Source organism: Amblyomma maculatum, chromosome 9 (assembly GCF_055883805.1).
Source record: "Amblyomma maculatum isolate TAMU_Amacu chromosome 9, ASM5588380v1, whole genome shotgun sequence".
NCBI lineage: Eukaryota > Metazoa > Arthropoda > Arachnida > Ixodida > Ixodidae > Amblyomma > Amblyomma maculatum.
Window position 1 is genome coordinate 35,442,487 of NC_139352.1, and position 144,179 is coordinate 35,586,665.

Genomic DNA, 144,179 nt, shown 5'->3' on the forward strand with positions numbered 1-144,179 from the left:
TCAATCTCACTGCAAGCCTCACATCAGTTTGTGGGACGGAACGTGCATCAAGATTTAGCTGGGGGATCCTGAATCGCATAAGAGTCAGCGTTACCTGACATTGCCGTGATTAATATGAAGAAACTTTCCATGAGTGCATGAGAGATTGGTAGTCTGCTGTAGATAACTTTGATTAATTTTATGAGGCGGCTATCTATTAATAGCGTTGAAACGGGCCATTCCAAAAAAAAAAGATCATTTTAGGAATGGTAAATGAAACAGGGGCATCAAGAGGTGATTTAGCCAAGAACATAGCCACTTCATTTTTGAAAATACCGGTAACCTGTGACCCAGATGAAGCGTATTTCTTTCACCCACCCCGGTATGAAATACTTTAGTGAGCGGCTCAAAATAGCATCCCGTGCTGACTCCAATGACTACAAAAAGAAAGACAGCCTGATGGAACAATTATTTTTTACTCTTTGATATAACAAGGGAGAAGAAGATGGGAACATTTAAAAGTGCAATTACAATTGCCATAAACTCTGCTAAAAAGATAGGTGGTCACATGGGACGCGCACCAAAAAACTCCAGGAATTAGAGTGAAAAAATTTGAATCGCTGCCTTTTGTGCGGTCACATACGCATCAGTGGCGTTTACAGTGTGATCCGGGAAGTGATCAAGGTGATCAGATAGAAGGCTGGATATTAGAGGTGAAGGTAAGTGTTTCACATTACATGGAAGCATAGAATAAAAATTCATATCCACAATGGGCGTTGTGTATACAATAGTATGTGTAGGTCTAAGGTCCACACCAAAGTTTGCTTAAATGCTCTGCATGAAAAAAACCTGGGGCATGCAGCACCTTGTCCACTGGTGAGTGAAGAGCGCCGGATTGGACACAATAATAGGTATAGCCACACCAGGAGTAGTTTGACAGCATGCATCTACAAGGAGCCAGCGTGACAGCCTAAGCAAACTTCTTCAATCTTGATAAAGGGCACATATACCCAAGGGGTATTGACCAGGGTTCAGTGTGGACAGCCATATGTACAGTAAATAGTGGATTAGTGTAAAAAATCAACATCGACCAAACAAAAAAGCTGGATATAGGATCATATTATTTATTGAAAGTAAAAAAAAAATGTGCAACGTTTTGAAATTTGCAAATTTGGAATGTAATTAACAAGCGAAAAAGGCTAGGCGTGTATTGGGAACGTGCTGGAGAAGAGAGCAATATTACATTAATGTAAAAGGAATGTCAATAATATCAAATTATATGGACTGAAAGCGACAGTTGCTGCCCCATTCTAAGCAACTATTATAACTGCAATCTGTACTGCAGTGGAATTATCGCTGTCTCATTTTTTTCCACTGTAGGTAGGACCGCAGTAGTCCGCAAACGAAATTCGTTTATTCAAGGAAGGGTGCGATATAAGTATACTCGGAAACGTGACGCAGATGTCACATGTCTCAGCGGAGGGCAATCATGATGACAGCGCAGTGTGGCCACAACTCCCATTTACTGTTGAAAATGGCTTGAAGTTTAATCTGGCAACAGGTATCAACAGGGTTCGTGACGTGGTCTCGTACTTCTGCGTAACTGTTGTCCAGTCTGGAGGTCGTCGCCTTTGGAAGTCCGCGATAAGGTTGATACCGCCTCTGATTGGGGTGCTGCCCCACGCATGTGCTCCCGTGCTCGACGCATCTCACGGCCGTCTTCTGTCTTCACGACCATAGAACTGGGCCCCTCCGCTGGCCTTTGAACCGTAGCTGGTGTCCAGGTTCTCTGTAGAGTGTCGCATGTTGTTACATGTTGTCCGGGTGTCAGTGGGGACAGGTTCCTGGCTCCACGGTCGTTTAGCTTTTGTTGCCAGCGGATTGCCTAAAAGCATTCGTATCATCCTTTTTGGGTAGCGCTTCCAGTTCCGGGTGCTTTGTTGCTACTGGCAACAGGGTCCGTGTCTGGTGTCTCAGAAGCCTCTGCGCAGGAGACCTGAGAACAGGATCCCGGGTACTATTACGCCACTCAAGCAAGCGATTTTAAACTCTGGTGTACGGAGGAAGCACTTTAGCTGCTTCTTTGCCTCCTGCACTGCTCTTTCTCTCATGCCGTTGGAACAGGGCTGGTACGGGCTTGACGTGATATGCACAATATCTAGCGTTCTCAAAAATGCTTTAAACTCAGTGCTACTGACAGGTGGTCCATTGTCACTGTGCAGGTTCTGTGGCCGCCCTATGCACACCAAGTCTTGAGCGCATTAGCCATAGTGTGGCGAAGTTCTCGGACTTCGAAGAAAAAGGAATATAAGCCGACCATAACGGCACATTCCCGGCCACCGTAGTGAAACGAATCCACACCTACCGTTTCCCCTGGTAGTTTCGGAACGTCATGGCACAAAAGGGGCATTTTCTGACTTAAAAGACCTGTGGCGCTACATAGGTCATCAACTTGCCCGCACGCAAGTATTACTGGGCATTTTATGGTGTCGCGCCTGGTGCGTTTGGCATACCTTGCAGGTTTTACAACTCTGATTGATATCTGCGGATGCGCTGGGCCAAAACATTACGCTGCTGGCCCTTGCCTTCTCTTGTCAGCTCGCTCACGTGCCACGTGAAGGAGTTGCATTATCTCTGCTCGTTTTAACGTGGGTATAATCACCTTGTTGCTGCGTTATACAATCCCGTCTCGTGTGTGAAATTCTTCCCTTTGGGTCCAGCACGGTCTTGACGGCTCAAGGATTCTGTTCGTTATCCGTCCATGTCGTTCCTGCGTATTCACGGATAATCACAAGTGCGGTATCATCGTTTGTAGCAGCACGCAGAGTTTTCAAGCGTTATTCTGACGCTGCAACATAATCAAGACCATTCACTCCAAACTGTTCAATTTCTTCTTCCACTGCAATCTTATTAGGAAACCGCAATAAGGCGTCCGCTCGAAATAGCTCTTTATCCGGTTTGTATCTCAGTTATTGAGTAGCGTCGCAAGCTGAGGCGCATGCCTTGCAAATGGAGCGGACACTGATGTAGGGGTTTGCTGAATATGGGTGTCAAAGTCCGGTGATCTGTTTCGACGACCACATCTACCTCACTAAAAATGTAATCATGGAACTTTGTCCATCCATGTACTATTGCAGGCTTTTCCTTCTCTATCCGCGCATAGCGTTGCTGCGCGTCTGTGAGTGATCTCGACGAGAAGGCTACAGGATGGTCATCTTGCATCAAAACGGCCTCTACGAGCGACTGGCTGGCGTCAACAGAAAGCGTGACTGCCTTCTTTGGGTCGAAGTAGGAGAGAACGGCCGCTGTTTTCAGTATTTGTGCTTCAAACTTCAGTGCTTCAAAACTGGCCTGTTGTTTTTCTGTTCAAACCCATGTGCTATCTTTCTTCTCTGAACGGTTCAGTCAAGACAGATATGTTGGGAATAAAACGCTGTCACTCGTGACTATGGAATAGAAGGGTGCTCTGGCTGAGAATGGATTTTAGGAGCGTCTGTCTGTTAGGAATGTCTATTAGTAATGTTAAGCCCCACTAGATAACTGTAAACAAAAATTACTAATGGGGTCTAGCAGTTCCAAATAGGATAACCTTGAGGAGCCATATATTATGGATCCGTAGTCTAACTTGGAGCGCGCAAATTTCAATAGATATGAAAAAACGGCATGCTCGATCGAATCATCACGTTTTCAGGAGAGCACTTTTAGGATGCTAAGGTCTTAGGCAGCTTTCGTTTTCAAATTGTTTATGTTGCGAAGATGTTAAAGCTTTTTGTCAAGTGTGATAAAAAATTATATCCTTGCATTATTAGTACTATGGCTTTGTACAGATATCCAGATCTGTGTCTAACTCGCCTCAATGAGGACACAATGGCCACTGTTTTTGAGGGGAGAACTAATGCATTGTTATCTGCCCCGGTAGCCAGTTTATTCAATGCCACATGTATGTGTGCCTCACAGGTTTATATGCTGGTGGAAGTGGAATGTTTTCAGGTCATCTATATGCACCGAATACATTATGATCTTCAGGGTTACATAAGCTAAGGATTTCGTTTTGCTATGAAAAGTGTTGCTCTTAGACACATCCGTGGGGTGCGCTGTTTTCTGGTGGGAAATCAGAGAGTAAGTGTACCGAAGCGGACTTTGCATGTGCGATTAGCCAGGAAGTCACGTAGCTACTTCAGCATCATTCCGCAGATACTTAGATCTGCTAGGTTGCGGAGGATACCAAATCACCACGTGGTATTGTAGGCCTTCTCCGGGTCACAGAAGCACTCGACAAAGTGTTACGTGTAGCTGATCGCCTCGCCTCGCCATCACTTGTTGAAGATATTTTTAAACGCAACATTGATGTTTATCTCGAGGTTGCCTGCTTTCGAGAACAAAATGACTATCATGCTTCCAAAGATTTCGAAGGATTTTGAGATACAGCTTCAAAGGACTATTGCTCTCTTACTACTATCAGTTGTGTGCGATTTATCTGCTATTAGAAAGAGCACTATAAGAAAGCCTATTTGGCGTTCCCAGCATTTTCTCTCTTGTACGTATTTTAATAAAGCATTTCAACAGAGTGTCTATGGCAGCACAATAAAATCGGCAATCATTAGATAATGCATATTTTCAGGCTCTGGTGCTGTTTTTGCCAGATGTATGTTTAGTTCACGTAATGTAGTCAACTCATTCTAATTGCTATCTGTACCTGCCGCAAAATGCTTTTTTTTTTCCCGGCTGCTTTGGACTCTTGAATGTGTAGTGCAGTTAGACAAGCTTGAAGCATTGGAAAAACACTCACACCAAATGTTCGCCTGCTTTTCTTCTGTTTATTACTTTCCAGGCGCCCTCAATACACGAAATATGTCGGGGAAGATATGTTAGGGCAAGAGGTTTTACCTGTCTTTCTCCTAACTTACGCGCTCTATCTCTAGATTTTTCAAAGGTAACGAAGTTCTTTGTAGTCAAATATGTACGGAGGATACCACTTTGTTTGCTGCTTGCTGCCCACAAGCTGTAGGTGCTATTCATATATCTCTGTGAGCATATAAACCATACTTGCGTGCTGAGATGGGGTTATTTAAGGTTTCTCTTGTTTTCAACCTTGCCCTTGCGCCACAGTCGTTGGTGGGGCCGAATTTATCGCGTCGTTGGAGGCGCTCGCAGTCAGTGTTGAGGCCACGGACAAACTATACTTAGGCCAAGAAACCATACTTAGGCCGCTGCTGGGAGACACCTAGTGGTATCCCGATTCCGTGAGCGACAAGCCCTCATTTAGAGGTGGCAAGGCCGCATTTTGTGCCTCTGCAGATGGTGGGAAGGTTTGTCCTCCCATAAGCTCAGAAGATGTGGCTTTGGTACTTGCCTGATTGCAGTGAAGCGCTGAGTCCCTGCGCTTATATCCGTGTAGTCTGTCTCTCCTCTGAATAACCCTATCCTTGGATCTGTAATAATAACGTGCGCACCCTCAGAGCTGGCGCATAGGGCACCGCATCATCGCAATTGACATCCAGGTGGTTTCAGGGGGCATATTTTGTCCATGGCTTGCCACCATGGTAACTTTGTGAATTGTGATCATATCATCATGCTCCTCACCATCATCAGCCCGGCACTACCCACTGCAGCGCGAAGGCCTCTCCCATACACCTCCAATTAACATGCTCCTGTGCTAGCTGCATCCACTTGACAACAGCGAACTTGACCTCACCCACTCATCTAAATTTCTGCCACCGGCTGCTACGGTACAGTGGCATTCTAGCCACTGTAGCTACGGGTTCCTTCCCTTGGAATTGAATTTGTTACTTTAAGCGACCATTGGTTGTCCTCTATACGCACTACGTGACCTTACCATGCCAATTTCTTCATGTTTTCTACTACAATGTCAACAATTGGCGTTCGTGTGCTGTGCGATGTCAGTGCACGTTAAAGAACTCCAGGTGGTCGAAATAACTCTGCGATGTCAGTGCACGTTAAAAACCCCCAGGTGGTCGAAATCACTCCGGAGTCCTCCACTACAGCAGCATTTTACTAAGGTACAATATACAGTAGTTTGCTTGAGGCCCACCCGCAAATGTCTTAGGTCACTGAGCACTCGGCACATCGGGCGGGCCTCCGCAATAGCTCTGCGTCCAGGCAACCTTTTTCGCTCCCACTTTCCTCTCTTCCCTTACAGCACGGTTTAGGTGTCCACAGAACAAGTGTGGCACATACAGCGTCTTTCCTATTCCGTGAACCAATAAATAATATTATTATGTCATTATGTCGAGTTGTTTCTCTGACCACTCTGCGCGCATGATATCTCGTAATGTTACACCTACCATTTTTTATTCCATAGACCATATCGCTGGCAGTTAAAGCATCCTCGGGGTTGCAGATGCAAGGTGGTGGTGGTGGTAGTAGTGGCATTGGTTATTTATAGTATATACAAAAGGAAAGAAAGATGTTTGCCAGCCTCGGTATCTGCTATCTGATATCTGAAGCACCTTAACTGGGGCGGCGGAAATAAAGGGATAGCGAGGAAAAGGTAAAGGAAATCTGAGGTGAACGATAGGGAGAAAGAAAAGGGTAGGTAAAAATAAAAACAAATATATACACTATGGTACAATATACAGTAGTTTGCTTGAGGCCCGCCCGAAAATGTCTTAGGTCACTGAGCACTCGGCACATCGGACGGGCCTCCGCAATAGCTCTGCATCCAGGTAACCTGTCGACAACGCACTCACTTGCACACTGAACAAAACACTGGCGGCCGTCGTGGGCGATAGGCCGTTATTGTCCGAAATAAAACACGCGGAGCGTTCAGTCGCAGCGCGCACTATCTGGCGAGGCGAAATAGGCGGGTCATCAAGCCCGCCTGTTCGATATATTCACACAGGCTCACGTGTGTTCGCTCGCGGACGCGCACTGCCCGGCGGCTACAGGAGCGCAGCCACGCTGTCCGGGATTACCCCCTGCGCTCTGTAAGCCGCCAGCAACTCACGTCGTGGTTCGGCTAGCGCGGCGCAGTGCAGTAGAAAATGTTCGAGAGTTTCTACCGCGTCACAGCCGTCAGACGTCACTGATGGCAAGTCCGTGGCGCATCCGTCGTTCACCAGGCTACACACATCCAATGCGTGCACGCAGGATCATTGCGTGGTGAAACCGAGTCAACGAGCGGCCGCTGACACTGTGGATGCGCTCACCTCTTGCGATGCAGATACAAGCACGGATTTCAATTCTCTGCATCTTAGTTCCTAGTGCATATTAAGGAGTGGGAGAGAAACTTGCGAGGTAGCCCTGCCCACGCCAGCTGTGCACACTGGCTATAAAGGCATAAGGCGCAATGCATGGTGATTCACCACACAAGGAGAACTATAGCCGCCAGAAAAAAATAGAAAGCGCAAAAAAGGAGGAGGGATGGGATAGTTGTAATATAGAAAATAGGAAAACGAAAGAATAAGGGGAGGATAGGAAAATGCGACTCCTGATTTCCGCCGGCCGGGTCAGCCCGACGTTGCGGTCTACGGGAAGCGTGCGCCAAAGTGGTGTGTTGCCTCCAATGAGGGGCCTTAAACTCCCAAACACTGGTTAACGGCTCAAAAACCAGGGTCTCGTTTCCGCATACAAAGCGATGTCCAGCACGGCTGATCGTGGGTGCCCGGCTCCTAGTTTCGCAGAGTGCCGCAGAGCAGATGCCTTTAGCAGGGGAAATCTCAAAGTGGTCGGAAGACAATAAAAACCTGATTTGAAGCATATATGACACGGCGCGTAGCCATAAAACTATCAACGAAAAGTGTATCCATTAGACGTTAGGACAGTACAAACTGAAACAGCGCCCGTTACCGCAATGTCGTTGCAGTGATGAGGACAAACACTCTCTATGGTTTACGCAGTAGCTAAACCTTCATAACCAAAAGAGGTGCTGTAGTCAGCCACACAAAGTGCGAAAGCTTAATCATCGTATTGCCATGATGGAGAAAAGCCGTGGGCTTCCTTCTCTTCATCCGCACCCATCATGTCTCTCCCATTGTGTTGTTATGCATTGAATCGTCTTCGACATTCAGTCTTGTCGGTGATCAGGACGATAGCCCTGTTTACCAAGATAACGGCATGTACAGGAAGCCCTCACCTCGGTCCCCTTCTATTAAATGAAAACCAGGTCTTAATAACTGGCCACGTTCTTTCTTCACTGACTCGCCGCCCGTAACAAAATGTAGAGCTATTGAGAGCGATGCACAGTGCTATGAAACGCAAAATAGTAGTTGTAACCCTGAGAGACAAAACGCGCCGAATTAGTGAATAACGAGCCCGAGGTAGACATCTTAGCTGCAATAGGCAGAATGGGCATGGGTAAGGGATGTAATCCGAATAAAAGTCAACAAATGGTCTGCAAAGGTGACACTCCGGATATGAAGGAAAGGCAAGTATAGCAGTGTATTCCAGAAAGATAGGTGGCGGGTTGAAATTAGGAAGTTTGCGAAGTATGCAGGTCGCCCCGCCGGGGTGGCGCCGTGGTTACGGCGCTCGGCTACTATGCCCACGGAAACGGGATTGAATCCCGGCCGCGGCGGCTGCGTTTCGTTGGCGGCGAAACGGAGTGGCGTCCGAGTGCTGTGCTATGTCAGTGTACGTCGAAATTACGGGAGGCCTCCACTACGGTGTCTCTCATAGCCTGAGTCGCTTTGGGACGTTAAATCCCACAAACCTCAAATCACAAACCGCTGCAGACGACCGGGTTAAGTGGAGGGGGATTTGGGAGAGGTATTTGCCCTACAGTGGGTGTAGTCATGTTGGGGATGGGGAAAATCAGGCGTTTCAGACGGCGTGCTGAAAACACAAGTCAAGCAGGGGTGCAACAGCCTTCGGCGCTGAAAAATATTGACTGGCTTCTAATTTAAGCTTTCTGTCCACGGCCGCGAAGATAATTTCAATAATGCAAAACCACAACCTCGATCTGTATACTTTTCCCACTTGAACATTCAAAGGAGGTGGAGGAGAGTGAGAGTGAAGGCCTACTTCAGCGTGCATACAGTACCTTCCGCATAGTAGTTGCCAGCGGAATACAACTGCTGCGCAGAAGTGCCAACGCTCAGAAAAGGCATATCATAAATCGCGTCATTTTATCTTCTGGTCTATGCAAATAAACCATTACTATCACTCAAAACAGGCTGCGCGGCCCCACAGCGTAAAGTATGGTTATGATTTTCCGGTATATTTTTTTAGCATTGAGGCTAATCGATGTAGCATAGGCTATTAAAGGGTCCCAGAAAGGGGGTTTGGGGTTGGTTAGATAATGCTTGCGTTATGTAAGGTGCAGGCCACTGGGCATTCTCCCGCAAACATTTTATTCAAGCTTGCCGTGAGATGTATAGGATTCCTTACATACTCAAAAAAACACCAGTGGGAGAAGAAGACCCAAGACGAGACGGCAAATTCATCAGAGAATACATCAAACCGGCGGAGCCGACCTAGAACCAAGGAGGACGAGGGCTATCGCGGCCGCTCGGTCTGCTTCCCTCGTCTCGGGTCACGGGGCCATTCCAGCGCTAGGGACCGTTCCGGCTCCAGGGGCCGTTCAGGATCCAAGACCCACTCTGGTTCCAGGACCGGGTCCCAGTCCAGGGGCCGCTTGAGCTCCCGTGGGCGATCACCGTCGGTGTCTTCAGCCAAGAACAAGACGGCAGCCGACCATAAAGAGGTGAGCTGGGTAGGTAGATCCTGCCAAAATAATTCGGATAAGGGGGCAGATGAGCTCCTTCAATTGAGAAAGATGGTTGAGACCCTTACTGACACCATAAGGAAACTTACTAAAAAACAGAACAGTTAGAGAAGAAAAATTCCGAACTCCGGAAGATGGGCCAATCTCGGCTTACTCAACAACCAAAGATAACGCATGCACTGGTGGAGGCGGCGGCCGATGTCAGTGATGCCTCGGTGGCGTCATCATCGCTTCCCCCGCCTACAAAAAAGAGGACGTGTCTCACGCTCGCAGAGTTATGCAGGAGGCTAGAGGACAAAATTGACGCCCAGGTTCAGGCCACAGATAACAAACTTCAGGCACAAATTCAGTCCATTTTTAACGTTGTTCAGGAAATCACTACAGAAACCAAAAGGCTAAGAAACGAGCTGTTAGCTATGAATGCGTGGCGGTAGGCCGTAGAGAATAAGACAGACTCTATTACGATAACCCTTCAACAACTTAAAATGGCCAGGCAACATAAGGACAATAGATATACGCTCTGGCAGTGGAACTGTCGGGGATACCGCCGGAAGCGAGCAGTTCTTCAACAACTCCTCATTGGTAAAGACTGCCCGGACGTGATCGCTCTTCAGGAAACTGGGGGGATTGCAAAATTATCAGGCTATCAATCTTTTAATACCTCTGGCTAGAAGGCGGGAGTTACCAACCTCGTCAAAAGGAACATAACGGCTATTGCGCATGACACGGGGATCAGTCACGTAGAGCACGTTCTTCTAGAACTCATTCCGGATAATAACATTAAGACCAGCCTATTTGTGCTGAATATATACAGCAGTCCAAAACAAAGAAAGACTCGCTTCGGGTCGCTTCTTCAAAAACCTCTGCGCATTCCTAACAAACAAGCGGTGGTGGTAATGGGGGACTTCAACGCCCATCACACTGTTTGGGGGTACCAGAGAGAATGTGTCAAGGGTAGAGAACTCTGGCTCGATATGCAACCCTACTTACGGGCCCTCAGTCTCCCACTAGAACGGGAAATAGCGTCAGTACGGACACATCTCCGGATCTCACCCTTGTTAAGAACGTCGGCAGCGCAAACTGGGTTAACACTCAAGAAAATTTAGGCAGTGATCACTTTATTTTGGAAACGGTAATTACTGCTGGGCCCTATAAACGTCCAGGCCGACGTCACTCACTCGTCGAGTGGGACGCCTTCCGAAAAATCCGGGAACAGAGTGCTAACACCACCGAAATTGATGACATTGAGGAGTGGACAAGGGAGCTCCAATTGGACGCTCGTAAAGCGACCAAGACTGTGGCGGAAGACTCAGGCCTAGAAACAATGGACACCCGCCTCCTCCATATGTGGCAAGCCAAAACCAGTATGGAAAAGCGACTTAAAAGTGAAAAGTGGAATCGTAACCTTCGCAGAAGGATAGCAAGGCACAACAAAGAGATAGAGGAATATGCGCTCGAACTTTCTAGGCAAAACTGGGAATCGCTATGCGACACAATGGATGGGAATATAAGTCTAGCCCGCACATGGAGTTTACTCAGATACCTCCTAGACCCTGACGGATGTAAAACGGCCCAGAGGCAAAACCTCCAAAAGATCCAGCATAAACATGATAGCACAGAGCAAGAGCTGCTCGATGAGATTCGATCTAAGTACATTGGGGACACCGAGAAGGTACCTCTGCATGGTTACTGTGGGATACCCAACGATCGCTTGGACGAACCCATTACTGAATCCGAAGTGCGAGGAGAGCTTGCTAGATTAAATATTAATTCAGCGCCCGGGCCGGATGGGGTAAGCAACAAATTGCTCAGAAATCTCGACGACAACTCTATAACAGCACTCACTGCCTACATGCAGAAATGTTGGGAGGCGGGTGAGATTCCTAAGCAGTGGAAGTCGGCTAAGGTGGTACTTATTCCTAAACCGGGGAAACCTCTGTCAATCGAGAATCTAAGGCGTATATCCCTAACCTCCTGTGGAGGGAAATTGATGGAGCATGTAGTGCAGACACGTCTCAACAACTACATGGAAGACCACCATCTTTATCCTATCTCCATGGTGGGATTCAGGTCTCATCTCTAAACGCAGGAAGGGATGCTGCAACTAAAACATGAAATTCTGGACTCACAAACGCGGGACACGAAGGTCATCCTGGGTCTTGACCTGGCGAAGGCTTTCGATAACGTCACGCACAAGGCGATCCTGGATAATCTCAGCCTCCTGGGAGTAGGCCCGAAAACCTACAACTATGTTAAAAATTTCCTTTCCGACAGAGTGGCCCAAATTAACTTCGGGGAAATTAAATCAGACTACATAGAGCTAGGTAACAAGGGGACCCTGCAGGGATCTGTACTGTCCCCGCTTCTATTCAACGTGGCCAAGATCGGGCTTCCTAGCAAACTAGCAGCGATTGAAGGCCTCAGTCATTGCATGTATGCGGATGACATTACTATGTGGATTGGCAAAGGAACCGACGGTCAAATAGAGGAGACTCTCCAAATGGCCATAGGAGAAGTTGAAAAGTACGTAAATGATAGGGGACTTAGGTGCTCCCCGCAAAAATCGGAAATGCTTTTTTACCAACCAAAGAGGAAATCACGGTCGGATCCCCCGCGGATATCTCTTAAGGCTCAGAGACTCGATATCCCGACGGTGGACAGGATTAGAGCCTTAGGGCTGTACATTCAAAACAACGGTTTCAATGGAGAAACAATAAAAAAAGTTGGAGATATGCGCGCAACAGACTATGCGGCTCATCCGCAGAATCGCAAATAGGCGCTATGGCATGAAAGAAACGAATCTAATCAGATTAGTTCAAGCCTTTGTAATAGGTAAGATTGCTTACGTAGCTCCTTTCCTTAATCTGAAGGAAGCGGAGAAGTCCAAGCTGGAAGGGAAAATTCGCAGAAGTGTCAAGCAGGCGCTGGGTTTACCAATTCGGAGCCCACCGCAAAACTTTTAGAACTAGGTCTTCACAACACACTGGATGAAATTGTGGAAGGCGCGACAATCTCCCAGTACGAAAGGCTGTTGGGAAGCATTACAGGCAGGAAAATCCTAGCGAAACTAGGAATAAATTGCGAGAGTCAGCGAGGTCCGAAAGTGGACATGCTTAAGAGTGTGCGCGATAGGCTGATGATCCCATCACTACCGAAAAACATGCATCCCGTCCACCACAAGGATCGCAGAGACAAACGGGCTGAAGCCCTCGGCAAATGTTTCAAACGCTATCCGATAGAAGACGTGGCCTACGTGGACGCAGCTAATTGCGGGAAGGGGAGAATGGTGATAGCGGTAGCTAGCGCCGAGACATATCTCCGAGCCGGCGCCTCGATCACGACGGGCAGTCCCGAAATTGCAGAAGAAGCCGCCATCGCACTTGCAATAGTGGGCACGGATGCGTCAACGATAGTCAGTGACTCAAAGGCAGCAGTGATGAACTTTGCCAAAGGGAGGGTCTCCCCTCTGAAGAACGGAATCCTGCGGGCTGCAAGGGACGACCGCAAAATTCGCATAGTCTGGACACCTGCACACGCATCCCTGGGTGGAAATGAAGCAGCTCACGAACTGGCTCGAGGTCTTGCTTTCCGAGCCAGTGGCCATACCGAGGGCTTTGCAGACAGGGATCATCTTGTGTGTTACAGAGAGATCGCACAACATTAGAGGCTTAATCGAACGAAGTACTCCGCCGCTGATAAATCATCGACAAAGAGTCAGGCCACCTCTTGGCGCCGTCTCCAAACTTATACGTTTCCGAACCCGGTTATGTGTAGTCGTTATTATCCCTGACAATATTAAAACGAGTGTAAGCAATGTAAGGCCAAAGCGGATCTCAACCATATTCTCTGGAAATGCCCTTTTGCCCCCCTGGAGGGACAAAAAATAGTCACTTGAACAATGGGAGGCTCTCCTACTCAGCTCCGATCCGGCGACTCAAACAAAAGTCGTCCAACTGGCCGAAGACGGCGCCAGCAGACAAGACCTTCTGGCCGTCGTTTAGGTGAAGGGCCTATATGCCCTTGAGACTGCTGGCAATAAACGTTTTACAATCCAAAAAAATATTCAAACTTGCGTAGAACAAGAAATAGCGACTATAAAAATGACCCTCTGCCCTTTCCCTCTCAACTCGTGCATGGCAGCGAGCCACAAAAACATAAACATTACAGGCGGGAACCCGGCTCCGCACACAAATATACGTCACCGATCTGATCGGTGTGTTCACTTCCAGTTTGCGGGCTCTGTCGCTCGCTCGCTGTCCCGTCAGCCGGTGGTCTTTTTGGTCTCGGCCCCGCTGCTTTTGGATATGGACTGTGAGCTCAAGAAACGACTTCTACGAATGAGCGCCGAGCTGGGCTTTGAGCCTCATAAATATACACCATTTAAAGATCCTGCGCAGAACGACGAAGACAACAGTGACCTGTCGGCGGGCTCGCCTGACTCTCCCGGTGACAGCGGAACGCAGATGCTCAGTGGTAAGTAGCAGCGTAGTCTTTTACCTTTTGGTTTATTATTGCATAGGAATGAAAACAGAACAAAAATTTAGTGGTCATGGTAGCAAATTGTCGTTTACCACTGAGCTTAAATCGGGAAGCTACGGATTCAACGGCGGCGCCAGCAGAGTAGCACATGAGGTGCAAGCAGACAACAGGACAGAAAACCGAAAGTGCAGCACTAATTTTTGATACCGCATGCCGCAGGCACAGTAAACCTACACGCAAATGACTTAATTTCTTTTTGAAATGAAAAATTAGTCCTAAAAAGTAAAAATGTATTGTATCTACCGCTTTTAGTTTTGTAAATGCAGGGTGTGAGTCTAGCATGGCAAACCAATGATAGTCCTCGAACAGGCGACGCAATACACCAGATGTGTCGCAAAATGCAAGAATTCGTGCCAAAGGCCGGCACTGCTGATCGCCGCGAAGCACAGAGGTGGCAATGTTTTAAAATGTGTAGTAAATTATCGGCTCGCATTTGAGGTTTTGTACGCGGCAATAATGCCCAGTGGCGTGTACTCTACATAACGCATAAAGTAACCAACCTCAGAACCCCCTTTCTGAGCCCCTTTAAGGGAGGCTGTAAACTTCACCATATAGGGCACTGCACGGCACAGCAAGTGCTTCGTTTTGGTTTTCCACGCAGATTTCGTACACTGTTCCAGAGGTGTCCCGCCCCCTTCGGCCAGTGGTTATGCAAAGTTGTAGTAATCCCGTATATACACGGGTTCTCACACAACCTTAAGGAGAATGGTGCGAACACTGCCGTAAACATTGTTTTACTGCACCAGAAAAACTCTCCAGGATATGCAGAAGAGTGCAGGCGCAGGACAACATGTCACTTATAAAACACGACCCCAGCAGCGCTTCGTGAAGTGTTCCACGAGCATCGTGCATTCCACGCCGCTCATCTGTGGTAAACTATATATCGGCCACACTGGAAGGTACCTTAATGAGAGGCTGAAGGAACATGCGAAAGACGTTAGAGACACCCCAGGCTGCAAAATGATGAAACACATTCTGAAATTCCGCAACTCCCGCCCTCACTGAGAAACACTAAGTGTTGCGCAGGTGCAGGACACGGCTAAGCAGAGAGATCATAGAAGCTGATGAGATTGAAAAATCTGGTAGCGCGCGTGTCAGCCATCCTGCGATTTTGCTCTAAGAAATCAAATTCATATTTCTTGAACACCAATAGGTCTTGTTTGGTACAGGTCTCCTCGTGGGGTGATGGCATACATGCGGCATTGATACATGTTCGTGTCTGCTTTTTTTTTTAATTTGTTGACACGACCAGGTGCTGTAGGTGCTGCAACTATCAATAACAACCTGAGCTTTTAGTAGCGCCTTTTGCTGTCTACTCTGTTCATTGTGTCCCGTGGTTCCGCGCCTAATCCAACGTATAGAGGCAATTTGTTCATCTCTGTGCTTGATTTAATAAGTTCTTGATACGGCTTTCGGTAGGCTGGGAGACTTGATAGTATGACCGCAATTTGCACTTATAAACACCTTCAGCTCTTTCTTTTTTCGTGCGATGAGCGTTAAAGCATCCCTGCCTACCGATGCCCCCGCAGTGCTATGAGCAAATGGCGATCTGCACGTGCTGTTACTGCCGCAGGTTGTTGTTGTTGTGGCTGTAGGAAGAAGGAAAAGAAAATGCACCTGCCTGCCACTGGCTCTGTAGCTGAGCCACCTCCACTGCCTCGTGCAGACACAAGAGGAAATAGAGAAGAAAGAAATGAAGAGGGAAAGAAAGACGCGCGCCGCAACAACAGCCGTCGTCCACCACCAAAGCAGTTGCGGGTGCAATGACGGCCTACAAAAGATAACCATTCGGTGGCAGGCTAGCCCCCACCGCAAGCGGCGGTGACCGGCCTTCCCCAGCGCAGGTAAGCAGTGCTACACCTATATGCTTTCTTCCTAGCGAATGGCGGTAAAACGTACCGAGCAAGCACCAAAAGTGATGAGCATCTCCAAATAGGCCGGTCGTGATTTCAGACCGAAATAGGCTGCTCCTGCCAAGAGGAGTAACGACTTATATGCGTGTTCTTGTTCTCTCTGCTGATTACAACATATCAATTTTATCTACAAAGGAATTGTGCAACTACCAAAGACTTCTTCTGTTTCCTTTGTTAATAACATAGTGTTCTGGAAAATGTTGACGCCTTTATTGTGGAGATTTGATTTCTAATTTACAAGCATCAAAATACAGAATGAACCTGTCGTCCTTTTGTCTCCACGTAAACATTAATGTAAAAAACTACCTCGAACCTTTAACGGATATATTGCTCTTGAAATCTTATGTGCAGCAACCAGCTGGCCGCTAAGCATTATGAAAGCTTCGAACCGGGTGGCAGGTAGTGGCAGATGCCGCAGCGCGTCCCGTGGTGGCCCAGGTTGGCCGACGTGAGGCAGTTACCGAGCAATAACGGGCATCAATGCACATCAATTCGCATCAATTGGCATTACCGAAGATGCTCTAGGTCAGGGTGAGGTTTTCCATGAAGACGTACTTCGGGATGAAAACCGCCACGGCGCTGTAGTGTATTCAACATATGCTCTACGAAATTTTCATATTTTGTTCCGAATGCAGAATGCATAAGTTTGAACACAATCTTGCTAATTTCTATCGCATGAAATCTGAATATGCGGTGCAGTGTCTAATTTAATTAAAGGCAAAACTTTTAGCTCAACAGAGTGGCTTTTTTTTCTTCTGTCAGCCCCAGTGGTTGTTCAAGAAGCGAAGTATATTTCGATCAATTTAAGGTATAGGCTCCCTATATGCTTGTGCTTCTCAAGAATGTGCTTCTCCAGAAGAAAAAGGTGCCTGCCACATATCTCATATCTACTGCAATGCTAAAACGTAAAGCAGCCGTATAAAACACATGTCAAAACCATATTTGCACTCTAAACCAACAGAATTTGCCAACAAACGTTTCAAAGCATGTTATCATTCAAACACATCAGTGGTTTTCGATTGGTATTTTGGAAAGCAGGAACATTCTGTTGTCGTCTTATGCAATTGTGCTTTCGACACTGAGCTTTTCGTGCACTATGTTCGCACCTCAAGAACAGGGTTGGATTTCATCATGTTTTTTTCTGCGGAGCGTAGATACTTTGAGAGAAAGAAAATGAAGAAATAGGAAGCGGATTCTTTTCTATATATGTTTTGGTAATGGTCTTGCTTAAGCAATTAGTAGCGAAAAATGCGGATGACAGTGTGAATACATTCACCAGGTCGTTTCTCCATTCAATACTCCGCCACTTTCTGGTTTGAAAGCCGTTTGGTAACGTAACTGCCACTTTTTGAAGTACATTGCGCTTCTCAGGAGCGAAACCTTTAGAGAGGTTCAAACTGAACATGCCGCCAGCATTTCATAAATTAACCGCGGATCTTCGCTTGCTGAACGACCTTTGCCTCTTAAATCAAGGAAGCACTCAGTAACCCATTTTGTGACGTGCTTTGGCTTTCCCCATCCAAATCTGTCAGAATTAAAGCAAACAAACCTTCGGACTTCGGTCTTACTGCAATGCTAAACTTACGACATGAATTCCAGAGTATTTTCAACATGAGATCTCCATTAAAGCCATATGGCTTTGTACAGACGAGGAAACGGCATTTTAAAATGTAGCCTTTCACCGGCGTCCCACTCATTTTTCTCACTGTGCCTTATGGCAAATATGTATAATAAACTAAAGCATAATCAGCAAGTAGAATCGGTGTATGCGACTCGAGGCGCTCAAGACATACTGTGCCGCATCAGGTAGCGGTGTGCCTTACGATTCTTGCCGTCGATATTCGCTGAAGCAGCTTCACCAGCTCACGTTTGATGTAATAACTAATAAAACTATGGTATACGCAGATTGCCGGTGATGTGCTCGACTGCTAGGCGGGTTACATGGCTCCGTGGCTCTCTCAAGCGCAAAGTGCAAATTCGAGAACCCTTTGTTCCTTTGGTGGGGATAATAATGGGACCACATGACCATCCCGATTTGCCTCTGCCAACTACGGCTTCTCCTTTGAGATGGGGCGTTAAAGCGCAAATCGAAACATCAGGGGCTCTTAATTGTATCCCGCGTAAGGCACGCTACTCCTAGAAAGCATAGCTACGTTCATACCATTCTGTTAAAAGGCAGTTAAAATTTTCCACCTCAATCATTTATTTGGATACAAGCTCATGTCTTATTTATTTACACTGAGGAATAAATATTCCTGCAGCATGCTGCAGAAAAGAAACGTTCAGGTGTATAGGCCTCATTAATCGCACTGCCTTCGAATCTGTCGAGACCTGCAGAATATTTTCACGAGTGATTAACGATTGTAATTATACACTTTGCAGCTTAATTTGGTCAAGATATTGAAAATGCTGCAGTTGTAGGGAAAGACTAGGTGTAACACAGTACGTATATGCCTCGCCTCTGAATATGATTCGTTGGTCGGTGTCTGGGGTTTAAGGTAACAAAACGACCAAGGTTATGAGAGACTCTATAGTGGAGGGTTGGGGAAATTTTGACAACCTGGGGTTCTTTAACATGCACTGACATTCGCAGAGTACGCAGGCGCCTTTTTTTTCGCCTTGGTCCAAATGCAGTCGCCGCGCATGCGATTCCATCCCGCATCATTGCGCACAGTAGTCCAGCGCCATAAGCACTGCACAACAACAGCGGGACACCTGTGGAGCAGTTGACGCAATCTTTGTGGAAAACCAAAGCGAAGCGCTTGCTATGTCATGCAGTGCCCTATATAGCTATTTTTACAGTCTCCCTTAATAGCCAGTTCTGCATCGATTAGACTTACGGTTGTGAAAAATACTGGAAACTCGCACCTCACGCTGCGACTTTTAGTGTTTCAAACCGCACGCGCTTTTTCCTACTTGTATTTTATTTGCCCGGGCAGCGCGACTGCGCGCGAGCAAGCTGTCAATCGGAGGGGAGGCAGGGGGGCGGTATATTGTCCGCACAGAAACGAGGATTGATGAAACCGTCGGAAACAAGGTTCGCGGTTTTGCCCGGCGCGGCCGGCGAGCGTCGCGAGCCAGCGGGATGTGCACGGAAAATGGAACGGCAAACCAGCCTGGACGAAGTCGAAATCGGTGCCTGCATAAATAGCTTAGGCGTATTTTGCGTGCGTTGCTGCTGCGCAAGGAGCAAAGTTCCCTGTGCCGCTCTTAGTCCTTTGGCCGTAGCACTTGCCCTATTCTCGCCGCAATGTTTTGTGTTGCCTCGTCAAAGCTCTGATCCTCCTTCTGGATTTATTCTTGATGGTACACTGTCGCTGGTCTCAATCGCAGGTTTGCAGGGCTGTGGTGCCCAATGTTGTTTCTGGGCGAGTTTCGGTTCATCCGGTATAAACCTATGTTTTGAGGAGGGAGACTGAATTTGGGGGGTTACTCGTCAGGGGAGACCATTTTAGTGCAAAGTGAAATGGCGCCCATTACTGCAATGTCGTTGCTGTGATGAGGACAAACACTCTCTATGGCTTACGCAGTAGCTAACCCTTCATAACCAAAAGAGGTGCTGTAGTCAGCCAAACACAGTGCGAAAGCTTAATCATCGTATTGCCATGACGGAGAAAAGCCGTGGGCTTCCTTCTCTTTATCCGCACACATCGTGTCTCTCCCGTTGTGTTGTTGTGCATTGAATCGTCTTCGACATTATTCCTTGTCGGTGATCAGGACTTTACCAAGATAACGGCATGTACAAGAAGCGCTCCCCTCGGTCCCCTTCTATTAAATGAAAACCAGGTCTTAATAACTGGCCACGTTCTTTCTTCACTGACTCGCCGCCCGTAACAACATGTACAGTTATTGAGAGCGATGCACAGTGCTATGGAACGCAAAATAGTAGTTGTAACATTGATGGACAAAACGCGCCGAATTAGTGAATAACGAGACCGAGGTAGACATCCTAGCGGCAATAGGCAGAATGGGCATGGGTAAGGGATGTAATCCGTATAAAAGGTAACAAATGGTGTGGAAAGGTGGCACTCCGGATTTGAAGGAAGGGCAAGCACAGCAGTTTACGCCAGAAAGATAGGTGGCCGGTTGAAATTAGGAAGTTTACGAAGTATGCAGCTGCAGACGACCGGGTTAGGTTAAGTGTAGGGGGATGTGGGAGAGGTATTTGCGCTACAGTGAGGGGGGTGGGTGTAATCAGGTTAGGGACGGGGATAATCAGGCGTGTCAGACGGCGTGCTGCAAACTACCTTTGCCTCCACGCGCTACCGAGCTACCGCGCCAGAGGGCTAAAGACAGTACATGTCAAGCAGGGGCGCCACAGCCTACGGCGCTGAACAATATTTACTGGCTTCTAATTTAAGCTTTCTGACGTATGTCTACGCCCGCGAAGATAATTTCACTAATGCAAAACCTCAACCTCGATCTGTATACTTTTCCCACCTGATTATTCAAAGTAGGTGGAGGAGAGTGAGAGTGAAGGCCTACTTCAGCGTTCATACAGTACCTTCCGCATAGTAGTTGCCAGCGGAATACAACTGCTGCCCAGAAGTGCCACCTCTCAGAAAAGGCACATCATAAATCTCGTCATTTTATCTTCTGGTCTATGCAAATAAACCATTATTATCACTCAAAAGAGGCTGCGGGGCCCCACAGCGTAAAGTATGGCTATGTTTTTCCAGTATATTTTTCTAGCAGTGAGGCTAATCTACGTAGCACAGGCTGTTAAAGGGTCCCAGAAAGGGAGTTTGAGGTTGGCTAGATAATGTTTGCGTTATGTACAGTACAGGCCACTGGGCATTCTCTCGCAAAGGTTTTTATTCAAGCTTGCGTAGAACAAGAAATAGCGACTATAAAAATGACCCTATGTCTTTCCCCTCCCAACTCGTGCATGAGAGCGAGCCATAAAAACAAAACATTACAAGCAGGGACCAGGCTCCGCCCACAAATATACGTCACCGATCGGATCGGTGTGTTGACTTCCGGTTTGCGGGCTATGTCGTTTGCTCGCTGTCCCGTCAGCCGGTGGTCTTTTTGGTCTCGTCCCTGCTGCTTTTTGGAGATGGACCCCGAGCTCAAGGAACGAATTCTGAGAATGAGCGCCTAGCTGGGCTTTGAGCCTCATAAATATACACCGTTTAAATATACTGCGCAGAACGTTGAAGACGACAGTGACCTGTCAACGGGCTCGCCTGACTCTCCCGGTGACAGCGGAACGAAGATGCTCAGTGGTAAGTAGCAGAGCACTCTTTTACCTTTTGGTTTTTAATTGCATGGGAATGAAAAGGGAACAAAAATTTAGTGGTGATGGTAGAAAATTGCCGTTTGCCACTGAGCTTAAATCGGGAAGCTACGGATTCAACGGCGGCGCCGGCAGAGTAGCACGTGAAGTGAAAGCAGACAACAGGACAGAAAACCGGAAGTGCTGCACTCATTTTTGATACCGTATGCCCCAGGCACAGTAAACCTATACGCAAATGACTTAATTTCTTTCTGAAATGAAAAATTAGTCCTAAAAAGTAAAAATGTATTGTATCTACCGCTTTTAGTTTTGTAAATGCAGGGTGTGAGTTGGGCATGGTGAACCATTGATAGTCCTCGAGCAGGCGACGCAATGCACCAGATGTGTCGCAATATGCAAGAATTAGTGCCAAAGGCCGGCACTGCTGGTCGCCGCGAAGCACTTAGGTGGCAATTTTTTTTAATGTATAGTAAATTATTGGCTTGCATTTGAGGTTTTGTACGCGGCATGAATGACCAGTGGCCTGTACTCTACATAACGCATAAAGCAACCAACCTCAGAACCCCCTTTCTGAGCCCCTTTAAGGCCATTAAACTTCACCATATAGGGCACTGCACGGTAAAGCAAGTGCTTCGTTTTGGTTTTCGACGCATATTCCGTACACTGTTCCAGAGGTGTCCCGCCCCCTTCGGCCAGTGGTTATGCAAAGTTGAAGTAATCCCAAATATACACGGGTTCTCACACAACCTTAAGGAGAATGGTGCGAACACTGCCGTAAACATTGTTTTACAGCACCAGAAAAACTCTCCTGGATATGCAGAAGAGTGCAGGCGCAGGGCAACCTGTCTCTTATAAAAAAAAACCCACGCAGCGCTTCGTGAAGTGTTCCACGAGCATCGTGCATTCCACGCCGCTCATCTGTGGTAAACTATATATCGGCCACACTGGAAGGTACCTTAATGAGAGGCTGACGGATCATGCGAAAGACGTTAGAGACACCCCAGGCTGCAAAATGATGAAACACATTCTGAAATTCCGCAACTCCTGCCCTCGCTGAGAAACACTAAGTGTTGCGCAGGTGCAGGACACGGCTAAGCAGAGAGATCATAGAAGCTGATGAGATTGAAAAATCTGGTAACGCGCGTGTCAGCCATCCTTCGATTTCGCTCTAAAAAATCGAATTCATATTTCTTGAACACCAATAGGTCTTGTTTGGTACAGGTCTCCTCGTGGGGTGATGGCATACATGCGGAATTGATAGATGTTCGTGTCTGCTTTTTTTTTAATTTGTTGACACGACCAGGTGCTGTAGGTGCTGCATCTATCAATAACAACCTGAGCTTTTAGTAGCGCCTTTTGCTGTCTACTCTGTTCATTGTGTCACGTGGTTCCGCGCCTAATCCAACGTACCGAGGCAATTTGTTCATCTCTGTGCTTGATTTAATTAGTTCTTGATACGGCTTTCGGTAGGCTGGAAGACTTGATAGTATGACCGCAATTTGCACTTTTAAATACTTTCAGCTCTTTCTTTTTTCGTGCGATGAGCGTTAAAGCATCCCTGCCTACCGATGCCGCCGCAGGGCTATGAGCAAATGGCGATCTGCACGTGCTGTTACTGCCGCAGGTTGTTGTTGTTGTTGTGGCTGTAGGAAGAAGGAAAAGAAAATGCACCTGCCTGCTACTGGCTCTGTAGCTGAGCCACCTCCACTGCCTCGTGCCGACAGAAGAGAAAGTAGAGAAGAAAGAAAAGGAAGAGGGAAAGACGGACGCGCGCCGCAACAACAGCCGCCGTCCACCACCGAAGCAGTTGCGGGTGCAATGACGGTAAAAATACAAATAAACATTCGGTGACAGGCTAGCCCCCACCGCAAGCGGCGGTGACCTGCCTAACCCAACGCAGGTAAGCAGCGCTACACCTATGTGCTTTTTTCCTAGCGAATGGCGGTAAAACGTACCGAGCAAGCACCAAAGGTGATGAGCATCTCCAAATAGGCCGGTCGTGATTTCAGACCGAAATAGGCTGCTCCTGCCACGAGGAGTAACGACTTAAATGCGTGTTCTTGTTCTCTCTGCTGATTACAACATATCAGTTTTATCTACAAAGGAACTGTGCAATTACCAAAGACCTCTTCTGTTTGCTTTGTTAATAACATAGTGTTCTGGAAAATGTTGACGCCTTTATTGTGGAGATTTGATTTCTAATTTACAAGCATCAAAGTACAGAATGAACCTGTCGTCCTTTTGTCTCCACGTAAACATTAATGTAAAAAACTACCTCGAACCTTTAACGGTTGTATTGCTCTTAATATCTTATGTGCAGCAACCAGCTGGCCGCAAAGCATTATGAAAGCTTCGAACCGGGTGGCAGGTAGTGGCAGATGCCGCAGCGCGTCCCGTGGTAGCCCAGGTTGGCCGACGTGAGGCAGTTACCGAGCAATAACGGGCATCAATGCACATCAATTCGCATCAATTGGCATTACCTACGATGCTCTAGGTCAGGGTGAGGTTTTCCATGAAGACGTACTTCGGGATGAAAACCGCCACGGCGCTGTAGTGTATTCAACATATGCTGAAGGAAAATTTCATATTTTGTTCTGAAAGCAGAATGCATAAGTGTGAACACAATCTTGCTAATTTCTATCGCATGAAATCTGAATATGCGGTGCAGTGTATAATTTAATTAAAGGCAAAACATTTAGCTCAACAGAGTGGCTTTTTTTTTTGTTCTTCTGTCAGCCCCAGTGGTTGTTCAAGAAGTGAAGTATATTTCGATCAATTTAAGGTATAGGCTCTCTATATGCTTGTGCTTCTCAAGAATGCGCTTCTCCAGAAGAAAAAGGTGCCTGCCACATATCGCATATCTACTGCAATGCTAAAACGTAAAGGAGCCGTATATAACACATGTCAAAACCATATTTGCACTCTAAACCAACAGAATTTGCCAACAAACGTTTCAAAACATGTTATCATTCAAACACTTCAGTGGCTTTCGATTGGTATTTCGGAAAGCAGGAACACTCTGTTGTCGTCTTGTGCAATTGTGCTTTCGCCGCTGAGCTTTTCGTGCACTATGTTCGCACCTCAAGAACAGGGTTGGATTTCATCATCTTTTTTTCTGCGGAGCGTAGATACTTTGAGAAAAAGAAAATGAAGAAATAGGAAGCGGAGACTTTTCTATTAATGTTTTGGTAATGGTCTTGCTTGAGCAATTAGTAGCGAAAAATGTGGATGACAGTGTGAATACATTCACCAGCTCGTTTCTCCATTCAATACTCCGCCAATTTCTGGTTTGAAAGCCGTTTGGTAACGTAACTGCCACTTTTTGAAGTACATTGCGCTTCTCAGGAGCGAAACCTTTAGCGAGGCTCAAACTGAACATGCCGCCAGCATTTCATGAATTAACCGCGGATCTTCGCTTGCTGAACGACCTTTGCCTCTTAAATCAAGGAAGCACTCAGTAAACCATTTTGTGACGTGTTTTGGCTTTCCCCATCCAAATCTGTCAGAATTAAAGCAATCAAACCTTCGGTCTTCGGTCTTAATGCAATGCTAAACTTACGACATGAATTGCAGAGTATTTTCAACATGAGATCTCCATTAAAACGATATGGCTTTGTACAGACGAGGAAACGGCATTTTAAAATGTAGCCCTTCACCGGCGTCCCCCTCATTTTTCTCACTGTACCTTATGTCAAATATGTATAATAAACTAAAGCATAATCAGCAAGTAGAATCTATGTATGCGACTCGAGGCGCTCAAGACATACTGTGCCGCATCAGGTAGCGGTGTGCCTTACGATTCTTGGTGTCGATATTCGCTGAAGCAGCTTCACCAGCTCACGTTTGATGTAATAACTAATAAAACTATGCTATACGCAGGTTGCCGGTGATGTGCTCGACTGCTAGGCGGGTTACATGGCTCCATGGCTCTCTCAAGCGCAAAGTGCAAATTCAAGAACCCTTTGTTCCTTTGGTGGGGATGATTATGGGACCACATGATCATCCCGCTTTGCCTCTGCCAAGTCCGGCTTCTCCTTTGAGATGGGGCGTTAAAGCGCAAATCGAAACATCAGGGGCTCTTAATTGTATCCCGCGTAAGGCACGCTACTCCTACAAAACACAGCTACGTTCGTACCATTCTGTTAAAAGGCAGTTGAAATTTTCCACTTCAATCATTTATTTGGATACAAGCTCATGTCTTATTTATTTACACTCAGGAATAAATATTCCTGCAGCATGTTGCAGAAAAGAAACGTTGAGGTGTATAGGCCTCATTAATCGCACTGCCTTCGAATCTGTCGAGACCTACAGAATATTTGCACGAGTGATTAACGATTGTAAATATACACTTTGCAGCTTGATTTGGTCAAGACATTGAAAATGCTGCAGTTGTCGGGAAAGACTAGGCGTAACACAGTACGTATATGCCTCGCCTCTGAATATGATTCGTTGGTCGGTGTCTGGGGCTTAAGGTAACAAAACCACTCAGGTTATGAGAGACTCTATAGTGGAGGGTTGGGGAAATTTTGACAACCTGGGGTTCTTTAACATGCACTGACATTCAAAGAGTACGCAGGCGCCTTCTTTTTCGCCTTGGTCCGAATGCAGTCGCCGCGCATGCGATTCCATCCCGCATCATTGCGCACAGTAGTCCAGCGCCATAAGCACTGCACAACAACAGCGGGACACCTGTGGAGCAGTTGACGCAATCTTTGTGGAAAACCAAACCGAAGCGTATGCTATGTCATGCAGTGCCCTATATAGCTATTTTTACAGTCTCCCTTAATAGCCAGTGCTGCATCGATTAGACTTACGGTTGGGAAAAATACTGGAAACTCACACCTCACGCTGCGACTTTTAGTGTTTCAAACCGCACGCGCTTTTTCCTATTTGTATTTTATTTGCCCGGGCAGCGCGACTGTCCACGAGCAAGCTGTCAATTATTGTCCGCACAGAAACGAGGGATGATGAAACCGTCGGAAAGAAGGTTCGCGGTTTTGCCCGGCGCGGCCTGCGAGCGTTTCGAGCCAGCGGGATGTGCAAGGAAAATGGAACGGCAAACCATCCTGGACGAAGTCGAAAGCGGTGCCTGCATAAATAGCTTAGGCGTATTTTGCGTGCGTTGCTGCTGCGCAAGGAGCAAAGTTCCCTGTGCCGCTCTTAGTCCTTTGGCCGTAGCGCTTGCCCTATTCTCGCCGCAATGTTTTGTGTTGCCTCGCCAAAGCTCTGATCCTCGTTCTGGATTTATTCTTGATGTTACACTGTCGCTGGTCTCAATCGCAGGTTTGCACGGCTGTGGTGCCCAACGGGTTTTCATGAGCGAGTTTCGGTTCATCCGGTATAAACCTATGTTTTGAGGAGAGCGACTGAATTTGGGGGGGGAGGGGGGGGGTTACTCGTCGGGGGAGACTATTTTAGTGCAAAGTGAAATGGCGCCCATTACGGCAATGTCGTTGCAGTGATGAGGAGAAACACTCTCTATGGCTTACGCAGAAGCTAAACCTTCATAACCAAAAGAGGTGCTGTAGTCAGCCAAACACAGTGCGAAAGCTTAATCATCGTATTGCCATGATGGAGAAAAGCCGTGGGCTTCCTTCTCTTTATCCGCACACATCGTGTCTCTCCCATTGAGTTAGTATGTATTTAATCGTCTTCGACATTATTCCTTGTCGGTGATCAGGACTTTACCAAGATAACGGCATGTACAAGAAGCGCTCCCCTCGGTCCCCTTCTATTAAATGAAAACCAGGTCTTAATAACTGGCCACGTTCTTTCTTCACTGACTCGCTGCCCGTAACAACATGTACAGTTATTGAGAGCGATGCACAGTGCTATGGAACGCAAAATGGTAGTTGTAACAGTGATGGACAAAACGCGCCGAATTAGTGAATAACGAGACCGAGGTAGACATCCTAGCGGAAATAGACAGAATGGGCATGGGTAAGTAATGTAATCCGAATAAAAGGCAACAAATGGTCTGGAAAGGTGGCACTCCGGATTTGAAGGAAAGGCAAGCACAGCACTTTACGCCAGAAAGATAGGTGGCCGGTTGAAATTAGGAAGTTTACGAAGTATGCAGCTGCAGACGACCGGTTAAGTGTAGGGGGATGTGGGAGAGGTATTTGCGCTACAGTGAGGTGGGGGGGGGGGAGATGTAGTCAGGTTAGGGACGGGGATAATCAGGCGTTTCAGACGGCGTGCGGCAAACTACCTCTGCCTCAACGCACTAAGCAGCTACCGCGCCAGAGGGCGAAAGACAGTACATGTCAAGCAGGGGCGCAACAGCCTACGGGCTGAACAATATTTACTGGCTTCTAATTTAAGCTTTCTGACGTATGTCTACGGCCGCGCATATAATTTCAATAATGAAAAACCTCAACCTCGATCTGTATACTTTTCCCACTTGATTATTCAAAGTAGGTGGAGGAGAGTGAGAGTGAAGGCCTACTTCAGCGTGCATACAGTACCTGCCGCATAGTAGTTGCCAGCGGAATACAACTTCTGCGCAGAAGTGACACCGCTCAGAAAAAGCATATCATAAATCGCGTCATTTTATCTTCTGGTATATGCAAATAAACCATTATTATCACTCAAAAGAGGCTGCGCGGCCCCACAGCGTAAAGTATGGTTATGCTTTTCCAGTATATTTTTTTACTAGTGAGGCTAATCTATGTAGCACATTCTGTTAAAGGGTCCCAGAAAGGGGGTTTGAGGTTGGCTAGATAATGCTTGCGTTATGTAGCCACTGGGCATTCTCTCACAAAGAGTTTTATTCAAGCTTGCGTAGAACAAGAAATAACGACTATAAAAATGACCCTCTGCCTTTTCCCTCTCAACTCGTGCATGGCAGCGAGCCATAAAAACATAAACATTAGAGGCGGGAACCCGGCTCCGCTCAAAAATATACGTCACCGATCTGATCGGTGTGTTGACTTCCGGTTTGCGGGCTCTGTCGCTCGCTCGCTGTCCCGTCAGCCGGTGGTCTTTTTGGTCTCGTCCCTGCTGCTTTTTGGAGATGGACCCCGAGCTCAAGGAACGACTTCTGAGAATGAGCGCCGAGCTGGGCTTTGAGCCTCATAGATATACACCGTTTAAAGATCCTGCGCAGAACGACGAAGACGACAGTGACCTGTCGGCGGGCTCACCTGACTCTCCCGGTGACAGCGGGGACGCAGATGCTCAGTGGTAAGTAGCAGCGTGTTCTTTTACCTTTTGGTTTATTATTGCATAGGAATGAAAACGGAACAAAAATTTAGTGGTGATGGTAGCAAATTGCCGTTTACCACTGAGCTTAAATCGGGAAGCTACGGATTCAACGGCGGCGCCGGCAGAGTAGCACGTGAGGTGAAAGCAGACAACAGGACAGAAAACCGGAAGTGCTGCACTCATTTTTGATACCGTATGTCCCAGGCACAGTAAACCTATACGCAAATGACTTAATTTCTTTCTGAAATGAAAAATTAGTCCTAAAAAGTAAAAATGTATTGTATCTACCGCTTTTAGTTTTGTAAATGCAGGGTGTGAGTTGGGCATGGTGAACCAATGATAGTCCTCGAGCAGGCGACGCAATGCACCAGATGTGTCGCAATATGCAAGAATTTGTGCCAAAGGCCGGCACTGCTGGTCGCCGCGAAGCACTTAGGTGGCAATATTTTTTAATGTATAGTAAATTATCGGCTTGCATTTGAGGTTTTGTACGCGGCATGAATGCCCAGTGGCCTGTACTCTACATAACGCATAAAGCAGCCAACCTCAGAACCCCCTTTCTGAGCCCCTTTAAGGGAGGCTCTAAGCTTCACCATATAGGGCACTGCACGGTACAGCAAGTGCTTCGTTTTGGCTTTCCACGCAGATTTCGTACACTGTTCCAGAGGTGTGCCGCCGCCTTCGGCCAGTGGTTATGCAAAGTTGTAGTAATCCCGTATATACACGGGTTCTCACACATCCTTAAGGAGAATGGTGCGAACACTGCCGTAGACATTGTTTTACTGCACCAGAAAAACTCTCCAGGATATGCAGAAGAGTGCAGGCGCAGGACAACATGTCACTTATAAAAAACGACCCCAGCAGCGCTTCGTGAAGTGTTCCACGAGCATCGTGCATTCCACGCAGCTCATCTGTGGTAAACTATATATCGGCCACACTGGAAGTCACCTTAATGAGAGGCTGACGGACCATGCTAAAGACGTTAGAGACACCCCACGCTGCAAAATGATGAAACACATTCTGAAATTCCGCAACTCCCGCCCTCGCTGAGAAACACTAAGTGTTGCGCAGGTGCAGGACACGGCTAAGCAGAGAGATCATAGAAGCTGATGAGATTGAAAAATCTGGTAGCGCGCGTGTCAGCCATCCTTCGATTTTGCTCTAAAAAATCGAATTCATATTTCTTGAACACCAATAGGTCTTGTTTGGTACAGGTCTCCTCGTGGGGTGATGGCATACATGCGGCATTGATAGATGTTCGTGTCTGCTTTTTTTTTAATTTGTTGACACGACCAGGTGCTGTAGGTGCTGCATCTATCAATAACAACCTGAGCTTTTAGTAGCGCCTTTTGCTGTCTACTCTGTTCATTGTGTCCCGTGGTTCCGCGCCTAATCCAACGTACAGAGGCAATTTGTTCAACTCTGTGCTTGATTTAATTAGTTCTTGATACGGCTTTCGTAGGCTGGAAGACTTGATAGTAGGACCGCAATTTGCACTTATAAACACTTTCAGCTCTTTCTTTTTTCGTGCAATGAGCGTTAAAGCATCCCTGCCTACCGATGCCGCCGCAGTGCTATGAGCAAATGGCGATCTGCACGTGCTGTTACTGCCGCAGGTTGTTGTTGTTGTTGTGGCTGTAGGAAGAAGGAAAAGAAAATGCACCTGCCTGCTACTGGCTCTGTAGCTGAGCCACCTCCACTGCCTCGTGCAGACAGAAGAGGAAATAGAGAAGAAAGAAAAGGAAGAGGGAAAGAAAGACGCGCGCCGCAACAACAGCCGTCGTCCTCCACCGAAGCAGTTGCGGGTGCAATGACGGCCTACTACAGATAAACATTCGGTGGCAGGCTAGCCCCCACCGCAAGCGGCGGTGACCTGCCTGCCCCAGCGCAGGTAAGCAGCGCTACACCTATATGCTTTCTTCCTAGCGAATGGCGGTAAAACGTACCGAGCAAGCACCAAAGGTGATGAGCATCTCTAAATAGGCCGGTCGTGATTTCAGACCGAAATAGGCTGCTCCTGCCAAGAGGAGTAACGACTTAAATGCGTGTTCTTGTTCTCTCTGCTGATTACAACATATCAATTTTATCTACAAAGGAATTGTGCAATTACCAAAGACCTCTTCTGTTTGCTTTGTTAATAACATAGTGTTCTGGAAAATGTTGACGCCTTTATTGTGGAGATTTGATTTCTAATTTACAAGCATCAAAATACAGAATGAACCTGTCGTCCTTTTGTCTCCACGTAAACATTAATGTAAAAAACTACCTCGAACCTTTAACGGATATATTGCTCTTAATATCTTATGTGCAGCAACCAGCTGGCCGCAAAGCATTATGAAAGCTTCGAACCGGGTGGCAGGTAGTGGCAGATGCCGCAGCGCGTCCCGTGGTAGCCCAGGTTGGCCGACGTGAGGCAGTTACCGAGCAATAACGGGCATCAATGCACATCAATTCGCATCAATTGGCATTACCGAAGATGCTCTAGGTCAGGGTGAGGTTTTCCATGAAGACGTACTTCGGGATGAAAACCGCCACGGCGCTGTAGTGTATTCAACATATGCTCTAGGAAATTTTCACATTTTGTTCTGAAAGCAGAATGCATAGGTTGAACACAATCTTGCTAATTTCTATCGCAACGAAATCTGAATATGCGGTGCAGTGTCTAATTTAATAATTAGCAAAACTTTTACCTCAACATAGTGGCTTTTTTTTTTGTTCTTCTGTCAGCCCCAGTGGTTGTTCAAGAAGTGAAGTATATTTCGATCAATTTAAGGTATAGGCTCTCTATATGCTTGTGCTTTTCAAGAATGTGCTTTTCCAGAAGAAAAAGGTGCCTGCCACATATCGCATATCTACTGCAATGCTAAAACGTAAAGCACCCGTATATAACACATGTCAAAACCATATTTGCACTCTAAACCAACAGAATTTGCCAACAAACGTTTCAAAACATGTTATCATTCAAGCACTTCAGTGGCTTTCGATTGGTATTTCGGAAAGCAGGAACGCTCTGTTGTCGTCTTGTGCAATTGTGCTTTCGCCACTGAGCTTTTCGTGCACTATGTTCGCACCTCAAGAACAGGGTTGGATTTCATCATGTTTTTTTCTGCGGAGCGTAGATACTTTGAGAGAAAGAAAATGAAGAAATAGGATACGCAGACTTTTCTAATAATGTTTTGGTAGTGGTCTTGCTTAAGCAATTAGTAGCGAAAAATGCGGACAGTGTGAATACATTCTCCAGCTGGTTTCTCCATTCAATACTCCGCCACTTTCTGGTTTGAAAGCCGTTTGGTAACGTAACTGCCACCTTTTGAAGTACATTGCGCTTCTCAGGAGCGAAACCTTTAGAGAGGTTCAAACTGAACATGCCGCCAGCATTTCATAAATTAACCGCGGATCTTCGCTTGCTGAACGACCTTTGCCTCTTAAATCAAGGAAGCACTCAGTAAACCATTTTGTGACGTGTTTTGGCTTTCCCCATCCAAATCTGTCAGAATTAAAGCAAACAAACCTTCGGACTTCGGTCTTAATGCAATGCTAAACTTACGACATGAATTGCAGAGTATTTTCAACATGAGATCTCCATTAAAGCGATATGGCTTTGTACAGACGAGGAAACGGCATTTTAAAATGTAGCCTTTCACCGGCGTCCCACTCATTTTTCTCACTGTACCTTATGGCAAATATGTATAATAAACCAAAGCATAATCAGCAAGTAGAATCTATGTATGCGACTCGAGGCGCTCAAGACATACTGTGCCGCATCAGGTAGCGGTGTGCCCTACGATTCTTAGTGTCTATATTCGCTGAAGCAGCTTCACCACCCCACGTTTGATGTAATAATTAATAAAACTATGCTATACGCAGGTTGCTGGCGATGTGCTCGCCTGCTAGGCGGGTTACATGGCTCCGTGGCTCTCTCATGCGCAAAGTGCAAATTCAAGAACCCTTTGTTCCTTTGGTGCGGATGATTATGGGACCACATGACCATCCCGATTTGCCTCTGCCAACTACGGCTTCTCCTTTGAGATGGGGAGTTAAAGAGCAAATCGAAACATCAGGGGCTCTTAATTGTATCCCGCGTAAGGCACGCTACTCCTAGAAAACACAGCTACGTTCATACCATTCTGTTAAATGGCAGTTGAAATTTTCCACTTCAATCATTTATTTGGATACAAGCTCATGTCTTATTTATTTACACTGAGGAATAAATATTCCTGCAGCATGTTGCAGAAAAGAAACGTTCAGGTGTATAGGCCTCATTAATCACACTGCCTTGGAATCTGTCGAGACCTACAGAATATTTGCACGAGTGATTAACGATTGTAATTATACACTTTGCAGCTTAATTTGGTCAAGACATTGAAAATGCTGCAGTTGTCGGGAAAGACTAGACGTAACACAGTACGTATATGCCTCGCCTCTGAAAATGGTTCGTTGGTCGGTGTCTGGGGTTTAACGTAACAACGCGACTCAGGTTATGACAGACTATAGTGGCGGGTTGGGGAAATTTTGACAACCTGGAGTTCTTTACCATGCACTGGCATTCGCAGAGTACGCAGGTGCCTTCTTTTTCGCCTTGGTCCAAATGCAGTCGCCGCGCCTGGGATTCCATCCCGCATCATTGAGCACAGTAGTCCAGCGCCATAAGCACCGCACAACAACGGCGGGGCACCTATGGAGCAGTTGACGCAATCAGTGTGGAGAACCAAAGCGAAGTTCTTAGTATATGATGCATTGCCCTATATAGTAATTTTTACAGTCTCCCTTAATAGCAGTGCTACATCGATTAGACTTACAGCTGGGAAAAATACTGGAAAATCACACCTCAGGCTGCGACGTTTAGTGCTTCAAACCGTTGCTGTTTCTTCTTTACATCAATGATGTTGTCCGTATCAGTAATCTACCAACTGTTGTGATTTATGCTGACGACACCATTTTTCAAAGCTGCCCAATTGGTAGATCTTGAGAAACAAGCCTGAAAATGCCTAGAGTCGCTTCTAGAATGGTCTCAAAATAATGTTTTAATCATAAACACTGAAAAAAAACCAAAGCTGTGCTGTTCAGGCCTCGAAACAAGTTGACAAATATGCCACCACTCTGCTTAAAGATCGGTGCGTCATGCATGCAAACGGTCTCGGCGGTAAAAAGCTTGGGCTTTATTTTCGAGGAGAATTTGAGTTGGAATGATCAGGTTGATATGGTGGTGAACAAGCTGTCAAAAGTTGGCGGTATGTTGTGTCGATTGAAATATTTTATGCCAAAGCGTATCAAGGAAATATTGTATAATGCTTTGTTTTCTTCTGTTGTTAAGTATTGCGTTTTGGTGTGGGGTACCACGACGTTTACTAATATTAACCGCTTATACCTCCTTCAAAAGAAAGCCGTTCGAAATGTTATGAATGCTCTCCGACTTGGACACACTGAGCCAATTTTCAAAGAACGTCGAATTATCTGCTTGCCACAATTATACAAAACTTTACTCTTGCGGCGGTATGAAATCGGTGTTTACAATAACTGCCTGGTAATAAAACTGTCAGAATTGCAACGCAAAGAGTCAATATACACTACACGAACGACACCCAAATGGCGTGTACCTAAGATCCGAACAAATTATGGTTACCAAATGCTGAGCTACACTCTCCCGCATCAATTAAATAAACAGTCTGAACGAATGTATAGATAATGAAAAATCGATTGTTTTATGTTTGTTCTTGTTTCTAAAACTGATATTATGCTATGTACCACTGCAATGTCTCTGTATGTGGCATAAACCACAAGATGTCCTTACAAAACTGGCTACTTCACTCTCCACGCGCCAGTTTAGAATAGGCCGCGATATCAGCAATAGCTTGTAATACATTCAATATACCCTCCGGAGGAGGGCTGCCCGCACTAATCTGCATGGTTAGGTGCAGGGCAGAATTAATGGGTCGCCCAGGTTACAAGCGATTCCTTTTACCAGGCTGTTTCTAACTTCTGCGTTCCGGATGACCATGAAGGGGGGACGGGTGCTCAGGGGAGTCCTGTGCTCAAGATTTGCCGTTGTCAATGGTGATACGGTGGCCCATTCCTCCATCCGATTACGCCAGCACTGCTCGATCTAGAAATGTGCGCCTAGGAGCTCTGCTCTGAAAACTCCAGTGACTATTTCGTTCTTCTTTAATGCGAAATTTGATGACAGCTCTTTACGTGCTTGGAATTCAAGTTGTGTTTTCGGGAACAGTCTAAGGAGCCTTGTAGGTATCTGCAGTCACAGAGAGCACTTTAGTTTGCATGCATACTGAATATTCAAGTTGCAATTCATTTGCACGCCTTGATTTTCCCAGGGAAGCCTTTTTGTTGATAAAATGGGGAACATATTTACTCGTCACAACAGAGGTAGGCCAAAAGACAGAGAGGAATGTGAATAAGTGATATAATAAGATTATATTTAATTCTTTAACATTAGTGCGGTTGTAAAGGCAGTAGTTTCATGACGCAGGAAGGGTACGCGGCTTCTTGTGGTTTGTGTTGTATTTCTGCTTCGATTGAGTGTAGTGATTGCTGCTCCTCAGCTTGTCAGTGACACCAGCCACTCCGGACAGATTTAGTGGTATTCTGGACCCCCACTTCGCCACAGTTTTTAGTCCTTTTTGATACAAATTGAACAATTTATTTTAAATATTTTTCGCCGCGTTCCCTGTTTCACAGAGCCAAAACTTGCAAGGATGTTGTTGCAGGCTGGTTAGTGCTTTTCCTAAAGTTGCTTTTAAGTACGGAACAACTGGACACAAGGAACAAAGTAGGCAGGACAAGGCGCTACTAACAACTCGGGCGCTACCAACGAAGCGCTCTATAAAATCCTGGTTTGTTGTGAATAGCTGCTGTCTACGCCTCCAGGTTGCTGATGAACCTTCTAGTGCAACAGTAAGCGCATGCGTGACCAGAGTAGATTGCGAAATTGGCACTGCCATCTCATAATCATCATTTTCGCGTGGAAAATCGCGAACAGTTTCTCTTCGGCGTATTCTTCAAACCTAGGCACGGGCAACTTCAGGTGCAGCTAATTATCATGATGAAAAGCAGCGGGCGCAAATGAAATTCGCTCGATTGCCAGCATTTCGGTAAAATGTGCCTTTGATTCAAGTAGCTGGTCAAGTAGCTGGTCAAGCATTCCGCTAGCGAAGTCAGAGCGTTTGTTTTTTCTGTTTCCTATGTGATCTTGCATGGAACTCGCATGGGTGGGAGGCTTATATGCATCTGACGATTGGGCATTTGAGCCAAGTAATTTTAGATAGTCCGTCACGGCTACTCACGAACCCATGGAACGCTGTCACTAAGCATTTGACACTGGTGAGGCAAACCAATGCTCGAGAAATAAAGTTGGTGCTAGATAAAGGCCCCGCTTTCAATAAAACGGAGCCGCCAGCCATGGTCTCCCCCGACAAGTGACCCCCTTCCCCCCCTAAATCCAGTCTCTCTCTTAAAAGCATAGGTTTATTCCGGATAAACCGAAAATCGACAAAAACAAGAAACAACGTTGGGCGCCACATCCCTGCAAACATGCGACTGAGAGCAGCGACAGTGGAACATCAACAACAAAACCAGAACTATGATCACAGCTTTGACGAGCCAACACAAAACACTGCGGCGAGAATAGGGCAAGTGTTGCGGCGAAACGACTAAGAGCGGTACAAGGAATTTTACTCCTTGCGCAGCAGCAACTCACGCAAATACACCTAATTTATTTCTGCGGGCACCGCTTTCGTCTTCGTTCAGGCTGGTCGCCTTTCCATTTTCCGTGCACATCTCGCTGGCTCGCGACGCTCGCCGGCCGCGCAACTCCCCTCGCAGCCTCCCGCCGGGCGAAGCCGCGAACCTTGTTTCCGACGCGCTCATCAGTCCTCGCTTCTGTGCCGACAACATGCCCCCCCCCCCCCCCCAACCGATTGGCATCTCGCTAAAAACATACAAATAAGAATAAGAATAATGTTTATTTAACATATTGAGGATGTTGGGTGCGCCGGCAGAAAGCCAGTAGAAAGGCTTGAGGAGGCCGACGCACCCTATAGGCCAGTAAGCTCACAATGAGCTATACTTAATGTTTAAAATGCCTCCTTGATAACAGGAGATATAAACAGATTTTTTTTTTTATGCTGTAGCTGGTTAAATGCTTTCTTTTTGTTAAAGCCGAAAATTTAAGAAAATAATAATAAATATATGAATGAGTTACACTTATCCTTCTGGCGAGCTAAGAGAAATAGTTCTGTCTCAGTTTCTCTAATTTTCTACCACTAACATCTGGTGTGTTATATCACCAGCGAATCGCTTTTGAAATCGAATAAGAGATCGCAAACCGGCTATCTTCCCGCCGTAAGACCTACCTTTAATTTCCCATTTCATTCGTCAAGACTACGCGGTACTCGATTGATCGACAACAGGAGACCAAAATATCTACGCCATCCGTTTATTCGTGCGCGCCCATTTTAATGCCCGCCTTTGAGCTATTGAATAATTATATTGTTGGTTGTTATTTATAATCCAACAATCACTATGTCATCGCATCACCCTTTGTTGATTTTATACAACGTTTTCTTTCAATCACTACTTCCCAGTCGGCGTCGCTGCTGCTCCTCGGCTATAAAACGATCGCCGCGTTCAACGAAGAAGAGGTTGCAGTCAGACCCACGAGGGCGCGTGCTGCATTCGTCCGGGCATCGCTACGGTAGGCAACGTCGGTTGCGGCGGTTGGTCACCACCACTGCTTCTTGGACAGCGCCACACAGGTCAGTCCCAACTTCCATTCGGTGCCAGAGGCACCTAACGTATTCTCATTGATGCTCCGCTAGCGTATGAAGCCCTCCCGGCAACATTTTGCATTACCGACTTGTGCTCAATTTCTTGTGACGTCGTCTTTCAGGAACCACTTCTTGGTCAGCGTCACTGTTGTGCCTGGGTTACAAGACGGTCGCCACAGCCAACGAAATCTTCACATTCAACCCGTAAACGAGCACGCCGCATTCGTTCAACCTAGACTGCGCTGGGCCACGTCACTTGCGGTGGGTGTTATTTCCACTGCTCTCTGAACGGCTCCAAACAGGTCAGCCCGAATTTCGCTTAGACGGCAGAGGCACCGAAGGTATTCTGAGCGATACGCCGGTAGCGTATGGAGTCGCCCGAGCAACATTTTGCATTACCGACTTGTGATGATTTTTAGCGACGTCGTCTTTCTTGGTCCACATCTCGGTCAGCGTTACTGCTGTACCTTGGTTACAGTACAATCACAACGGTCAACGAAAGGTTCACGTTCTACCCGTAATGACGAGTGCTGCGTTCGTTCCACCTGGCTTGTACTAGGTTACGTCAGCTGCAGCTGCTGTTCACTTCCACTGCTCCCTAAACGCCAAACAGGTCAGGCAAAATTCTTCTGTTTCATATGGTGCTGTTCTCGCCGCGCGTCGCGACAATTTTCATCAGTCTGTGGAGGAGGGGTTTCTTCTGTGAAGCCGCAGCTGCCTCGCAATCGGCTTCCGTCCGGTTGGCTTTACTTGACCGGAACGGCGCGGCAGAAAAAGACGAAGACAGAGAACATACAAGGAGAAGTGCTTTTGGCGCTTTTCCTTGTGTGCTCTCTGTCTTTGTCTCATTCCGCTGCACCGTTCATGTTAAGTATGTCTGACCAACTAGCCCAAACGTTTACCCTTCTTGGTAGGGTTGGAATTCAATCGCAGCGTTGCTGTCCACGCTTTGTGAAAGACCAGTGGGAATAATCATTATATAACGTCGCATATTCGCCAGTCCTTATCGCGGAGATTGCGACCTCCATTCCTCAGGCCTGCGTGCCAGGAGCGGGGAGTAGGGGGTCTCCTAAATCGATGAAAAAAAAATTTTTATTAAATAAATGAATTGTCTGCAGAAGCGCAGGGTCCGGCAAATACAAAGTAGGCTTTGGTCTTTGTTACACGCACGTGACTGGCTGGCCGTGCAAGAAAACCATTTGCGTTCCGTGCTTTAGAGGGAACGAAAGCTCGTTTTAACGAGCTTTTAAAAACTCGAAGTAGGGGAGGGGCAACTTTTACGGAATGTGAATGAGACAGATAGCATAAAGCAACGATTTGGGCGTTTTTTCCGCCAGTTTGGGCACACATACTCCCGCATCGAGCACGTTTGTCTCACAAAAAGCTCCTTTATATAGAGCTCCTATACAGCTCCGAGAAGCTCATTTACAGACATAAATGAATGTGTGAAATGTGCGGGCGGCGCTGGAGAGGAGACGTGCTTATTGCTTATCCGCGTGAGGCTACAAAGTTCTGAATAGCCCGGCATAATAATGGCGGTGGTAATGTAGTTGTTTAAATTGCTGTGCGAGCAACCGAGCTCCGCGCCGTTCAAGCAACGCACGAGTGCGCGCAATGCGCTCCCCGTTTTGTGAGTGGGACCAGTAGGAAAATCGAGCTCCCCTGCAGTGACACTTGAAAGGCCGAGTTCCGAGTATGGTTCGCGAAGCTATTCACGATTACTGGCAAATGCGGGACAGACACAGAGGATGTGATCCAGGATTTCCTGTGCACCGCAGTTGCTCATGGTAATCCCTGCAGCTTCCATGAATTTCAACATGTTGCCTTTTTTTTACCGGGTGATCAGGTCTTTTATGTGTATTATATTTATATTTTCAGTTATATTTCGAGTCAATTACATAAGTTTTCATGTTTTACATATACAGCATTTCAACGTTTAGCATTCTACATAGTAACCATCCAATGTCGGTCTCTGGCGCTGTTTGGCATCAGATGGTCTTGAACCAATATACATTATTGTTCATCGTTATTCACCAATAAACGCCCGTGTGCTGTGCGATGTCAGTGCACGTTAAAGAACCAGATGGTCGAAATTACCGGAGTCCTCCACTACGGCGTCTCTCATAGCCTGAGTTGCTTTGGGACGTTAAACCCCACAAACCAACAAACCAACCATCATCAATAAACAACTTAGTGCGTTAGGTCCCACGTACGCATCAGGTGCCCTTGCGTTCGTCAAGCAACCATTCTCTTCTCTCTTATGGAATTGGCAGGGAAGTTCGCTGCATGTGACAGCACTGTGCAAAACTCGCATGGCAGCATCGCTGGCTGCACTAAACATTTTCGGGGCAGCACAGCATATGAAAGGGCCCATTCGCTGCGCAGGCGGTGGTGCCGGAGGAATTCTGCTTACGGCGCCGCTAGGGTATCTAGGTATCCGGTCAACATTTGGCTAATAATCAAGAAATAATTTGTCTCCTCTCATTAGTAACCTTGAGGCGAAATCGAAAGGAAATCGAGAACCAACATCTGGGCACCAATATTTACTCATCCAGATGCCGAAACGCAAACTTCCGCTCACCGAAAGAAACTAATCGAGGACTCAGCCTCCCCGCCCTCGTACAGGGCAGCATTTAAAGGCTGGTTATGGACTACGGCCCTTTCTGCCTGTAGCTCACCTTTTAAATTTCCTCGTCATTTCTCTTGGCTATCTTTCTTAAGCCGAAAGCCTTACTAGGCTATATTGGTTTCAAACGTGTCCGTAATTATGTCCGCAAAAGTGGAAGAAATTGAGCGACAGAAATGTCTAAGGAAAAAAGTAACCAAGAACCTTTAGAGGAGCGTTTCTTGAAGGAATATGAGTGAAAAATAAAAAAAAAAGTTGTCTAATTCCACATATACGTCTTGCTGAAATTCTTTTCCGCAGTCTATCGAAAAGCTGGAACAGCTGATGAGCTGCGCACAAATTTTGCATTAAGAAGTAACGTAATCATCGGCAAATTATTTTATATCCGAAATTTTAGCTAAGGCGCTTGAGGAATCGGGATCACAGAAACCGGGGCGGCACAAAATTGTCAGGGTTTAAGCATTGCTTGAACCTAGTGATAAAGCGAATGTTGTTAGTGTTACTGCGATAGTCTCCGTAACACCCTTTTCCATGCGCAGTTTTTCATACTTTTTCTGTAATTTTGTTATTAGTCATTGGCACCGGCACCGCGCTGTAAGGGAAAGGAAGAAAGTGGAAGTGAAATTGGAATGCGAGGAGGCGCCATAGTGAAAGCCTACGGAGTAATTCTACAATGTGGGGTTTGTTTGTTTGTTTGTTTGTTTGTTTGTTTGTTTGTTTGTTTGTTTGTTTGTTTGTTTGTTTGTTTGTTTGTTTGTTTGTTTGTTTGCTTGTTTGTTTGTTGGGTTTAACGTCCCAAAGTGACTTAGGCTATGAGCGACGCCGTAGTGGAGGACTCCGGAAATTTTGCCCACCTGGGGTTTTTTAACGTGCATTTAACGTTGACTGACATTGCACAACACACGAATACCTCCTCCTCCTGCTGCCATCGAAACGCCGCGGCCGGCGCTCGAGTTTAAACCCGGGCACTCCGGCATAGCAGACGGGCATCTTAACCCCTGCGCCCCCGCGGCAGGGCTTATTTTTAATAATAATAAATATTTTATTCATCGTAAAGGAAAGCCCCTGTAGTTGTCATGCTTATTCTGTGGACATCTGAACAGTGCCTTAAGGGAAGGGAGGAATGTTGGAATGAAACTGGAAAGACAGAAAGAGGTTGCATAGTGCTACTAGATTACTAGTAATTTTGAGCATCTGAGGACATCGCACAACACACGTACGCCTCTACGTTTTGCCTCCGTCGAAATGCAGATGCCGGTGGTAGGGTTAGAACCGCGGTACTGTGGCACAGCAGTCGGGTATCTTAATAACCAATGTGCAGCGCAGCACGGCAGGACTTAGATCGAAAGCCATACTAAGCTATATCGGCAAGGTCGCATGCATAGGACATGAGCACAGAACGTGTCCGCAGCCGTTGTGTCGTTCACGGGATAGTTAGGATGAAACTTCCCCTGCTCTCCGCTCCGCAGCCCAACAGTTCATCGGGACGTTAATGCCACTATACAACTTACCATCACTAAATTGGAAAGCCATACTAAGCTATATCGGCAAGGTCGCATGCATAGGACATGAGCACAGAACGTGTCCGCAGCCGTTGTGTCGTTCACGGGATAGTTAGGATGAAACTTCCCCTGCTCTCCGCTCCGCAGCCCAACAGTTCATCGGGACGTTAATGCCACTATACAACTTACCATCACTAAATTGTATGTTCGAGGAAAAAACTTGATTACACAGCAACCATGAGGAAATGTCTCCTCGATTTACTTGTCTACCTGCGTATACGAGTGTACGCTTGAATTAATGAAAAACATTTGGCAGTCTAATCCGTGCTTCGCCTATATTATTCGACTGCAGTAATCGATGCGTGGTGGCCATTGTTCTGTTGGCATTAACAAAGTATAGATTGGGAGGAAACAATTTCAATCGTGTGTGTTCTCTTTGCTATTGTGCAGGAGAGCGTGGTAGCGGCACGTGATAACTGAAGTAGCACTCATAGTTCATGATGGTTACATCGACTTGTTGAGCAAATACATAATCCATGCAAAATACTCGTCTGGTAAAGGCATGAAGCGGGTTGTGACCTAGAGAAATTTCTTCCATAGTTTGCGATTTCTTCTGTCGCTTCCGATAGTGGTCGCGTTGTCGTCGAAACCTTTCTCGGCAATCGGCAGCAGCACTCGCGGAATGTTCCGCCGATGACGATGCCTTGATACCAGCTTATACAGTCTTAGCAAAGCAGGTGGCATTTGAATGGCGCGATACGCAAAAGGCAAATGAAATGTACTTTTGGAAGTAGAAAATTAAAATACTATCCACAGCTAGTAACCTATTCACGTGACATTATTTTGAAATACTGCTTACAATACAACCACGCATGGAAGTTTCTAAACATTCTCTGATAGTAACATGAACTTGATACAGAACCGTGAATGACAATGAGAGCTGAAAATGAGGCTGGGAAATGCATTCGTGCTTTAAAATTTTGAGCGCGCTCATTATTCTGCACTGGAAAAATTCGAAAGCTTGAGTGATGTATATCGCGCGCGGAATCGGACCGTGTTCGATCCCGAACACCGACGGCTCTGTTTCCATGGAGGCGAAGCGATTAGGCGTCCATGTGCTGTGCGATGTCAGCGCACTCCCACATCCTCTCTTCATACGGCGCAGTTTAGGTACCCGAAGAAAACGTGTGACACATACTGCGCATTGTCTTTCCCGTGAACCAATTGTTATGAGTAATATTATTATTACTATATTAGGCAGATCTCATATGTAATAGCAGAAAGAAGAGGCTCTCGTTATTGTCTCTGGCATGTTGGCAGTGTTGAGTTTATCTGCGTTTGCTATCCGGCAGTCATGGGCAGTATCGAAGATACATTATCTTCGATACTATATTGAGATATATTTTGTGTATCGGTATTAGGTATCGTATGTTGAAAGTGAAAGTATCGTACTATCGGTATCGAAAATACATTTTTAAAGTATCGTGTATTTTGAAGATACTCGATACTAAAGAAAACTTCAAATAATGAAGCCTCTGTTACATTTTGGGTTGACGGCGCTCACTCTGACGGTACTGCAGACGCTGAGACAGCTCAGCTTCTAGTACCGCCTGAGTTCCCTACAAATGCCCCGGTCCCTCAGCATCAGCCACATTTCCAGATTCCCTTTCTTTAAAACTGAAGGAGGCAATGGCAAGTAGGTGCACACGAGGTTATTTACACTTCAGCACCGAGTGCGTATCACGAAGCTGCTAAGCCTTTAACAGGCACATAGAGATGAACAAAGCGGGAATGCGGAGCGAACATGCAGTTGGGATCACGCACACTGCTCTACCCGCTCTTCCCACCCTTTGCCCCCCCCCCCCACCCCCCTCCGTCTGTGCGGCGTTTTATTCTCCTCAAGCAGTGCCTTCAGTTTGCTGTCAGACGCAGTAATTAATTATGCACAACCCCAAACCCCTGGGCTCTGCGTGCCCACTCTGCTTGGCGGCAAGATCACAAGCTTCTAAGCCCTCAGTCCACCAGGATGCAGTCGGCTAACCACGTTCTTGTAGTTACGGCGTGTGACGGAAACCAAATCTATCATTTTGTAACTGCACAAGGCTTCCACTAGATTTTTTTCTCCGAAAACATTTTCTGAAATGCGCTAATGAAAGCTAAGAATGCCATTTTCAAGCAAAGTTCGAATAGCAAATTATGCGTTGCCAAACAATATTTTTCCGAAAAACTTTTGAGCCAACCTTGAATAAAATATTTAAATATCTCTATCTTAAAAACAATACTTCAATTCTTTATATATGCTAATTGATTGACATCATATTAACGATTTCTGTTAAAGAAAGATGCTTCTATCTTTTGTCTACAACCAACCCTAGTTCTCCAGCGACGCTTGTGAACCTCGAGCTTAACTGCCTCCAGGATGCTTGATTCAACGCGGCTATGGTTCACTCTTACACGCTGATGTGCGTATGTAGAGCGGCTTTTCTTATTTGTGTCGCTCTTACCACGCCCACATCGCGCTCTTTCCGGACTAAATAACGTTCAGCCATTTTATTTTTCTTGTTCTCCTTCTAGCTTTTACCAATACGCAGAGGTTCAAATGTTTATCGTAGCATTATAACTGCTCAGCTCTCCAAACGCACGCAGGTTGTACCTTTGTATTTGTATGTACAGCCATGTGCTCACGGGTCAGCTCGCATAAAAAGCATTAAAGAAATATTTCGCTAGGCTGCTTGTGGAAGCAATCGCTTAAATGTAACCATGGCTTCAATTCAATGCCAAGTTCTGGCAAGGACAGCTGCCCAAACAATAAATTAGTGCTATAGGAATGCTCTAAAGATTCCAGAAAAAAACGGTAAAATTTCCTGATTCCGCTAATCGTATTGCCACCTTTATTATGTTAGAATTTCAGTAATGTATGGAAGTATCGACGAAACAGTATCGAGTATCTGTACCGAAACTCTAGTTATATCGGCATCGGAAACACAATTTTTCAAGGTATCGGATATCGGCATCGAAGATACTTTTTCGAAGTATATTGCCCCAGCCCTGCCTATCCCGTTCCTGCAAGATTCACCATCATGCTCTCTAGGGTGCACTAACTGCATGCGCCACTGTACAAACACCCTGGACATTGGACGCGGTGGTCGTACACGGGCAGTGTCGTGAACTCGGTGCTGCTTTCAAAATCCAACCCTTCCCGTGTGTGCGTAGTTGATTTCACGCTTTACATTTTGCGGATATAATCTTTAGGTAGTTTTTAATTTCCTTTTCTGCAATAATTTGTTATTCAAGATGTCTTGCTTTGAATCTGGCTAGCCAGCAACTTCTGCACACGAAGTTGTCATGGCTGAGCTACGAGGCGAAGATCTAAAAATTTCTGAATATCAACGTATTGGATATGATACGCGGTTGAATGAATTCGTGGCCGACGTTAGATTTTGTAGTTAATCGCAGCAACGCATTGCGGAGCCAGATGCGGTGCGCATGTCTTCATAGTGTTAGTACAAGTTAGCCGCTGCACGTTCCGCGTTTTCGCCCTTCTTTCTTTTGTCCTTACTGTTTATAGCCACCGCATATTATAATTTATTGCCCTTTTCTTCTGCAGAACTTTCGCAAAATGGACACTGAAATGGAACGAACTATCCCAGTGGAAGTAGCGGTGCGCTGCCGCCCACTTGTGGCCAAAGAACACATAGAAGGTTGCCAGATTTGCACGCAGCCAGTGCCAAGTCAACAGATGATAGTTATCCGCGGAGAGAAGCGATTTACATATAACTATGTTTTTGGAGATGAATCTAGCCAAGAGGAAGTATACGAGGCGTGCGTCTCAAGGCTGCTGCACAAGGTCCTTGACGGTGAGTTTAAAAACACACAAACGTCTGCTTTCCAAATTCTCCTTTGGATCCTTCATGCCTTCTGGATCCGGGAATCGCGAAAAAGGTGGCATGTGCTTTTGGTGCCTTTGGGACTTTCTTGCACTGCAGTTAAACTGAACAATTGTGTTGGCACACTGATGCAGTGCCAAAATTTTAACTACATTTGTTATACTCCGGTGCTGATTGATTCTATACCTTCTCTTCAGTGAGACATCAGTGCAACTTGTCAAACAAATGCAGTTCCTTTTTGCCTGCCTTCCTGGTTTCCCTTGCCTTGCTGGCGAGTGGTATTGGTGATATATCCTTGCTTTTCTAAGCGGCATGTTATGAAGGTAGTAACATAGTGTCAATACACTATGTTAAATTATTTTGCTCACTACTTCGTTAGGAGATCAACTATCACAATTTAGACGTTTTAGTGGTACTGCCCAAAGTGCTGTTTATTATACATAGGCTTGCTCCGGCAAGCGGTAGCGTATAGGGCACCGATAAATTACCACAACAGCACAAGGCGTGAATTGCCCATTGTGTGCATGTGAACTCGTAATCTACAACTAAAGAAACTTCGAGCAATCGATGGTAAAAAATGTGTATGGGTGGATCGCAAAACTTCAGGTTGCCTGCACTCGCAAATCTCCCCCCGTCTCGACACCCCGCGTTCTAAACACAGCTCAATAGTGTTACAACATTATAAACTGACTGTGTCTGACTGAGCATGTCTGCTATGACCGTTGGGACATGTGTATATTGTTAAGATATAGAGAATTCCGTACACCGAAGTCGCTGCGGCAGACTCCAATGACTGGTTGCGAAATTTGACTACTTGATGACACTCTGAAGTGATGACTTGCTTTTTATAACCGCCACAATGTGAAGCAGCAGGTTGGCGACACAGCGTAAACAAACGTATACTATATAATGAAAACGTGTCTTTAAATGTATCAGTGTTATTTACATTGCTTTCGCTGCGCCAAGAACGCCGAGTGATCGGCCATGTTGAAACGCAGTTGTTTGCCTGACCTTAATTCTTTTGCAGCGCCATTAATAATTCAAGGGAAGGTAATGATAACGCGCTGATCTCGCCCATTGACCAAAAATGTTGGTTTAACCCCTTTCTGCACGCAGTTGCGCACATATTGCATGTATCGTTTGCTAGATAGCACCACTTACGTTGTTCCATCGCCATGCCCCTTGTGGTGCTCATTTGTTAGATCCATGCTGATAATCTGGCATCAAAATCAGTACGACATAGTAGATTGCCTTCAAGTGTGGTTGACATAAATTGGTTGAACGTTGTCAGTGGGGAACACACAACAAATATATTCCGCAAGGTATACTAGTCGATGTACCAATATATACCATTCTGTGCTAGTCTGCTGGGAGCCGTAACGGTAGTTAACTAGAAATAAATAGCTAAATAGCTAATAAATCTGCGCAGATAAACCAAGTACATTTATATAAAAATAACAGAAGAGATGCAGTGCCACACCGATCCGCACACGAGCATGCGACCTGACTCATGCAGCGGCTACATATTTTACTTAAAGTGATGTTAGACTTTGCGAAACTCCACAGTCAAAATGCACACGACGTACTCCTGCACGCCTACGGTACACTGTTTTGGAATGTAAACACCTGTTCTGATAACGCGCATTGTGCAAGTAACCCTGCACTTCTTTTCGACTAAACATACACAATTAGAAACAAGCCAACCGATATGACTCGCAGAAAACGCTTTACTTCATGGCACAATTTTTTCCCGGCCACTTCTGTAAACCCACTGCGATTGCCACTGCACATATTTCCTTCCGGACCAGAGAAATGCCTTTCCTGACTCATTCATGATGCCATACCCAAAGGCACAGCAGCCAGGCATGCTGGATTATCTGCGTGTGCCCGAACATTTCATCCACTTCGACTGTCAATCAGAAAGAAGGAAGTCCAGCACAACACACATATTCCGCGCGCACGTTTGGAAGGGATATCTAAATAACGTGACCCGCATGTTCCAGTAGGCAGGTTGGCGACGCTCGGAAAAGGAAAGCGGTACTCTGAAAATATCCAGTGACTCTTTTAACGCTTAAAGAAATTGTTGTAGTAAATATTTCTGAAATTTTACAATAGTGACTGAGTAACCAAAGTAAGAAGAGGCAACTGGAAATTGCGGCATGTATGCCTTCCAAAATGATTTATTATGGTCTCTAAATGCCTAATCAATGCTTTTGGGCATTATCTAAACATTGAAGTGTCCTTACATCCATGGCAATCACTGTTAGTAAGCAACATTTTGCGACTTAATTCCTGACTGCACAATGGCTGCGTTTCAGGGTGAACGAAATACAATGTCTATTCGCATAATCAACTGTCTTGGAAGAGCAGACAGCAAAAAATTTCTTCGAACAATGGAGTTCATTCTTCAGTGTATTCAGTTCTGTTAATCATTTTATGTGCCATAAAATGAGAGAGATGGTTTACGTGCTTGCTGAGAGCTGGAACAGCCGAAGCCAGTCAGGTTAAATAGCCTGATTGTACAAATCCCTGCAAAGCATTTTGCTTGATTTTGTGGCGTAGAACGTCTTTAAGAGTTCTATAGATTCCACGCTTTATTTGCTGAATTTTGTCATTTAACTGCTCTTCTTAGTTTAGCGTTCTTAGACACTGCACTTTCAATGAGTCTGGCTACACTCTACCCATAAATGGTGTTAAGCTTTCTCTCAATGCTCTCTTTCAAGGGACTCACAGGTGACCGTAGCGTCGGTTATTTTACTCAGGTAACGTTGCGGGCAGCGCTTAGCTAAGGGCACATATACATGGTGAAGAATGGTTTGCAGCTTGTTTAGGTAAGCTTTACTTTATTTAGCTTTCCTACATATTGTCATGCTTTCTGAAGTATCTAACTGGTGTTTTAGGCTATAATTAGGAAGAGGGAATTCTAATCTAATTAAAACATTCAGTGTAACTTTGTAAGGAATTAAGACGTTGAAATTGGAAGGGCAGCGTTGAGACCGACTACCGATATAATATGCGAGGCTGACACCATGGCTGGTTCAATACGGTAGCGAGCTTTTGTGCCAGCCCACCGAAATTGGAGAGTATAGGCTAATAAAGGTTTTGCATTTAAAATTCTATTTATTTTACTCTAGTCAGAACGATAAAACGGCTCCAGAAACCGAAACATTTTTGGGGCACACATAAGCTCCGCTATTAATCCCTTGACGCGGTACCGTTGGCTATTGCGTGTCCTGCGTGGCCTAGTATAAGTGAATGCAACAATCATGGCACGATGATTCTGATTTCAGCCGCTCATGAGAAAGATTAGGTCCGCGTTGCCAGTTTCTGCCAGACAATGTCAGGCAGCCATATTTCCAGTTAGTGCTTGGCCATGTCAGCTGCCAGCAGCATAATCGTTATTTTGCACTCACAACGCCAAAAGAAACGAGTCTGATCTTCGGTCAACGGGGCATTTAACGCTATCACTTTAAGTTTTACATCACTAAGTAAACTTTCTTCTCAGCTCACATACCTCCATTGTTTAATCCGCTTAGCTGCGTCAGTCTTACTTACACCTGTGAGGTAGTCTATTGCAGTTTTTCCAGCAAGTGTAATACCTGCAGCGGGCACAATGCCCTGTACAGCAAAGACATTGGCAGGGTAATATCTTGAATCATTTTTTGAATCAATATATAACATTTCAGTACGTATTTTTATTGTTTTGGTATTTTGAATAACAATTTGCAATAATTCACGTAAGCAGGTCTTTCAAAGAAAAGAGACAATCTGTATGCTACTATTTGGGTCCAACAACATATTCTCCACATGTCGCATTTGAAGCTGAGCCAAGATGATGGATGTTCCGCCCTTTAGTTTTCAACGCATTCATGTAATTTACTGCTTAACTTCGCGTCCTCGCTACGGTCGTACCGAACTTTAGCAATAAATGTTGTGCACTCTGGACTACCCTTAGATTTAATGACGCTTAGTCTTTTGTATTAATTTTCTAGCTATCCGCTCGTCCCTTATACTTGCTTGATCCAATTGTACAATCCGCAATGCGTTCATGTAAGTGGGTATGTTTGAAACATCGAATACCTGCTCTGTGTTCAAGGTTTCAACATCACGATACTTGCCTATGGCCAGACTGGATCTGGCAAGACATTCACAATGGGTACCTGCTGCTCCGCTAATGACGTCCAATCTAAGGATACAGGGATCATCCCTAGGGCAGTTGAAGACATATTCAATCAAATCGCGACGAGCTCAGGAAAAACATTTGTTGTGCGAGCTTCGTTTCTGGAGGTGAGTGCGTTTTCTGCAAAACGGTAAAATTTAAATTTGTGTCGTCAACGAATGTGCATTAAATAGGGCAAATGAATTTTACTGAGGGGGGTATTAGAGCTCTTCTGTGGGATGTATGCCTGCTAATCATCAGGTCCTTATAGCGAAGACAGAATTAGATCCCTTTGGACGGAATATCATAGCGAATTTGAAATTCTGGACTGTTTCCCTACAAATGGAAAATTTTTGTTCTTCGTGCCCTGGACAATTCAGCTATTGCCGAAGTATCGCAGCACGATACTGTGCCCCTGCTCTGTTCCCGAAGACCTAAATGCTGCATGTGCACGAACAATTCATTTTAAAGAATTGTACAATACCTAGATACGCTACCTCATGCAATGGTGGCATGCTGTGAGTGGCAAAACGCTCAGCTATGCTTAAAGTCGACCATGATCATGGTGCACTTTGTAGCCAAACCAAGCAAGGGCATCAGTATCCTGTTGAATCACTCGCATCAAGTCCTAATATAAACGGACCAAAATTTTATTGCAATCACTTGTTAATATCTTGTTGTACATGTGTGCTTATTGCTATCAAAGTAGCCACGCATAATATTGTGGTATACGCCCTTAACAGTTTTTTCCTTTGGTTCACTATAGGCCTCCTTACTAAACAGATAAATATTTCAGTGCAACGTACTTTGATGTTTTCTTTGCCCTTGATGCCCAAAATGAGACTAAATGCAGAAGCATCACGTTGATTATAGTGGTATAAAGCCTGTCTTCTCACGTATATAATGGCGTCGCTGATTTCTTGCAGATTTACAGAGAACGCGTCTATGATTTGATATCTCAAAAACAAGATCGACAACCACTGGAGATTCGGGAAGATAAGACGGGAACCATAAAGGTGAGACTCCGCGATTGTAGTCCAGTTGTTTGTAGAATAATATGAATAGGCCACGCAGTTCGAAAGAAAACGTAGTTACGTTTATCAACCGACTAATATTTCGGTGCCCCCGCATTAGCGACAAAATGGTGTTTACCCATTTTGCTGCACTCTCAAAATTTAGAATACCATGAATGCATTTCTGTTCAGTGCGTTTTTTAACTGCTCGTGGCAGTTACATTTTACTCTTCCCTTCATGTTTTTTCTTGGCTAATAACAGAGGGGCTAGAAATTGTTGCTCTTATTTTATTATTTTCAGTTTACATCCCGTTCACGAACTGATACACGAAATGTTATTAGCTATGTTATTGGTATACGTTATTAGCTGATACACGAAATGTGCTTCCTTTTACCTCCTTTACCCCGCCGGGGTGGCGCAGTGGTTACGGCGCTCGACTACTGTTCCCAAGGACGCGGGATCGAATCCCGGCCTCGACGGCCGCTTTTCGATGGAGGCGAAAAGCAAGGCGCCCGTGTACTGTGCGATGTCAGTGCACGTTAAAGAACCCCATGGGGTCGAAATTTCCGGAGTCCTGCACTACGGCGTCTCTCATAGCCTGAGTTGCTTTGAGACGTTACCCCACAAACCAAACCAAACCTTTTACCTCCTTTGTGCGCAGGTTACCAACCTGACCGAACACAGGGTGACCACTCCCAAAGATATAGGCCAGCTCCTCAAGATCGGTTCTGCATCTCGCAGCACTGCCTCGACCAAGATGAACGTGCGGTCATCGCGGTCGCACGCCATCTTCACTTTGAGTGTTGAACAACATGACGAAGACAATGGTGGCTCCACAAAAATAGCTAAGTTCCATCTCGTCGATCTGGCTGGCTCTGAACGGACCGAGAAGACCGGGGCTGTTGGTGATAGGCTGAGAGAAGGTTCGTTGCCAATGTTTCACTGTTTAAGCTGGCAGTGTGTTACAAGACTCAAATACTGGGAAATACGGGCTCATTTGGAATTGTATTAGGCACAGCACCCAAACTGCACAAAAGCACTGAAACAGAACAGGCTTCGAAACTGTCGTATTGCCTCAAATAGCATGTGGTTTCCATGAATGTTATTGTCGATAATGGGCAGTTTTTGTGCAGCTTGTACTCCCTTATGTCCTTTCTTCAGCTTTATTAGTGAGGGTTTTTTTTATGAAAGACTGGAATCCGTACAGCAATGTATTAATGCTCTCCTTTTTTTTTCACTGCATTATCGCGCAAGTGATCAGGACGACACTTTATTCTGCGGTCTACATAGCTAGCGCCGCAGGATACACGTCTCAGCGTAAATCATTCCTTGTGCTCATTGGATGGGGTAGTAATGTTGAAAGCTTCATTTTGATAGAATTATTGCTTGTGATAATCAGTTTCATCCGCTATTTCTCCTTTGTTGCCATTTTGTTTACAGTCACCTTTTTTATTTATCAGTGCCAGAATATGGCTAAGTCTGCAATCTTAACTTATTCACAGGAATAAATATCAATCGAGGACTTCTCTCACTCGGCAACGTCATTAGCGCTCTATGCGACGGAGGTATCCACGTACCGTACCGTGACTCTAAATTGACAAGACTGCTTCAAGGTGCGTGCACAATTATTATATCTGGGATGCTGCCTGCGTGTCCTAACTTTTTTTTTTTTGGAAATTCAAAATTTAGCACATACTTGGTACTGTGCTATGCACAGCATGTGATGTTTCCTTTTCACCAAACGTTCACATTCTATTGTACACAGCGTTGGTCATTACTAGGAGTTATTATCGCAACTACGTCACTGAGTTGTCAAACGTATAGCCTCTTTCTATGAACTTGCGCAACTTTCTTTGTCATTGATGGATTATTACTGAGCCATGAGCACCGTTAGCAACAGTGAAATCTAAAGACATATGTTTATCAGAAAATCCGGCTTCACGATATTAAGAGAGTTATGCCAACCTACTAATAGCATCGCGAAGCCTTGTCTTGAAGCGATATCTAAGGAGCTCTGCCAGTATATATGCACGGAATGCTAATGATTAACGAGTGTCCGCAGGAGCACACAGGGTAGCTTTCGTCCATTTAATATGAAAACATGGCAGTATTCTTACAAACGGGAGCCACCAACCTCGTTCGGAAAAGTAGTGGCAGTTCTGGTCAGAGCATGTATTGATGACTACTAGTGGTATAGATTATAGCTGTGACTGAGTTTGCTTTGAGGTTTAGCTGTAGTTCGGCCGAGGTTTTGAGATGCAATTGATTTCGGCCACCCAGATCTTGCGAGGCCTTTTTAGATGTATTTGCTCACAACTTAATAGATATGGGTGTCCATGCTTATAAAAGTTGTTTTTGTGTGTCAATAGCTTAAACTGAAAATGAATTATTATAAAATTTCAAAAGCATTTGAAGCATTAGATTTTTGTAATGGAATTTATTTGGACTCAATTGCTTTCTACTGAGAATATTCAGAGAGTGATACCCAACATTTTGTGGAACACCGTTTATTAAATAATTTACGACGTTCAGGAATATTCAGTCCGCCCATCTGCCTGATCATCATTACTATTTAATAGTGTAATCTCTCAAAATGTGTGGCTTTGTGTTCCCAGTAAAGAGGGGCATGTGTACTTTATACCTCATTTTTTATTGAAAAAAACGCAGCGATTGCCTCTCATCACTAAATTTTACTCCTCCATTGTCTTACCACCCATATTTAGCGAAGTCTGATTTTATTTTGGCGTTTGGTGATCCTGCCTGAGAATGAAGAGACCACCTTCGCCAACAGGATAGGTTGCCATCAGGACCTAAAAATAATGGAGGGCGCGAGTTTACTTGAGTATTATGTGATATTGTCGAAGGACCCGTGCAGTTTCTTGGCGTCCCATAGGAACCCTAATAACTGGTTAATAGGAAGGGAAAGGCGCAGTATCTGTCACACTTGCTCTGTGGACACCTGAACCGTGCCGTAAGGGGAGGGGTGAAGGTGGGAGAGAAAGTGGAAAGAGAGAAAGGGGAGCCGTAGTGGAGGGCTACGGAGTAATTTCGACCACCTGGGGATCTTTAACGCGCGCTGACATCGCACAGCACACGGACGCCACTTCGTTTCGCCTCCATCGAAACGCAGCCGCCGTGGTCGGGTTCGAACCCGGGAACTCCGGACAGTAGTCGGGCTTCTTACCACTGTACCACCCCGGCGGGGCAGCCCTGATTCTAGACCTCCCACAAGAAAACACATCGAGGGTTCCTATGACCCTCGATGTCTTTTCTTGTGGGAGGTCTAGAATCAGGGCCAGATTTTTTTTTATAATATTTATGTTCGACTAAAGTGTTTTGGCAAAGTTCAACCGCAGTTCTACCTTACTACGTTTGGCTTACTAGTGCAGGATTGTATACTTGGTACTATAATTCATGAGATAAGGTACTCCCGGCACACTCGCGTTATTTCTATTAGATTGACAATTACTCTGATCGTATACTAAAGCTGCCTAGTCTTTCACGCACTGTCTTTTAAGTAATTGCAGCATCTAAGCTTAATTAGTATGTGCGCAGTATTTATCAAGTGGTCTAGCATTAATATGCCTCGAGAGATTAGTTTGGCCGCGGTGAACATAACAAACGCGCCAGTGAAAAATCCACGACTCTGCTACAGTTTAAGCAGGATTGACGACGTGCCCTCTTCTCGTTGCACCATTCGAGCTGACACCTGGCCGTCTCTGCATATGTCTAAAAGCTACGCCATGGTACGAACCTCTGCTATCTCGTCTTAGCCCCCGCTACCTTAAGTTCCGCACCCTACGAAAATAGCCGGAAATCGCTTTCCTAGGGAATTAAGTACACGGAGAGAAACGAGAGGCCATATTCTGCGAATGCTGAACTAGTGTTACAGAATTCCACATGACTAACGACCGTACCAACTAAGTAGCGCTGCAAGCGGCTTAAGGTTCAAGCTCACATGCATAGTTTTACTCTGGCTTTGGATATGTTAAAAAACCTGCTTAATAATTTAAGTGCTTTGCATGAGATTTTTGGTCCCTGTAATAATAATCATTGCTTTAGATTCTCATGAAACTGCCCCGCTAAGTAATTTTGAGCATAATAGATGTTTTGACTAACATAGCGGATAGAGGTTTCTAGACGCGAATCGTGTCGCAGACTCAAGGCGTCCCATTATATTGCCCTTATTTGTTGAAATTGGGATTTGAGTAAAACAGTGTGACAAATGTCACGAAATGGTGTGAACACCATCAGCAAACACACAGTGCCCTCCGATTTTCGGAGCACAGTGACACAACTGAATAGAGGAATGGATGACTGTTCCGATTTTGTCTGACAAATAGCGTCATTTGCCACCTGTATGTATGTATGTATGTATGTATGTATGTATGTATGTATGTATGTATGTATGTATGTATGTATGTATGTATGTATGTATGTATGTATGTATGTATGTATGTATGTATGTATGTATGTATGTATGTATGTATGTATGTATGTATGTATGTATGTATGTATGTATGTATGTATGTATGTATGTATGTATGTATGTATGTATGTATGTATGTATGTATGTATGTATGTATGTATGTATGTATGTATGTATGTATGTACACACACACAGACACTATATATATATATATATATATGACATGACGAAACTGAACTTTTGATCATTCTGGCATGATCACCCTATATGCTTCCTTCGATGTATTCGCGGTTGCTCATCAATATGCAGATTGTTTCACGGCACTCAAGGTGGTGTGATGTTTTAAATGTGGCTGATAAACCTCATTTTACTTCATTTACGCACTCTGCGGCTGCACATTGTAAGTTCCACACAGAAAAGGCACCAAAACTAGCATCATTGTTTCACCTTTCCTGGTCATATGCACTGCCCATCGAAGGGTGAATAAAAATAAATTGGCTTCAAAGTGGCTACGCTCTACAGTGTTTACACAGGCGCTGTGAGCGTGTAGAGTTTGCCCTTCATCTATGAAGCTCCGAAGTCTAACCGCAAATGATACCGCCATTTATAAAGGCGGGCCTTTCATAATCTAGAATGCAACAAAAGGACTATTGATATTGCAAACGCCAGCTTCTTATTCCATGCATTTCATCCATGCATTCTGGTTTCGCAATCAGAATGCATGCGTCAACAATGAATTTGAGACACAAATACGAGAGGCTATGCTTCGCGGCCATTCGCTTGCAGATAACAACAGCCTCTCATTTTGTAAGCACATATTTTCTTGTGACTATTTTCATGCTGACTTTTGTTAGTAATAAATGCACCTTTTCTACCGAGCTAATAGCAACATTGTCAGAAAGAAGCGGATACCAAGTTTTACTAAACATAATGTAATGATGTGGTCCTCAGTGTTCTTGTATATATACTAGAGGACTAAAAAGTATGTAGTTTGTAGGCAGCCCAACATTTTGTTGCCTATATTACAGAGCCATCACTTGCTAGCTCTTAGTTTGCTCTTCACCTAATTCCTCATTTTCTAGATTCGCTGGGTGGCAACAGTCACACTTTAATGATTGCCTGCATTAGCCCAGCAGACAGCAACATGGAAGAGACCCTAAACACTCTGCGCTATGCAAGCAGGGCAAGAAAGATCAAAAACAAGCCCGTCGTAAACTTGGATCCGACACAAGCTGAGATCGCTCTCCTTAGCAACCAGGTGGGATCACCTTCGCTTTGTATTGGAACCGATCGTTGCCTTGATAGCCGTAATTTTAGCATTTGGATCATCTCGCACTGATGGACTTCATGTGATGATTTTGCAAAGCTGTTAGCTCACTGAGCCTTTCAACAGTTGGCTGCGAGTAAGCTTCAGTGGTGTGCTTTTGAATTTGGAATTAGTACATTTGTAACAAATTAACTCTGCATGATTACCGATCCACGATCCTGCGTAATGGTCCCGTGTAGCAGAAAACCTTGGGCCGAGTTGGTATTGGGTTAGCAATGCCGGTCCCATAAATGGCATTAGCGACAGATTGCCAAAACCGGGACCAAGATTTGTGCTGCCTGGGAAGGTAGTCTGCTGTTAAGATTTTTTTCTCAGTGAATACTTTCAAAGCAAGTTACTGTTCGATGTGCTTGTTGTGAAAAATAGCGCCGAAAGCATTCGCTAAATAATTGTATATTACGTTGCATCTGCGCAAAAGCCTGTACAAAAGTCCGTACTTTCTTCAGCAAAGAACTTTTGTGACACCTGGCGTAATCTTTATTGTGGATTCGGCGTCAACTGAGAAAGACCTAAATTTTTATAATGCTTCAATCGTTTGCTGATGCATGTGACTGTTTGCAATTAGTACTAGTTGAGTTGACGATATTTCGTAGAAATTCATGCTCAAACTACGCGCGAAATTTTTTTTAAACTGCTATAAGACCACACGGGCATTTGCGGTCTTGCTTGACGGACTCGTAAAGAGCATTGAGGTTAGAACATGCAGCCGTTAAATACATTGCTGCATTACAACTGCCGATGGTGTTATTGTGTAGGCTTCATTTTTTTACTTTTTTTGGAATTTTCATGAAATGTAATCGTTCGTAATTGTGTGAACCATAGCTATGTGTCCTTCACTGTTGTCTCACTCTACACATAAAAATCATTTTGCACCTGCGTTGCTCCACGTGTGTCGACACAGGAAAAAGCAGCTACACGTCACCCTTCGAATTTATGACGGTTTATGCTACGCAGAATACCAGCCTAGAAGACGGACCACGCTCTGTTGGCTGGCCCATGTGGCAAGCAAGCAGACGAACTAGCGTTGAGATGTTGCCGTCATGTTGATGGAGGCGCAATGGCATAGCAACGCAGTCTACTGCTTCATCAATGCCAGGTTTTTAGGTGCAGCGGATTTCAAAACTTGGGGTGAATAAAGAGCAGTACGTTGCGGTGACTGTTTTAAGTATCTATTACTTATCAGTTTAGTTCGGAGTGTCCTCAATTATTCACTTAATGACTTCAAACCTTCACCATCCCTAAGCCACTGCAGTTGACATATACTAATTTTTCTTTCGTGTTATCATTTGCAGCTCCAGGAAGCGATGACTGAGCTTGCAAGATGCAAATTGGTTCAGAGTGAACAAGGAGTAGCATCATCCGTTGGAGATGACGGCGGCGAGTCAAAGGACTTGGAGGTGGAGCTATCGCGCTACAGGCAGCTGGAAGCTGAAAACCAGCGCTTGAAAATGGAACTTAAAAAGGTTCTGAACCAGCTGAGCGAAAATTCTCAACACCTCAACCTCGTGAGTGCCAAGTTGCGAAGGAAATGATGAACCACGACCAACACAGCTACTAAGTTTTCTGAACTCCTATTCGGCTCCCCTGAACATCGAAATCAATGCGTGCCTTCAAGGGTTCACTTTTGCGAGCACCCTTGAGAAACTATGGTCGCTGTCACAAGTTGAAGCCTTAAACATTTTGGTCGTATGTTTATGCGATTTGCGGCTGTGCTTTCTACTTGGAGGAAATATGGACTGAATTTTTAACGACATGTTTCATATTTTACGAAGCATAGTAAATATTGAGGCAAATAGTTCATTGAAGCACCTCGCTCTTTTATTGTTTCCTTAAAAAGTTCGCATTTTTCAGGTATTGAAAATGTGTCTATTTTCGGTGTGCTCTAAACATTCGCGCCACATTTTCTTCCTATGGCGTGACTCCACCTGGTGGCAACTTATGTTCATGCCCACTACACACCATAATAATAATAATAATTGGTTTACAGGAAGGGAAAGGCGCAGTATCTGTCACACTTGCTGTGTGGACACCTGAACCGCGCTGTAAGGGAAGGGATTAAGGTGAGAGTGAAAGTGGAAAGAGAGAAAGAGGAGCCTTAGTGGAGGGCTACGGAGTAATTTCGACCATCTGGGGATATTTAACGTGCGCTGACATCGCACAGCACACGGACGCCACTTCGTTTCGCCTCCATCGAAACGCAGCCGCCGTGGTCGGGTTCGAACCCGGGAACTCCGGACAGTAGTCGGGTTTTCACCTTAGAGTGACCTTGACAGATACTGCGCCTTTCCGTGTTTATAAACAAGTTTACAATAAACGGAAAACCTTCACTATGCTTTGTATAGCAGCTCTTCGTGGGACCCTAAATTTGGCCTTTGTTGTTGTGGCTGTAGGAAGAAGGAAAAGAAAAGGCACCGGCCTACTGGCTCTGTAGTTGAGCCACCTCTGCTGCCTCGTGCGGACAGAAGAAAAAATAGAGAAGAAAGAGAACGAAAAGGGGGGGAATTTCTTGCGCCCTTCATAACGACATCTCTCATAGTGCCAGTTGCTTTGGGATCTTAAACCCATACATTAAACCAAACCTAAGCTCCGTGTTTAAGGGTAAGACTGCAGCGCAGGCTACCAGCCCTAATATAAATCCCGGCTTTATCCTAGCCTTATGAAAGTACCTACGCGGCCCAAGAGTAAGTCAATGAAAGATTCCTGGCAAGCTGATTCTTAATCACCCTCCCTTACGAAAAGAGTAACCCGAGAAGGCAGCTGCTGCCAAACGTAATGTAATGCAATTATACTTCCAATTAGTGCTCGGCGATGCCAGTTTCCAGCAGTCACCTACGAGTGGCATTTTCGTATTTTTTATGATAACACCAACGCCGGTGGACAGCTACCGATGCCGGATTTTCTGTGAACTAGGCTTTTGACGCATTCGCGTTTATATTGCATTATATTAATGCAGTAAGCTTAGAGGTCCAATTCTGCACAAGGTCCAGTAATGGCTTTGTGATCTAAATATCATGGGCATGATTCTGGAAGGTGCTAGTTGGCAGGTGACATGACCATGCAAAGGCTGGTCGTCATATGTTGTGACCCAATGGGGCTAAATGGCACTGAATGGCATGGCTGAATTGGCAGGCGCTGCTAAATCCGGGATCTCCTTTGAGATAGGAGTTCAAAGTGGGCTCGAACCTTTTTGGAGACCAGTTCAAAGTCAGACGTGGTTTTCTTTGGCCATGCAGGCATGTTCTTAAAGTCAGGTTACTTAGACTGATGTCGAGCGGTCTTTCATGTAATGTGGTATCTTACGACTGTTTGCTGATGCGTGTGTGGCGAGTGGCACAAAGAATTCTACAGAATGAGTAGCAATGTAACGCGACTCAAACAAGGGTATCAGAAGGGAACGGCAGACTGGAACTATTAACTTGTTGCTTGCCCTTAAACGCGTAGCGAGTGTCGCAACAGTGTAGTGACTTGCGAGTTAGAGCCAACCAGCTACTTCATACATAACTATTTTTCTTTCAGAACGACCTCAGCAATCGTAACATCAAGGAACCTTTTGTGAATTTGTCAGAACAAGCAGAGTAAGTACACTATATTTCTGCTTGTCTTGCAACACAACGTATGTGAACTGCATCATTGTGCAGCAGTTTTAACTATATAAAGATCCTACTGGGAAGCAATTGTTTTGTAGATATGTTTTATTTATGCTTCCTATTCCTTTTGCCTGATAAAGCGTTCATGTATAACCGATAAAATGAAATACACTATCAGCTAGACAACATAGCTTGGGACAAATATCTATGATGTCTATTTTCACTACCATATCTTGATTCGCATGTGTCCATAACAGCCTGGTAATATAGAAATAATCATATTTTGGTCATTTATCTCTCAAGGGACCACAAATGTTTCATTTAAAAAACGTTCAGATTTTTGTATACCATTAAATTGTCACACACTCCGTTGGAGTGTATTTTTCTAATCAATACCTGGAATATTGTTGTAGATGAATCCGAGATGAAACCTAAATGTAACTGACAATGGTGCTTTGCTTTGCACACTATGTCTCGATTGTTACGAATTCAACCAAAATCGGGCATCCATGGCCCTTTTCACATTGCCGACACAGTAACAGCAATGCTTGTTCACAAATTGCTCCGTGGCATTTTAAGAATTATTCAGGAGATATTAACGTACGCGACTGCAGCGCTAACAAAACGAAGACAAGACAAAAAAGTCGAGCACAAGCGCTGATTAGAACTGCTAATTGAGAAGCGGTTTCTTTTTAGACCCGAAAATTAATCTCCAGGCTGCAACTTCCACTTTCGCTGATGTCGGCAAATGATCTTGAGCTCTTCACAAGGTCCTATCTTGCTTCTTACGAGGTTCCCAATCCACCTCTTCACCCTATTCCCTTAAGTGGGAATATAGATATTTTAGAGAAGAATCTGCACTCTCCGGGCTGTAGCTGGAGCACTTCCGACTTCACCGGCTGTCGGTGAATGACCATCAAGGCCTCAGAAGATCATGCTGCGACTCAATCGTTTTCTTAGTTTTTTTGGTGATTCAGCTTGTTCGTAGCAAGGATTTCGTACGGACAGAAAAGAGCCATAACAGGATTCGAGCTAGTGTGATGCGAACACGGGGATTCCAGATCAGTAGACCAGTATCTTAACTTCTAGGCTACCACATGGGGTACTTTTGCTCGTTATAACCAGGTTTGAGAATGTTGGAGGAGGCTTCTTCTTGCACCTAAGTTTTCGCGAAGTTTGTCTACATATGAGGTCGAGCAAGAGGCGCTGGACGGGTGTATGCAGGCGCCTCTTGGCTCTGACATGGAAGTGAGGAGGTACGACGAGCGATTGCGCCGTAGGTCGTGGCCTGTGGTGGTATTGGTGGCAGTGGGTAGGGTGGAGTGAGCACCTGGTAACATCTTCCCGAACCATCTGCGAAAGGCAGGACAATTGTAGCGGTGCTGCCTTCTAAACGTGTTTGCAATTCCTCGCGCACGATGGCCCGTATGGTCTCGGGGAGTGGTCAGTGCTACCAGTGTCGACGATGCCGGAAACCATAGGGTTGGACGGCCACTCATAGTGAATGGATCACATCTGCTGCGCCTTTGCAACGGTAGTGGCCTCGGGCATAAATTCCGCCATAGCCTTGGGGGACATCGCACCAAGGCAACGAATATCTTCTTGATTCCCCCTATGAGATAACGAAGCTTTCTTTTCTCTGACATGTTGGGATCAGCCCGATGGAATAACACCGTCATGTCCTCGAAGTAAACGAGGACGCTCTCATAGGAAGCTGAACTCTAACCTGTAGGAGTGCCTCGGCGCGTTCCTTACAGAGAATGGTGGTGAAGGCTCTCGGGAACTGGCCCTTGAAGGAACTCCGCGTTGTGATTGTGGTCTCATGATTTTCAAACCGGGTGCAAGCTGCACCATCCAGTGAAAACAAAATACATGATAGTCGGTCCAGTGATTCCATTGGGCTATTCGCTGAAATTTATCTGGCCAATCTTCGGGATCATCACCTGGCAAACCTTGGAAGGGGGGCGTCTCCCCTGGCTGCTGCAACACGAATGACGGCGCAGAGATATTTAGCTGAATCAATATTGATTAGTGTTTGCGTGGCCACCGAAGGTTGTACTGGAAAAGGCGGTGACGTCATCGCAGTATGGTCGAATTGCAGAGGCGCGAATTATGACTCAAGACCTCGAAGGCGTAATCTCGATGGTAGGAGATATCTGAGGGCTGGAGTCTCGGCTGGTTGGAGGTGTTCGGAGCATGAATTGCATTACCCGGTACCTCTACCAGATATTACGGAGTGATGTCTCGACAAAAGTCGCCGGGAACCACAGGGTCAAAGGGAGGACCACCGAGCGGCAGCGAAGTACGCAGAACTAGCACCTCAACATTACATTTTCGATTTCCTCTTCTAGACGCCGGCACTCGCAATCAGAGCAGAGTGATGACAAAAATTGCACCATATCATTTTTAGCAGAGAAAACAAAATTGGGCATTATGTGATATTAGGCTCGAAACCAGAACAAAACAACCCAAAGAAAAAAAAGGGACCAAATAATAAGGATTAACTGTTCAGCACTAGACAAAGGAACGTGATCGAAGGCTTGTTTTTCTTCCTTCACCTTCGGTTTGTTCTCAAAGCATTTGTGTATAGCCAAACAGCCTGAATTCCAATACTTTACCAATTCACTGCAAAGTAAGTGTGGAAAGCATCTCCGAAATACGACGAAAAAATCTTCCCATTGCTGTATGTGGAGATATAAGATATGCTTGGCCAAATATCGACTGCTACAAATAGCAAATAGAAACTGCTACAAATAGCAAAAATAGGTTTCCCTGTTTGTGTTATTCCTCATCATTTGGAAACCATGACGGAGCTCATTACAAATGCAAGCTAGTGAGAATAGCTCCTTCGGATTCATTGCTTACACGTACATATATGCAAATTCACACTCATTTGCACCTCACCAGCAAACACCTGGCCTGTGCTGATGGCGATCAACCAACCAGCCTCCTGAATGACATGCAAAGCGCTTTTTCGGAGTTCACGGTGAGCTCTTTATGCCATTCTTGTTGCCGTGTATTTACTTTCCGAGATAAAAATGAGTCGCCAAATGCCAGGAGATATTCCCAAAAGAGGAAGTTTCAGATTTCCTAGTTTGGCATTCAGCTGCCTCGTTAGTTACCCTTGGTGCTGTAATGCCCGTAGCAATTACATTATGCCATCGTTGAGACGGCGTGTTTCCGAGCATAATTATGTTGTCAAACATTGTGTAGTGCATAAGTCAGCATGCGTCGCCTGATTAAATTCATCACAATGCCGTAGTAAACAATAGCAGTGCTTCAATTAAATCTAATTGTGCAGTTTTCAGTTCTTTTTCGCACTAACACACAAAAGGTGAAACGTCTTAAAATAAAAAGTCACTTGAAATGACCCCTTATATTGCGGTTTCTATGTGTGTCAGGGGACCTCGCTACCTTGCGAAATCTTAGTCATCGTTTCGCAACCTGAAAATGAAATCATATTGCATACAAATTCAGTAAAGGTTCATTTGTTAATTTATATTAAGCTAAATACAATTTCAAAATTAAAAATCATCAAATATTAGGGGTTCATATATAATAATACCCTTGTCATAATGTTAAAAGACAAGTAGAATGCTAAATGTTCATCTCTACCCCACCCCTCCGGTGTGGCGTAGTGGCTAGGGTGCTCGAGTACTGTCCCCGAGGATGCGTATCGAATCCCGGCCTCGGCGGCCGCTTTTCGCTTGGGATACTTCGACGGTGATACTTGAATGCTACTTTTTCTGTATATTTCCTTATAAAAACTGCAATGTACGTAACACCTCACCTGCCGAAAGGGAAAATGAGGCTAAATTGAGACTGCCCTAATATGCGTCCTCTTCAAATCTTTCCAGAGCCATATAAGGTATCAATATGTGATGTGTGTGCGTGCCTGCGCTTCGGTATTATCCAAAGAATGCACGAAACAATTATTCATTCTTGTAATGATCATTTAAATACCTTACGAACTGAAACTTTTATGCCGTTTTTTGGCCCCAAACTGGATAACAGAGGAGGCGCCATCTTAATGAGTACCTATTTATTATGGGAATCTCTAGGTATCATCTCCTTTCTCTTTCTTGAAATGGTTCTAAAAGACCCTTTTCATACTACTCGTGGGCTGCCCTCACCCCAAGCACGAAACGAATTGCATCGTTGGCTCTAGATGATATGTAATGTACTCTGCAAGCCCGCTGAGAAACCCCTGCTGAGAAGTGTTGTGTGTAAGATATTTTCTTTTGCTGGTGACATGCCTTTTTAAACGCGCACTTATACCACGATTCAACCTCACTTATGTAGCAAAGGTTTTATGTCCTTCATTTATCTTTACGTCAGCACGATGCCTAGAGAGATCATCACACATTTCTGTCTTGACAATTGCTCTGGACGCCTGCTTTCCTTGTATACCCGCTCCCCGCATCCAGATATATACATGTCACACATCAAGCACAATTAGCATAGAGGTGTTTGTCATTGCGGACTTCATGGCTTTGCTGGATTTACCTACTGTTATGTCGTTCGACTCGGTTATTTCACTGGTTCAATTAAAATTTTTCGACAGATATATTTTACCGGTACTCAGTTACACAAAATAATGGTTTCTTCTCTTTTTGTCAGTGCAGTGGCATTTTATTTTGCATATTTATTACAAAGCCATACTGCTTTACCATAGAAGGCAAATACCATTTTGCGTGCTGGTTGTCAGTTGTCCTCAATGTAACCATTTTCATTTTGCCGAGCAGGATGAGGAACCAGCCGGTGATGATGGCCAATATATGAATACCATCAGAGAAGAAATTGCTGCTGATGAAGGGACAACTGGCAAGCAGATTTTACGAACGCCGCGGTGCGAGCAGTTGCGCATGGTTTCCACCAGGCGGCGTAATGACCTGGCACTGAAAGAGCAGCTGGATGATCTGAACCGGAGGCTACAAGCCAAGGAATATTTCGCAAGCAAAATGCACATGAGTGAGCAGAGGCTCGATGTAATGAAGGCCCAATACGAGGTAATAAGCGTTGGTTTCTTCCTAATTTTTATTTTCTTGCTGAGTGTATGTATGAAATATGATGTGCAATGACTTATAAGGCTTCAAAAAAAAACTGCAGTCAAGTCTGCCAGCACTTATTGCGGTCATAATTGTAGGGAACATATTGCTTCCACCGAAGAAGGTACGTCTGAACTATGAAACTCCTCGACTCATTATACAGCTCACGCGTTCAGGAGGGTAAGTATAATGGATGTATTCTTCATAACATGATGATGTATTGGTCCAGCACGCTGTCGGTGCCCCTGCGCATGTCTCCACTCCGCGGTCTAAGTACACTTTAGCCTGTGAGGCAGCATAAAGCTGGGTTCTCTCAAGGTCTATTAATGCAACCTTTGAGCGCACATTGTACATTTAAACCTAGATGTATCAAACCTCCACCTAGAGTGTTCTTTGATGTTAAATTTTTCGATTCCCCTGCCCGCTCCTCATTGCAGCAGGTGTATTTCAAAACTTCATCTAATAAACGTGTCGCGGTGTTTGATTTCGATGTAAAAAACGTGCTACAAACATTTTGTTAGCGATTTCAATGTCGAAAACTTCGCAGACCAATGCAGAGTTGTCACAAAGCACGCACTTTCTTTAAAGAAATGTACAACATCGCACTGAGAGGATGCATCTGATGCAGTGTACTATGCTTCTGTGTCATCAGTACAGCTATGTGGCAAATCCTACTGTCTCCGGCTGTTTCGCCTCTGGAGCGTCACGTTACCTTGTAGTAAACACGTCATGATCACATGGTGCAAAAGTCAAGATAACATAGCAAGAATACACGCACGCCGCTCCACTGTTATCGAGATTCTGACTGTGACAAGTGCCATTCGTTGGGAGCGGGAATGGCGGAGAGCGCCTATGATGTAAGGTGACGAGTACGGTCCCTCAGGCTATAGTGCTGGGAAGCCAGAGCTGAAACATGCATAAAGACCCTTGGCAATTGGCCATGCTAGCAGCGGTGGCATTGTGACCACGCGCATTTCCCCGTAACAGTGCTGTTTCAGTCTTCGTTATTCATAGCCTTAGTGCGTGATCTGCAGTGAAGGCGGTGGCGACTACTACCGTAGTCACGCTATGGGCACAATCGCAAAATATTTCTGTGCGTTTATGATCTCGAGTTATAATATGGATTTACTGCATGTATTTCGATGTTGATTTCACATCCATATATGCCTTACTTTGTGTTCTATTCGGCGTTGTCGATTGCAGAATTCACGCAAAAATTTCATGTGATGAAAATCTATTGCAGAGTCCTCTCAATTACATTGTAGCCAGATTTATCTGTACTGACATTTTTTCTGAGTACCCTTCCATGGTGGTGCAGGGGCGGTAACGCTTAATTGCTGCGCCGCAGGAATGTGATACCGAATCCCGGCCGCCGCGGCAGCTTTTTCGATGGAGGCGAAAATCAAGGCGGTCGTGTGCGGTGCAATTCCAGTGCAAATAAAAGAGCCCCAGCACTGAATATTTTTATAGCCTTCCACAACGGTGTCTCTCATAGCCTGAAGCACTTTGAGACATTAAATCCTATAAACCAAAGGAGAAATCCCAAATTTTTTGCTGAGTTGCTTCCTTGTTTCCAAGCAGTATGTAGTGCCGTCCGTAAAATGATTTTTCTGGCTTCGCATACACATTAAAAGTGTTTTTAAAGCAGAACATAGCTTACATGTGATTCTTATGCGTGATCTTGATGTCCTTGTATCTAAAGGAATTTCGCGACTTAATGTATTTTCAAGAGCATTTCCACGCTAACAGCAGCCTACGTCTGGCTGAATAGTTAACCTTGATGAGAACAAGTTGATTAGAACCTGTTTGGTATATACTTTGATCGGCATATTCTCGCAACGAGCGGTAAAAAGTCTGCTGCTCCTGCTCACTACCTGTTACAGCTCCTCATTGGCCCAAATATGCTGGTAAATGACAGGGTGATTGCGCACCTGTCAACCACAAACCATCCGCAGCATTGATTTGCTTCCATTTATTTTATATAATGCTTTAAATGCAGGCCACCAAGAATGATCTCGTGCGAGAAATTGACACCCTGAAAAAGGAAAAAGATGATCTTTCTGCACTGATTGCAAGCCAGACAAGCTCTGCTAAAAGGTAGGGATCTGCTGACTCAGGCTTGCTGGTATATATATAGTTACTTTTCTCCCTTTTTATGTCTACTCTTTCGGAGATGGTCTCGCACGTTTTTCAAATATTCAGTCCAGTGGCCACTAATACGGAGACGTGTTGTGCAGGGGTACCAGAAAGACCTTCGAATTCGAGTCACTGGCCTTTTGAGGCTCTTAGGAACACGTAATTCTATCATTGCGAAATGGGGCATTGAAGATTGATGTCTACCTGGTAATTTGTGATCCCTCAATATTGATGACGATATCGGAGAGCTATGCATAATTTTTTCCATCAAAGATTACAAGTGACGAATGGTGGAGTCGAGCTCCAGAAAGTAACGGCTAGGAAAAGCAGATATATGTACGCTATGGACCAATTAACAGAACAGAGCTCTTGTTTATTTAGTTACGTTTGGAAACAAGATATTGCGTCATCAGAAAGTTGCACGATGACAGAATATCTATAGTTGCTTTGAGCGAATTAACACAGCGGAGACATACTAGCCGAAACGTATACCGGTTACCGGATACCATCGATGCTTGCGCAGTGACCATACACTGTCTAATCTTGCATTTCAAGTTCGCAGCTGATGTGTGGCAAGCTTGTATACGTCGACTCTGGTACGTCTTTGGCACGCTGTATCTGTAGTGTGATCATCAATCTGAGTAGTATGGAGTGGACTGTGTTATTGTAAAGCAAAGGTCAAATGTGCACATTTTTTGCTTGTGTAGAGTTTAAAGTATTTATCGTTTTGTATCCTGTCATTGACGTCATCAGTCAAGGTTTGGCTGAGCAACGGCGCAAGAAAATATTGGACCTGGAGCAGCGCGTGACCCAGCTGCGTAAGCAAGCCACCGAGCAGTCTCACGCGATCAAGTTGAAGCAGGACGCAGAGCGCCAAACCAAGCAGCTCCAGCAGGAGATTATGGTGAGCCATAGGTTGCCGGACACATCCGCGAAGCTTCAAAAATAACTGCTAATATTTAGGTACTGGAAACTGAATTTTCTTCTCATGCATGATTTCGTTCAGCTGCAATTGGCAGAGGCCTCTGTTTCTGCATTCAAGAAAGCTGATCACGATACAGGGCCAGCAGAACCAAACACAGGCAGGCTTGGCTGAGCTGTTCACCAGAGTTTTTCCCCTTCACATGTGTGCCTGTTTTTCCTGAATTCTGATAGCTACCATTAATCACAGAGTTCTAGTTGAGAGAGGAGTCTTTCGCGCTGTTAGAGGATGTGGGGGAATGTTCCCTGTTAGGGCCAGTGTATGTCCATCAATAGCCATCTTATTCAGTGGAGACTGCCAATCTCTGGGGCACTGTGTATTTACTACAGCATTCGCTAAACCTGTCACTACACTGAATTGTAACTGAAAACGAAACCTCTCTTCTTAAAGTTGTGTGCTAACGTATCTTTATTGTCTTGCGGCAGGTAAAACCAGAAGTAATTCGGGCTGACGCAACTTTTATCACACGCTATCTAATGACTAAGTCGGTCGTCACGGTATTTACGTACGATTACGTTTAGTTGAACTTGGATGCATTCAACTTGAAGGGGGTAATGAAATATGTTGTCAGTGTCAATAATTAGATATACTAATTTGAGTTACAACAATTCGCATACCAATTAATCATATTGTCTTAACCGACTAGCAGGAATGTGTTGCATCTATGCTTGTGATATGTTTTTACAACAATGTGCTGTATGCTGGTATGCTCGCTGCTCGTGCACTGCCTGCTAGGCTTTGAAAGCCTAACTGTACTACTGCACACTGAAGCTGTAGCCGACATTGCCTTCGGGCTAGCCACAGCACAGAGTAACCGGTCTTGTCCTATTGCCAGTACACTCTAAACTGAACAAAATCATAAACGTCAGGTACAGTTCAGTTCAGCGATACCTCCGGTAGCGAAGTACGCAAGAAGCACGGTTACCACCAGCCTTTGCTGATGTTCTTGGTTTCACCGCATGACGGTGATGCTGGATGAAAGTGAGCACAAACACTGCAGGCTGCCCATGTTCCGCCCATGTTCATGTTATTGGGAAGCTTGACAACATCGTCGCGAAAACTGCATAACCAAGGTTAGCTTGCCGACCGGTGTCCTCCAGCAGCTAACCGTGATCAAAGAGAGCACTTAGTAGATGCAGTACTTACACATTCATAACATACCTTTCAAGTGTCGATAAATGGGCACAATTATTGCAATACTTATATTACCGAGCAATAATACTGCATTCTATACCGTACAATTTTAAAGCAGCAAGCTTCTCTGTTCGATTTCGATATTGCGAAGAAATCAAAACAGTATTTCGGTAAATCTAGGGCTGACAACTCGCCATGCTCACCAGGTCTATGGGAGCTTTCATAAATCTTTATGAAATGATTTCGTTGCCTAAATTGAGCTTGACATTATCCCCTAGGTTCTGAACTGATTTTTAGCATGTCCATGATATGAATGGTCTTAAGATGCATATGAATGGTCCAATGGTGTTAGTGATATGCTACTGAAATTCTTTCTATGGACAGCTTGCTACATCAGATTTTGGTGGGAATAATTTGTCTCTCACATCGCAGGTGTATATTTCCTGTAAATAAAACCTTAAGATACCGAGCCATCACTCCGAAAGTTCCAATTCTATTTTGCCACATTCTTAACCTCTCGTACAGCCCTTTGGTATATGCTCAACACATAACCGTGCACAACGCTTAGATCATTAGAGTTTATTGTTATGGCTATACCGTGTAATATTCATAAAGTTCACCTTTCAATTCAACACTACCGAATTTAGCACTGATAGCTATCTTCCGTCACTTCTTTCCATAAACTTGGGCATAAACTTGCGCGAAATGGTATACCAGAGGAATTTAAGTTAAAGGGTGCCAAACATTTCATTTACTTCGTTTATGTTGTACAGTTAGGAATAGTTTGTGTGAAATGACATCACTGGGTAGAAACGACATCGCTTTCCAACCATGACCAGGAAATGCCTATATTTCAGGTTCTTTCCCTCTGTTAATAATTTACACCTGGGCCACTGATACTTCAGAACCTACTGACCAATTTACTTTGCAATGATTATCTGGGTATTTTCTGCAACCGTGATCAAAGAGAGCACTTAGTAGATGCAGTACTTACACATTCATAACATACCTTTCAAGTGTCGATAAATGGGCACAATTATTGCAATACTTAACACATATGTTCCCGTACGACGTACCACCTCTTAGGCCACGCGTAGTAAATGAAGTTTGCAAAGGCGGTAATCCAGGACCTTTCTGAAGGTCGACCTTTTGTCTCTGCAGACCATGAAGCAGAACCGGGTGCAGCTGATAAGGCGCCTAAAGGAGGAAGCAGACAGCTATCGTCGGCAGCAGTCGCAGCACCGTAAGGAGGTGCGCGCCCTACGGTACCGTGAGCAGCAGAAGAAGACTCGGATGGCCCGTCTGGAGCGGCAGTGCGCCACGCGCGTGAACGTGCTGAAGCGGCGTTTGCAGGAGGCGCTCGCAGCCAAGGAGCGGCTCGAGGCTGCTAGCCGCCGACGCGAGGATAAGCCTGCCAAAGCGCATCGACTGGATGACCTCCACATCAAGGCAAAGTTATCTTCTTTGCATTTAATTACTTCCTGTACCATAAAATTGTCTTTCATCTACCTTACATTGACATTTTCCACATCACAAGGCCATGGATCATACATGACCATTTTGCCATGTGTTAAAAGACATATTATGAAATACGCGGAAAGCACTGACTGCGGTTAAGAATTTCAATTAATGCGCCATTCCTTTCGATCGCAAACCTTTTGGAACTGTCCCATAGTCTATGGTACTAAAGTAATTTGCGATTTTGCAGGCACTGCTTTCTCGAATTTCTGCAAGCTAGAACACGTATTCCATTTACCTGTGTAGTTTTCAATGCCCACGATCGTTTTCTTTCTTAGCAAGCGCCATCACGTGAAATATAATAAATATAAGTGTGGTGGCGGGTGGGCTTACGAATCAGAAGTGAAATTCGCGTAAGGTCGCGCAAACAAGGAAAGGCGTCAGCCTCGCCAATAAGCCGTTTTGGCTCCGGTATTTTTTCATTATACCGACAGTGAAGTGTTAGAAGGCCACACTAAAAGTTGCGACTTCAACTTCCACATTGCTACATGCTCACAGGAACCTGCAAGGTCAGCCTCTCGCGACACATGAGCAAATTTTCACATTAAAGTCACTTCGCGTAGGTGCCCATGATGGCTAAATATTCCCACAATATCTTTACTCAGTAGTTCTTCCTAAACTGTAGTGAAATATCCTGCTGCCAGCGCAGATGCTTGGGTTTTTATTGAGACAAAAGCATGTGCTTTTGTCTCAGAAGGGATTGAGAAGGGATTGAGGGAAGTTTTTTGACAGGTGAATTTTTTCTTGTTAAGGCGTAAGCCTTACTAGGCTATGTCAGCCAAGTTGTGTGGACAGAACGTGTCCGCAGCCTATGTAAGGTAGACGGCGCTGAGGTTCCCCACACTAGTTGAGAGTAGTCAAAATGCGAGTAAAAAGGAAAGTTATACAACGCAATTTAGTTATCATTGGCAGCTTGTGTTATAACCCACCTACCAGCCCAGTGATTTTATTGAGAAATAGTTTATGTGATCGTTCCAAAACATAATAAAGGAGACAATTAAGCCAAGATATTTGAAGCTCTCCACAATTTCTACTTCACGGCAGTTTAGTACTACCGCATGATGTGGCAAGACGAGTTTCTACATATAATTGCATCTTTCATTTCACCGCCTGCATCGCCAACCTGTACATAAGAGATGTTAGGGTAATTAACCTGTAAGATTTTATGTGCATCCTATCTCATTTCCTTTACAAATCAAACTCATTTTACTCTCCATCCAGCTGTCCGGAATTCGCTTATTCGTTATGACAGTTTCCATGGCTTTTAACAACGTGTCCTTACTTCTTTGACTAAATTCATCAATCAGCTTGATCGGAATTTAATCTGCTCCTCTAGATGTGCTTGTAGGTATATTTTTCCGCCTTTTTAAATTGGACAGATCTAAGCTGCTTTGTATCTGGCTATCTTGTGTTGCTTCCTGGTTAGCGAAGATTACCCTATCGTCGATCTTAAATAACTCGGCTATAACTGATGTAATGTAGTTCACAGCGTTTCAGCCATCCAGCGATCGGTGGACTGCTTCATTTCACTTCGGACGAGGGCTTGTAGATTAAGTTTCTTCTGTCGATACGATTCCCATTTTTTATCCATTTCCTCCTGAGATACCTTGTACTTTCTCTGCATCTCGGTGTACCACTGAAGCTGCCCGTTGTTCTTCAACGTCTTCCCTGATTTCCTCATTCTACCAGCTCCATGACTTCCGATTTTCATTCCAGCGGGTTACTACTTTAACCTCCTTAATTTTTCTCCTTATGAGTAGTTCTAACTGTTCATAATCCCAAACTTCCATGGGCCTTTTCTCTATTGCTTCCTCTATGTCTGCTACTATCTGCGCTATTTGATCGCCGTTTAATTTTGCGTTTTCTTGTTGTCTAAGTTCAATTTCTCTTTACATCAAGGACCTCATCTGCAGACTAATACGTTTATGACCACTTCCCAGACTAAACTCCCCTTCTTCGTCTATTTCCATTTTTGCGAGCTTTCTATAAATTAACTGCGACATTACACAGTAGTCAATGGTCGTCTGCTTGTTGCGGAATTCCCACGTGATTTGTCACTCATATTTTGTTTCTCTGCTTACAATAACTTGGTTTTGTCACTCACAGAAATCTAGCATTAGCTTCCCGTTACAATCCGTGTATCCGTCCAGATCGTCGATGTGGCCGTTCATGTCCCCCAGTAGAATAATACCGGCCCCGTGTTCAAACTGGCTTATATCGTCACTGGGACATTCAACGAGATCCTTGTTTTCCTGCCTGCATTGGTGTCCTGTTTCATAATTAACCTACCCCTAGCCATGTCCTTATGCAGGCATTTGTTCCTGATACCCAGATATGTTCTTTAGATGATGATTTTATTCTTTGCCAGTTTGTTCCTTGGTGTATCAACATACCTAGTCATCCCCACCTTTTTTCCATTCTCGTCCTGTTCCAACCTTCCCAGACGTAGCCTTCTCCTATAAACGGCGGATCGTTTAGATCCCAGAGATGAGTCTCGCATAAAGTGCACACACCTATTTCGTCGTCCTTCAGTTGCTGTTCTATCTCTAGCCAGTTCGCTCTCTTTCTACCCCCTTGCATGGTGGTGTAGCTGATCCTAGTGTGAAATCTCTTTTTTGTACTTTTCTTCCTGGACTTCCCTTTTGTCATTTTGTTGGGCTCGGCCTCCGTTATTTCCCCTTCTTCTGCTTCACTTCCAACTACCCCCGCAACCGGAGCCCTCGCGGACCCCCTAAAAAAGTTACAGCCCTACCTGCCAGGCGCCAGCCAATCTCTGCTCCCACCCTTCTCTTAAAATGAATGCTATCTCGCTGAAAAGCCCTGCCGAAACCTGCTCTATACAACTCCGTTTACCTCAACCACTTCAAAACGCTTCTCCAGGCTTAACTTTCTTGTGTGATGATTAACGGTGACCACGTCCTTTTCAAGCTTTCCGTTCGTTCCTAGCACCTCCGGTACTGTGCACACAACGATCCGCGCTTGCTGTACTATCGCCTTGTTAGCGTCAACTCCCTCAGCTAAATTTTCCCCCCTCCTACAGCGTCACCATTTAGGGCGTTCGAACTTTCGGCGTGCCGCGCCATCTCCTGGCGTGGTGTATAATGTGGAAAAAAAATGTGCTTCCAAGAATGATGTTGAGATGTTTCCAGTGGCTCTACCTGGATATGACGCCGGAGGATCCGTGTCCGGAGTAATTGGGTTCCTTAGAGCATAATCTTTCTATTAATGAGCAAGCCTTTAATTATCCGTAAGATCGACCTAGAGGTGGCGCCACCGTCACTCCGATAGTGTGGATTGGCAGCCGGCAGCCATCATATAAACGTACGCGGCGCAGGTCTGCTTCCGAGTTTACGGCGGGTTTGTTGCGATGAAAAAGGGCGTGCTCCAATGTATTAGCAATTTACTGTTTAAATTGTTCCAGTATTGCAGAACAAAATCCGCGGATTTCGCAAATGCAGCAAAAGAAGCGCAGACTTTAGGAAAACAGAGCATGCAAACCTCCGTCATAAATTTTAGACGCCCACTTGATCTTTTCTACTTTGTTCGCCGTGATACGCTTTTGATGGCTGCTATATCTGCACTCTCTGTAATAAAATACGGCAATATTTCATATACCCGTTTTGCGTGCAACGCAGAAGAGAAGATAACATACGTTTCCTCTCATTTATCCATATGCATACGTGCGGCGAATCAGTATGCGATATCGCTTGTAAACTCGCTGCATGCAATATAATGTAAAATTGAATGACGTGTTTTGAACTGATGCTGGTGGGTGGATCGTCAGCTTCTGGACCCTGACTAAAACATAAGCAGCAAAAGAGCTGCAGTGCTCATATGAATGGCCCTCTGAGTTGGGTTTTTGCATTACTGCCCATGTGGGCAGCTTGCGCAGCAAGGAACTTAAGGTCGACATCAAAAAGGAAACAACATTCTATTATATGTTCACTCACTGTTTCACTAATTTTCAGAAGATTTATGAAAGCAGCAGACTGGTGGCGAAGGCGAAATGTGACGGTAGGGCAGTTCCAAAGGGATAAAGCCGTTTCAGTGTCCATGGCCGAGATAATCACCATAATTACCACCAACATGGTTGCCACACCCAATCCACCTTTAGTCGCAGGCAACCGCTAAAATTTACGCTGAAGATTGACAGAAGCGCAAAGCACAATTCCTAGATCACGCCTTTCTGACAATAGCGAACAATAAATTCATGGCACATATTTTCTCCATAGTACAGTGTCCTCCCGATAGATGGCTCTGTGCGCCCATAAAAAAATAATAACAAATACAAAGTAGGATATAAGGCAAAGGGGTCGCGCGGTGTGCACGACTCAGTCGAGCAGGAGCCTTCCTTGTAAATAAACCAGTCAGTTTTTTTTTTTATTTCTCTAACAACACAGGCGGCAATGTACCATCCTTTGTGTTTTCTATGATCTTTAAGTATAGCATTTGGCTGGAACAGTCATATTTGTTTTTTTTTTTAGTTTTAACAATTTCGTATCTAAGATGTTTTATGTATTTAAGGTTTTGCGCATTCTGAATTTTTCTTTGAACTCCGATTTGCAAAGTTCATGCAGGTATGTAATTTTTGAGAAAGTGTTTTTTAAAGACTATAGGATTGCCTGTATGGTCTGTTTTAACATTAAAGAATGATGCGTACAGATAACCGTTCCAAACCTACACAACGAGCAAAAGAGGCAACATAGCGCACTTCTATGTTTTGGATTCATTTTGGTTTACAAGTTATTAATATATAAAGCACTTCCAATCATTTACTTTGTTTTTCAGAAAACGTAATGTTTAAATTATTCTGAAACGTTTCGTTTGTGCAAGTTCTTTTTTCGCCTCTATTTTTATGTACGTTTACAAGTGTAGTGCCAGAACATCAATAACTAAATCAATAATACGATTAAGAATTCCTGCCGTTTTGCTTAATATTCGCTTTCCTTATTCAGCCAGACATTTACCTCTCTTCCCGCTTTTTGTCAAAACCTCATAGTGTGTTCTCACATGAAATGTCATCGCATAGCAAGAAAACCTTGTCCCTGGTTAACTAGATATCACATGATTCATTATATTTACTTATGATTGCCGCCCGCAGAATTAGATGCAATTTATGACCATCATAGAGCAGAGACTGCAGATGTTATCGCGTTACGTCGATGCTCATTTCCTTTCTTTTATTGCAGAAATGGCTGCAGGACGAGCTGAATGTGGTGTCTGAGAGCAAGAAGCTGGAGCGTCACGTGGCCTCGCTCATCGATGAGCGCAAGAGCATCACCATGGAGATCCACCGCCTGGAGAACCTGCTGAAGAACCCAGAGGAGGTGGGCCACTGTGTTGGATGCTATATGTTCTCATGTATCTCGGAATTGTTACCATTGTCCAACACTCCTTCAGTTCCTTGGCCAGCGTGCGGTGCCAACAGAAGATGTCATGAATGATCTATAATACCAGTTGCATGAAAAGTCGGTCAAACTGTATGGAGTTATTTTATAAAGACTGTGCAGACTTACGTAACCAACATGCCAGACCTGTTCAGTATGATGAACTCCCAAAATTTACTTTTGCTGTTTTCATTCTTGGCTCGCATACTATCAAAAAAGCATGTGGCAATGGCTTTGCATAACCGCATGCAGTTTATGTATGATATGTGGTCTATATACCCTGTTTAAAATGGGATGTTATCTTCACGTGGTGTCTGGTGGATTTGTCGAATGCATAGTTTTGCATGACCACGATATTAATTTCAATAAAAAGTAAAGGGGGAACGCAGACAATGCTATTGGGTTCCCACGTGATAGTAGGCAAAAAAAATTTAATCGTGTTATACGCAGACATATGGATGTCATCCTGAAAGATTTTGACATTTGATTTTTCAATATTTCTGTAAATGTTTTGTAACCTAAGCTTGCTTTAGCGTGCTCGGAAATGTTCTTTCCAGGACAGTAATACTTCAGCACCTTTTTATTTATCAGACTCTTGAATAAACACAAACCATTATGCGACTTAAATAACGGACCAACCAGAGATAGCTTCTCAAAGTGGATTTTAACCACTGCGAGATTTCAGATAATTCTTGCACAGTTTTTGAAGTAAATTGTTGTTCTCGACTGCAGGCATAGTTCATCACTGGTGTGGTCGGCAAAAACAGTGGAAGTTGGTGAAGGACAGAGATAAGGTATTCAGAGGTGGCAGACTATAAACAGTGGTGAGCGTCGCAGGCATGTCAAAACGTGGGTGATGAAATTGGCAATTATGTGTAGATAAAGTTACTGCAAGTGACAAATGAAAATTCGGAAGGATGTGAGAAAGACCTTTCTCGTTATTGAGCAGCGTGGCGGCCTTGTATCCTGCAGTGGGCACAGTTAGACTAGTGATGGTGGTGATTTGCATAACTAAGAAGCTTCGGTTCATTAGCGGCTATAAAGGGAAACCTGATCGTTCTCCAAAAGGTAAAAGAGCGGGGAAGTTGCATTCGCTTCATATAAACCAAAGACACCGTTACAAATCGTGCCAATATTCGCAATTCGAAATGTTCATCAAATCTGTCTGTATTTATTTTGTATTCGTAAGAGAAAGTGTAATATTTGCAATTTTTTATTCCAAAGTAAGCGAACAGATCGGATAACTTCATCTTTAACATTGTTTCCCCGCTGTGAGCTCTTCGTCACAATAATAGGCAATGTGGATTTGCAGTGAAGCATCCTCAAAACTCGACGGGGCCATTTTTTGGTGGGTGTACTTCCCTTTTGAGAAGGGAGCCTTCTCGGCAAACGAATGCAATTGACAAAAAGGAGGAATAACTGCTTTCTCACTTTGGTTTTAACTGAAATGTATGCAACTATTTTGCTGCTGTTCATCAGGTGAAATAACTGTAATGCAGATGGATTTGAGCAGTTTTCAGACCCATTCGATAATTCGAGTTTGCAGCTAGGTTTGGTTTATGGGGTTTACCCTCCCAAAGCGATTCAGATTATGAGAAACACCGTAGTGGAGGACATCTGATCATTTGACCAGCTCGGGTTCTTTAACATGCACTGACATCGCGCAGCACACGGGTGCCTAGCTTTTTGCGTCCACCGAAAAGCGGCCGCCGAGGCTGGCATGCGATCGCGCATCCTTGGGCATACTAGTCGAGTGCCATAACCATTGCAACACCCCGGCGGGACCAGTTTGCACTTAGTTTGGACATTCCTTCTTAGTGCGTAATGCTTGATTAAAAGTAATTTCACTCTATTCAGCAGCGATATGACCGCTTTGCGGAGTTACACGCAAGCCCTTCCTGCACAAAAGATCGTTCGGTGAAATGCTGTATAAAATATATACCACAGTTTGCAGTAGGATAGAGACCTGCGAAATTCTCGTTTAATTTTATTGCTAAATATTGTTACGGGGATGTACTTAATGTAACGGCACCGTTCCACCCAGATTGCACCGCTCCACCCAAAGTCACCGACTGCTACACCCATTTCCGAAATCGTACATGTCGCCCGCCTCAAGCCATATTACTCCCCCTCCACACCACACGCCTAATACGCACCGGGACGTTGCCTTTTTGCCGAGGGAGGTAGTGTTACCGGGAAACGCGGGACCAAAGTGATGTGCTCACTGGCAAAGACGACGACCGAGGAACGCGGGCACGACGAAGCGTTGAGAAAGAGGACGACGCTGACAGTGTGGATACTGCACGGCTACTGAAGTCTTAGCGTCGAGTTCAGCCCATCGCAGTGCCGTTACATTAAGTACATCCCCGTAACGATATCATGTAAATGTTTAAATAAGCAAAATAATAATTTGTTTTGCGAATTCCTATTTGTTTATTGAAAAATTCTTGTATTCGATATTTGAAGGCATTCTTAAATATACATAAACGATTCCTTTTCTAAAATTTCAATATTTGCACTCCTGTGCTTCATATAGAGATTTTGGTGCTTGTTCACGTATCCCGTATCCCGGTCATTTTTAAAACTGCACTGTTAAGACTTACGCATTGTTATGTGCTAGGCTTTTTCTATGATAATTGCTAGTACAATCATGGCAACCTTAGTTCTCAGTCAACCAAAAGATCTGTTTCTTCTCCGTCCATGTTGTTTTAGCGCATTCAAAAAATGTCAAATTTATTTCTTTAATTTCAAATGTTATATAATTTAGTTTTACTTTTTATTTATGCCTTATGTTCTTTTTATAAACCACTATCATTATTACATTTACCATATTCACTAGTTATCGTTAATTTTACATAGCCAACTAATACCTTTGCATCAGAAATTGGTTATTAGGAAAGGAAATGCCCAGTTTCACACACTTTCCGTGCGGCTTCAGTTTTTGCATCCACAATCTGCGTTCACGGTTTTGAATCACAAATAACCTATTAATGCGTTCCCAATAATTAATTTCCATAAATAAAAGCGTTAGGCAAGGAGACGCAATCTCTTCATTACTATTTACCGCTAGTTTAGAGCAAATTTTCATATACAATGTGGGAGCAGTTAAAGTTAAGGGTTGATGGAGAGTACCTCAGTAACTTGCGATTGGCTGCAGACCTTGATTTGCAAAGCAACTAGGGGGACCACTTGCAAAGGATTGATGTCTTAGGCTAGGACTGCAGAAATGTAGACTAAGTGCAGAGCAATTTCCATCTGGTACTAGGGCACTTCAAGGGATAGGGAAATATTTTGGACAACTATTACTGATAGATACCCACCACGGAAGAGCAATAGCTATGAGAGCTTTATTGGGATGCAGTGTACATGAAAAATACCTGCAGATGATAACTACCAAGTCCAGTGTCCTTCAAGAGAAAAATACACAACAATTGCATTTTACCGCTACCCACCAATAAGGCAGACATATCAAAGGTAACAAGAGAGGCTTTACATAAGTTGAGGACAAAGCAAACAGCTAGAGCTACTGAGCAGAAATAATAGGTACAACTTCAAGCGATAAAAAGCGCGAAGAGTTGGTCAGCGAACTGGAGTTAATGGCATTTCAATCGAAATGTCATTAACTGGGGCGGGTGGAGTTTAAAGTAAAGAGGGCGGAGAAGGATAAGGAGTTTGTAGGTGTCCACTCGATGCAGCCAGTTTACGATAGCTTTATTTGGAGGAGTACGAGGGACGCCTTTGCCTGTAGTGAGTAGTCCGGCTTACTGATCATAAGAGAGTTGAGGACCTTGTTCTCTAGAAAATACGGAAGTGTGAACAAAAACTTACGGCTATGCCTGCAAATAATAGAGGACAAAGATAAGAACCGATATATCGGCGTTATTTTAGAGGTCATAAGACTAAATGGTATTGATGAACTAGTCGGTACTACTACCTCTGGTTCCGCATTTAAGATGGCAATGCAATTTTGGAATCGAAAAGTATGGAACCCTTCAGGCAAGCCACTTCAGGGTGACGGAGGCACAGGTAATGGTTTGATAAAAGCAGGGATTTAAATCTTTGTTGGGTGTCTTTCACCTAACGTGCTTTCTTAAGGGTACGCTAATGACTACCTGTGAGGTGCCTGTGTCAGGTGCTCTTCAATTAAGGAGCATATGTTTTATAGAATGCAGCAAGTGCATTTATGCGAATAAAGATTCACAGAGAACGCAGCACATACCAGCTAATAAAATGAAGCTGTGACATCCATCATGACACATCCATACAGGTGGTGAATAATTATCCCTCCAATCTTTTGTGCGTCGGAGTTCTTAACTAATCCCTATAGCAAATACGTATACATGTTCCTAATGTAACGCATAACAAATTGTTCTATGTGAACGAGTGCCACAAAATCTATATATTGCACAGTGATTCAATGAGATTAATTAGTGCTCAATTTTCTACTGTAACTTCTGGCATACTTCTTATTATGATTGTATATTATCCTGAACTGATCCTGAGAATAGGATAATCTCACCGTGGTTTCTGAATCGCCGCGACAACCAGTTTTCAATGGTGGCGGAAAGCAAGGCGCTTGCGTTCTCCCCAGTTTCAATGCACGTCGAGGAACTCCAGGTAGTAAAAATTCTTTAGCGCTCAACTACGGTATTCCTCATACCTCATAGCCTTAACCACGTTAAAACCAAAAAAAAAAAAATTTCCAAGCCAGTTTCTTCGGTAGAGGCTAATTATTTTAACTAAAGAATTGTATTTCCTTACCAATGATTTGTTTTTATCAGGGAATAGCAGCATTTTATTACTGCTAATTCACTTCACCTGACCGCCAGCCACAAATCGCCAGAACAATAATTATGAATATTAGTACTTAAACCTTATGCAACGTATTGCCTAATTAGTTCAAACTTATTTCTTAATAATTTAGGAATAAAATTAGTTAAGTTCAAGGATACTTATGCATACATTGAATATCCTCTCGATTCCGGTGCATTACATATTCTTTAACAAATGGTTACGTTGCGCAGCCAGGCCCAGAACAAATTCCACCATAAGCTACTTCCAGATAAAATGTAATTAGTTAACTGGGCGTAATTGTGCATCTGATATGGCGATTACATACAACATAATGTTGCAGAAAGAAGACCGTGGTTACCACGAGTCTTGCCTGGAGAAACTCCGAGAAGTTCAGCACGAACATAACGAGCGGATTGCTGAGCTCCAGCAGAAGATACTGGACGTTGAGCCCGGTGAGGAAAACGTTTTATTGGCTTGACCCTCATTGGCTGCCATCTGCAGTACAGATGGCTTGATAGCCTTATAAAATTGCATCTAGCTTATGCATTGCGGCATGACTCTATGTTGATGACCAATTGTGTAATTAGGAACAAAACTCACGGAATGAACAGGGTGTTGTAAGCGCTGTGTCTACTATGATGGCGAAGCTTGAGCGTCCCACTAATGTTTATCCTGAATGTAGATATTTTACCTCAGGTTTATACAATAAAACTGCCAGCTTTTCTTTGCAGGACAGCATATGGCTCACAAATACTATTGCTCTTCGGCGATGTTCTGAAAATGCTTCTTCGTACGTTTAATGACAAAATGCTACGTTCATGCCGGGTCGCACTCCCTTGGGAACACACTTTAAATGCAAACGGCAGTTGCGCTCAGGCAGACCTTTTTAAACTTGTTCCTGTGTGATGATTAAATCGCCCATCTCTTTACAGAGACGCGCATGAAGGCCTTCCTTAGTAATGTGAACGATCTCTGGGAAGGCAAGGCAATCACAGCGCAGACCTTCCAGATGGTGAGTTTGATTTTTCCTAGCTCTATTGTTTTCCTTCATGGGAGCTCTTTATGTTTATTTATTATTTGCTCCATCTGTAGCTCCTATCTTATGAACGGTGCTTCGTTTGTTGCTGGAAACGGTGGTCATGTAACTTTCTAGTTCCTATGTGAAATGCACTTCCTCTACGTTATTGTGTTCCTATATCACTGCTGTGTGCTGGAGAACCTATCTACTTGGTTTCAGCGACAAGCTCTTATCCTATTTTTTTGAGTACGTCTCATTTCTTTGTCACCAAATTGATCAGCATGAAATAACTGGTACTACTTGTTTATTTGATGCCGAAGTGACTGAGCCATGTATTGTGCTGCAGTTTACGCAATAATCTATACAGCTCACTGCGCCAAAAGTGAGTTGTTGCCCAGACATGGCATCGCCCGAACAGTCGCAAAAGTATCAAAAAACGCGCACTCATTCGCATCAACTCTTAGGCGCTGACTACATGTCTGCAAATGTTGAAGCGACAGCTTCACTACGTTAGGTAAAGTCGGCATCGCGCGTCTTATAATTTGGCATTCAAGTGATCTTGACAGATACTGCGCCTTTCGTTTCTTATAAACCAATTTACAAAAAAGAGCTGGAGTAATGCGAAATCCCGGATCCTATTCATTCAGACCACCATCAGCAAATATTACAATGCTGCTCGCTTAGACCGCAAGCTCTATCCCAACCCTCACCCTAATCCCTCCGTTCGGGGGCTCATGTCATTAGGCAGATACAGCTGAATACACTCATAACCCCTGCACGGCTATGTCTGTACAAATTCCATCGTGATCCATCATGCCCCAACTGCCCTTCACCTTTGCCAACCTTTCGCACTGCCTATTTTCATGCTCGGTTGCATTGCTATCGGGTTTCTTTCCCACCCCCTCCCATACTATCTGGACCTGGGTGGACTGGCTTGGTGCTGAGGGTAAAGAACAGCGCCTGCTCGTCCAGCAGGCCTTTGATGCATTAGGCGCATAAGTGTTGGGCCTCAATAAAGTCTTCTAATCCCGGCCTCGGCGGCAGCTTTTCGATGGAGGCGAAAAGCAAGGTGCCCGTGTGCTGTGCGATGTCAGTGCACGTTAAAGAACCCCAGGTGGTCGAAATTTCCGGAGTCCTCCACTACGGCGTCTCTCATAGCCTGAGTCGCTTTGGGACGTTAAACCCCACAAACCAACCAACCATCAATAAAGTCTTCTACTGCTACTACTTCTGCTTGCTTAATAGCACCGGACGCGATATTCGGAGGTCGTGGGTTCGGTTCCCACCATCGGAACGTTGTTTTTCCTTGTACTTTGTGTTTAATTATCTTTCCCCGAAACAGATCACATTACTAATTTATGTGACTGCCCAAGTAAAAATTAAAAAAAAGACAAAGTATAATCCCCAATGCTCTCCTTGGCCTCGCCGACTGCTGTCTTCTTTCCTTTATGTATTATAACGAGCACCCTCATTTCCCCTTCATTTATCTGCTTGTAGCTTACGGGGGTCCCGGTTCTGGCAGTCTTGAAGCCATAGGTAGCGTAAGAGGGTTCTAGCACAGCTTTTGCCCTCACTCTTGATCACGTTCTACGTGACGCTGGCGGTAACATAGGACGTTCCACGTCCACCGCAATGATTGAGGGTGGCGCTGATGAACACTCTCAAGGTTAGTATACAGAGAACATTAATACCCAAGAAAGTAGCCGGTGGGACAGCGGCCGATGTAGCTCAGTTGGAAGAGCACCGGACGCGATATTCGGAGGTCGTGGGTTCGGTTCCCACCATCGGCACGTTGTTCTTCCTTCTACTTTGTGTTTAATTATCTTTCCCTAAACAAATCACATTACTAATTTATGTGATTACCGAAGTAAAACGTAAAAAAAAAGACAAAGTACAATCCCCAATGCTCGCCTCGGCCTCGCTGACCGCTGGCTTCTTTCCTTCAAAAACGACGTCTGGTTATAGGCGCTTGCACAAAGAAAGCTACCTGTATTTTTGTCCTCCTTGCTCCTCGCAAACGCATTCACTCTGTGCTTATAGTCGACTTTTAGTGTACGTGTATAATGGCTTCACTCCTTGCTTTGCCTGCAGCTTTTGGAGAAGCGTATAGAGACCAACGTGGTCATCAGCAAGGACCACGAGGGGGAGCAGGCGCTGGCCGAAAGGAGGCCTGACATCGAAAAGTTCGACGCCGAGATTGAGCTGCTCAAGAATGACTTCGAGCTGAAGTTGATTAACCTCAAAAGGGAACATGAAAAGGAGGTTGGCAGAGCTGTACTTTTTTTTACAACTACAAAAATACTTGCCTAAAAGGCTGTGTATTTTGACCGCATGTTACTCAATTTAGAATAGGTTGGAAGATGCGGTATGCAAGATATATACCTTCACTCAATGCCACCGTCAGCAAATAGACTTCAAAGGCGAATGAGTTGTGACAAAGATGGTAGTTTGTGAGTAGCTGAGGTGATTACTACTGAACTGTTCAGGGAGAATTGTGGAAATGCCTTTAAACATGCACACCAATGCACTTGGACAGCGCCATAAAGGCAATCTTTAGAAGACTAGGAATAATTTTGATGGATGTCAAAGGTCCTGCTTTGATGATAACCACATTTGAGGAAAACGTTCCTTTTTTGTGCAGCCCGCTCCCAAGATGTAGAGTAGATTTTGTTTCATTCTTACCGTAGTCTACTTAGCAATGCTCAACTATCCATTAACTACGCTTTACATTGCACGAAATTCAAAGAGCACCTTTTAATATCTTTTGCACACATCCACTGCAGAAACTGTTCTTGCTCAAGAACTCAGACAGCTCCACCCTCCAGTCAAACCCGGAAATGATTGCATCACTGGTGGAAATGCTGCGGAGCAAGGTACGTTTTTAGTTTGAAGTGAAAGATTTAGTGAGCGATGGCAAGCCAAAGTATCCGCTTAACATGAATATGACCTTCAAGCGAGCCAGAGGTCAAACCGCGAAGCATTTGTGGTGTCGATGTGGTGTCGCACCCCATGGTACCAATGGCCAATGTCAAAGCAATTAATTGTGATCTGAGCATATGGTTCGATGTCACGTGATAATTGACGTCGGATTGTGGCTGAGTAAATGAAGATTACAGCGCAGCGCGCTACGCCATTGTTGAAGAATTGAAGTAAAGTACCGTGTACACACTAGGTTTGAGAGTAGCTAAACCATCAGCAATTGATTAAGGCGAACGCAACAAAGATAAGCAAGCTATGGTAGGGGATGCAAGCGCAGCAGTGTTCGAAAGTGAATGTGCAAACGTTTCACCGCATCTTTGCTGTATTTGTATGGTCATCAAATTGGGAGCAGTTTAGCCACGCAAATTTATTCAGGTCTGCCATGGATGGTGATCTTGGTTTAGGACACCTGTTTCTACGTCAGCTAGTTAGCAGGTTTTTCTTTTCTCGTGAAGCCAGAGATCCTTTTTTGCGCCCCGTGTGCTTGTAACGAAAAGCATACCCGAAAAATTGTGAAATTTTTGGAAATAGGTTGCCGACATTGTTAAATTTGTTTTGTACGGTTCTAGAGAGAGTACTTGTACGAAGTGGAGAGGAAAAAGCTTTATAACGATGTGTGTGATGTGGTCTTTCCAGTGCCGTTGTACAGGTTCCTGTACGGTGGAGGCCCGGGAGATTATGTACTAAAAAAAGGTTAAAAGAATGAAAGTACAGCCAGGAGCGAAGACCTTCTTTAAGCTGCACATAAGAACTTTTTCGGTTAAAATATTTTTAGAAGAAAAGCGATTTCTAGTCTCGTGGGGTTTGCACTGTCTCGTTTGTAAGCTGCTTTAAACCATAGACCACATATTTTGTTGGGAGACAGTTTATTTTGGTGATGTCCTACACAGGACTATCAAACAATTACCTATTGACCCATGTGGCACAAGGTATCTGCCGACAGAAAACGAGGATGGAGCACTTTTTGACCAAATCATGCTTATGGGCCTCTATTGTATACGGCGGTCGAGAATGGCTGGTTAATACTGCGGCCCCGATGCACGGTCTGCGCGAATGTATTTTCGGGAGTGTGTGCAGAGCTTTTTGGAGAATGGTCTTAACCACTTAGCTAACGCGGCGGATATAAACACATCAAGAAAACCTCGTTTATATTCGCCTGCGCATTTGCTAAGATGTTTGGGGTGTACACTGTGAAATATGGCACTTAGTGCTTCACTCCACCGCGCAATAGTGACGACGCCCTATGCCCTAGTCTTTCTTGGGAGACAGAACTTCCGTCGCAGCTGGAGCCTCAAAATGCAAATTTGCTAAAGCGACTTAAAAGGCGTAGTAACTGTGCACAACTCGTGGGCATCTAAACCACACCGTAAGGGAAGGGAGAAAAGTGGATCCAGAATAATTTCGACCACCTGGTGATCTTAAAAAAAAAAAAGTACTATCGCACCGGCCGCGGCTGCATTTGCATTTCGCCACCATCAAAGCAGAGTGCTTTCACCACTGTGCTACCACTGCGCATGGTGAAGTCTGCGCCAGCTTGAAATGCCGCTCGTGGTAACCGTCGGCTGGAGAACGTAGCTAGCAATAGCTGCGTCAGTTGCCCGACGAGCGCAACACGTGGCCCTACTTAAAGCAGGCGTCGTGGGAATGCAGAATATCTAGAGACAGATGCTGCTACCATACGGCCAGCTTAGCAAAGATAAAAAGAAACATCGGTAGAGCACTCGGCAGAAAGATTAACAGCAAATAGAACGTTGAACAGAAATTTCTGCAGCAGATCAGCAGATAATAAAGCTCAAAATTCAGAAGATCAACATAAGTTCCAGATAAATTTCGTCTTGATATTCATGAAAGGTTCTGAGCATTCCCCGAAATTTTTTCCCTTTTTACTTTTCTTTCACATAATACTTGGACTTAAATATGTTTTCTTTGTAATAAATGTTTCTCGTATGTGGAACTCCTGCAGATTCAGGCGATATCCAAAGACGAGTATCTCCACGATGAACTCCAGAAGAAGACAGAGGAATTGGAAGCTCTTCAGATGGTATGAGTTGGTATTTCTTTATAGGGAGTATGCACATATCTGGTCCACTGCCATCGCCATAAAACGGCCCCAGTGTCGTCGGTTGCATCCTTCATATAACTGCACTCTTGTTGATTTTTTTTAATGTTGCCGGGGCATCTACAACTGTAGAAGCTTTACAAGCACGTTCAGATTGCTGCTCTTGTGAATGTGCGATCATTTCGCCTACTTTCGTAGTTTTGTCTAGGTAGACGTAGTGCAGTTTCTAAAGCGTAAATTTTCGGTCTGGAAGTGCCAATATTAACTCACAGGTACAACAAAAGGAAATAATGAAAAACTCTTGTCAGTTCGGGATCTTTTAGGTTTCAAAAAATGTCTATGTGTGCTCTATTGAACACTCTTCTAATATTTACTCTCTACTTTTAAATCTGCCAAACGTTAGCTGTAGGCAGTTAAACATAAATTTGACGCAGCCTAGTAATCTCATAGGGCAAGTTGGTTAATGGTCTGAAATAGATGCTCAACACTCACTAGATAGAAAGGACGGCCACAACTCCGCACATATAACTGTTTATACACTTAGCGTCCGGTGAACATATAAACAAACAGGGAGAGGGCAGAAAGGAGGACCCTCACATGCTCACAAACAGAAGCAAGCAGAAAACTACTGGCTACAGAAAAATGGTGTCTGAGGACAACTCCAAGAAAACTTTTTTGTTGCTCAAAATCGAAGTTGTGTTAATACATTTACCTCCACATCTATAAACTTTGGTTATCTGTTTCTGCTGTGCTCATATGGGGGCCTGATTTTATGTCCTTTCCCTCTTTGTTCATATATTCACCTGACGCTATGAACAAACAGTAGAAGGTGCGCAGTTATCAAGTCCTTCTGCCGTCTGAGCTGTCGGTGTTGCGCATTTTTGAGATTAAATGTAAGGAACAAAAATAACAAATATTTTTATTTAACGAACCCATGCAGCGTTTGTATGTACCTTATGGGGTTAATACAGTAAGCTCCCTGTTACTGATGAATACTCGGATGAAATCAACTGTGACTGAGCTGACATTATGCGCTGTGTATAAACGCTCTTCTTGGAGTTATTTTATTTGGTATGCTATTTGGGTTTATTATTTTCGTTTTAGATATGTTTGGACAGATTAACCATGCTAGGATATTTTAGCGCACGTATAATGAGGTAAATATGCCTGTTTTTTTTTTCCTGTTTGTCTCCAAGAGAATGCACTTTATACCTGGTTACCATGCTACAAGTGCGCCCACTCAAATACCGGACTGCTAATCTCAGTAACACCGCATGGGTGTCTGGTGATGAAGAGACAGGTGCTCATGTCGCGGATAACGCTCATCGCGAACTTTTGAACAGCGCCATGAAAGATACTGCAGCCTACGCAGTTTGTGACCAGCCAGTCGGCAACCGTTTGTATATTCCATATCCACCAACAGTTCCTGGGGAATCAGTGGCATGGCCAGTTGTAGCCATTTTCGGCGCATGTTGACTGCCTTGTACGAGTATATGAGGAAACGTGTAAAGTGTTTTGGCGTTTAATGTTTTCATGAAACTCCTTGATGCAAGGAGGCCAGCTTAACTAGCATTTGACTCTCAGTTTATTTCGGCACTTTTAATAACGACGAGCGGCTTGAAAGCGGCGTTGAAACCTCCGACATCATCTCTCATTGTTGTCTTCCTTTTATTTAATAATTTGTGTCCCTCGTAATGAAACATTTAACATAAGTTTGTTGATGCTTTCAGTTATATCGAACTATTGTGCATATATACCTGTTTGCTGTAAACAAGTTTGGCTGTAGTAATATACCCATAATGTCTTAACATGAGAAGTTTGGCTACTTCGAAAGTACTCATGATAAACGAACGTGAAAAGACGAACACAGCAGAGGTGTTGTCCTCTCTGCTGTGTTCGTCTTTTTGCGCTCTTTTACCATGTGCGCCCATAATGTGACCGGGAGAATTTGCGGCACTTAACCACAGTTGTAGCTCGTTGTTTCAAACTTGCTCACTTCAAAACTTCTGGTTCATTTGAACTGACAATAAAATCTCTTCCAATTCATCCGAATTATTAAAGCTGCCTTGATTTCAAACACGCTATAGTTTTAACATAGCCTTCGTAGCCTTTTGAACAATTTCAACAGTAGAACTTGGTTCACCGGCCACTGGTGTAGCTTGAGATCATCTTTGTTATCACTTTACAAAGATTTGAACTTTTTTCCAGTGCAGCGATGAACTCTATAAATAACTCTTCATAGGATTCATTCAACCACAGTGAAACAGATTTTCTTTCCTTTTTAAACATCATTGAGCAAAGCTTGAATGTATCTTTATATCCACACCTGTTCTTTCAGAGACATTCATTTCTCTGCCTACGGTACTCATGTCGTGGATCACGCTCATCGCGAACTTTTGAACAGCACCATGAAAGATACTGCAGCCTACGCAGTTTGTGACCAGCTAGTCGGCAACCGTTTGTATATTCCATATCCACCAACAGTTCCTGGGGAATCAGTGACATGGCCAGTTGTAGCCATTAGGGTTAATACAAAATGCTCATTCACATGTTGTGCATGAGAGGCTGCGATCAACAGATTCATTCCCACAGAATACCTTCTAATGCTCTGCGTGCTTCCAGGAGCTTGGAAAGTTTAGAAGTGGCCGCAAGATGTTCTTCGAGGACCTCTCTGCCAAGAAGCCAAAGAGGCGACCTCTCAAGGTGATAAAAATAGCACTTTATCTATTTAAGGGTGGGACTGTGCAGTATAACTAAGCTCCACAGTTTTAGTTGTGGACGTAGCACCAAAAGCTAAATGTTTGCAAAAAAAAAAAGGCTAGAACAATTATCGCCAGTAGCTGGAAAATCAACTTTAAACATCTGCCCTGACTTCTAAGCCTCGGAAAGGCACCCCATCAAGACGTTTAGCAGTGTGGCAGTGATATCTGACACAATTATTGCGTTGCTCCATGACACAGCGTATCCTCAAAGTGTATATGGATTAATGTAATGCCAAAATGCCGCATTACAAACTGCGCTTGCACCTGTTAGGGAGTGCATAATTTAGGAAGGGCGGGTAGGTTACTGAAACGATTACATAAATATTGTGAAACGTCGGTAAAGAAAATAACGGCCATTGTAGCCGGGAAAGGGTCAGCAGTCTGAGCTTTGCTCGTGTTGCTATGTTGTAACATGAAACTTTGACACAAATTTATGTCTAGTCATGGTGAGATGATTTCCAAAAGTGTTCCTGTAATGTACAGCAATACAATCGAATACTGTCATTTGCGCACAAAGTGACTGACAGCGATATCTTCATATTCCTACATTGGCTGAGATGTTGGGGAGGATTGTCATTCAGTTTTTGACAGCGGTGATTGGCTGCTTTTACAGAGAAAGACCGTAAATGTACCGGTCCTAACCTTTGACGACCTGGAGACGAGCACAGAGAGTGAGCTCGATGATACCCTTGAGACGCAGACGGAATGGCGCCCTTCTATCGAGTACAACACGATTGGGGTGAGTTTTAGGCCTGTCGTTTTCAGGTCAGCTACTATGCGGTGGTGTTTTTTGCAATTTGATATAGTAGGCGCGTGCTCATGTTACTATTAAAGCAGTATGCTGTAGGGATTTGTCGGCGCCTCAAAAGAAAGCTGCTCTTAAGCAAACTGTTTGCAAACCTTCTGTCGGTCGTGGTGTAAATGGTTTTCTCTGAATTACCTTTTTTCACCGCGGCCCATAGAAGCTGCTTTCGTGCACGAAATAAGCAGCTCCTTCCTGCCTTGCGGCATTTGCAAATAGTTTAGGTACTGCAAGCCTATTATCCAATTCATTCAGTCGTTGTTTTTACAAAAACAGGCATAACATTTTATAATTCTTTGACTACTTCTCTATTTGGTTGGTTTTTTCTTCTCGGCATTTTTATCTCACCAGTGCAAACCAGTTTCACCTCTTTTAATTTTCAATTCTGTATATTTGCTGTCTACTTATCATATGTACCATGCTGATTTTGAAGAAATTGTACTGTGATAGTCATCGCCATCGACATGCACCTGTGCGTTGTGCGACGAAGAAGAAGTACGCTGGGCTCGCCGTTGCAAGGTCCTGTCCTCACAGCTCTCCATCTGAGCGTCAATAAACGCCCTATTACAATTGGCGGAGGTGCCGGAAACGATCCCACCCAAACTGGAACTGCGAAGCCGTACACTACCCTCTACGACCGCCATGCAAGACACTTCGACGCAGCCGGCCGTTCCACCCACGATCATGTGTGCTGGCGTCGTGCGCCAGCGTGACCCTTGCCTGTTCAGCGGCACGGCCGATCAAGATGTCGACGACTGGCTGTCATCCTATGAAAGAGTAAGCACCTACAACAAGTGGGATGACTCATACAAGCTCAGTAACGTCATATTCTATCTGACGGACGTGGCGAACCTCTGGTTTCGCAACCATGAGGCTGACCTGTCATCTTGGTCGACATTTAAAAAGAATTTCGCGGAAGTGTTCGGCCGCCCGGCAGTGCGTAAGCTTCGTGCCGAACAACGTTTACACGATCGTGTTCAGCGCGCTGATGAGACCTTTACCAGCTACATAGAAGACGTCGTTGATCTCTGCAAACGAGTCGACCCGGCCATGCCGGAAGCAAACAAAATCCGCTACATCCTCGAGGGCATTTCTGAGGACGCCTTCCAGATGCTGGTAGCGAAAGATCCCACCAGCGTTAGTGAACTCGTGAAGCTTTGCCAGAGCTACGACGAGCTCCGCAAGCGGCGCGCTTCTAGGCGCCGCTCCAGTGTGTGCGACGAAGGCGTATCCGCATTAGCCCTGGGTGGTTCGCCAACTTCTGAAGGGAGCCCGCTGAATCAAAAGATCAAAGATTTTATTCGTGAAGAGGTCGCACGTCAAATCTCACTCCTTCCCCATTTTCAAGACTCGGGCCGCCTCGTTCCTGAACTGGCTCCATCTTTGGCCCCTGCTATACGCCGTGTCGTGCAAGAACACGTCGCTGATGCCTTGCCGCCCAACCCCGTGGTGCCGCCTGTGACGGCACCTCTCACGTATGCCCAAGTAACGGCTAGGCCACCACCTTCGCCCACGTCTGGCTCCTATGTGCAGGTCCCTGCCTACCGTTCACCGCCGCATGCTGAGCCTTCGTTTCAAGCCCCACCCTCAAGGTTCCGCCCACATCCTATGAAACCTTGGCGTACTACGGACAACCTTCCGATTTGCTATGCCTGCGGTCGGCCGGGCCATGTTGCGCGCCTTTGTCGCCAGCGCCTCCAACCTTCACAGCCTGACATTCGATTTTACCCGTACGATACCGACTCACGCTCGCAAATGATTCCGCCCGGTTCTCAATTTGTCCCACAAGATCGCCAAACCTATACCACTCGTCGATCACATTCTCCTCGGCGCCGATCGCTTTCTCCAATGCTGCGACGTTCTACCAGCACCGTTGAGGGAAACTAACAGTCGCAGTTCCGGGGGCAAGAACTGCGCTTGTTTCGAATTCCTCAAGTCCTCCATGCCGTCCCGCTAATGTTATCAAAGTTTCTGTAGAAGGCGCCACAGTTCTCGCTCTCGTCGATACCGGTGCAGCCGTCTCCGTCATCAGTGAAGCGCTCTGCCGTCGAATTCGCAAAGTGACCACTCCGATTTCCGACTTTTCGCTCCGCACCGCCTCATCACAGCACATTCACCCCTCCGCATCTTGCACAGCCCGTGTGCTCATTCAAGACGTCTTGTACCCCATCGAGTTTATTGTTCTGCCGAACTGCTCGCATGATATCATCCTCGGATACGATTTTCTATCGACTCATCAAGCCGTTATTGACTGTGCTCGTGCACAAATTGCCTTCGCCCCCCTCTGTGATGCCCCCTTCTGTGATACCCCTCCCCGCACTGCAAAACTTCTCGTCGCCCATGACACCGACATTCCTCCGTTCTCTGCTGCCCTCGTACCACTGTCTTGTGAGTGGGTAACTCCTTTGACTGCGATTTTTACACCTTCCGAAGCCACCTCCCGTCATCCCTGCCTCCTTTTTCCGTTCGCTGTTCTCGAAATTCAAGACGGCAAGAGTGCACTTTACGCCTCGAACCCATTTTCTTCCCCAGCAGTCCTGCTCCGTGGCGAATGCATTGGACGTCTTGAAGAGCTTGATCCCAGTCATATCACCACTCTTGCTGACTCAACCCCCTCCTTCGACGTTAGTCTGTGCTCTTGCGATGTTGCGACCGCTTCGACGCCCTCCGACGTTTTCCAACATGCTATTGATGCTGATCTTCCACTTCCGCAACGTGATCACCTTGTCGCCCTCTTGCAGAACTTCGCTTCTTCATTCGACTTTCCTCAAACTGACTTGGGCCGCACGTCTGTCGTAGAGCACACCATCGACACCGGTAAAACTGCACCTTTGCGCCAGCGCCCCTATCGCGTGTCGGCTTCGGAGCGCCAAGTAATTGCTGATCATGTGGACGACATGCTCCGTCGGGGTGTCATTCGGCCATCCCACAGTCCCTGGGCGTCTCCAGTTGTGTTGGTACCTAAGAAAGATGGCTCCTTCCGGTTTTGTGTCGACTACCGCCGGCTCAACAAGATCACGCGCAAGGACGTCTATCCTCTGCCACGCATCGATGACGCACTAGACTGCTTGCAGGGCGCCGAGTTTTTCTCCTCGTTGGATTTACGATCTGGCTACTGGCAGGTGCCAATGGCTGACGCTGACCGCTCTAAAACTGCCTTCATCACACCAGATGGATTATATGAATTCAACGTCATGCCCTTTGGGCTTTGCAACGCCCCGGCCACATTTGAACGCCTCATGGACACTGTGCTTCGTGGATTCAAGTGGCGAACCTGTCTTTGCTATCTCGATGATATCGTAGTCTTTTCTACCGATTTTCAATCCCACCTGCTCCGACTGAAGGACGTTCTCACTTGTCTCGCTACCGCCGGCCTCCAACTGAATCTGAAGAAGTGCCGCTTTGCTGCTCGCCGACTAACAATTCTAGGTCATGTCGTTTCTAAGGATGGCATTGTTCCCGATCCCACCAAACTTCGTGCAGTTGCCGAATTCCCACGCCCAAAATCACTGAAGCAGCTACGAAGTTTCATTGGCCTATGCTCCTACTTTCGCCGCTTCATCTTAAATTTCGCCTCTATTATTGCTCCTCTCATCCAGCTCCTCTCCGGTAGCTCCGACCTCTCCGCATGGACACCTGCTTGTGATGACGCCTTCAACACTTTACGCCGTCTTCTGGTTTCGCCTCCCATCCTCCGCCACTTCGACCCGAATGCGCCAACTGAGATTCACACTGACGCTAGCGGTATTGGGATAGGCGCCGTTCTCACCCAACGCAAACCTGGTATCCGAGACTATGTGGTGGCGTACGCAAGCCGCACCTTGACCAAGGCAGAGTCCAATTATTCTGTTACGGAAAGAGAATGCTTGGCCATTATTTGGGCCATCGGCAAATTCCGTCCGTATGTCTATGGCCGACCATTTTATGTGGTCACTGATCATCACGCTCTGTGCTGGCTGGCGTCCCTCAAGGACCCGTCCGGCCGCCTTGCTCGCTGGGCTCTTCGCCTCCAAGAGTATGACATTCGTGTCATATATCGCTCAGGCCTCAAGCATACTGACGCGGACGCTCTTTCGCGCTCACCGCTGCCTCCCTCTTCGTTGCCTGATGAGATCTGCGCCTACGATTTCTCTTCGCTTGCCACTATTGACATGGCCACGGAACAGCGGCGCGACCCGTGGATATCTACACTTCTGGACTTTCTTTCAAGTCACTCTCCAGGTCGTCTGTCTCGGGCGCTTGCCCGCCAAGCTCACCATTTTTCAATTCGTGACGGGCTGCTCTATCGCCGCAATTATCTTCACGACGGAAGGAAGTGGCTTTTAGTCATCCCCCGTCATCTCCGCGCCGAAATTTGTGCTGCTTTCCATACTGATCCCCAGTGCGCCCACGGCGGAGTGTTGAAAACCTACACGCGCTTGCGTCTACGCTTCTTCTGGCGTGGAATGTACCGCTTTGTCCGCCATTTTGTCCGCTCCTGCCAGTCTTGCCAACGCCGAAAAACTCCTCTCAAGTCCTCTGCTTCATTGCAGCCGTTGCCCTGTCCTGCCCGTCCGTTTGATCGTGTCGGCATAGATCTATACGGTCCCCTTCCTACAACTTCAGCTGGCAACCGCTGGATTATCGTGGCAGTGGATCATCTAACCCGCTACACTGAGACATCATCATTGCCCTCTGCTTCCGCACGCGACGTGGCTGCCTTTATTCTGAAAAACCTGGTTCTTCGCCATGGTGCCCCTCGCGAACTGCTCAGTGACCGCGGACGCGTTTTCTTATCAGACGCTCTTGAGGCTCTCCTGAAAGAATGCCGCATCATACACCGCACCGCTACCTCGTACCACCCTCAGACGAATGGACTGACAGAACGTTTTAACCGCACTCTCGGTGACATGCTGGCTATGTACGTGAACACCGACCATTCCAATTGGGACCAAGTTCTACCGTTTGTTACTTACGCATATAACACCGCGACACAGGCCACTACTGGATTCTCTCCATTCTTTCTCCTTTACGGGCGCGAGCCACCCTGTACTATGGACACACTTTTTCCCTACCGCCCTGACGTTTCCGAATCTTCCCCGCTATCCGATGCCGTCACGTACGCAGAAGAATGCCGTCAGCTCGCCCGCTCTCTCACAACAGAAAATCAGTGGCAACAAAAATACCTCCGTGATACCGGCGAAGCTTCGCCATATCTCCCGGACACACTGGTGTGGCTCTGGGTGCCCTCCACAACCCCTGGCCTTTCAAAGAAGTTTCTTGCTCGCTACCACGGGCCATATAGGGTCCTCCAGCAAACATCTGCAGTCAACTACGTAGTTGAGCCCGTCACGCCCTCTGCGGACTTGCGTCGCCGTGGTCGTGAAACAGTTCACGTGAACCGATTGAAGCCATTCTATGACCCCGCTGTGCTTTCCGCGCCATAAGTCGCCAGGATGGCTCCTTTTTTTTACCCGGGGGGAAAATGTACTGTGATAGTCATCGCCATCGACATGCACCTGTGCGTTGTGCGACGAAGAAGAAGTACGCTGGGCTCGCCGTTGCAAGGTCCTGTCCTCACAGCTCTCCATCTGAGCGTCAATAAACGCCCTATTACAAAATGAATAAAGCTCAGAGATCGCTATCACGATGGAGAGATAACACGTCATGTTTTGCCGTTGGAGTATTGTAATATTCAACCTGTTTTTCCCAATTGGCCTGCACATTTCAGCTTGAACAGGCTCGTTCCTTGCTTAGGAGCTCTTTTGAACGGGTGCTGAAGCTAATTTATTATGCTGAAAAAAAAATGAGTGGTGCTAAATGCCAGTCTGCGATTCCTCTGCTGCACCCAAAGCAGGAAATCCCAGGGAGATGAACTAAAGTGAAGTGTAAAGTCATCCGGATAGACTTTACACTTGACTGGGCTATAAAAACACATGGTTTGCTTGCAGCACCCCAGGCAACTTTATTGTGTACTGAGCTTTGACGCTTGGCAATAGCGCAATGCTATTGCAGGTGGTGATGACGAACTCCTCTTCAGTTTGCTGTCAAGAGTATGAATTTATTTGGGTTGCTTTCAGATGGGTCTGTGTGATACATTCTGTGATGTGAGGAGCATGTGTGATGTGATGGTAAAGCTTAGTCCTGCAGTGGGTGTAATTTGCCCGCAGCTGGTGATGGTCATCTGGGATTGTGAGGGGGGTAATATATTTCAGTGCGAATTTCTTGGTGATTACCACATATATTTTAGAGCAAGTTGCAGTGTTTCCCTTTCTATTTTGTATGAAAAATTGTTAACCTATTTTAGGAGCAGAAGGATTGTGCTACTGATTGTACAGGTGGCTTTAAAAATGGTTGCCAGTTGAAATCATATGCACAGTGGCACATGTTATTAGATAATACATTGGAACATTTGCTGCATTACAATTCAAAATACAATTTTCCACATAGATTTACCTTATCTGCGGATGTTATGACCTTTCAGATCAAGCGATTAAATGGTTCGTCTATTCAGCTTGCTTTTCATTAGCAAACTTTTTCAAACTGTGGAAATTTTGGTGGCTTGCCCACGGTTAACTGCTCCTAATCGACAAGCGGCTATTTGTAAAGCTGCTGCTTCAATTATTTGCATGCGTATTACAAAATCTACAAAACGATTCTGATCGGTGTCGCAGGGATACACGAGGGCCTCAGCGTGCAAGTGCCGTGGCTTGTGCCGCCCTGGACGCTGCGGGTGCTCAAGGAAGAAGAAGAGCTGCACCTCCATGTGCTCCTGCAAGGGAGATTGCTCGGTGTCTCAGCGCTTGGCACGTGGACTTCTTTTTGGGTCACTGGGATCTTTTGATTGGTCATCTAACTTTCTGTTGACAAGCACAAAGATGCTGTCAGTGCACGTTAAATAACCCCAGGTGGTCTAAATTTTCGAAGTCCTTCACTATGGCGTCTGTCATAGCCTGAGTCACATTGGGACGTTAAACCCTAAACACAAACAAAACAAAACAGAAATATATTTTATTGTATTTGTTGTTAATAATTGGCTCACTACTGCGTCATCCTGCTTTAATTGACCTAGTTGTTGACTGGAATTTTGTCCCGAGGAGGGTGATCCATATCATAAAGAATCAAAAGTATAGAGCAGTCATATTGGGCTTACTCTTGTTGCAAACGTGTGAGGGTGCTTCTTGGGCAGATGTGTATGCACCGCTCACCGCTCCAAAGTAAACCATCAGAATTTATTTGAAACAAGTTACTTACATTTCACTTTCTGATCAGAAATGTTTTTTTTTCACTAGCAAGAAGTGAGCAGTGCCTGAGAGGGTTGAATAGTAAATAAGGAAGAATTTTATTACTGTTTTTAGAGGACGCTCCAGTTTGGTCTGATAAACATGTTTTGTTAACTCTCTTTTTTGTTTCTTTTCAGGACACTGAGTCAACCACATCAGACAGTGACTTACCAGAGACTGCATAAATACATGAGTCTCTCGGGGTAAACCATTTACCTCACGGTAGAAGTTGTGTACATACGCTGTCTATATTTTATAACCCTATTAGAATTTCCGCATCTATAATGATGAGGGTTCGCGTCATTTTCAGTGGTGTCGTTTTCACCCTTGTTCGCTTTCTGGTTGGTATAAACACTGCAACCGAAGGTGGTGGCAATCGAACTCACATCCGATTTCATTGCTTCCTTCGTTGAAATGATTCGATGTCTGGGCGAAAACCACACAAGCTCCTTATACGGACCTTCATTACACATTACGCTTTCAGGTTTTAAATTTTGTTACATAGTAAGATGCACCGCGTGATGATGCACTCTTAGGATCGAGACCCGCACAGTACAATAGGAATGCATGGTCAGGTGGGGTCTCAAGTGCAGTATGGCACCTTTCAAACTTCAAAATTATAAAATCCTTAAAACCCGCCACGACAAATATTCACGACAAACACGTTGAAAACATACACTCATATCCAGCTCGCTAATTACCGCTTATAAAATATTAGTCGTCTCTTAAAGAGCAGCTAAAAGCGCGATTTCCTCCCACACTAACGAAGAGATTGGTAGCGCTGCCAGCGCATATCTTTCAACTTTTACGCCCTCGCTGCCAAATAGCGCTACCAAATAACTCAATTTACCGGCCTCCATAGTTCAACCACTTCTAAGCTTGCAAATTTCATTTGCCATCAGATTGTTAACTTTCAAGAGTGCGCATTCCACAGCAGTTTGCTCGCCGCGGCTAAGTGCCAGAAAAAAAGCCGCTCAGCCAGCAAATAGTAACTTCCTGTGACGGCATACTGCGATATCATCAAGACCAATTAAGGAAACCTTAATGAAGAAATCATCAATATGCCCGAAAACACCGTTTTATCTGGCGATTATTGATTCGTTACTCGCACTTTTTTAATTAATCTCTTGCTTTAAAAAGTGCTTTCGCTGCAGCTTCTGCGTTATTAGCAGAAACAGAAGGATGACGCATGCGGGCGCAAAGTGGAAGGACCGATGTTTGATCTCGTTATAGCTAAGCTGCAGAAGCAATAAAATATGTTCTCTCAGTCTCCTCCTCGTTGTGTTGCAATCACGCCCTAGCGATCATTAGAAATCGACGATCGCAGCTTAATCCCTTCAATCGCTCAAAGGAATTATTTATGGACAACAGACACATATGCATTGAAGAAGCAAACGACCGCCATGCTTTAAACCGAAGTGCAATCGTGCGCGCCATCACGGATGTGTTCACAATAAACCTCACGGCATGCTTTTTCGGTTTGACGATCATTTTATTTAAAGGTTTAAGAATAAAATAATGACCGGCAACTTATACTTGGACCTTTTTGTGTTCACGTTGCCTAGCGTTGCCTAACCGCAGCCGTGGCCTAGTGGTTAGAGCGCCCGTCTCGGCTGCGGGAGGTGGTCAGTTCGAAACCCACCGCCGGACACCCACCGGTAAAAATGGGTACAAGCGTCCCCCGGCCTGGTGCTCGGCTTTTACAGGGGTGTGCGTTTGGGAGAAGCTCCGTAAACACCTCTGCGCGCCCCTCCTCCGCAGTGGGCCCAAACCCAGTTTCGAACCTCGCAGCCTGCAAAGGTGGTTCTGTTTGTCTTGCAAAGGTACTTCCTTTGACCCTCACCTGAAGTGCTCCCTTAGAGCCTCAGCTGCAGCAGTCCTAAAAAAAAACAAAACGAAAAAAAAAGGGCCACATAATGGGCTGTTGCCGCGCAAGGCGGACTTATTGTCCGATGGCGGAACGAATCACTGCCACATCGGCGCAACTATTTGGGCCGTGACCCCTTTTCCCAAGCATTTCACCCCAGAAGAGCCGAGCACCAGGCCGGGGGAAAGCTGGTACCCATTTTTACCGGTGGGTGTCCGGCGGTGGGTTTCGAACTAACCACCTCCCGCAGCCGAGACGGGCGCTCTAACCACTAATACATCGGTTGCGTCCGTCGCGCCATTTTGCTACTTGGATATCGGCACAACGTAATTCCGTTTTCTGAACGGTAGGGTACAGTAGCTTCTTTCTCCTCACTAGCTGTCTCTCGGCGAGTTAAACGGCGATTGTCGCTCTGAGGTGTGTATGGACGCAACTTAAAGGAGCTAGAGGTTACACTCTCACAGAAGGCGGAAATTGACTACGGCGAAGGTAATTGCTATGGTCATAACGTCACTACCTGGCTGTGTTTCCGGCTTTTTCGCGGCTATTTATAATCAAAAGCATGACATTATACAGCCTATAAGAAAACACACACTAAGAAAGATGTAATTTACTTGGGTGTTGAGCATTAAAAAAAATGGCTGCTGCGGCGACTACCGGCATCAAGACAACGGCAGCGAGCGTGCGGTGCATGGACGCCACCGACGCCAAGGAGATTGCCATCTCTCTGGCAATATCCGCGGCCGAGTGTCGTACCATGCTCAGCGACTGGAGGTGACTACAGGCGAGTGTGCGCGCCGGCGCCCACAATCATCGGCAAGCTCCAGCTCCAAGACCGCGGCAGCATCCGCAACAAGTGGATCCCGGCTCATGCGGGCGAGTGTACATCCTCACCGAATCACAACGAGACGGTTCATTCGGCGGCGCGAGCGCTTACCTTCCGCGCCCCCGAGAGTGACCGTTCCAAGTGGTGGTTCGATACCAAGGATCGAGTCACAAGTTACCAGAAAGTTACTTGTGTTACCTCCTAGCTCGCCGGACAATGCCGCCTCACCCGGCATTCATTCAGGAGGAGGCCAGCATCCTAAGGCAAATACAGACCGGGTAACTCCTTTCCCCGGTAGTGCTACACGTACTTCACCCAGACATCTACACGAATGGTGTATCCAGTGTATGTTAAGTGGGTCGCCATGTGGCACGCCATGTGGGACTGCCAGGTTCCCGACTGAAGCTACTTTCAGGACATATCCGCCCGAACTTCAAAGTGCTGTGCAAAGTACAGGCAAGGACAGTCGACTATGCGCCGTCCAGCAGGCCCGGGGTGCGCTCGAAAAGCGCCAGCCTCACGAGCCACCACAAACCGGCAGAAATTGGGGGAGGGGGTAATATAGAGTAGGACATAACCCGAGTCTACGCTTGGCTAGCGTCAAGACCCATTAAACCGTCGTTTGCCGGCTAGTCTAAAGTTATGTAGGCGTCCGTGTGCAGTGCGACGTTAGGTCATGTTGAAGATCCCCAGGTAGTCGAAATATCCGTAGCCTTCCGCTACGGCTCCTCTTTTTCTGTTTTCACTTAAACTCCCACTTTTCTCCCTTCACTTAACGCTGTTCAGGTGTCCACAGAAGTGTGAAGATAATGCGAATTTCGGTTCCTGTGAACCAATTAAAAAAACCTCACTTGCATTCAACCCACTTCTCATCTGTTCGAGGTTCCGAACAACACATCGCCAGAATTCGAAGCGTTTTCAAGTGAGCTCGACTTTGTCAAGCCCTACGTCAGTCAAATCAACCGCCTCCTCCTCCCGGCAATGTTCCTCCTTTCCTACAGTTGGCCCATGAATCGATTCTGGGAATAATCTGCACAAAAAGCTCTTAAAGCGGCGCTACTGGAGGCCAGAACTAAATAAACAGCGAGGAATGCATAAAACACTCTCATATGCTAAGCAGTTGACAATTCGGCTAATCCCTCCTCCACTCCCCTCCAGCCAGTTCTTTAGTGGGATCGCCCCTGGCTGAAGCTAGCCATAGACAATGTGGGGACTTTGATCATACCGCCGAATTAACATATTCCGGGATGCCATTGACTTTATGATCTCTGTTTTTAGCAGGGAGGACTTTCCAGAGTCGATCGATACAGACAATGGCCCGCAATTTGTTTCGAGGCAATTGAAAGACTTCCTGAAAGAGAAAGGCATGCAGCATCTGCGGTCATCGATTAACATCAAATACTCTTATTGAAGGTTTCAACAGAGCTGTGAAGGCCCTTCGGATAGCTCACCTCAAAGGAGAACCGTTAAACAAGTTCTTCGAAATCTATGGTAGTACTGGTTCAAACCTCACTCAAATATGGGCGTGTCACCCGTAGTCCTGCTGCACGGCCGGCAACCGCACTCCAAATTCGCAGCAAAGCACCTGCTCACATAATTTCAATTTTCCACGAGGATATTATTAAAAATATCGAATTAGAAGGAATTTTTTAGTAAAAAACGAATGTCGTCTTACTGACGTAACCACAGTACCGACAGCCTATGCCAAACCATATCCCGTAGGCGCATTGGAGCAGACGACGCTCTCAGCGAGTTAAATGGCGATTGTTGCTGAAAGACGTCCCTGAACACAGCCTAAAGGTAACATACACTCACTGAATGCAGGAAATGATTACTGATAAGGTAACTGCTTAGTGTAACCGTTGTCATACCTATTGTTATTTAAAGGTGTCTTTGAACGCAACCTAAAGGTAAAATACACTCACTACACTCAATACGGTGAAAGCAGTTGCAAAAAAAAAAAACATTCAGACAAAACATTACAACACAGGAGTCGAACAGATGCTTCAGTGGCATCAGTGCAGACAGAGATGGGCCACAAAAACGACGGGAACAGTGGCCTCTAAATGCGTTCTTATTCGTTTAGACACTATATCCACTATTTGTCGCCAGGTGACGCTGCTCACAGGAATCACGCGCCAGAGCGTCGTCTGCTCGAGTGCTCCTACGGAGTATGGTTTGGTAATACGCGTCCCGGCAGGTGGAATTTGTCAGGTGATACACCTGAGCTGTGATTGCTTGGGAGTAGAGATTGTGGCTTCCTGCACAACAATAAGCTTTTATTTGAAAAACAATTTCATATATACAGGGTCTTGAATATTTGGACGCTGGGATTTAAAAAATTCCTATGCAAAATCTACTGCCCCATTCGAGCTGAAATAACTTTCACAAAGTAGAAAAATATCGTCTACGTTATCTGATAAGTGATTCAACATCGGTACTTGTCTAGATTTTCCGAAATCTAGGAAAAACTGCTCTCGGCGGCATGCACAATTTTCGCAGAAGAGAGTCGAAAAGCTATTTTGACATGAGTCATCTGTCGGGCAGCGAGGCAAGCGCGCCGACGGCCGAGATGGAGCTTATATATATATATATATATATATATATATATATATATATATATATATATATATATATATATATATATATATTCATGGCCGAGTGCGTAAAGCACTCGGAGACCAGCAGTGGACGCTTCCTTGGGAGGCGTGCATAAGTAACGATGGATAACAAATGGGCCGCCGGCGATGGCGACTCATGTTGGCCTTCACGCCAAGAGGCGGTGGAGGTTAGGGTAGGATGGGTGTGCATATGAGCCAGTAGCGGTGTACGCATGTATATATGTTAGTGTGCATGTCTTATGTGCTCTAGTGTTTGTAACATGCTTATGTATTTCACCCTCATGTATAATGCATATACATATTGTATATGTATGGAGAATGGCGCCGATGGCACTATATATTCTTTGTATATACACGGCGCCGGTGGTGGCGGTAGTGATGACAGCACTCAAATATGCGGCACCTGGCGGACGCCGCGCTCATCTGTACATAGGGCATCTTAGCATGTTCATTGACATATGTAAATAGCTCACCGTGTTTGCGTATTTCAGTGTTTATAGTGTTCGTTACAGTGTTTATAGTGTTTGTTTATTGTTCGTTGTGTAAGCCTCTCCAGGGCTCATATATACATGCGGAATAAAAGTGAAAACTAAAACAATGTCTTGTACTTCCGTTTGAAAACTGCCAAAAAAAATAATAACACTTAAAACGCAAAATACACACGCTATTGGCTCAGAGGTACCGAGGCCCTAATAATTTCTTCTTGTAGTGGACTTGCCTGTTAGGCAAGCTTGACGCAGAAATTCCCTTGCTTCTCATTATTAACACGGACGCCCTATTGCATGGCACATGGCGTTGTAAAAGGGCATCGCAATAACTGACATTGCACACGACATGAAAGTTGAAAGTACCAGTTCAAACCAGAACTAGTCAGATTGTGAAGCTCAATCCTAAGAGTGTGAAAGTGTTTTTAGTTTTCTGATAGTTTCTTATCACCAACTGTGCATCCTAGCACTGGGTTAAAATTCTTTTGAGATTAAGATTATGAAGAAAACAGACCCGCAGTAACTGCTTGCGGGTGGTTACCTGAAACGCGCTGAAATAATTGGATCAAGTCAGGGATTTATGCGCAGTCAGGCACTCGGCGAATAAGCTGTTGTGGTTGCAAAATTTAATGTGTTTCATGCACGACTGTTGTTATGTTGAAAATTTGGCGCATGAGCAACTAAGTCGCAAAAATATCTTTACCTTGTGAATTAGGATTAATCTGTGGTTAAGTGTTAAAGTTTCTTTAGGAGAATTTCTTCCTTTAGGAAACCAGAAATATGTGACATTACAACTATTACATCCTCTCACAAGACCCGGCTGTGATGGAAAGAGATTCCCGATGTAAAACTGCAAAATATTTTCCTTTTTCCTCTAGTTTACTGTGTGAAAGTAACATGTCGTTTATTCTTAGTTTTCCTCCACACCCATCACATACAGCTTTGTCTTCTTAAGAAAGAAGCTATGAGTGCGGAGCGCTTTTCCGAGGCGAAGGCGGGTAAATGACTTCAATGAAGTGTTTTTGATCACTGAATATTTCCACTGATCGATGTATGATAGTGCAGAATGTAGTTTCCTGTTTTATTGCGAAAGCAATACTCCGACAGCCAAAGCGAGACCTCGGGTAGCCGCAGCTACTCCGTGAAGAGGCGTGTACTTATGACTGTACTTAAGTGCACATTAAAAAGCCATATAGAATCTTACCATATAGAAGGGCTATAGAATCTGCACATTTAACTAAATCAAGAATTACTGCAAAATCCCCAAGTGCACATCATCCACATGGACGCGAGGGGCCCGCCCCTAGGGATGGTCTCCCCGTTTCTAACCTGGTCTTACCGGAAAAACTCAAACCCTAATCGACATACAGCATATCATGTATGCAGATGAATTAGGGCAACAAAAGCCAAAGCAGGACGATCTAGAATACACTCCAGGAAGCGGCCAACACTCTTCAGAACGTCGACAACAGCGGCCTTATCTCGTCTACCAAGTCAGAAGTTCTAGTCATGCACCCTATTGGCAGCAACTATCCAATCCAAATTAAGATCCACGATACATACGTTCCCGAAGCAGACACCAATCGTCTCGGAGGCCTGCACATCAACAGCAAAGAGTTGAATGCGACCGCTATCACTAAGCTTCGGAAGACGTGGGAACAAGTCAACAGAATGATCTCGCATATTATGATCAAGAAAAAAGGTATGAAAGAGAACGACACGCTCCGACTAATTTTGGTTTATCGTCAGCCGCATAACTTACGTTACCTCGTGCTACGGAAGAGCGACCTCAAGCGAATCTACACTATACATCGCAAGTCCTGCAAGCAGGCGCAAGGATCACCCCACACCGTGCCGACCGACCGACTCCACAACACTATCTACAAACTCGAAGAGGCTCACCTTCTAACGCAAACTTTCCGCGTGTCTGGTACAGCCACTGAAGAGAGAGATAGATAGCAGTAACATTTATTGGCACCCGTCAAAAGATTGGTGAGGATCTGAGGCGTAGCTCTATCTCAGCCTTGCCCCCCCCCCCCCCCCCCCCCCCACACACACACACCCAGCCGTCGACCTGGATCTATTGGATCTGAGACGCGGCCAGGGCGAGACAGATGACTTCACGTTGCCCTTTTTTGTCCTGTTTGAGAAGAAGTGCCTCCCAGGACTCATGTTCTGTCAGGTTCTCCAAATCTAAGACACTTCCATATAATGTTGATCATATGTCCGCTATGCCATCGCAACGTTTGCACCTGAGGCAAAAAATTTTCTGGTGCCACTTACTGTAAAGCTAGGGTTCGCCAGTTTGTAGTTTACGCCACTCTTCGTTTTTGGTGAGTTGCTTACACGCTTTTGCAAATATTGATCTGCCTAACTGTAATGATTTAAGATATCTTGGTAGGTGTTAAGGTCATCATCGAACTGTAGGGGCTTCTCGTCGCGCCAGGGGTACGGGGTTGCGCATAGGACGTCACTGGGATCCCGGAATGTAGCTAATCCTAGGGCCAGTACATGCACTTACTCGTTCCCTCTCAACCTCTGGTGCTCCGGTGTCCAAATGAGCGCGACCTGCTCTGCCGGTGGTGGACCACTGGCCAACACTCTTGCTGCTATGACCGAAATGCGCCCCGCGTCAAAGTTTCTAATCACTGATTTGGAGTCTGTAACTATAATTTTGACCCGTTGTTGGGTTAGAGGTAGCGCAATGGCCACCTCTTCTGCCTCCGTTGCGGTCTATTTTCTGGTGCTGCAGCAAACTACCGAGCCCACGTTTTCTCTAGTTGCTACTGAAATACGTCCCATACCGTCCGCGCATTGTGCAGCATCTGTATAAAAGACGTCCTGTCTGCCCTCAAAACGGGCTTGCAGTGCTGCTGCTCTATGACTCCTCCGGCTCTCATGGTAGACGGCGGGCATGCTTTTAGGGAGCGGAGGTATTTTTAATTTGTCCCTAATCTGCCTAGGAACCTTGTCTGTACGTCTGGTGCATGCTTGCGGCTCATAGCCCAGTTTCTCCAAAACGCTCCGACCAGTACGACTGCGTAGGAGTCTCTGGTATTGTGAGGTCGTTGCAACCTCAATGAGCTCTTCGAAGGTATTGGAAACCCCTAGTCTTAAAATCTTTTTGTCGATGTATTCGGGGGTAAGCCTAGTACAGTTTCGACCCCTTTACGAATGATAACGTCGTTTCTCCTATACCGCCTTGTGAACTCGTAAATACGACGCCACATAAACTATCCTACTGATTATGAAAGACTGGACTAGCCTTAGGAGGGCTTCTTTCATGCCCGCAGGTTTGTTTGCGATCCGATTCAGCAGTCTACAAGTTTGACTTGTGCTACCTTCTAGCCTCTGTATTATTTTCCAGTATTGCTGCCGTTAGCCTGAATTCGTAATCCCAGAACTCAAATGCTTGCCACCGTTGGTATAACGTTACCGTTGATCCTGAGTGTTATTTCCGGGATATCCTGCTTTATACGCCGACGATTGGCGTGAGAACTAGCGCTTCCGATTTCTCGGCCAAACATATGAGCCCGATTGGTTCTAAGTATCTTTTTATTACATCAATTGCTCGCTGGAGTGTCTGTTCAATTTCCCCGTCACTGCCCCTGCACACCCACAAAGTCAGGTCATCTGCATATATTTTATGGCGTAGCCTCTGTATTTCCTCTAGTTTTGTGGGGAGGCCAAGAATGGCGATATGAAACAGGGTCGGGGACAACACCCATTCCTACGGTGCGGTTTTGTTTCCCAGTCAAATACCTTCTACTGTGTGTCCCCCCGTACTGATAGTTGCCGTTCTGTCACTGAGAAAATCGCATATGTAGTTGTACGTGCGAACTCCTACGTCTTATTCACTGAGATTATGCATAATAGCCGAGTGCTTCACATTATCAAACGATTTTGAGACGTCTAGATCAACGGTCACCCTGATGTCTACTGTTGAATTGTATATGATCTTTTTTTTTAGCTGCAGCATGACATCGCATGCGGCCAAATGCGGTCTAAATCCTATCATGGTGTTCGGATAGATATCGTTGTCCTCCAAAAAACGGTTCAGCCGGGCCTGAACAACACGCTCCCTTAGTTTCCCCACGCATGACGAGAGCGAGATGGGACGCAAGTGTTCGAAACCCGGTCGTTTCCTCGGCTTCGGGAGGAACACGAAGTTTGCGGCCTTCCATGTCGCCGGTAGCCGACCGGCCTCCCAACACTCCTACATGAATGCTGCGAGGTGTCGGATCGACGCGTCGTCCAAGTTTCTTAGCATTCGATTGCTGACTCTGTCCGGACCTGCAGCAATTTTTGTTTTCAGTCTATTTATTTCTGCCCGGACTTCAGCAACCGTTATTCGGCTATCTAGCTTCGGGTTTTCCTGGCCCTTGTAATCAGGCATTTGTTGACCTTTACCGTTTGCCAGTTCAAATACCGGTCTCAGACTTGGGATATGAGAGTAGCCGCGGTCCCGTCAAAGGTAGGCATTAGCCTGTGAGGTTGCTGCCTGACCTCCAATTTAGACTTTTAGGAATCTAGAAGATGCCGAAGTAGGTGCCACGTACTTGCCTTCTTCATGTTCCTGTCCAGTTTCTCACAAACGTTGCCCCAGTTTTGCCTCGTTAAAACGAGCGCATATTCTTCATTTCCTTGTTCAGCACTACCAATTGTCTGCGCAAGGTCCTATTCCCTCTTTCCTGTGTGAGTCGCGTTTCTAGATCCTTCCCCTTACGCCAGAGACTGGCCATGTGACTATCTACTCCTTCAACGTCTTCGTCAATCTCCACCTCCTCCGTTGCTTCGTTGCTTCGTTGCTTCGTTGACCGACTGAAGGACCCTTTTATTCCAATCGTTAATCTTACTTATGTCTTCTTTGTCACCTGTGCGGTCATTTCGAAAAGCCTCCCAGTTCACCAACGTTGCCTTCTTGGTGCAGAGACTGGCGGGCCATTGTCTGCTCTAATTTCTATAATGTTATGGTCGCTGCCTAAATTTTCACCTGTGTTGCACCACGTGGCGGAAATGCAGCCCCCGGTTAGAATTAAGTCCGGAGATGTGTCTATCGAAACGCTGTTGCCCTCCGTCAGAAGCAGTAAGCCATTCTGCTGAATGCTGTTCCACAGTTCGCGTCGTTTTACCTGCGTATATCTATACCCCCCTGTCTTGTGATGCACGTTAAAATCCCCTACTATCAATAGGGGTCCTCATTTCGCGATCACTCGCGCTTTGGCGACAGCCACTGAAGGAAATTACTTGAAGCGCTCGGCAATTAGCATTGCCAGCACCACGAAACACAGAGAGTGCATACCACATGAGTAGGGGGCAAACTTCACACCATGTCATGCCTCTGCCACGGAATATGCACCCCTATAGTACCATAAGGCGCGACGCAAGGCACGAGCTAGGGCGATCTGCACGAACTGCTACAAGGACAAGGGGGGCCTTCTTTGTGCATGCTGCGCGTTCCTGCGAACGCATCACAAATCTAAAAGTCATTCGCATAGGTCATACGGTAACGGGGCTGACAGCTAGAAATTTTGATGTAGAAATGGCTATAAATTGAGGTTGCAGCGGCCGAATTCGCCGTAAAACACACCAGATCTAAGTACAAGCCCGTGTCTACTCTTTCTTCTGTACCTTGTCTCATTCGCGCTATTCCACAAACTGGACCAAGTACATTGTTATACATAGTTATACACCGTCAGGTATTTACGGGACACTGTTGACAAGATATTCTGCAAGCTTTGAGTTGTTCTTGATTAAATATAGAGCAGCTACACAATGTTTGGCAGTGTCCATTCGGGCTTCAAGCTATGAGAAAACAAGTTGAACAAACCTTCCCGCCAAGTAGTTGCTGGTAGATAGCCTTTGTCACACATATCAACGTGATAGCGTTAAAGACGTCATTCGCGTTAAAAATTAACGAAATCATAGGGTCAACGTTGTGAGCTAAACATCATGAGCATCCCGCAGGCACGACGTAGCTGACAGCTGACGTGGGCGCGCTGATGGATGTAGGGCCGCCTGACGTTATTTTTGGCAGAAAAACTCGGGTTTCTCCTTTCGTGTGAGCGGGTAATTTCAGAATCAGCCTGCCAGGACCCTTGTATTCTGACTCAGACATGTTACCCCTAGGTGTGCAGACACAGTCATAGGGCTTGTTTAAAACATGATTTTATATCTCGGGTGGCAGCCTACGATATCGCATCATACCTTTAAGAAGGAGCTTAAGTGTCCCTCATAATCTTTTGCATCAAGTCCTTAACCATATATTGTTCCTAAAAGGTGTAAAGAATCAGGCATTCGGTCTGCATACCGTTTGTCTAATAAGCTTGGCTCACACTTTCACAATGTTGACATCTGTCAGAATATTTGACAATTTTGACATCAGTCATGCAATATATGGTTACTTTCGTCAAATTGTCCTAAAAATACGATTTTTTATGCATCCGGTTCTTAATTAATATAAGCAGCATCAATCTAAAATGGATGTAAAAGACCCTTTTTAAATAGTATTGCCTGTTCCTGTCTACAGGTGATTATACCTTTCTGGGCCGGAGTAAAATATATTAAAATGTGTAAAGCGCATGCTGTGTGCCAAAGCCTCCTGTGAAATCTTTAAATTGCATATGGGCGTTCTGCCCATGAGGACGTGGATCGCTGGAAAGGAAGTCTTTCTACAACATTGCGTTCACCGTATTTTGTCTAGAAAGCCGGAGGCTGTTGAACTTGCGTTTAGAAATTGGTGGGAGGAGCTGCTTTGGGATCTCTATTGCGAACTTTCCACAAATATTTGTGTTACAACCATCGTGAAACTGGGTTTCTATCAGTAGCAAATAAAAGTGAAGTTCCATCTTATATGATATAGCTATTAGCTTCGCCTAACATAGCACCGAATGACTGCTTGACATGGTAAGCTTCATGTTATAGCTCTCCGAGAGTATTTTGAGGATTCTGTGTGGCAGGTAATTACTGCCTTGAAAATTCATGCACGAGCATCAGGGTTTATCAGTTAGCGATACTGGCGATACTATCAGATATACTGCTAGTAAACTCATTCGATCAGGCTGCATCCTTTAGGAAATAAAGTCAATGGAGATAAAAAAGCGAAGCTAGTAGTGGTGTTGGTAGAAACATATACTGCCAATATTACAGAGGAAGGGGGCGTCGCCCCTTATATGGCATTTGAGAGCCCCCTCCATGTACGGAGGGCGCTCTTACAAAGTAAAGGAAAGCCCTTGGAGGGCTATCCGAGCGAGAGCACATGTAATGATCTTGCGCTGGTCCTTATGGAGGTACTGGTGAGTAGTTTCTCCCAGTAATCTAGGGCTACCTCTGGTGAAGGAAGGTGAGGGAATGAGGGGCAGGCGAGTAGTGTGTGTAGAAAGTCTCCAGGTTTGGCACAGAGCTTGCAGGAAGACGAAAACTGGTCAGTAAAGTGGGCGTGGATAAGGATGGCGTATGGAGCTGTGCGCATTTGTAGCTTGCGCCAATGGGCAGCTTGTGTTATTGCGAGATTCAGGGCAGGGGGTGCGTAAGTTCTCCTATTTTCGCGGTGGTAGGTAAGGATGTTAAGAAAGGACAGCAGGTACTCCCCGGCATCTGAGGAAGACTGTTCCTCCTCAGCCTGGAAAGTGAGACCTAAGGCCAGGGAGTGAGCTTCCTCATTACCTGAAAGGCCCACATGCACGAGTGTCCAAATGCCTGGCCAGGAACGCTGACCTGATTATTCTGACGCTAGTTCGATGCTTAGTGAGGAAAATGTTTTTTTTTTATTATTATTGAGAGTTCGCACGGCAGGCTCTGTCCACAAATTCTGTCCGCTACCCTTGTACATTACTACTGTACACGCCCACATGAGTCAACCAATGCTTTCACAGTAACATATTTATTTCGCTAAATACAGTCGTTAAGCTATAGGATTAATATCAAGAATTTAGAAGTATTAAAAATAAATGCAACACAAAACAAAAAGAACGACTTTTTTTCTTTCCGGGGTTCGGGCGCTCGCCCTTCCTATCGGTTAGACCTTGTCTGTGCTTTTCTTTTCAGCGTTTGCTGCAGTACGTGCGAAGGTGGCGTAGTAAAAAGAGTTTGCGGCTGCACCCACGCACAGCGTGAAACCTTCTTTAGTGGCAGTTGTCGTAGATCTGATACTTCGCTGACCCACCGCACAAGAGGGCGAAAACAAAGTCGCAGCAGCGATCTTCTTGGTTAATCTTGCTTTCGGGCTTCCACAGAGTGCAGCCATTTCCTGCGCGAAACGCCGCCAGTGCATTCGAGTCAGTTGACAGATATGCAAGTAAGGGGCAAATTAATGGAACTGACTAGGAGAGACGGGGAAATCAGCATTATGCTTTAGAAACATCATTCTCCCTGTCTTAATACAGCTGGTCGGCGTCCACTATGGGACTTCTTTAATTTGCCCTTCGGGCCGGAGGCGAATCCGAAGTGCTGTGCGACATCAGTGCACGTTAAAGAATCCCAGGTGGTAGAAAGTTCCGGAGCACTCCAAAACCGCGTATCTTATAGCCTGAGTCGCTTTGGGACATTAAACCTCATAAGCAAACAGACAGAAGCATTAGAGTCGGCGATTACTCTAAATGCAGCCTTTTGCGGCACAAATAGCAGCCGGCGCAGCCACGGAGCAAGGTTTGGTTTGGTTTGGTAAAACTTATTTCCCGCAGTAGGGGTCCTGAAGGACAGGTAGGCATGTAGCATGTAGCAGACATGGTTAGTTGCAAAAATTAAACTGATATCTGCAGAGATAGAAATCAACAGTTAGAAAATAAGACACGTGCATGGAGCAAGGTGCACGTGTCTTATTTTCTAACTGTTGATTTCTACCTCTGCAGATATCAGTTTAATTTTTGCAACTAATCATGTCTGCTACATGCCCTCTACCATAAAATAGTCTGCATTAGTCACTACGATACTTCATGCCATTTTATTCAAGATTTTTATTTGCTTTAGGAAAGCATGTCTCTTGTAGCGCCAACATTTTTATTCCATATTATTCATGTATCTGTGCTTGCACAGGCAGACCTGAAGGGGATTTATTAACATGCTCAGAGGTATTAGTTATTAGATGCTTTGGCATGCGATTACGGAAGCAAATTATACGGCAACTTATTGCTGGCGGCACGCCTTATCATAGAGCATCACGTACGTAGCGGAAGATATCCCGATAGGAAGCCCCGATTTAACTACGCGAATTTTTGTGTCTACCTTTTATCTGTTTTTTATTTGCAAGTGCACCATGTTCCTAGAGTTTTACTATTGTAAGGTAAAAAAAAGGAATACTCTCTTTCTAAACAATATTCATGTGGAGAAATCTAGGTTAATGCCGCATAGACGGAGGACATAACACTTTTCACCCCTCGCATGGTGCTGCGAAAGAAAATGAGAAATTGAAATGGTACTGGAACTCGACTTCATCCGTCACTGGTGAGGTCTCGAGAATGCCAAGGCACCCCAGCAGCCTTCCTCGCGGCTGCGCATGAGCGATAATATGCGAGCAAATGAAGGTGCGAGCTCATTTTTCAGTCCAGTCACGTGGTGTCCCCTCTCCACATTTCCCAGCCCGTGTGCGCAGGTTTATTTGCTGAAGGTTTATCTGCCCATCAGCTGTCGTGACGTTCGCTACAGGGAGAGAAGGTCAATAAAGGTCTTGCTAGACACTAGGTGCTGAAGGCTCAGACTAATAGACCATGGATTGAACAGCACCGTCACAGTCTCGTTTCCAGTCGCAGAGCAACCTACATTGTTTCTGATTATTGTTGTTAAGAAACTGCTCTAGACAACTGTCTTTGTATTTGTACTTCCCCAGCACGCCAATGCATCTACTCTAGATCTATTGGCAGACTTCCCTTCTTGGGTATGTTATACCATGTACTTTACCTCCGAGCGCATAACTGTTGCGAAACACCTTGCAGTTGTTGCAGTCGATGTAGGCAGCGGTCATGCTGAACTTGGAGTGGAACTCTAAATGAACGAAAAAGATTGCTACGTGTATTCAAGACCACAAAAGATATCGATGAACAAAATGCACTGGTGACACAGACGGCGGCTTATTTATAAAAAGTGCAGTATAACACTTTTACCTCAATAAATAGCCACCACGACACGTGATTTATGTACGACAGAAACTTCGGTTAGCCGGTCGTTTGACACCACACTTTTGGAAGCAAAGGTCCTGATCAAGTGCTTTTAGAGTGTTGAAGGAGGTGATCGTCAGCAGATGTGGGACATAAATTTATTGTGTGGCAACGAATGAAGAAACTAAAAGATAGTGATGACATTGTTTATTCTTGCGTACAGCCTTTATCAAAAGTTTAGAGCCCGGAGCGTTTGCTTTTAAGCCATATATTATGACTTCTTTAACAATCGTAGAAGTTCTAGCCATTGGAGAGGGTGGGACGAAAAATCTTCTTGCCTTCGGCAAGTTTGGAAACCTAGGAATGCATTACAAGCCACATAGTATGACTCAAAAGTAGACTCCTGGGCTCTAAACTTTTGACAAAGGCTGTACATGACTAGCGCTATCACTCACTCTTGCATCACAGTCTTCTCCGATTTCCTCAGCTGTAACAACTTACACATAAAATTGCATATATATGCATAGTGCATTAACATCACGGGCATGTTGTCTACATTCATAGAAGACGCGCCGATCTCTTGTAGTTGTTCACGAACTTCTGTTTACACAGGTTGTAGTAGCCTCAAGGATTATTTCATGCATTTGTTTTTAGTTTCATTTTGCCTCCTTAAATTGCAACAGACATAGCCGAAATTCGAGCCCCCCCCCCCCCTTCCTGAGCTCAGTTCTAACATAGACTGACGTCAAGGCCACTATAGCACTACGATGGGTAACCCAGTACGAAAAATAGCAGAACTAAAGTTGAGAAGGAACCTCGGTATGCAAGCAAACCCAGCATTTAGACTTGCCTTCGCCTGAACACAGACGAAGACGAGTCGTATTGTCGAAACGGTGCCTTAGCTTGTGAACTGAGGCTTTCCCTGAACCCTTGCTCAGATCTATTTCACACTGTGTAGCCATTTTTCTCCTCTCGTTCTATCCTACGATGGGTAACTGTTACTTACGTCCGAAAACGGCCACTTTTGCCGAGTTCTGGGCGTTGTACCCACAGCCAGAAGCGAGGCTCACTTTGGTGTACCTGAGAAATAAGATTGCTTTAAGCCAAGGTTGATGAAAAAGAGCCTTTTTTATGTTTTTGAAGACATTGCACATATGCACTTGTAGCCCAGCAGTGTACCGGCCGCAGTGAAACTGAAAAATTTTCTATGCTGATTTATGACACTATCACATTTATAATTTGAAGGCTATGATAGTAGCGGCAAGATAACTTTTAAGAAAATATGACACATTTACGTCTGTGAAATAAAGCTTTGCTCAGTCAATATAAAGTACAAACAATTCCATACTTGTGTGTCGATCCTCATGCCGCGTTAAGCAAATATGAGTGGTGGTGATTAGGGGGCAATACCTGAACCCGTACAATGCACTCAAGAAGAAGGATTTATTTTTCTACCTCCAAATACCTGCTTGGAGTCCCAGCTTTCCCTTCAAGCGGCTCGTGTTTCCTCCTCTTTCCCCACCTCTCTCAACGTAGCGCACTTCTAGAAAACAATGGTGCGCCTGGTTACGTTTCATGCGAATTACATTGTCCCCACAAAGAAGCGAGACAGTTTTAAGCTTAGAATGCTATTTTTCGGGCAGGCACAAAAATATCTAAATTCCCAGAGCCAAAGTATCAAAACGTCAAAGAAAAAGTAGGAATAATATATTTTCATGAAATTATTCGGTTGGGGTATGCGATTTTATGTCGTAGTATATCACGTTACTGGTTCTGCCTAATTTACATACTAAATATTACCGTTTGATGCATGTTTCGTGGCGCAAAAAGAAATATTGCGACTAAATAAATACTGCATTATCGAGGAAGCGATTTGAACGCACAAACCTTTTTCAAGTTTCCATGAAATGACCATGTCGTTATTAAAATATTTAAAATATATTCTGTTCTGTCTTACTCTCTTCTAACCTACGTTCCCAAATTCGCAAGGAGTTACCATATAATTCATAAATGGATTAAACTAAGATCTGTTCAGACTTACTGCAGCGTTTTACCATATTCCAGTACCACGATCGAGGAGTTGTGCACGTAGGGAGTGATTTCCGTGGCCTTCGCACATTTTGATGTGCCACCGAAGTGCGGATCATTCTCGAAGTTTCTGTAGGCTATGTACCAGCTTTCCTTAAAAGGGAAGCACTGTGAAAAAATTCACAAGTATATATCATTACGCGGGACAAACAACGCTGCGAAATTTTACTTGGTTGAAACAAATGCCAATAATTCACAATGTCTTAGATGTTTTCATTGTTCATGCGCACGTGGCATTATCACTTCGCTGCTACAGCTCCATGCGCATATAAGATACCTCAGTGACAAACGCACACAGTGCATCCATCACGACGATAAAAGCCCATTCCACATCTACTACGCCCACTGAAAGAGAGTATAATCCGAGAGCAACGTTCGCGACGCAAATTTGAGATGAGAACGCTGCCACACAAAATAACAATAGGGCACCCCGGCCATGACATCTGAAAGAGCCGTCAGCTGTAAATATGTTGCTCTAGCAGATAATGGCGCGGGCTACTCAATGATGTTTGAAACATTTATTATGCAGCTTACCAAAGTAACATCCACTGATTAAAAAGGACCAACCATTCACAGCCCTGGACGCATGATTATTAAGCAGTCGGGGTGAACGCCTCGCAAAACAGTCAGTAGACACACATATCCCTGCCTCCCTCTCCTGCACTAATGTTCGCTGAACAGGTTCCTAGGCATGGCCTTTGTAGCTGATTATCAAGCGGTGATTTATATCGGATCGACGCTTGGCATGTTTGTAAGCGGCCGAAACCACATGTTTGTAGGCAAACATGCACGATCGTGTGGTTATCAGAGTTTGTGCTGAAGTAGCCAGCATCCCATTCTGCTCAAGCGCCATGGTCCCTGCAGGGGTTTCGGGTGTCAAAAGTATCATAGCAATCACATATAATTCTGAGCTGCTTCTCAACAGATAAATCAACATCGAGTTTCTCATTTCAAGCATAGCTCCTTTACAGAATCAGCAGCTGGCTTGCTGGATCAGCAAATATCACCGACATTTCAGTAGATGATTGACAGTTGCTTTTCAAAGTGAAATACCCGACATTCTGAACACCATCGTCCTTTGCCGACAAACCAGCAAACAGCGTCTTACCGAAAACCGATAAGCAATTTAGATGTCTATACGACGCTCCAAGTCCACAGGCACGACAAGGTACGTATGACAACGCTACAGACTTATTTTCGGCTTCGTCGAACATTCAACAGTGTTTTTCAAAAATATTCAACAGTTTTCGAATTTTCAAGTATGTTTTTCACTGTCTCAGCCATCCGAGCCGACGCCAGCTTCTGTGGAGATCAGCGATTTCAGCAGGACATTTCAGCTGGTCTTGGACCGACAAGGCTTACATTGCCTTTGACCTTATCGTTCTCAGAGATGTGATTTATTTCCAAGTACGGATTAAGTTCTCCTTACGGCCACTACTTGGTTTGGTTTGGTTTGTGGAGTTTAACGCCCCAGAACGACTCCGGCCATGAGAGACACCATAGTAGAGGACTCCGGACATTTTGACCACCTGGGTTTCTTTAAAGTGCATTGACATCGCACATTATTCGGCGCCTGGCTTTTCCCTTTCCCGAAAAGCGGCCGCCGAGGCCGGGGATTCGATCCCGCAGCCTTGGGAACGGTAGTTGAGAGACTTAACCACTGCGCCACCCCGGCTGCGTCGATGACACTTTGCTGTCGACTATTCCTACTACACGATATGTTCCAGACGGGTGATGCTTATTGTGGTCGGTGCGACGTTCGCTTGTGTACATGATATCTCGCTGCTTGGCTCACTGTCGTTTCTCTTCAGTGGTTTTCAGGTTCATTACTTTACGAAACTTATTCTCGTCTCCAGTGTTGTGCAGTTCACCTTTACAGCCACAGAAGAAAAGCAGCCTAGCTTTTGGGTAGCAAACGTAAACTGTGCGTTTATTGAGTTCGTGTACCTGTGTTCCAAATTACACCAATCAAGGCTATAGGGTAGCTTTACAGCTGCTTTTATCGGGATCAGCAGATTATACAATACGCGGTCACAGTTGCCCGACAACCACATAAAAATAAGCGGCACAACCCAATATGAGAGCACGCTGAGAAACTAAACAAGGAAATGTGGTTTCATTCCGCTGTCCGTACACCACAGTATTGAATGAGGCCAAGCTTGTTCAGATCAGGAAAGCCGCTGCTGATGAAGGTTACGATGAATTGTAAGAAGCGATCGGCATCTTGCGGTCTGCCGGAGCTTGAAACAAAAGCTGCAAATTTCGGGAATCGTTCATCAAAAAAAAAAATCAAAAAAGTATTGCTCTTGTCGTTGCTGTGTGAAGTGGTGGTGTGGTGTGACGCTACCGAAATTTGAGGTGTCCTGAAATTCACGAATTCAAGCAATAAATGTTTTGCCTGCAGCTTCATATGTATTGCAATAAATTTCCAATTATTCGATTATCTCCAGAAGACCGCAGCAGATCATGAAGTTAAAAATTTTAAAACCCTGGAAGTGCTAATGCGCACGCGACGCTCGTAATCGGTGCTGTTATATTATTATTATTATATTATTATGTTATATTATTAGAGAATTCAAAAATCCCGCCGCGGAGTATTTTTTTTTTCTGATGTATTACGGAATTATTTATAAGCGCTTTTCACGACTACCAAAGCCTAGGTCGTTTCAAATTATTGTGCGCACTATGAAAATCGACATTAAACAAATTATTTATTTCGTTTCTTGACATCGAACGATACCTAGGCTAATATATTTTAGGGAGAACAGTTGATGAGGGCGGAATGAGCAGATAAGAAGTCGAGCCAAAAAATTACGTCTTCTGTAAAGCTGGGTAGAACAGTGTAAAGGACAGATGTGTGGTGATCGGCGACACTTACCCGGGCAGTACACATGCCGGCTACAGCAGCACAACTGCCGTCGGCTACGCGGACGATGGATGTCGCGACCGGGGTGATTACTTTCTTAATGCGGCGGCGAAAAGAGGAGTTTATATAACAGATATTTGGACACCAGTGTCAATAAACGAGGGAGCTGAAACACCATCCACAGAAATAATGATCAAGTTACTCGGCACAGGCGCGGTCGGTAGAGGATTTGCAGTCCTGGTCGATAATGCAGCGTCGCCTCCAGGAGCTGCATATCCTAGTTTTGCCTCGTGATGGACGGTGCAGGAAGGTGACGAAATGCGGCGAGGAAGAGGAGGGTGGAAGCGACGGGATTCCGGGGATGGTGAACGACTTTGGGACGGCGCGGAAGGGTCTTGGTCGGATGGTGGAGACGGATGCGATGCATAATGTGATACATAATGGTGTGGTGAGTAAAAGTCGTACGAGTGTTGAAGCGGGGGGCTGAGTGCCAATGGCTTGCGGTACGGCAGTTGCGGGAGATAAGCCCGACACGATAACAGAAAAAGGATACGGGTGGGTTCCTCAGGAGTGCGCCATTCAGCTGAATTTTGAGAGCCGTGTCGAGGGTCGAAACCATTCCGGGAAGTGATAGAGGCAATAACAGAAGGTTCGGGTCATTGCGGTGTTCGATCATGGTATGGGCTGTTGAAATCCCCATATTAGCAACCTCTTGAAGGACGACTTTTTATCAAGGAAACTGTACCAGCGCAGTTAAAAGATGCTGAAAGAACAGTGGGGACCGCAGGCGCCAGTGCCTCTAACTCTCAGCGCATGATGCCTGTGAAATTATCTTTTGCAGACGGCTGTCTTAAAGTCACTGAATCTGCGCAGGTGAAACCAGCAGCAGCGTTTGGCAACCGGTCAAAACGAGACGATATTCGACGAATTTTAGCTTGTTAGAAGAGCCGACAGGCCTGTCATGGCATAGATGCTTGTACAGCCTTTACATAATGGAAGATTGAAGGTGTCGTCGGCAGTGCCCTTGAGTTTGTGGCTGATTTTGTCTTCTTCAGTCATATCCTTTTCAACCTGGGGACACAAAGCGAGATCTTGTATGTAATCAACGTACGGTTCCGTCGCCGTTTGTGCGCGTGACGCCAGGTCTTTCTTGGCAGCGAGCAGGTTCCCAATGGGCTTACTGTACAAATCATGCATCTTTTGCTTACAAATTTCTCATGAAGCTAGTTTGGGCTCGTGCGTGGCGTACCATGTGCGCGCCGTACCAGTCAGAAAGAAGATAAGGCTGGCGACCATCAGAGTGGCATCCCATCGATTATTCGCGCTGGCGCGTCCATGCAGGTCAAACCAGTCGTCGACGTCCACGTTATCGTCAATGCAACTGAATAGGCCAGAGTCGCGGGGCTGGACCATGACGACGGCTTCTGGGGCCGTTGAAACGGAAGCGGTAGCTGCCAGGCTGGCGGCAGTTGACATGCTGATTGGCCCAGTGTGACGACCACTGCGGAGGTCCAGCGTTGGGTACTGGGTTCGAATTGCAGCCTCCACCAAGATGTTACGGAGGGCATTGATATGGCCAGTTCACCCAGTCTGCATATTAGCACAGCGGGAAATACAGCACTGCCCACTTAACTGCACACACTTCAGCGTCTTCTGTCAGTACAAACCCTCAATTCGTTTTCGTAACAATATTTTCAGGCGAAAGATGGTCTCTAGATGAGGTTAAAGCCGCCGAAATCGTCGAATCAGACAGGGCATTTTTGACGAATTGAGATGCACGCACGGTGTGATTGCGTCACGAAAGCTGCATGCGTTAATGCCAGTGTTTAGTTTTTATTTCAAGGAAGCAGGATTTTGTGTTTGCAACCTAGTAGCGGATAACTTCCCTACTGAAAAACCAAAAGTTCTACGGGGCAATAACCTCATAAAATCTCATTCAATCGCATTGAGTCTCATAAGGCGCACATCATTATCATAAAATATCGTACATAATTTATGATAATGTACAAGAAACTATGAGAACATATGCAATTATATGCGACTTGTACGTGATTTCTTACGTGAATTGAGTGAGATTGTGTGAGAAAATGTGAGGTTATTGCCCCTTACAGATTTTTCAGTAGGGTTCTGACCACTTAGCGTATTATTCATATATAAGCTGTCGAATATTTTAGGAAAACGATATAAGGAACTCCTAGGTCGTCTTAGATTTCAGATTTCATTTCAAAATGACAATCCATTGAAAGTGGAAGACTGTCAGGCAAGTGGTGCCGCTTTAAAACTCTGTCTTATTACAGCACCATAGCCATTGAATAATACCATCAATCGCAGCCAACGGAAGTATATGAGAGGATAGCTGTAACTTATGCAAAAGGAATTTCGCTGGTCACAAAAGCGGAGTTTGTAACTCTTCGTGGCACGAGTGCGAGGGTTTCAATGTTTTCCGTTTTTGTAGTTCATGCCGCTTCCAGTTGTTTTTCGTTTCGCGGTCGGCTTACTTTTGAACATTTTTATGTGGCCTTCAACTTTCCGATGCCAGTTTATAATCAGAATCACCCTATAGACTCGAGTCCGCACGATGCGTCAGAATATAGGTCGATTTGTGGGATTTCCCGTAATCACGCGACTTGTTTGGATCATGAGGTGTCGGTCGTAGTTAAACGCTATATTTCAGTTTTTCAGCCTCGAGTGGGATTACCCGGTCAAGCATTGTATAGATTTTTGTTCTGTGTGTCGAATAAGAGGAACTCTGAAGGTGACTCAAATAGCTGCTCTTACCTTCCCATCGTCTTGATATGGCCCTAGTTCAGGGTTGCTGTCCAGAAAAGCACGGCTTCCGCGATGTAGCGAGAGAAATAAGAGTGACACAAGGGTAATTGCGGTGACCTGCATAGCGGCAGTTCTATGGGACACGTCGCACAACCAGCACACCAGGTGCGTTACTTGGCCGCTGGAAGATCAGCCCGATATATATACATGTGTAAAGGGCACGCTTTAGACGCGCTTAAAAAGGAGTGTTGCCATACTATCTGCCGAGGCGCTTATAGGCACTAAATATTTCACTACCTACAGGAGATAGCATCGGGCGAAGTTATCGTCCCGTGCATGCTTGTTTTATGTATCGACGTTTTCTTCCATCAAAATGAGTTTCCTGTAGTCGATTAATTGCGGTGCACTGTAGCTAATAACAATATGATGTACGCCACGCAGAGGCAGCAAGAAAGCTTGACAAATAGCGCTGAGGCTATTAACCTGTCATAGAATCAGCAAAGTTGCCGTACCATTTTATAACGATAGATGCGCAACGGCGTTTTTAGCACTGAATGAGGTCGCCGAGGACGTTATTGAAAACACTGGCGTTCCCATCCAGTCCAGTCAAACCAAAAGGTGCCCCGGTTCACCTGTTGCTTGAATGACATGGAAGGTAAAGAGCAGGCACCCCAGTGAATGTACAACCCGGGGTCCAGAGATGAAAAGAAAAGGATTGGCTCCCGACGGCCGAGCCGCTGCCGCGGTCAATGTTTCCTGACATAGTTGGACGAAAAACCTATTAAACCACTACGAGGCCCCTGGCGCTCAGTAAAGGTACCGAAGCCACGAGCCTTGTTGCATATACAGTTTTTCTACATGCTGAATATTGATCGTGAGCCTGTATTATCGATAGACAAAGCTCCATCGAGCCTATTTAAGAAAAACCACCAGAATATGAAAACATCGATCATAAATGGTCGCTAGTATAGGCATGCGTCACGAGTTAATGAATCTCTGCTGCTATTCTTGTATAAATTCTACTAAACATCATAGCGCAAAACGAGACTCGAGACGTACAGAAGGAAAGCACTGACTCGCTCTTGTCTTTCTGTCCGTTTTGAGTCTCGTTTTCTGCTGTACATTTCGATATGAACTGTAGCCAACAGTCCATCCTACCACAAAACAGATATTTTCCGCCAGCACTTCACCATCGCGTACATAACCCCTGGAACTTGGTTATCTCTAACAAAAGAACAGCGATGAATGCGTACACAAAAAAAAAAAAAAAAAAAAAAACAAGATGAGAACACATGGCGACCGGAGGTTGACTGTCATTTTTTCTCTTTGCCAGAAAATACAACACGTGCGGCCGCTTCATGAACTCATGCTTCATCCCGAAACGACGCCACATGTTTCGTTCGCAAGTTAAGTGTTTGGCGCAAGAAACTGTAAACAAAACGTTGAAGCCTTTCGGCGCCGCCAATATGGATATCGAGCGCCAACTCATGAAACAACACCGGTGAGGGCCCATCTCGTTGGTAGCATTGCTCCGCAAAATTGATTATATACTCAAGTTGCGTTTCTGCAACTGTTATTTTGATGAACCAACGTGAAGAGCATGCGATAATAGGTGAACTGATTGGCTATGGTTTCAATCGCCTTGGCATCACTTGGTGCTAGAAACTTAGTAAACACCCTTTTGACGGTTGTAACCCATTGTGTAGCAGGAATGTCTGGATTTGATGCGAAATTTATTTTTGACATCTTGCTGCATCCAATGTGGAAACTTTAATTATATCTTTTTATTTCATGTCTATTTCTAAGTTATTTAAAATTTTGATAACACAATGTCCCAACGCTGAGGCAAACATCTGTTGTGAAGGTACTGGTAAGGGTCGATTGAGTTATCATCCCAAATTTGCTGAATCACCAGACAGCCAATAAGAGCTGCAATCCTTAACCCGGACCTGTAACTTCCGTAGTTGGTTAGCTGAATTAAGTGTTTTATGCAACTTGTGACTTTCGAAACATTGCAAGGTAACGTACTGTTAGGGCGACAAAACTAGGCGGCAGATAGCTGCGCTAAGCTTAGTCTAGAAGCAACACACACGTTTTCTTCACTTTTGAGGTGGTGAAGGGTGGCAGTTCCTGACCCTATGGGGTCGGGACGATAGGTCAACGCCGCTTGCGGCGGGGACTAGCCAGCCACCAATTTTTATTTGTTGTAGGCCGTCATTGCACCCGCCACCACATCGATGGTGGACGACGGCTGTTGTTGCGGCGCGCGTCTATCTCTCCCTCTTCTTTTTCTTTCTTCTCTATGTTCTCTTCTGTCCGCATGCGGCGCGCGTCTATCTCTAGCAATGATAAATTTAGCAAAAAAAAACTTGACCCGCACTGATATTGGCTTCACTTTATACGCGGATGACATCACCATCTGGGCTACTCAGGGATCCTTGGCGCAAAAAGAAGAAGCTCTGCAAGCCGCTATAGACCTAGTCGAGGAATCTGCCGGGGAGAGCGGTCTTCAATGCTCCCCAGAAAAATCCGAACTTATCAGGCTACACAGAAGAAATTACAAGTCCCCAGGAGAAATTCACCTCTCTCTAGGAGACCAGATAATTCAAGAGAAGGACAAGATCAGAGTTTTGGGGCTGTGGTTGCAAAGCAATTTGAGAGTGGATTATACAATCAAAACACTCAAAACCACAGTCAACCAAATTTCCAGAATGATTAGAAGGGTGACCTGGCACCGGAAAGGGATGAGGGAGGAGGACACCCTCCGCCTTGTACAAGCCCTAGTCGTTAGCAGGATTACCTACGGGCTCCCATATCACGAAATTAGATTCACTAATAAAAGGGTCATTGACACTATCATAAGAGGAGCCTGTAAAACGGCCCTAAACCTTCCGCCAACAACATCAGCGGAATGTCTTTGGGCACTCGGAGTGCACAACAACTTCGAAGAGCTCAAGGAGGCGGTTTTAGAGAGTCAGAAACAACGCCTAACAACAACGCAGGCGGGCAGGGAAATCCTGTCAAAACTAGGGCTATGGCAGGCGCTAAGAACTTCTGAGATCAAATCACAAATTCCGACATCCACAAGAAACAACATCTATGTGAACCCGATACCCAAGCACATGCACCATGAGTTACAGAAGGGTCGAAGGAAAGCCAGAGTCAAATCATTGGAAAAACAATTGTCTAAAGACGCGGAAGTTGTCTACGTGGACATAGGGGCTTACGGCGAACCTGGCAAGTTCACAATAGCTGCAGTTGACCACAAGAAGAAGCCAATTATTCAGGCTTCGATCTATGCCAAGGATCCTGCGGAAGCGGAATCACTGGCAATAGTCATCACCATAAAAACACAAGATAACCAAAAGAAGTCATCACACGTAGTGACGGACTCCCAACCAGCCTGCAGGGACTACCTGGCCGGAAAACCTCACAAAAGAGCGTGTGCAATATTACGTTCCATCTCCCAGACGCACACAATTACATGGACACCTGGACACGAAGGCCTAGAAGGAAATGAGGTAGCGAATGATCTAGCCCGAGCTCTCACAAACCGGGCGGATCCCCATCCCTACCTCACCCCTCTCCTAGAACCCTACGGCGACAGGCTGGAACACCTACGGTTAGAAAGAAGAATTTTCTCACCACCACACAAACAACTTCCTTCCTCGAACGCTATAGACTGGAGAAAAATACAAACACATTCCCTAATCTTCAAATTTTAAATAAGATAAGCCCAACAAAATACACGAGTTACTGTCCTTGGTGCGGTGCAAGCCCCACACTCTATCACATCTCTTGGGAATGCCAGGACAAACCTGACCCAACGTTAATAGTGCCATGCCAGACACACGAGCAGTGGGAGGCGGCCCTGACCAGCGACAACCTGGACCAGCAAGCCTGGATTATCCAGCTAGTCCGCAAGTCAGCTGCTGCCAGCGGAGCCCTGGACTAGGAGCACCGACCACCCAGCTCCTGCGAATTTTTACTGATTATATGCTCATTAAAAGTTCTCTCTCTCTCTCTCTCTCTCTCTCTCTCTCTCTCTCTCTCTCTCTCTCTCTCTCTCTCTCTCCCTCTTCTTTTTCTTTCTTCTCTATTTTCTCTTCTGTCCGCACGAGGCAGCGGAGGTGCCCCGCCGGGGTGGTGCAGTGGTAAGACGCCCGACTACTGTGCCGGAGTACCCGGGTTCGAACCCGACCTCGGCGGCTGCGTTTCGACGGAGGCGAAACGAAGAGGCGTCCGTGTGATGTGCGATGTCAGCGCACGTTAAAGATCCCCAGGTGGTCGAAATTACTCCGTAGCCCTCCACTACGGCTCCTCTTTCTCTCTTTCCACTTTCACTCCCACCTTCCTCCCTTCCCTTACGGCGCGGTTGCGGTGTCCACAGAACACAATAGTGAGACAGTTACCGCGCCTTTCCCTTCCTATAAATAAATCAGTTTAAATCAGGCAGCGGAGGTGGCTCAGCTACAGAGCCAGTAGCAGGCCCGTGCATTTTCTTTTCCTTCTTCCTACAGCCACAACAACAACAACAATCTTCGTAGTTTAGTCTATAACAATTAGGCAGGTGAAGATCGCCACTATAATATCAAGACAAAACGCTTTATGGCTTGGGACTCGTCAGCGTGTCTATACATGTGTGCGCGAGCGAGAACTGTCCCACTTCGCGAGATACCGCCAGATATCGCGAGACCGTGATGCCATCACACCGGTGACATCATTACCAGTAATGACGTCATAACCACCTGTTACTTCATCATGACGTCACATCGGGTCACGTATATTAACCGGACGACGTCATCAGGATGTAATATCCGGTCATAGCGTCACGTCTAGTCATGACCGATGACATCAGGCGATTGATTCACACGTACGAAGCTAACCACGCCGGGCGTCCGATCCAGGCGCCCGTGCTGTGCCTTCCAATTCGTGCTTCCTTGAACGCCGCTCTCCACACAGCATACAGAAGCAGACGCAGTAAAGCAGGCATCAGCAGCATATCAAATTGGTTTACTTGAAAGAAGATGCACTATCTGTCACAATTCTCCGAGGGCACCTGAACCGACCCATAAATAAAAGGGGGAAGGTGGGAGTAAAAGGAGTAGTGTCATAGTGGAGGGCTGGGGACAAGCGCGCTATAGAAGCTTCCGCCTCGTCGCACTTTAGTGGTGGCCTCTAAAATTTTTCACACTACTAAACTTCGTTTTCTCATGGGTCATAAAAGCCAGAATAAAACACTGTAAATGTTGCAAAAGTGTTGAGGTGCGAGAACTCTCACCATGGCAACCCTGTGCGCATCTTCAGGCTCACAAACTGTTAGTGATGTGCGTATATCTTAGATAAAAAATGACAGAATGATGTCAGAAACGCTTCACGGGAAACGGGTATAAAGGACGAATAATGAAGTTTTTTTTTGCTCATGTTTGTCAGTGGTAAATGTGTATGAAAGTTATTAACGGCAGAACACGTGAAATGTACGTGAAAGGTATGTTAAGCGTTCTCCTGGACGCACACACAGTTAAACCATTCGTGTACGGACGGTAGGGGGTCGCATGACTGAACTGACATGCATACGAACGGATCAGCTCATAGGTTACATCTCTAATGAACTGCCTTGTCACACACTCATCACAAATCGCAGGGGTCCAAGTCGCATAATAATTGGTTCACAGGAAGGGAAATGCGCAGTATCTGTCGCACTTTTTTCTGTGGATACCTCAACCGCGTCGTAAGGGAAGGAAGGAAGGTGGGACTGAAAGTGGAAAGAGAGAAAGGAGCCGTAGTGGAGGGCTACCGAGTAATTTCGACCACCTGGGGATCTTTAACGTGCGCTGATAGAAAAATGCTCGGAATATAACCAGCCCTTACACATAGCATTCATTGATTACAAAAAATAATTTGACTCAGTTTTTTGTTGAAAAACCTTTATTTCCACCGAGAAGAAGCTCCGTTTCGGACTCCCCGGCACGCAGGCCTGATGGAGCCTTACTCAGGAGCCTCGCGACCTAAGGTCTGGTGAAGATACATTGTTGCTTCACGGCCTCAGCCGCCAGGCGGATGGCTTGCTGCTGCTGAGCGGGGTCCTCGCTTCGCAGCAGGGTCTCCCAGGCGTCTCTATCTATATTTTCTTTAGCTCCTGGGCTGCTGTTACATTCCCAAATAATATGATCTAGAGTGCCCCATCTCCCACATGTTATGCAATGTAGATCCTTTTCATCTTTTGAAATTGTTGCATATACCCAAAAGGGACTAATATGATTGCCCCCTTGTAGCCTCCTCCATGCAATTGCCTCCCCGTTTCCGAGGGAACGGTCTGGCGGCGGATAGACCCTTCTGCTTAGTTTATAGTGCTCTGTAACCTCTTTATACGAGATTAGGCTATCTTTTACATCCATGCAAGAGGGCTGCTCGGCAGCCGCCCGGTGATAGAGAGCTCGGGCAAACTCGTGAGCAGCCTCATTCCCTGCGATGGATTCATGTGCTGGTATCCATATAATTTCCACGTTGCGCTCAAGCGGCCTCGATTCGAGGACTCGTTTAGCTTCTTCTGATATTCTTCCCTTCCCAAAATTTCTGACCGCATTTTTGCTATCGCATAGTATGAATTTAGCCTTGGTACCGACACAAGCAAGCGCTACTGCCAATTCCTCCGCCGCGTTGGCGTCTCTCGTGCGGCTTGAAGCCGATACTACAGTTGCTCCTGTTCCGTCGACTACTGCGGATACGGCTGCTCCTTGCCGTCCACACGCAGCATCTAAGTAGGCCACTTGTTCTGCTGGTTGTTCTCCCATTCTTTTCTCGTAGGCTCTGGCTCTATGCCCGCGCCTCTCTTTGTTATATTCGGGGTGCATATTTTTTGGCATAGGCGGGACGCGTATCCTGGCTCTTATCTCTTCCGGGATATCCACTGTCTTATGAGCAGTGTATCCCGGTTGGATGTCTATCCATTCTAGTATTTTTCTTCCTGTTTCAGATTGGCTAAGTCGCTCCAGCTGAGCTATTCTAACTCCCTCAGCTAGCTCGGCCCATCTGTTGTGGATACCCATTTTCTCAAGACGTTCCGTTGATGTGGATATGGGAAGTCCCAGAGCCCTCTTGGCACAATTCCTCAGTATCCTGTCTAGTTTATCTATGTTCTCTTTGTTCATATTTAAGTACGGCGTTGCATAGCAGATTCTGCTTGTTATGTACGCCTGTGATATTCTTAGGAGGCTTCTCTCTTTTAGGCCTCTCCCTTTTACTGCTATCCTTCTGAATATGCCTTGCACTTGATCCGCATATGTTGCTAATTTCTTTATGGTATTGGTATTGTTGCCTTTATGATTGATAACCATACCCAGGACCCTCATCTCTTCGACCTGCGGCACCTCTGGGCCTTCTACTACCACTTTGATGTTTATTGGCTTTTTGTCTCTGCTGTTGGTGTTGTACCTAAAGAGCTCCGACTTCTGCGGTGAGCATGTTAGTCCTCTGTCGGCTGCATACTTCACCACGGCGTCTGCAGCTCTCTGCAGGCTCCACTCAATTTCTGCATCACTTCCATTGTTCATCCAGATGTTTATATCGTCAGCATACATAATGAACTTTATTCCAGAGATCTCATTCAGCTTAGCTGGGAGGCCTCTCATTGCTATGTTGAATAGAAATGGAGATAACACGGCACCTTGAGGGGTTCCTTTGCTGCCTAGCCTTATGCTGGGAGACTCTGCGTCCTGAAATTTAATCACCGCCCTTCTGCCCTGAAGAAAGTTCTTAATATAATTGTATGTTCTTTTGCCTACGTTTACCTCCTCAAGACCTTTTAGTACCGCGTCATGTCTGATATTATCGAAGGCCTTCGTGAGGTCTAGGCCTAGGATCACCTTAGTGTCTAGCCCTTTCTTGTCTATGATATCATGTCTTAGTCTGAGCATTATGTCCTGCGTGCTGAGCTTAGGCCTGAACCCTACCATCTCATGCGGCCATAGGTTTTCATCCTCCATGTATTTTGTTAATCTCGCTTGCACTACGTGTTCCATGAGCTTCCCCACACACGATGTCAGAGAGATTGGTCTTAGGTTTTCTAATTTTGGTTCTTTCCCCGGCTTAGGAATGAGAATCACTTCTGCCTTTTTCCATTCGTCCGGTAATTTACTTTCTTTCCATACTTTGTTTATGTATCGTGTGATTGCTTCCACCGATCCTTCATCTAGATTTCTAAGCATGACATTTGATATCTTATCTGGTCCAGAGGCCGAGCGAGTTCTTAACCCCGCAATAGCTGCTCTGACTTCTGCTACCGTGATATCTGCATCTAGTTTGCCATTCTCTGGACCCCCATATTCCGCTTGTTTAATTTCTGTTGTTTCTCCTATGTATATTTCTTTTGAGTCTCTCCATTAATTGCTTATCCGTCCCATGGAAAGCGTGTCTCGCCTTCACTTGGTTGATGCTAGCTGTCTGTTTTGATTTGTTCGGGTCTAGGAGGTGCCTCAGTAGGTTCCACGTTTTGGCTAAGCTCATATTCCTATCCATTTCGTCACACGTGCTGCACCAGTTTTGCTCGTTAAGTTTTATCGCGTAGGTTTTCATGTCTTTCATATGCCTGGCTAGCGTTCTTCTTAGGTTTCTGTTCCATTTTTGGGATTTCAGTTTTTTTCCAAGTCTCTCCTTCTCCTTTCACATACTCATTAGTTTGCTGTCCATTATTTCGGGCGTGTCTTCCCCTTCGGCAGCCATTTCCGTGCTCTTAGCATCCTCTCTAAGCTGTTTAGCCCAGGTATTTATATCCTCAATTTCTTCAATTCCATGGTCTCCCCGAATTGCTCGGAATTTATCCCACTCCGTTATTTTGGTCTTCTTGATCTTCCTCAGTTTCACCCCTTCTCCCACTTTGGTGGCTATTATGTAGTGATCACTTCCCAGGTTCTCCATGGTGTTGATCCACTCGACTTTACTAGCATTTTTACTGAAAGTGAGGTCTGGCGCCGTGTCTCTGGTTACACTGCCGCCGACTCTAGTGGGCGCACACGGGTCTCTGTGTAAGGTTAAGCCAAGAGTTTGGGACTCTTCCAGGATAAGTCTACCTTTTAGGTCCTGCCTTACATACCCCCACTCTTGATTCGCCGCATTAAAGTCTCCCACTATCACCAGCGGGTTCAACCCGGCCAATTTGATGGCTTTCTTGAATATCGTTCCGAATTTGGTTTTCTTTTGTCTTGGGCTGCTATAAATGTTAAGCAAAAAGATACTTTTTGCTTTCTTCCGCCCTGTTATCATTTCTACCAAGACTGCTTCTATGCTTCCAGTGCTAACATCGTGCTCTAAGGTTGCTATGTTTCTCTTGATCAGCGTGGCCACCCTGCATTTTTCTCCCAGATTGCTGCAAAAACTTTGGTATCCGGTCAATTTGACTTGATAACCTCCGGTCTCCTGCAGTGCTATAGCAATCGGTTTGTCGTCTAGATTTTCTAAGTGCTGCTGCAGTAGTGCCCTTTTGCGTCGGTACCCCCGGCAATTCCATTGCCATATGGTAGCGTTCTCTTTCTTATTTCGGTTCGTGTCCATTGTTGGAGTAGACTATTTGTTCTAGTTTCGTCATCCTATCAGCGATGCCGCTTAGCGCCACAAGGATTTGGTCTATCGACCCCTTTATGTCGCCCAAGGCGTTAAACCTGTTATTAATTTCTTGCATTTGTGCATCTATTCGTCCCTCTAGCTGTGTAAACCGCGTGCTTAGTTTTCTACTCGCGTTTCTAGCTTTTCAATTTTGCTGCCGAATCTGCTTGTTAGTTTCCTTTCGAGTACCAAGAGAGGGTCTGACTCACCCGCCTTCCGTTTTACTGGTGGGGGTTTAGTTACCTCCGCGTCCATTTTTTCTTCCCCATTTTCTGTTACCTGTTTCGCCTCTGCTGGTTTTTGTATTACCGAAACGTGTACAGGAGGCGTTTCTGGTCTAGATCTGTTATTGGTAAGTTCTGCCATCATTTTTCTTAGCTCTGCAATTTCTGATCCTTGCCTTTTTATATCGGCTTCCTGTTTTTCTATTTTTGTTTTTAGCTCTGCGTTTTCTTTTTTTAGCGCTATAGTTTCTGGGCTAGCCTGGGAGGCCTTGCTCGCGTAGCTTACCGCTGCCGTTTGGTGCCCCGTCTTGGGTAGTCGCAAATCCTCCCTGGAGGGTAGGCACGGGAACTCCTTGTCGTCCGCAAGTACCACACTCGGCCGGGGGTTGGGTTTCCCGGAGTTGGGTTTCCTTCCAGATGCAGGCCCTCCTTTGGGCCCACTCTTCGGTAGCGTAGCCTCGCCTTTTTCATCTTCCAGTCTGTTCGTCGGCACGAATGGCTTCCTGTATATTTTTCTGCACTTGCTGTCGCCCAGCATGTGGTCTCCCCCGCATAGTTGGCATACGGGGGTACACGTGTGTCCTTGCTCCGGGTCTTCTTTCCCACAGCCGCGACACTTTATTTTCGTCGGGTCCGGGCATACGTCGGCTCGGTGTCCGAGTCGGCCACACGTCACACACACCTCCAGCTTCTTCTTGTATCTCCAGCATCTTTTAAATGATCCCAAGCACTTTACCATGTCAGGCACCTCGCTTCCCTGGAATAGAATCAGCAGCTAGCCGGAGTCCCCGAGTCTCCGTGCGCCTAATATCGGTGGGTTAGCGTCGCAATCCAGAGTCTCTCTGATCAATTCTATGCTCATGGTCATGGGAATTCCGTGGATGACTCCTTTTCCGGCGTCTTCCGGCATCGGTGCATGGTTGTTCACCTCCACGGTCTTCCCTCTGATCACCAGTTTCTTGGCTCTTTGGTACTTCACTGCCCTTTCCTCGTTTGCTGACGCTACGAGGATGGTTTGTTGTGTCATATTAATTGAGACCACGTCCTCTCTCATGAGTACCTTGAGGTCGACTCCAGCTTCTTGCGCTAGCGCGCCAGCAACTTCTGCTTCTTCTATGTTTCCCCAATTCGCCGTAATGCCGCCCCTCGGTCTGAGGAGCAGCTTTATAGCGCCGCTTGGTAGATTAATCATTTTCCTCTCCGCCGCTCTCTTCGCCAGCCTTTTTCCCAGTTTGGGCTTGAACTTGCCTTGACTGGTTAGCCCTTGCGTTCCATCTTCCTCCGACACGTATCTTTTGCCTTCACGTCGAAACCAGCCGGTTTGAAAGGCCGGCTTATCAGCCTCATCTTCTGGCGCCGTCATATCGACACATTCCAGTTCTTGTTCATTTTCTTCTGTGACCATCTTGGCCGGTCTTGGCGTCTAACGTGCGTCGGGTAGCCCCGACCACGTTGCGACGTTAGGCCTAGCGCTAGGCTTAGCGCTCGGCTCCCACGAGGCGACTCAAGGGTGGCGATAAAATCCAAAAATTGGGCCTACCGTTGAAAAACCGGTATTCCACAGAAGCTCCGTAGCCCGGGCAATTGCCTTGCAAAGTCTGAGCGCCGCACGGCAGCTGCGTCCCTGTCTGTTGACTGCGTCGTGGTCAGACCCATGCAGAGCACGTCCGCCGGCCAATCGCCCCGCCAGAGAATCCCATTTGACTCAGTTGAAACTTCGGCGGTGATGCAGGCATTGCTGAATTTTGTAAGCGATACTTGTGACGATAAACGAAGTACGAACGCCAGAGGAGGCAGAAGAGGCGGCTGTAGCTCTGGCGATTGTCGCGACGGACTCTAAATACATTTTTAGCGACTCAAAAACAGCCATTAGAAACTTCGCAAAAGGTAGAATCCATCAACCAGCAGCCAAAATTTTGAATTTTTTTGATTACTCTAAAAACGCACGTTCGATTAAAATTTTGTGGGTCCCCGCACACGCGGGTCATCCTGGAAACGAGGCGGCGCACCAGTATGCCCGAGGATTCGTCGTAGGCCGGGAGGTGCGTTACCCCGAACTAAGATCTGCTCGCGAGAGAGACCCTACGTACAGAGGAATTACGACTTGGTATAAAAGCAACAGACTGAAATATCCGGAGCCCCACTATACACTCAGCAAATCACAACAAACACTACTTAGAAAACTTCAAACAAATACGTGCTTTAATCCGTATAAGCTAGCACAATGGTATCCAGGCGAATACAGCCCCTCATGTTCACTTTGCGGTGACCAGAGGGCAGATCTCGAACACATCATGTTTAAATGTGAAAGCATGCATCCGCCGGAGGGCCTGCAGATTACCAATTCGGAACAGTGGGAGGCCGCATTGCTTAGCTCTGATCCAAGCCGGCAAAACGCAATCACGGCTTGGGCCAAGGAGGTCGTCGAGCGCCATCGAGCGATGACCACCCCTGGGGCGGCTTGAGGAGAAGCGAACTCCCACGAAGAAAGTACTTTCGAAATTCTCCTCAATAAAGTTTCCTCCTCCTCCTCCAGGCATTGCGAAATCAGGAGGTAGACGAGCCGTACCCGGAAGTGCTGGAAGATATATATAGGGACTGCACAGCAACCATAGTCATGCATAAAGAAAGTAACAAAATTCCCATAAAGAAAGGTGTTAAGCGTGGCCCGCATGGAGCGTTTTTTGCACGCGAAAACGCGTCGCACGCCCGACGCCCGCGCCGGCGTCGACGATTTCACTCCCGCATGGTCAGCAGCCGAGCGGCGTTTTTTTTTTTGCCGCCCAGTTGCGCGACGCACGCGCCCCCATCCGGCCGTGCGTAGAAGGTCGCGAACATCTTGTTTTCCCTGTCGCCGCAAGCTTCAAGTTGTGGTTTCCTCTCTTTCTTCTGGGTCAGGTGTGTCAAGAAAACAGGCAAGGCATCACTTCCAACAGCTATGGATCTAAATGCAGAAGCCATAGCACAAGGGAGGTATCAGAGGTCCGCTGGCAAGGCTAGCAGCTCATAAACAACCTCCGAGCTCAGCGGACGGCCCACCTTCACCGAACTCTAACCTAAAAACCTAAAAAAAAAAAAGGAAATGCACGGTGCCCGATGCCCGGACCTTGCTGTTGTCGCCTCGTGCGCCCCCGCGACTACGAAAGACTACATTGCTGCTCGGCCGTTTCGGCTGAGAAACCCGAAACCCTCGGCGCCGTCGGAGCGCCAAACCCCCGTCGTTCTTTCCGCTCTCGCGAGCTTCTCTCTCTCGGCCGGCGTGGGCGTGGCTCCAACCGGAATCACGTGACGGCTGCTCCGGCTCTCATTGGCCCTCTGCCGCTGCCGACTTCCGGCGTCGGCGCGTCGTCGGCGTTTTTATCTGTTCAGCCAGATCCCGACGATTTGGCAAAATCGTCCTCTCCGGCGGCAAAAAAACGCTCCGCTGCCGTCGACGCCGGCGAATCGCCCGGAAAAACGCTCCATGCGGGTCACGCTTTAGGCAAGGAGACACGATCTCCCCTGTACTATCCACAGCTTGCTTAGAGGAAGTATTTAGAGACTTGGAATGGGAGCAGTTAGGGATAAGGGTAGATGGAGAATACCTCAGTAACCTGCGATTCGCTGATGACATTGCCTTGATAAGTAACTCGGGGGATGAACTGCAAATATTGATTAATGACCTAGACAGGAAAAGTAAAAAGGTAGGCTTAAAAATCAATATGCAGAAGACTAAGGTAATGTTCAACAGCCTCGGGAAGGAACAGCAGTTTACGTTAGGTAGCGAGGCACTGAAAGTAGTAGGCGAATATGTCTACTTAGGATAGGTAGTAACCGCAGATACAGACCATGAAAAGAAAATAAGAAGAATAAGACTGGGATGGAGCGCATTTGGCAAGCACTCGCAGATTATGACTAGCAGCTTACCGGTATCGCTCAAGAGGAAATTATATAACAGTTGCATCTTACCTGTACTCACCTATGGGGCTGAAAAGTGGAGGCAAACCAAGAGGGTTCTACTTAAGTTGAGGACAACCCAGAGGGCTATGGAACGAAAAATGGTAGGGGTAACATTAAGAGATAGGAAGCGTGCAGAGTAGATCAGAGAAATAACTCAAGTTACTGACATTCTAGTGGATATTAAGAAGAAATGGGCATGGGCAGGAGATGTAGTGCGAAAAGAGGATAACCGATGGTCGCTTAGGGTAACTAACTGGATTCCAAGGTAAGGAAAGCGTAGCAGGGGGAGGCAGAAAGTTGGTGGGCGGATGAGGTTAAGAAGTTCGGAGGGATCAAGTGGATGCAGCTAGCACAGAACAGGGCTAATTGGAGAAATATGGGAGAGGCCTTCGCCCTACAGCCGGCATAGTCAGGCTGATGATGATGATGATGATGATGAACGTGCGCTGACAGAGCTGGGGATGTGATGAAAGATGGCAGTTCCTGGTCCTACGGGGCTGGGATGGTAGGTCAACGCCGCCTGTGGCGGCGGCTAGCCAACCACCGAATTTTATCTGTTGTAGGCCGTCGTTGCACCCGCCACTGCTTCGGTGGTGGACGACGGCTGTTGTTGCGGCGCGCGTCTTTCTCTCGCTCATCTTTTTCTTTCTTCTGTCTTCTGTCCGCACGAGGCAGCGGAGGTGGCTCAGCTACAGAGCCAGTAGCAGGCCCGTGCATTTTCTTTTCCTTCTTCCTACAGCCACAACAACAGCGCTGACGCACTTACATCGCACAGCACATGGACGCCGGGGCCCATGTCGAAAGAGGAATGAACGCAGCATGATGAAGAGGAGGAGGTGAAAACATTTATTGTTACAATGTAATAATTTGGGAAAGGGAAGTAGGGATGATTATGGCGCTGGGTGGCAGACCATGTTCCGGGACGCCATTGGCCGCCGCCGCTGCCCGAGCTCTCGGGACCAGGGCCCGCTGGGCCTCTAGCTCCGAACTGCACAGGGCTGCCTCCCAGCACTGAGATGCTTATGTGTTGTAGCCACTTGAAGAGGGGCTGTCTCATAGCATCGGTTTGGGTGATGAGGATAAACAAAAATCTAGCAATCGTCACTCAGCGTGTTGGCGAACTCTGAACTTGTTTGCGCAAGGTTTCGGCCTGTCGCGTCGTCCCAGGAAGGTCCACATTTGACCTTGAACAGCCGCGAAGAAGAAGAAAAGGAATAAGAAGAAGAAGGAAATAAGAAGAAGAAAGAGAAGAAGGAGAAAAAGGAGAAGTAGAAAAAGAAGAGAAAGAAAAAGAGGAATGACGCTCGGTCACCGCAGCGAGGTTTCGGAGAAACGTTCTATTAAATATGAAAAATGGACATCTTTTAAGATATGATGACTACCTGCATTTAAATTATTCTTGGAATAGAAAATTATGTCATTCACGGCAACTTGAGATTTCTCTAACAAGGCTGCGATGCCGTATCCCACCTTTAAATTTCTATCTTTACAGGTCTGGTTTGGCACTTTCTCCAGTCTGCGCATTTTGCGGTGAACAGGAATCATTAGATCACTTTTTATTGTTTTGCCGCCGCTTCACTACGTTAAGAAGACAGTTGATGGAAAGGCTATTGCAACAGCTTGGCCTCAGTTTAAATAGCCCGATATTGTTATCATTTGGCGCCACCATCCTTGAACAGTCACAGGTCTGTTTTCACCGCCATGCAAAATGTTTTTACTGGAATCAAATCGTTTGCCTTGGTAAATATTTAAAAATCACTTGTTCTACAATTGCAGTGTCAATCTCCCGTGTGTGTTACCACTTTTCATTTTATATTTCATTTATTTCCCTATTTGTTTCATTTCCTCTACCCTTCAAATCACTTTTCTTTTTTCTCATGTAAGTATACTTCAAAAAGTTTCTTTGCTACCGAATTCTTGGCCGATCTCCCTCTGTAGCTATGTGCCATATGTTACTTGGTCAACGACAATGATTTCGCCCCACATTCGGTTCAGCAGCATTGAACCCTTCATATTTATATATGGGCTGACAGCCTACGCTCTCGCGTCATACTCTTAAAGGATGAGCTTAAGTGTCCCCAATAACGTAGCACCTTACACTGATAGGGCGTGATAGGGGATAATGTAACAGGCAAAAGAAGCTTCCGCCGTTGCTATCGCAATTCAACTAGGTCTGACCAGAGTTAAACCACAACTAATTTTTTGGAGGTGGTACCGCGTGAAGCATACCGAAAGAATAGCCAATCAGACGCTTGTAACTATCGCACGCAACATAGCTGGACATACTTAAAATTTCGCGTACCCGTTGCCAGCAGAAACTGTTCTGAGTGCGGTAGAGTGTCCACATGTATCCTAAAAAAGACCCTAATCGTGTTAAAAGGTGGCGCCTTGCTCATCGGGGAATTGGTGAAGAGTGGTAGTTCCTGGCCCTATGGGGCTGGGACGGTAGGTCAATGCCGCGCTCGGCGGGGGCTAGCCAGCCACCGAATTTTATCTGTTGTAGGCCGTCATTGCACCCGCCACTGCTTCGGTGGTGGACGACGGCCGTTGTTGCGACGCGCGTCTTCCTCTCCCTCTTCTTTTTGTCATTTCCCCTCTATTTTCTCTTCTGTCCGCACGAGGCAACGGAGGTGGCTCAGCTACAGAGACAGTAGCAGGCCCGTGCATTTTCTTTTCCTTCTTCCTACAGCCACAACAACAGGTGGCGCTTTACCAACTCGCATTTCCATCCTTCCTTCTGCTATAGTGCCTAGAATATACTTCTGCCATAATCCATGGCTGACAAAACAGGGAAGGGTGCTTTCGGGAACACCAAACAGCACCAAAAGTCAGTGCTCAAGGCGGGGTGAGAAGTGGAGGAGAGGTGGTGAAGGATGGCAGTTCCTGGCCCTACGGGGCTGGGACAGTAGGTCAACGCCGCTTGCGGCGGAGGTCTAGCCACCGAATTTTATCTGTTGTAGGCCGTCACTGCACCCGCCACTGTTTCGGTGGTTTACGACGGCTGTTGTTGTTGTTGTGGCTGTAGGAAGAAGGAAAAGAAAATGCACGGGCCTGCTACTGGCTCTGTAGCTTAGCCACCTCCGCTGCCTCGTGCAGATAGGAGAAAAAATGGAGAGGAAAAGAAAGCAAGAGGGAAAGAAAGACGCGCGCCGCAACAACAGCCGTCGTCCACCCCCAGCGGTGGCATGTGCAATGACGGCCTACAACAGATAAAAATTCGATGCCAGGCCAGCCCCCGCCGCAAGCAGCGGTGACCCACCTGCACCAGCCCCATCAGGGCAGAGCGACGGCTGTTGTTGCGGTGCGCGTCTTTCTCTTCCTCTTCTTTTTCATTTCTTTTCTATTTTCTCTTCTGTCCGCACGAGGCAGCGGAGGTGGCTCGGCTACAGACCCAGTAGCAGGCCCGTGCATTTTCTTTTCCTTCTTCCTACAGCCACAACAACAAGCCAGTGTTCAAGGAGGGGAACTGGTGTAGGAGACCGTCACGTAGATAATACGCACTGGTTGTGTGGTACGCCCCTGAGCAGCGTTCAGGAATGTGTCAATGCGCAGGTCATTTTGTTGCTTAGTTTGGATGGCGCGAGTACCGGAAAATAAATACATAGAACAGCGAAACTGTCATTGTCTCATTCCATTATGGCAAGTGCCAATCGGGCAAATGGGGCGAGACCACCAGACACAGCAATCAAGTATGACTACGAATTGCAGGCCGTACAGAAAGCAACGAAACCATCGTACTTTACAACATTAACCACATGACACTGCTAGCTGACTTTCAATTTTCGCTTAGGGATCTACTAACGCTCACGAAAATTAAAACACTGAACACGGCTTTCACTGAGGCCACTTCCGCAGAAGCTGGAACTATTGGCATTGTAGAACCCCGCGCTGCGCATCAACGGTTACTAGTATGTGCATGGCACTCTTTTGCTATCGCTATGTGCTAGTTGCCGCCTGTAATTATCGCAAGAAATACAGCTCCAGGAAGGTGTTCGCCAAAGCAAAACATTTTCCTTCGTTTAAAGGGTGAAGCGGCAAACTAAACGAACAAAAACAAGTTAGATCGAAGCGACACAGTCGGAAGTTTGCGCGTATCGAGCGCGCGTGCAGAAGATATAAGGGGGCGATCTTCTGAACATACGAGTGCGCGTCATCCAGTTTGTATCAGGGTGTCATCAACAATTATCACATAAGACGCAGTTTACACTGTGCTAGAATCGACTTCCATAAAATAAAAAAGGTTCCATTTTATATTCCAGGAGGTGATGAAGACAGGTTCTGCGCGGTATGAGTGTGCTGCAGAGTTGTCAATAAACAAGAACCGGCATCGAAATGGAGATCACAGCATCTGCAGACGCCCTCCGAGAACCGCTGCGATGGCAATAACATCGGTGCACATGGGCTGGAAACAACCTGTCTGTCGCTGTCTGTCTCTAGCTGAATGTTAAGTCAACGCTGTGTAGACCTCATCGACTTTAGATTTCTGCATGGCTGCTTCACATTGACATTATTAACTGTATGTGAGCTGGTGAACCGCTGTGTTTTTATCCCTCAAATCTGCATTGTTAATGCAAGGATCTGGCACACAGGCAGGCATGAGCATGAGAACCATTTCAGCCTTCTAACCGCAGTGCGCTACACTTTATGCCTTGCGTATACTCATGCTGACCAAGTAGAATGCCTGAAACAGCATTCAACAAGTAATCAATGACCAAGTCGTCTATTACACTCTGTTGGTGAAGTTTGGCGTTTTCTATTGGATACTTGAAATCAATGAGTGCTATGTTCCACATGGCGCAGGGAGCAGCCTAACCCCTATGAGTTCCTTCTTTCTTTAATGAAGCTTAAGCTTAATTTGCAAAAGAGTGGCCTTGGCTTCATGTTTGCAGCTTAAGAGGCCACGATGTGTTAAATTTTCTACAAGTGGCTCTATCTATGTTGCTGCCCATTGACTGAAATCATTAATTTTCTGAAAGAGCGAATCTTACTCTAAGGCCTCTTAGTTGGCACTAAGGAGGCAATCATACAGATTGCGTTCAAACCAAAACGTGGTGTTGCGGTCATCCTATTACCCAGAAAGTGTGACGTGGTTGTAACAAAAGCACAGCAACACAGCTAAGTTCCTGATCGGCATTGCTCAAGGTTTCGCCACCTTCATATTAGAGGGCACTGCAGTGGTACATATATATCGCAGAGCATGACGGCGTTTAAAATATTCTGCGTCATCGTTGGCTTTAATTGTGTCTGGCTTCATGCCGATATCTCTGTACAAGAAAGCAAGAAACAGCGAGTATTTTTCCTGCTGAAATGGCAAGCATATACTGCCACTAGGTAGAATAGACGCTGTATGCGTTAGTTTGACAAGCTTTCAGGTCATTTTTTTGCATCAGAACTAAAGGAAGGAAACAGGGATAAGGGCATATCTCGAAGCTTTACCAGAGTAAATCTGAATGCCCATGGTAAACTGCCTTACTATTTGTTCAATATGCAGCACAACGGCTCTCTTTTTGTATAGCTAATGCATTTGCATATAACCATAATGTGAACTGCCCCGCCGGGGTGGCGCAGTGTTTACGGCGATCAACTACTGTTCCCAAGGATGTGCGATGCCACGGCGGCCGCTTTTCATTGGAGGCGAAAAGCAAGGCGCCCGTGTGCTGTGCGATGTCAGTGCACGTTAAGGAATCGCAGGTGGTCGAAGTTCCCGGAGTCCTCCACTACGGCGTTTCTCATAGCCTGAGTCGCTTTGGGACCTGAAACCCTACAAACCTACAAACCATAATGTGAACAGATCAACAGAATAAAATAATGAGGGCGAACTAGACTTCTTTCTCGAGCCTTAGTCGTGTACAATGCCACTTCAAAGACAATGAAAAATGAAAGTGTGTAAATTTGCACGGCAGGCCGTCCCATTAAGCAATACTGAATAGGCTTTGTTAGTGCCATTTAGGTGCATTTCTGATTCTAGTTATATGCAGTAGTGCTATTGTAATGAATCCGAGCAACAGCAACCCACGCGACATATCGAAGATGTTGACGAAGTGGAGCCTACTTGACCTCAATATCATCATCATCATCATCAGCCTGATTATACCCACTGCAGGGCGAAGCCCTCTCCCATATTTCTCCACTTAACCCGGTTCTGTGCTAGCTGCATCCACTTGACCCCTGCGAACTTCTTAATCTCATCCGCCCACCTAACTTTCTGCCGCCCCCTGCTACGCTTTCCTTCCCTTGGAATCCAGTTTGTTACCCTCAGCGACCATCGGTTATCCTCCCTTCGCACTACATGTCCTGCCCATGTCCATTTCTTCTTCTTAATTTCTACTAGAATGTCGGTAACTTGAGTTATTTCTCTGACCCACTCTGCACGCTTTCTATCTCTTAATGTTACCCCTACCATTTTTCGTTCCATAGCCCTCTGGGTTGTCCTCAACTTAAGTAGAACTCTCTTGGTTAGCCTCCACGTTTCAATATACCTCGATATACCTCGATATATACATACACGCCTCTAGGGAGTGCTGAGTGATTTTTTCAATTCCTGATCGTGAAGTTTTCTTTTCGTCTTTGCAGGATGTTAGTTGGTGACTCGGGGCAGATGGTGACATGTTCTCCTGGCCAGGGGACTTCCCCCTGGTCAGCCAGCTTTCCCATTGACGATCTTACCCTGGACGCTTTCTTTCAGGCTAGCATAGCAGCATCCCTGTTGCGCTCATCCCTTCAGATGGAGGCATCATTAAGTTGAACAACCCTAATTCAGTACAGGTGGCGCTAACGGGGATATCACTACAATTTATGCGCATCTCTAACGTCAACCAGTTTGGCCGAGGAAGCATTTTGTGCAGATCAGTGGACCACGCCTGTTTTAAGGACTTACTCAAATGTTCAACATTTGCAAGTCACTGGGCGAGCGCTTTTATTTCCCCGCAATTGACATGTTCTAAGGGAATAGTGCGGGGCGTAAACTCGAGACTAAGTCCTTCGGAGTCCCTTGAGAAGCTCTTCCCTACATGGGTGATTTATGTCCATCGTTGTACCCGTGTAATTTGATGGAGTTAAAACAGCAACAGTGTCAGTTATTGCAACGTTTCTCGAAGTCATATGTCCATCAGATTTGAAGGTGTGGCCCCTGCTCTTTAGGGTTGACCAGTTTTCCTCGGCCCCTGCAATGACGAAAAAGAAGAGCTGTAAAGAAGGGACATGTTTTCGTAACGGTGGCCATCCTGCAAAATACTGTAACTGCCCTGCGAAATAGAACTGAAATTTCATTCTGTTACCCTATAGCCATTTACAGTCTTACAAATCAAATTTTAGCCGACGCAAGTTAACTAAAGAAGCAATAATTTAGTATCGCACAGTACCGAATATTCAGAATCGATTGACCATTAAGGGGGGCGGTTTAGTGTTAATATCACCCAGCGTGCTCCACCCAGGCGCAGCACGCTGGGTGGAGCACTCTAGCTTCTCAGTAGTATAATTTGGTGTGTATTGAGGTATGTGCTGTGCAGGATCGAGTGGTATTGTCCTTCTCTTACTACTCTTACCTAGAGGGAAAGCTGTGCTGCCGTCTATGGGCGTTTACTTGGAGTTTCCAGACGGCCAGTTCAGCCACCATGGGCGCTCAAAGCATCATGGGCCGGAGAGCTACCGAGTGCAGAGCTACAACTTTTGGTCAAAACTAATGCAAAGATAAACGTTGTTCTACCGTAAATAATGTCCAAAGATTGAATATTGTGACTATAAATTACAAAAAGAGGGAGAAACAGAATGCCAGTGTGAGATTTATCCAATATAAGCGATGGCTCTTTCTCCTATTGGCTTAGTTTTTAGCAGCACAAATACCTATATTTCGCACTTAATAGGCAAACTTTGAAATAAAAAAACGTTATGAAAATATTTTTGGTTGTGCAATCACTTAAGGAAGTTTTTAGTGGCATTTCGGGAAACAGAAACCATTTATTGGCTATGTCTGCTTTTGCGCCTTCACTACTATGGCTTTCGCGGTCTATGTACGCACCTTCAGATGATGATGATAACGAAAAATAAACATCGCAGTAACGCCACTCCACGTAACCGAGAAAAACCGACTGTCCCGCAGCAAGTAGCACACCGGCCCATGATTCTTAGCGCGCCCACGGTGGCTGAAGTGCAGCGCCCTCAGCTTTCCCTCTAGTTAGTGTAAGGAACTCTATGCTCTCCGGTAAAGCTCACTTTATCTCCGGCCCATGATGCCTTGAGCGCCCATGGTGGCTGAACTGGCCGTCTGGAAACTCCATGTAAACTCCCATAGACAGCAGCACAGCTTTCCCTCTAGGTAACAGTAAGAAACTCTATGACGACAGTGGAACTACTGCGAGCGCACCATAATTGTCCCTCACACTCTGTCTGAAGGTGGCCACCAGGTCTCCCATCGGCCAGTTGCAAGAGTCGCCCATTGGCGTCTGTTCGTCATCCAGCTTACTCAGATAACCTTTGAAATCCCCAAGGATATAATACCCTGCTCATGCTAGCGGCTAGGCGACGCACATCCTGACGCACACAGTTCCCTAGGTGTACATTCTCAGCCTGGTGTTGTTTTGAGGACAAGTAGCACACACATAACATTAGGATGTCCCGGCACTTAGCCATTCCCCCACAAGTATTCCTTGCAGCAGTCCTCCAAGCATTGTCATTGGACGCCCCATCTCCACAATACTTCTACTCCGCCTCTACGGCCGCGGCATTTCTGCTGCAACCTGATCAGCACCGCTCGTGAATGGGCGGCTCTTCCAAGTCTCCACCATGCCCAACTGTTCCATAGCTCGGCCAATTTCTGCTCCCGCAGAGCGCGCCGTTCAGGAAACCCACCGAAAAGCACAGCTGCACTTAATTCTTACTTCACCGGCTGACGCAGGCCCGCTTTCCGCCTGTTACTGTGCTGGTCGAGGCACCTTGCACCATGCGGTGATATGGATCGATCTCAGCTACTATGTGATACATACAGGTCGCGGCCTCATTCGATGGTCATAGCACACGGGCTGCTGGGCGGGTGCCATGATATTGCTGCAGTC

At 45.7% G+C, this 144,179-nt stretch overlaps 1 protein-coding gene and 1 pseudogene across 1 annotated transcript; both read left to right on the top strand.

Moving 5' to 3' along the window:
* Positions 1 to 12,328: 12,328 nt before the first annotated feature.
* On the top strand, positions 12,329 to 13,665 carry LOC146178831 (uncharacterized; annotated as a pseudogene).
* A 31,424-nt stretch (positions 13,666 to 45,089) lies between these two features.
* Positions 45,090 to 99,286, top strand: LOC146178832 (chromosome-associated kinesin KIF4A-like). Its single transcript, XM_084580048.1, has 23 exons — positions 45,090 to 45,326; positions 49,453 to 49,643; positions 50,442 to 50,531; positions 51,191 to 51,452; positions 52,032 to 52,142; positions 56,041 to 56,216; positions 57,578 to 57,790; positions 59,802 to 59,860; positions 62,780 to 62,858; positions 64,618 to 64,881; positions 66,920 to 67,017; positions 67,810 to 67,960; positions 70,334 to 70,621; positions 75,880 to 76,017; positions 81,212 to 81,323; positions 81,804 to 81,883; positions 83,981 to 84,151; positions 84,673 to 84,762; positions 86,832 to 86,909; positions 89,550 to 89,630; positions 90,303 to 90,428; positions 97,145 to 97,276; positions 97,891 to 99,286. Exons 1-23 carry the CDS (start codon positions 45,101 to 45,103, stop codon positions 97,936 to 97,938), a joined length of 3,264 nt encoding a protein of 1,087 aa, XP_084436174.1. The 5' UTR covers positions 45,090 to 45,100; the 3' UTR covers positions 97,939 to 99,286.
* Positions 99,287 to 144,179: the final 44,893 nt, after the last annotated feature.

What these genes read in the sequence shown, in the direction of transcription:
- LOC146178832 (XM_084580048.1), top strand. Translation starts at nt 45,101, where the DNA reads ATGGAACGAACTATCCCAGTGGAAGTAGCGGTGCGCTGCCGCCCACTT. An exon ending in CAGACAAGCTCTGCTAAAAG is followed by an intron (nt 67,018 to 67,809) that starts GTAGGGATCTGC and finishes TGACGTCATCAG; the next exon opens with TCAAGGTTTGGCTGAGCAAC. An exon ending in GATACTGGACGTTGAGCCCG is followed by an intron (nt 81,324 to 81,803) that starts GTGAGGAAAACG and finishes ATCTCTTTACAG; the next exon opens with AGACGCGCATGAAGGCCTTC.